The following is a 136,978-nucleotide window of genomic DNA, read 5'->3' as shown; positions in this document are numbered from 1 at the left end:
GGGGTTTAATGTAAACTGACATCGCCCCAAATAAACGAAACAAGGAAACATCTAGGGAAGCTGTTGGCTCTGCAGATCCTGAGTATTTTTAGAGCCAGGAAAGCAGGACAGCGGCCATGCCCGGAGGTGGGTAAAGAAGTGCGGGTGTGTGGAGCCCTGACCACAGTGGCCCCAAAGCCACGAAGGCCACAGAGGAGGGACAGCTCATGGGCTGACCCCAAAACCTCCTCCGTCCTGGTCATGGGGCCTGTGGGCATGCTGCCTCCCATGGTAAAGGGACTTTGGCGATGGGATTAAGCCAAGGACCCTGAGACGGGGATGACCCCAGTTTCCCCAGGAGGCCCAGTGTCATCCCAGGGTCCTCATAGGAGGCAGGCAGGAGGGTGAGAGTCAGAGATGGCAGAGGCTGGCTGTGAGGATGGAGGAAGGGCCATGAGCCAGCGATTTGGTAAAGTAAGGTGACCAGATGTCCCGATTTTTAACAATCTGTCCCAATTTTTGGGAAAATCGGGACTTTTTTTTAAAACGTTGCGGGATGCCGAAACCAGTTTGGCTCAGGGGATAGAGCGTCGGTCTGCGGACTGAAGGGTCCCGGGTTCGATTCCAGTCAAGGGCATGTGCACTGGTTGCGGGCACATCCCAGGTGTGCAGGAGGCAGCTGATCGATGTTTCTATCTCTCTATCCTTCTCCCTTCCTCTCTGTAAAAAATCAATATAATATATATATTTTTTTAATAAAATATATATATTTTTAAATAAAATAAAACATCGTGGGATGCTGGACAAATTGTTAAAAATCGGGACTGTCCCGCCAAAAGCGGGACACCTGGTCACCTTACAGTAAAGGCCAAAAATGAGTCTTCCCTGGAGCCTGCAAAGGATCAGCCCTGCCCACACCTGGTTGGGGATTTCTGACCTCCAGCTCTGTCACAGAATAAGTTTGCATTGTTTTCATTCAAGCCACTATCCATCTGTGGTCATTGGGTACAGTCACCGTGTGAGAGGCACGCAGCTCTGTTAAAAGTGGCCAAGCCCTGGAGAAAGGGCTGACTCTATGGCCTGCCAGAGCTAACAGGCTGCACCCCCCACCCAGGACCCCCTACCCCGTCCCAAGATGAGGGATTCCCACTCCAAGGGCACAGGAGCCGCTCACAGACAACGCCCAGGGGCAGAGCTCAGGCAGTTCATCCCAGAGGACACAGACACCCAATTCATTTGAATTTTAGATACATGAATCTTTCTTTTCTTCTTCTTCTTCTTCTTCTTCTTCTTCTTCTTCTTCTTCTTCTTCTTCTTCTTCTTCTTCTTCTTCTTTTAGTATAAGTTTATCTCAAATATTGCATGGGACAGCCTTCTACTGAACAGAGATGTTATTTATCAGAAATTCAGATGGAACAGAGTGTCCGGTACTTTTGCCAAATCTGGTTATTATGAGGAGTGGAGGGAGGGGAGAGAGTTCTCCAGTAATCCGCCGATTTGCAGGGAGAAATATAAGTTTGAGCTCCCCTCTGTGCTTCCTGCATTCTGCCCCGGCAGGTAGAGGAGGACGAAGCTAATGGATCGCGGTGCACAGTGGAGGGGAGGTTGGACTAGAAGTCATTCTGGTTCATTGATGGATAGGGATTGAGCGTCCGGATCGTTACCACAGCCAGAAGTGGGTTTTATCTGGGGCAGCAGCCCCGAAAGCAGCCAAAAGCCCCAAGTACATTTGTCCCTCCGCACCCCTCCCCGACACGCTGTCTAAGGGGGCCCCACGAACGGCCCGCATGGACCACCGAACTAGCCGGTACTCTGGTGCCACCTTGTGGCCGGGGCTGCACATGACAACCTGCGCACAGCAGTGGAGCCCCGAACAGCAGGGGCATGAGGCATCCTTTGTGTCAACAAGTCTCAGCTGTTCACCTCCGTCCGCTCCCCGACCCACCCTCCATTGCTCCGCAGCAGCAACTGCATTTCTCTACAGAGACGCTTAGTAAATCCCATGACGAGACTTAAAACGCTTAACGCTAATCTCTTCCTCCCTGGTTTTATTGAAATATAATTGACATTCCACACTTTATGAATTTAGGTGTACAGCATAGTGATTTCACTTACAACTTTACTTTCCTTTTTTAAAAAAATTATCACCTGAGGATATTTTTAAATTGATTTTGAAATATATATATATATATATATATATATATATATATATATATAGAGAGAGAGAGAGAGAGAGAGAGAGAGAGAGAGAGAGAGAGAGGAACATCGATCGGTTGCCTCCCATATCCACCCCAACTGGGGCTTGAATCTGCAACCTAGGTATGTGCCCTGACCTGGAATGGAACCTGCCACCTTTTGGTATACGGGACAAAACGCTCCAATCAACTGAGCCACACCAGGCAGGGCAACATTAATTTCTTTTTTTTCTTTTTTTCTTTTTTTTTTTTAGTTTCAAAGCTGGGTGCCAGGTGGCTTCCTGCCCTCTGACAGAGAGACAGTCACACTCACCACAGACAACACCACCACAACATTAACTTCTTATAGCAAGAACCTGGTCGGCACTTCTATGGCCTTGGTTATATTGTGCTATAGGACAGATGAGGGACTTCAGAAACACCTGAAGCCGGAGCTCGTGATTCTGCCCTAATCGGTCTGGGGTGAGATGTGGGCAGTAGGATTTTTTTTTTTAATTGTGGTAAAATTCACATAAGGTAAAATCTACCATTTTAATCTTCTTAAAGTGTAATTCAGTGGCATTACAAAGGTTCACATTATGCAACCATCACTTCTATCTCATTCCAGAACATTCCACGACGCCAAAAAAAAAACCCTGACCCCATTTCCAGTCACATCCATTTCCCTTCTCTAGCCCATGGACAGTTCACATATATGAAATCACACACTGTGTGGCCTTTTGTGTCTGGCTTCTCTCACTGAGGGTCATGTTTTTCAAAGACAGTCCAAGTTGTAGGGAATGTCAGTGCTTCATCATTTGCACGGCTGAAAAAGAATGTTATTATTAGAGCAGGTGGAGCACATTTTGCTTATCGGTTCATCCATTGTTAGAGGTTTAGGTTGTTTCCACTGTGGGCTATTTGAACAGGGCTACTCTGATTGCTGGAGCACACAATTGGTGGTGTTTTTTAAAAATATATATTTTTATTGATTTCAGAGAGGAAGGGAGAGGGAGAGAGAGATAGAAACATCAATGATGAGAGAGAATCATCGATTGGCTGCCTCCTACACGCCCCTCACTGGGGATCGAACCTGCAACCCAGGCATGTGCCCTTGAATGGAATCGAACCCAGGACCCTTCAGTCCACAGGCCGATGCTTCAGTCCACTGAGCCAAACCAGCCGGGCCACAGTTGTTTTAAAACACTTATTGTAAATTCTCTTAGGTATATACTTAGGAGTGGAATTGCTAGGTCATATGGTAATTTACACTTAGCTTTATTGAGGAACCCGCGAACAGAATTTTTTAAAAATACATGTTTTTATTGATTTCAGAGAGAGGAAGGGAGAGGGCGAGAAAGATAGAAACATAGATGAGAAAGAAAGAAACATTGATCAGCCACCTCCTGACCAGGATCCAACCAGCCACCTCTTGGTGCTTGGGACAACGCTCAGCCAACTGAGCCACACCGCCCAGGCTGACAGAATTTTTTCACTGAAGCTTTTGCTGAGCTCACTGTGGGTGCCCCTGCAGCTGTAAGAAATAATAGAGTCCGTTGTACACTTCTCTCAGGCTCCCCCAGCGAGGCTGCATTCTGCAAAAAGAAATCAATATCTCCACCAGGAGGTTGACCTGATTCCCATCATGTTTTATCCAGATTTCTGATTTTCCAGTTTTACTTGCTCTCCTGTGTGTGTGTGTGTGTGTGTGTGTGTGTGTTGTCTACAGTTGTATCAACTGCTTAGGTTCCTGCATCCACCACCACAAGGACCCCTCCAGCTGCCCTGTTACCACCTCAGCCCCTCCTCTCTCTAATCCCCTGGCAACCACTCATCTGTTGTCATTTCAAACACGTTACATAAATGGGATTTTCTTTAAAAAATATATCTTTATTGATTTTTTTTTACAGAGAGGAAGAGAAAGGGATAAAGAGTTAGAAATATCAATGAGAGAGAAACATTGATCAGCTGCCTCCTGCACACCTACTGGGGATCTGTCTGCAACCAAGGTACACGCCCTTGACCAGAATCGAACCTGAGACCTTTCAGTCCGCAGGCCCACGCTCTATCACTGAGCCAAACCGGTTAGGGCTTTAAACAGAATCTTATGTTATGCAACCTTTGGACTTTTTTCTCTTGCCGTACTTCTTGGAGTCATCAGGGTTTTAAAAACTCCTGGGGGGGTGGCTGGGGGGGCCAGGTTGGCATACCTCCACCACCTGCCTTTCTCCCAGCAGGGTATATACTGAGGCAACCCATGTGCCTCAGGTTCCTCATCTGTTCACGGAGAGAGGAAAGCCCTCCGCTCCCAGGCGAGTTCCGAGGCTCAAGCAGAAGCAGATGGGGAAGCAGATGCCCGCAGGCAGGACCTGGCCCCGTGAGGCTTTGTGACATCACACCAGGTTGCTATGGCAGCAGCCGAAAAGCCGCCCAGGATGCTGCCGCCTTGCCTTGCTCCTTGGGGATTAGAGCAGGCATCGGTGTCACGTGCTCCCACGGACCAATGAGGAGGTGGTCCAGAGGCAGGGCGCAGCCGGAGCTTCAGATGGAGGGCGGGGGTAAAGGTAGAATTAAATTAAGGCAAGTTGTTCCTCAGTCTTCAGAGTTAAAAGTGCCTTCTCTCAATCCCTTCCAAAAAAATAAAAAAGGCCCTGGAGTTGGGATTCATTGCCATTTCTTGAGGCTCAGCCTTTGGTAGCCCCCCAAACTGACAGCTCTACTTGGAGGTGCACAGCTCCCCTCTCTGAAGAGGGCGTCGTGGGCACTGTGCCGTCTCCTGCCGGTCCTGTACCTCGAAATAAGAGTTGGCCTGGGAGTGTCAGCATTAATATATCCCAAGGCTGGTTTATAGCCATCGTCGTGGGCGATTCGCACAGATTGTTGCTGTGCCTGCGCCCACGAGCAGATGGGAGCACACACTGTAGGTAGGTCATTCTGCGAGACAGGCAGTTAGACTGCTGCCGATGTCTTGTCGTTTTCTCCCCTGGAACCAATGTCCCGGACAGAAATGGGGCTGGGACATCGGCATGTTTGGGCAAAGCGCTATCAGTACACCACAGCTGGCCCGTGTGCCTCAGCGGGTTGAGCCTTGGCTGTGTACCCAGAGGTTGCCAATTCAATTCCTGGTCAGGGCTCAAGCCCCAGTAAGGGGCAAGCAGGAGGTTTCTCTCACCCCAAAACCAAATGACCTGAAACAACAAGAAACACATTTTATTTTCGTCACTTTTGTGGGTCAGGAATCCAGAAGTAATTCGGCTCCGTGGTCTGGCTCAGGGTCTTCCATGGAGTTGCAGTCGAGGTGTCAGCCAGGGCTGCCTCATCTGACGGCACGACTGGGGCTGGCGGAGTCACTTCCCAGAGGGCTCCCTCTGTGGCTGTTGGCGACAGGCTCCGCCCCCTCCACGTGGGCCCCTCCGCGGAGTTCCTGGGTGTCCTCACCGCACGGCCACCGGCTCCCCACGGAGTAAGAGAGTGGGGTGAGAGCCTCACATCTTGTGTGACCTAGTCAGCCTCGGACGTCACAGACCGTCACTGCTGAGATCCCCGTGGTGCCACAGGCCAGCCCAACTCAGTGTGGGGGGAACTTCACAAGGGAATGAATACCAGGAGACAGGGCCATCCTGGAGGCTGCCCACCATGGCATTTTCACACAAAAGACTTATCCGGTTTGGCTCAGTGGATAGAGCGTCGGTCTGTGGACTGAAAGGTCCCGGGTTCGATTCCGGTCAGGGGCATGTACCTTGGTTGCAGGCACATCCCAAGTGGGGTTGTGCAGGAGGCAGCTGATGGATGTTTCTCTCTCATCGATGTTTCTAACTCTCTATCCCTCTCCCTTCCTCTCTGTAAAAAAAATCAGTAAAATATATTTTTTTAAAAGAAGGAAGGAAAGGACAAATAGTGGTTAATACCACAAAACAATCTTTAAAAAAAGAAAGAAACGCACCACAGCAAATGAAGAGGATGATGGGATGTTGGCATCCATGCCCCCTGCCACACCCCACGCTCGGTCCAGGAGTCCTGGGGGGACATGTGACCACGGCCTGGCAGGAAGTTTCAGCACGGAGAAAGCGTGTGTGTGTGTGTGTGTGTGTGTGTGTGTGTGTGTGGCTGCTGGTCCCCTGGGTTCGCAGGAGAGCACGGCAGCCTGTGCCGGAGGCCATCTTTGCCACCGCGCTACAGGAGCCGAGCCAAGGACATAGAGCAGGAGACGGGGAAGAAATGAGGGACAGGAAGAGCGAGGCAGTCGGAGCCCGCGGGCCAGCCTGGCCCGCCGCCATCCCTTCCTTGGAATATCTCAGTGCCAAAAGCCAATCCTTTATGCAGCTCAAAACAGGAGGGTGGTTTCTGTCCTTTGTAACACGATGCCATCAACTGATGAACAAATAAGTAAAACACACGGGAATATCACTCAGCCGGACAAAGAGCGAAACACCAACACTCAGTACAACACGAATGGGCCTCGAACACGTGACGCCTGAGATGAGACAGAGGCCCGAAGACCAGACGACAGGCTTTGTTAGAGGAGAAGGACCCCGCCGGGCTGTCTTGCAAAGGAAGAGAGCCCACGTGCTGGGGTGAACACGCCTTCTGAGGGGAGGAGAGGGAAGGGGTGGGGCTTAGGGTACTCGGCACGCGCTGATTGGTGGTTTCATATAAGGCATGTGATTAGGGACTTAGGAATCAAGAGCTTAGAGTATTTGGCAGGTGCTGATTGGTGGTTCCATGTACAGTCCATATAAGGCGCCTGGTTAGGTGCTCAGGAATGTCCAGGCCACAGGTGCAGGTTACGCCACACTCCGTCCATCAGTTGGGGGAAGGGAGGATCTATCAATGCCCCTGAGAGAAGCCAGACACAAAGGCCACAGAGTGTGTGGATTCCACGCATGTGAGACGCTCAGAGACAGAAAGTGGATGAGTTGCCGAAACCGGTTTGGCTCAGTGGATAGAGCGTCAGCCTGCGGACTGGGGGGTCCCGGGTTCGATTCCGGTCAAGGGCATGTATGTTGGTTGCGGGCACGTCCCCAGAGGGGTGTGTGTAGGAGGCAGCTGATTGATATTTCTCTCTCATCAATGTTTTTAACTCTCTATCCCTCTCTCTTCCTCTCTGTAAAAAATCAATAAAATATATTAAAGAAAAAAGGAAGTGGATGAGTGGTGGTCAGGGTTGGGGGAGGGAGGGGTGTTCCGAGTGATAGCAGTGTTTGGAATTCGATAGAGGTGGTCCCGCCCCATGGTGAACGCACTCATTGTCGCCAAGTTGTATACATTAGAGCAATGAGCTGCGTGCCACGGGACGGTCGCAGCGATGGTGATATAGAGAAAGGTTGTGCGCCGCCCGGCACTGCCGCTGCCTCCGGCCAGCTCCCTCCCCCCACGCCGGTTCACCCGTCTCCAGGGAACCCTCCGTGGCTGCCCGCTCTGTTAAGCAGAACAATTCCTCTTCCCACGTCTGGCCACACCAAGGCATTTGACCTCCCCTGACCCATCCCACCATTCCCTCCGTTTCCTCCCAGCCCCTAAATGCCAGATCTGCTTCATCCCCTCCTCCATTTAAAGGAATAGGTGAAGCTTTACATACAAACGTAGAAATACATCCAGGTACACGGTCGGGGGGGGGCAGAATGCACTGATGGTGTAATTCTACAGGAACATCATGTATGTCAACGGAGAGAAAAAAGAAAAAGAAAAAACAAACAAACCCAGGACCCTCTCCAGGAAGCACCTCCCCGTCCGACGTTAGCGCAGGTGACGCTGTGCCCGCGCGGTGCCCTACCAGGCATGGGCCACCACCTTTCTGGTCCCCAACGTCCATTTTCTCTCTGCCTCTCCCTGAGGCAAATGCCTATGTTTTAGATTTTTGGTCATTTTATTTTAATTTAAAAATATATTTTTATTGATTTCAGAGAGGAAGTAAGAGGGAGAGAGAGAAACATCAGTGATGAGAGAGAATCATTGATCGGCTGCCTCCTGCATGCCCTGCACTAGGGATCGAGCCTGTAACTAAGGCATGTGCCCTTGGCCGGAATTGAGTGTGGGACCCTTCCGCCTGCCGGCCAGCACTCTATCCACTGAGCCAAACTGGCTGGGGCGACTTTTGGTCATTTTAGAACGCCTCTCGGGTCCTACCTTCCGTGCCGGTGAAATTCTGCCCCCCCCCCCCCCCCCCCGTCTGCCCCCACACACAGGGGGCTCAGGGCACGCGGTCTGAGTGCTGCCTCGCTGCGGCTCCTCACACTCCCCCAAAGAGAGGCAGACAGCAGGCTGCAGGGTCCGGTTTTATTTTCTTTTTAAATATATTTTTATTGATTTCAGAGAGAGGAAGGGAGAGAAACATGCTGAGAGAGAATCATTGTCTGGCTGCCTCCTGCACTGCCCCCTACTGGGGATCGAGTCAGCAACCGAGCATGTGCCCTGACGGGGAATTGAACCCTGACCTCCTGATTCATGGGCCAATGCTCAATCACGGAGCCACATCAGCCAGAGCAAGTTTCTTTAATGAAGAAAAGCACAAAGCTGAACAAAAGTCTGGGTTGCACACTCATACCATGAGGCAAAGAGCCCCACCTCCCATGCACCTGCCAGCTCCCCAGCTGCCCCCAATGGCATCCCCCCCGGAGGAACAGACACAGAAATGGAGCCTGGTCCCCGGCACAGGCTGCAGAGGCCACGCTGCCCGCGGGGTGCTAGAGGCTCTGCAGCAGGCGGAGCGCGCGGCGCAGGAGCTGGCGAGCGGCGGGCGGACAGCCGCGGCTCCCCGGGGTCCCCGGCGAGTACGAGGCAGCGGGCCGGCCCCGCTCCCAGACCGTGAGCAGCAGCTCTCCGGGCCGCCCATTCAGCACCAGCTGAACCTGGTCCTCCCTGCAGCTGACCTGCCGAAGTGAGGAGCGAGGTCAGGGAGGGGGTTCCCCTGGGGCTGCCCCAGGTGTGCCCCCCCAGAGAGAGAAAACGTGGATAGGAGGCTGAGAGCCCCTGACCTGGGTCTCGGTGGTCGCCCCACTCCTAGGACGCAGAGTTGGGAGCCCAGCGTTTTGTGTGACAGAAGAGGAAACCGAGGTTCAGAGAGGACTTCCCTGCTCTCGGTCACCCAGGGAGACCTCCGTTCTTTTTATTTATTTATTTTTAAAAATTTATTGATTTCTTACAGAGAGGAAGAGAGAGGGATAGAGAGTTAGAAACATTGATGAGAGAGAATCATCGACCAGCTGCCTCTTGCACACTCCCTACTGGGGATGTGCCTGCAACCAAGGTACCTGCCCTTGCCTGGAATCGAACCCGGGACCCCTCAGTCCACAGACCGACGCTCCACCACTGAGCCAAACCGGTTTCGGCGAGACCTCCATTCTTAATCCTGTGACCTGGGGAGCTCCAGTCCCTCAGCTACCAGTTTCCCCAAGTGCTCTGCAGAGCCATTAAGACAATTCTCACTCCCTGAGGCCCAGCCCAGCTCAGGGCATTACCCACTCTAGTCTGGACAGCTAGAGTTGTTTTTAGTACTGTAATTGTTTTTACATTTTAAAATAGTAATAATGAGCGCTGAACAAGTAGCTCTGTTGGTTGGATCGTTGTCCTGAGGCACCGAGGTTGCAGGTTCGATCCCTGGTCATACAAGGATCAACCAATGAATGCATGAGTACGGGACCAGCAAATCGCCAGGACTGCTCGGGAAAATCTCAACTTAAAAATGACTTTCCGCTCAGCCAGTGTAGCTCAGTGGTTGAGTGTAGCGTCAGCCTATGAGCCAGAAAGGTCATGGTTCGATTCTGGTCAGGCCACATGCCCAGGTTGTGGGTTCAATCCCCAGTCGGGGGCATGCAGGAGGCAACAGATTGATGATTCTCTCTCATCACTGATGTTTCTCTCTCCCTTTTTCCCTTCCTCTCTGAAATCAATTAAAAAAAAAAATTTAAAAAACATTTCCAGCCAAAACCAGTTTGGCTCAGTGGATAGAGCATCGGCCTGCGGACTGAAGGGTCCCAGGTTCGATTCTGGTTAAGGGCATGTACCTTGGTTGCAGGCACATCCCTGTTGGGGGAGGGGGGTGTGCAGGAGGCAGCTGATTGATGTTTCTCTCTCATCAGTGTTTCTGACTCTCTATCCCTCTCCTTTCCTTTCTGTAAAAAAAAAAAATCAATAAAATGTTTGTTTGTTTTTTAAAAGGAAATGACATATGACAGCTGCTAAATGTAACCACCCGTGAGGATGACCCAAATTACATTTTGCCTTTACTCCATTTTCTTTTCTTTTTTCTTCTTTATTTTTAAAAACACATTTTGCTTTCAATTTTGCAGTTTTTGTGCTTAGGAGTTTGTGCTTTGCTCCCCCTGCCAGGAGCCAGCTGTCTCCTGGGGCCCCGAACAGTGTGCACTGGAGCAGCCAGCGTGGTCCAGGGGACGGGCTGCCCCCACTTGCTGACCCCCCGGGCTCTGAGCTAAGGGCCCACGCTCACCTGCACTGTCCCGTCACTGAAGAGCAGCAGCAGGGCCTGCTGGGATGCAAGAAAGCGCAGCAGGCAGAGGCCCGGGCTGGCAGGCGGGGTGGGCACAGGCAGGCCCTCTTCCTGAGGACAGACCGGCCACAGGGTCTTAGCCTCTCCACTGCCAGTCCCTCTGGCCCCTCCAGCCCACTGGCCCCCCGGCCCTCACCTCTCGAAGCCGCTGCTGCATGTAGCCAGCAAAGAGTCGCAGGACGGCCAGCTTGGCACCCAGCGGGCTGGGCACATCCCTCAGGGCAAACATCTCCAGCTTCCCTCGGTCAGGCCTGTAGCTGACCTGGCTGAGGGGGGGGCACAGGGTGGTGTCAGCTGTCACGGCCTCTGTCTGGGGTCACGTTCCCACACAGCCACACCTTTGGATGGTGGCTTTGAAACCCAGGGCTACACGGACCACCCCTCTCGGTGGGTCCAGCCCGGCCCCAGCGCCCCCTTCTGAACCCCAGACTCTGGAGCCATGGACTCAGCCTGTGCACTGAGATCCTGATGGGCCCCTCACCCACCCTCCTGCCATCTTCCCATCTCGCCCAGCGGCTGTTCCACCCTCCCTGCCTGCCAACTCCGTGGAGGTTACAGCTCCCTCTATCTCGGCTCTGCCACCACCCAGCCCGCGTCGCTGCCATGGCCCAGCTGGCCAGTCCACCACCTCCCTGCTGGTCCCTGAGTCCCTCCTGCCAGAGATCTTGTTCAAAGTGCGAGGCCTGCCCAACCCCAACTCCAACCCCAACAGGGGCCCTCCAGGCTGCTGACTTCGCACCCTCCCTGTCTCCCCCTCACTCACTCCGGAGTCCCTGCCATTCCTGACACCTCCTGGGTGCATCTCGGGGGTATGCTGCTCCCTGTACCTCAATGCTGGTCCCAAAGGCTCCATTTCACCCCCTGTCCCACCCGAACGTCACCTCCTCAGGAAGCCCCTCCACAGCATGCTGTCATGAGCCCCCTCCCCCCAATCGGTCACCTCATTGCCTTCAGAAAAGCGCCACCTGAAATCAACTTATTCATTTGTTTATTACCATCCCTAGCAGGCAGGCAGTCCCTGTGGGTGTACACAGTATGTACTTCCATACTGGAGGAACGGGTGCAGAAAGGCAAGGGGAGCCCTGGCCCCCGAGGGGACAGGATTCCGTGGCTTACCCCCCTGGGGCGCGCAGGGCCATGTGGGTGCCGTCCCGGAACAGGACGCCGCTGCTCCCGTCCGACAGCCGGTAGCCGAAGCCGTACTTGCTGGAGTAATCCACCCACCGGGGGGCCCAGAGGGCGGGCCGCCGCTCTCCCGCGGGGTCCTGCGTGGCTGAGCACAAAGACCAGGTGACGGAGGGACCACAGACAGCCTGAGGTGCTGAGAAACGTCCAAACAAACAAAAAACAACTCCTGCCTCGTGGGGGGCGGACGGGAGGTGGGGAAGCAGTGGCCGCCTCTGGAAAGGAGTCATCCCAGAGTGCCTGCGATGCCCCAATACCGCGAGGCTTTCATTTACTTCTTAAAGGCATTTGTGTTAGAAATAAGAATGGCTCAGTGCCAGGCGGGACCCTGTGTTGGATCCTGGGAGAGGAGAGAGTCCTCAGGAGAAGATAGGACATCCGGTCGCCAAGGACAGACACAATCCCGTGCTGTCTCGGTGGTGTCTCTGAAAAGTTACCTCGAACTCTCTTTTACTGTCCATTTAAACATGGACACTGTGCTCGCTTCGCCAGCACATATACTAAAACATGGACACTACGTGGGCTCCAGCTGGCCAGCGTGGCTCAGTGGTTGAGGGTCAATCTGTGAACCAGGAGGTCACGGTTCAATTCCCAGTCAGAGCACGTGCCCAGGTTGCAGGCTCGATCCCCAGTAGGGGGCGTGCTGGAGGCAGCCAAATGAGGATTCTCATCAGTGATGATTCTCTCTCCTCTTCTTTGAAATATATAGACATAGACATAGACATAGATATATAGATGGATATTTATAAAGTTGGCTCCAGTTGATAAAAGACAAGCTTAAAGTTTGGGGTTCTTTGTTACCCCACCAGGGAAAGCTGACCAGAGAAGTGCAGTGGATCCCATGGAAAAGCAAAGGCTTGGGCTCCCTCTCCAGGCAGGGCAGGGGCCTGCGGGGGGGGGGCAGGTGGGTGTGGAGAAGGCGGGCTCCGGGTGTATGGGACAGGGTTCCATCTCAGGGTGCGGTTGGGACAGGGGTTCGGGGTCGGGGACGGTCTGATGTCTTACATCCTCCCTCCATTCCTCTCGGTCTCCTCTCTGGCTCTCAAGCAGGACTCAGCTACACACGAGAGACTCAGACCCTGAGGCAGCGAGGAAGCCCCCCAGAGCCCTCCACAGCCCCTCACTCACAGTGAACAGCCATCCCAGAGTGCCTAGAAAGAGGTCCCAGAAAGTTCTAGACTTCTCACACAGGATAGCTGCATCATGGCTTCATCAGCCTCCTTCCAGGGTAAGGAAGCTCCCCTAAAGCTCTCCCCCCGCGGAAGCCCAGAAACACCCCCGCCCGGGGGGCCTGGCTGGGGACGGGGTGCTTTTCCTCAGAGATCAGGAGAGGGGGACCCCGGCGGCCGGGGCTGCGCTCCTACCTGGAGGCCCAGGGTCCAGGCAGAGCTGCAGGCTTCTAATGGCCGCCTCCACCTCCTGTCCTGGGCTCCCCTCAGACCCTGGGGAGACGATGTATGTGAGGTCAGGGGGCGGGAGGAGAGAGGGGATGGGCAGGCCTGGGTCCCCACCACGAGGGGCCCCTCAACTAGCCTGGCCCAGACTCTCTCCCCTGGGAAAATCTTACTTCACACCCAGAAGGATTCCAGACATCATTCCCATTTCATAGATGGGAAAGTTGAGGCCAGGAGAGGGGCCATGGCCCTGGCAAGGCACTGTCTTTGTCTCCAGCCTCCAGACCCTCCTCCCTACCCACAGCCCCACCTAGGACAGTCTGCTCACCGGCTGGGCCACTCTGGAGGGTCCCTTGGTTGAGCAGGTGGACGGGGACCTCAGGTCGGGGAGCCCCTCTCTCCAACAGGGAGGCCTGGGAAGGGAGCAGAGGTGAGGGGTGCCCCAGCCCCTGGGGAGAGGCCTGAGGTAAGTAAAGGGCTCCAGCCCCCCTCCCCAATTTAACGGTCCCCTCCTTCTCCCTCCGCTCAGTCCCGCTGTGAGTACCCGCTGTGAGGGTACCCACCTGTGCCCCCCGCCCTGAGCCCTCACCTCATTGCCCCACTCCATGAAGTCGGCATCGGGAGCATCTTCCCCTGGACATGAAGCCTCATTGGGCGTGTAGGGGCCTGAGGGAGGCACAGAATTTGGGGGGCTGCAGAGCCTGGCCCCATGTGGGGGGGGGGGACAGGCACTTGCCACCCACAGCCTCCTCTGCTGTGGGTGAGCTGCAGAGCAGGCTGGAGGCATGGCAGGGGTGTGAGGTGCAGGGCAGCGATCGGGCGGGCGGCAGGCGAGGGGCGGCAGGCACGGTACTCACCGGGTAGCTGGCACTGGCTCAGCAGCAGCTGGCCCACCTTCCGGAAGAGCCTGCCCAGAGGCTGAGGAACGGCAAAGATGGGCGGGCTGTGGCAGGAGTGGGCTGGCAGCCGGTCCGGAGTGAAACCCTTTGGGGTGTGGTGACAGGGGTGGGCACCCCACTCAGACTGTCTGGCTCCCAAGGACCTGGGCCGCCTGGGGTCCTGACCCTCCCTGGACCTCGGCTGAGACGCCCCGGAGAAGGGCCCAGGCATCCAGGTGGCTTCACTGCTGACCTCACACACCTGCGTGAAGAAGCTGTCCTGCAGCAGCTGGTCCAGGCTGGGCCGCTCGGCCGGGTTGGGCGCCAGCAGGCGGGCAATGAGGCTCCGGGCATTGGGCGACACGTGGGCAGGCTCTGGGTAACGGCCTTCCCGGATGTTCTTGTACATCTCTGTCAGGGAAGCCGCCACGAAGGGTGGGTCGCCGGTCAGCACCAGGTACCTGAGCGAGGGAGGGGGCCAGGAGCCTGGGTACCTGCTGGCATCTGTCCTGGGCAGGGTCAGAGCTGGCTCACACCTGCCCGTGTTCACCTGGCCATACCCACCCACCTCTCCCTGCTCTATGCAAGCTTCCCCTCCATCCGCATGCCCATCCGTGCCCTGCATCCCCTCCCACTGGGCCATTCCTGTCTGCTGGGTAGATACTGGCATCTGTAGGCACCAGCTTATTCCTGTACATACCTGAGTGCACCTGTCCAAGTTTCTTTTTAAAAAAATATATTTTATTGATTTTTTTTTTTTTTACAGAGAGGAAGGGAAAAGGATAGAGAGTCAGAAACATCGATGAAAGAGAAACATCGACCAGCTGCCTCCTGCACACACTCTACTGGGATGTGCCTGCAACCAAGGTACATGCCCTTGACCGGAATCGAACCTGGTACCTTTCAGTCCACAGAGCGACGCTCTACCACTGAGCCAAACCGCCTAGGGCTTTTTAAATTTTTTTAAAATTATATTTTATTGATGCTTTACAAAGAGGAAGGGAGAAGGATAGAGACTCAGAAACATCGATGAGAGAGAAACACTGATCAGCTGCCTCCTGCACACACCCCACTGGGGATATGCCTGCAACCAAGGTACATGCCCTTGACCTGGGTCGAACCTGAGACCCCTTAGTCTGCAGGCCGACGCTCTATCCACTGAGCCAAACTGGTTAGGGCAACACATCTTTTTAAAAAATATATTTTTATTGATTTCAGAGAGAGAGGGAGAGAAAAATAGAAACATCAATAATGAGAGAGAATCATTGATCAGCTGCCTTCTGCACACCCCATGCTGGGGATCGAGCCCACAACCTGGGCAGGTGTCCCGACCGGGAATTGAACCTGGTTCACAGATCAATGTTCAACCACTGAGCCATGCCAGCCGGGCTCAGTACATCTCTGAACAGTCACACCTCCCTTGCACATACATCCTCCCACACCCCTATTCATACCTGCATGCTCAAATGATGGCTGGTGTGTGCTCCTCCCCCTACCCCATGCCTGCACATACCTGTTCACATCTGTCATATGTATGCTCATACCTGCTGTCCCCCACTCAGCTTCCTGTGTACTTCCTTATACCTGTCCTTACCTCCTTGCACGTTCCCACCCGCCCGTACCCGGCACCATCCGGATGCTCCTGCCCCACCCCAGGCCCAGGCTCCCAGGACCCCACTTACATGATGCAGCCCAGAGCCCAGATGTCTGACTGGCAGGAGTGCCCGTTTCTGGAGACCACCTCTGGGGCCAGGAAGTTTGGGGTCCCGCAGAGCACTCTGGGAGGGGACAAAGGGGGAGGGGCTCAGGAAGTCTGCCGGACCAGGTTCACCTGTGTGCCCACCCTGAGAGACTGCTCCAGGCTTCCCCCCTCACCTGTGGCATCGGCCCGCCGGCCCCACCCTGGCAGCCAGCCCCAGGTCCCCGATCTTCACCTCCATGTTCTTGTTCAAGAAAAAGTTACCTGCCGGTGGGAAGGAGAGGCGTGGACGTAAGAGGAGGAGTCACGTCCCAGCTCCCCCCGGCCCCTCCGGTTCGCACGGCTCCCCTCCCCGCACTCACTGAGCTTCAGGTCTCGGTGCACAATGCGCTGCTGGTGCAGGTAGCGGAGGCCGCTGGCCAGGCCCCGCAGGTAGTAGCGAACCTCAGGCTCCGTCAGCATCCGCCGCGCCTCCAGCACGTGGGCCAGGGACTGCAGGGCACCAAGGAGACAGAGGTGAGCTCTGTGAGTGCAAGAGGCCTATGAAGGCACCGCTAAGTTCAGGGGTGGGGAGGCATGGGGCGTGGCTAAGGGCGGGAGGCCACGGTGAGCGCGGGCACGCTCAGGTGGGCGCAGGTACCACGGTGAGTACGAGATGAGCCGGTGACCACAGAACACGCGGGCACAAATGAGCACAGGCGAGCCTGGGAGCGGAGTCAGGCCTGGCGTGGGCGCAGGGAGGCAGATGGATACAGGCGGATGGGGTGGACGGCACAGCAGACAGGGAGGCTGGAGGCCCTCGCCGCCCGCCCCGGGCACCTTCCGGCTGCAGTACTCCAGCACCAGGTACACGTGGTCCCGGTCGGCGAAGTGTCCGTGGAAGGCCACCACGTTGCGGTGCCGGAGGCGGCTGTGCAGGGCGATCTCCCGCTCCACCTGCAGGCACAGCCCAGGGGTCCACACCCTGCCCGCAGCGCACCGACAGGCATCCACCCGCACCCCCAGGGCAGGGGCTCTCCGGGAACCCCCGGGGCCACCGGGACCCTGGGCACTGACGGGGGCGCACACCTTCCCCATGGGGCGCAGGCTCCGGGCCCCGGGCCCCCCACGGGGCACCGCCTTGAGAGCAAACACGGCGCTGGTGGACATGTCGGTCAGCTTATAGCAGCGGCTGAAGGCACCCTGCAGGGCGGGATTCACAAGCTCAGGGAAGAGGTGGCCAGGCCACTACACACACACACACACACACACACACACACCCTCACACCCGGACACACACAGACACACACACCCTGAGACACAGACACACACACACACACACCCTGAGACACAGACACACACACACACACACCCTGAGACACACACACACACCCCTGAGACAGACACACACACCCTCACACCCAGACACACACACACACACACACACACCCTGAGACACAGACACACACACACACACACACACACACCCTCACACCCGGACACACACAGACACACACACACATACCCCTGAGACATAGACACACAGCTCACACCCTCACACCCAGACACACACACACACATACACACACACACACACCCTCACACCCGGACACACACACACACATACACACACACACACACACCCTCACACCCGGACACACACAGACACACACACACATACCCCTGAGACATAGACACACAGCTCACACCCTCACACCCAGACACACACACACACACACCCTGAGACACAGACACACACACCCTCACACCCGGACACACACACACACACACCCTGAGACACAGACACACACACCCTCACACCCGGACACACACACACACCCTGAGACACAGACACACAACTCACACCCTCACACCCGGACACAGACACACACACACACACACACACACACACACCCTGAGACACAGACACACACACCCTCACACCCGACACAGACACACACACACACACATCCTGAGACCCAGACACACACACCCTCACACCCGGACACAGTCACATACACACAGACACACACACCATGAGACACAGACACACACACCCTCACACCCGGACACAGACACACACACACACACACACCCTGAGACAAAGACACACAACTCACACCCTCACACCTGGACACACACACACACATACACACACACACACATACACACACACGTACACGCACCCCTGAGACACAGGCACATACACACACACACACACACACACACCCCTGAGACACAGACATACAGCTCACACCCTCACACCCAGACACACAGCTCACACACACACACACACCCCGAGACACAGACACACAGCTCACACCCTCACACCCAGACACACACACACACATACACACACCCCTGAGACACAGACACACACACACACACCCCTGAGACACAGACACACAGCTCACACCCTCACACCCAGACACACAGCTCACACACACACACACACACCCCTGAGACACAGACACACAGCTCACACCCTCACACCTAGACACACACACACACACACACACACACCCCTGAGACACAGACACACACACCCTCACACCCAGACACACACACACACACACACACACCCTGAGACACAGACACACACACCCTCACACCCGGACACACACACACACACACACACACACACCCCTGAGACACAGACACACAGCTCACACCCTCACACCCAGACAGACACACACACACACACCCCTGAGACACAGACACACACACACACACACACACCCCTGAGACACAGATACACACACCCTCACACCCGAACACACACACACACACACCCTGAGACACACACACACACACACACACACACACACACACCCTGAGACACACAACACACCCCTGAGACAGACACACACACCCTCACACCCAGACACACACACACACACACCCCTGAGACAGACACACACACCCTCACACCCGGACACACACACACACACACACCCTGAGACACAGACACACACACACACACACACACACACCCTGAGACACACACACACACATCCTCACACCCGGACACACACACACACACACACACACCCTGAGACACAGACACACACACACACACACACACACCCTGAGACACAGACACACACACACACACACACACACCCTGAGACACACACACACACACACCCCTGAGACACAGACACACACACACACACACACACACACCCTGAGACACAGACACAGACACACACACCCTCACACCCGGACACACACACACACACCTAGCAACAACAGGACAGGGTGGCACACCTCGGTGGCAGCGTACCCACAGCTCAGGGACACCGCACAGCCCGCCCAACTCTGGTTCCCGCCACACAACGCTCGCCCTGCAGACGTTCACCGCAGACCAGGCGCCCAGACCAACGCGGGACCCCAACCCCCGCCACTACCGGCACCCTGCGTGCAGGGACCAAGCCTGGCGCGCCGCCGGCAGACAAGCTGGACACACACACACACACACACACACACACACACACACACACACATCCCACGCTCAGGATGGCGCGTGCACAGCCCGCCCGCCCCGCCCGGCCCCCCGCCCGGCCCACTCGCTGGGAGGCCGGTGGGTCCCACCTTGCCGATCAGCTTCCCGCGCTTGTAGACGCGCCCCGAGCCCGGGTCCCGCAGGAACGCAGACACCGCCTGGCGGCAGCTGCGCCGTCGCCGCGGCCGGGGCTCCATCCCGCGGGGGTCTGCGGGGGGCAGGGGCACGGGGCAGGGGCAGGGTGGGCACTGTGCCGCCTCCCAGCCGGACCACCTGGCAGTGCAGCGGCGCAGCTGCTCGGGGAACCGCGCTGCGGGGTGCAGATGGAGCGCGTCTGCGGAGAGGGCTGGCCGGGGCTGGAGAGGCAGGTGCGCGGGGCGTGGGCAGCGGGGATGCCGCTGGTGGGAGTTCCAGCGACCAGAGCGCTCAGCCTGGCTCTGCCAATCCTGCGCCTCCCGCCAAGCGGCGAGCTGTCCGCGCAGTTTCGCTGGACCGGACGCTGGGTCCAGCGATATGTCTTACTCTCCCGGAGGCTCCCACGGAAAGGCGGGCTCTCCCCAGAGTGCGCTGGGGAAGGAGAGTGCCTGTGACCAGGTCTTTTCTGCGGGTGACTCTGGGGCGTGGTCACCTGGGCGCTGGGGGCGCAGCGGACTCAGAGGCCGAGAAAGAACCCAGAATCCCGGGCGCTGAGGCTGGTGGGGAGGGGGGGAGGCGTGGGGCGGGGGCCCAGAAGGGGAAAGGCTCTTGGTTGGGAGGTGTCATATATAAAGGGCACTTGACAGTGACAAGGGACAGGATTGAGGGACCGATGGGTGGCCGGGAGGTAGTGATTCCTGGCTTGGGCTGCCAAAGAGAGGAATCAGATGGGAGGACAAGTGGGCAGGCCCGGCCCCCACTGAATACTGTGGGGCATCTCTGAGCTGTGGCCCACCTTCAGTTCTAGGCACTTTTCTTGCCTTCTCCCATTTCACTGTTACCCCGATCCTGGGACATGGAACCGGCCGGTCTCCATTTTACAGGTGAGCACACTGAGGCCCGGGGAGGGGGGGTGCTTGCCCAGCCGGGAAGGGACGGTGCTGGGTTTGAGTTTGGGCTGCTGCCTCCGGCTGCCTCCGCATTAATCCCCAAAGGTTACATAACACAATGGGTGGGGAGGGGTTAGCAGGGCTGGAGTCAGACCTCGGAATTTTCCAGAGACCAGGTTTTGGAACCTGGCCCAGCCATGCCACCAGGGACAGGAAGCACCTTCTGAGCTGTCACATGGCCACATGGCACTTCAAATGGGGGCCCCGGGGCATTTGAGGGAGCAGGATTCAGGGACCTTTGTGGGGGCGGCTTCAGCACCAGGGCCAAAGGGATTCAGGACAGCGGAGGGAGGGGGTCAGCTGGCTGTGACGTGGGAACCAAGGCCCCTGCTATTGAGAAGCAGGTACCGCATGACAGGAGATGGGCAGCCGGGGATGGGGGGAGCTTGGGTCTGAGCAGTCATGTCGCTGTCACCCTGGAATCCCTGAGGGCAGGCAGCTGGTTCCTTTTCAATTGCACACCTCCATCCATGTGCTGATTCAGGTGTGCTAAATAGTGTAGGAAGCCTGTGCTCAAGACAGACCCACCCAGCCCTCATGAAAACACTGCCCGCGGATTGTCAGACTTAACCGAGGGGAGGGTTCTGTAGGTGAATGTGAGTAAGTCAGCACCCCTTCCTGCAGTGGCTTGTCCTGGAGGCAGATGCTATTCTTAGCCTCATGTTACAGAGGAAGAAACCGAGGCTTGCATGGAAGGCACATGCAAGCCAGAGGCGCTGGGTTGTGGCCAAACACTGCCAGAAGGTCAGTGGGTCCAAAGTCCCTGCCCCCCCAAACCATCCTAGGAAGGAAGGCAGAGATCACATGATAAAGCAGGCGGCTAAGACCCTGAACCCCCAGAAGCTCCCTGGTGGTGAAAAGAACCTGAATTTCCTGGCCCGGTGCCACACAGCCTGCCTGTCAGCTGGTTCCTCTGCACAGACACCAGTCTCTCCCAAGTCCTGGCTGTTCACCAGGTCTTCCTGCCTGAGCCTCCCCTTCCCAGCCTGCACCCCCCATAAGCGGGCACCTACCTCCTCTAGGATTATAGGGGGGGGAGGGGGAATCTATCTATCTATCTATCTATCTACCTATCTATATATAAAAGCCTAAGCGAATGGTCAACTGTTCAACCCATAGCTATGATGCACACTGACCACCAGGGGGAAGATGCTCCAACCGGTAGGTTACCTTGCTGCTGGGGTCTGGCCAATTGGGACACGCCCTGAAGCCCTCTTACGGTCCCTCCTCCACCCTGATCATGCATCAGTGGGGTCCCTCGGCCTGGCATGTGCCCTCTAACAATCTGGGACCCCTCAAGTTTAGAATAAATGAAACATACTCATTCACAGCAGCATGATTCACAAGAGCTACAAGAAGGGAAAACTCAAATGTCCAGTGGTGGATAAATGGATAAATTGTGATTCCTTCACACACTGGAATATTATTCAAACTTAAAAAGGAAGGAAACTCTGACACCTGCTACAACACAGATGGACTTTGAGGACAGAGTGCTCAGTAAAAGAAATCAGACACAGAAGGACAAATACTGTTGATTCCACTCATATGAGGTTCCCGGAGTCCAATTCACAGAGACAGAAGGTAGATGGTGGATGACAGGTGAGGGGAGAGGGAGGTGAAGAAGTTAATGTTTAATAGCAACAAGCTGTCAGTTTGGGAAGATAAGCAAGTTCTGAAGAGGGGTGGTGGTTATAGTTGCACTTAAAAATGGTTAAAATGAAAAAAATGGTTAAAATGGTAAAGTATTATATTATGTGTATTTTGCCACAATAAAAAGAGGAAAAACATATTAGATTCCCCACCCTACACCCTCAAAAAACACAACCTTAGGAGACTTACTAAAACTCCCATTTTGAGGCACAGTTTGGCTATTGAGCACAGGATCACAGTTTTGCAAAGGGCGCTGCCTGGCCTCCCATGCTGACCCCTGCCCAGGTTCCTAAAGCTGGTGGTCACGAGCTGAGCCTCGGCCTGGCCACCCACACCCTGAATCCCTACACCCCAGGCCACAGCCTCACTCCCCCTCCATTCTGCTTTCTTGCCAACCTGAGACAACTCCCCAGACTCAGCAGATTTCCCCGGAGAACTGCAGGAAGCTTTGCTCAAAATACCTGCTGCAGGTGAGGCGGCAGCTGCTGAGGCAGCAGCCAGACCCAGAGGTCTACTGTGGGACGCTCGAGGGGCTTGGGCCGGGGTCAGCCTGGGCACAGTCCTCTTCTCCCAGAAGGTGCCAAGGTGGCAGAGGGGACTTTGCAGATGGATTAAGTACCCTGTAATGGGGATGACCCTGAGCTGGGGAGGACTCTGGAGGACCAGAGAGGGTGGTGTTTCTGGCCATGGGAGGCCAGAAAGAACTGACAACAACGGGTGCTTGGAGGCTGGGAGAGGCAAGGATAAGGTCTAATCCTGGACCAGTAGCAGCTAAGTTTCCCCCTCACAATGCTGGGCCTGTTTCAGGGCAGCGCCCTGCCGCAGTCATGGGGTTTCTGAGGCTCAGAGGCAGGGTTCCCTCCTGCTGACTCTGCTCACGAGGCCCTGTCCCCAGGGGCTAAGCTCACGAGTGCAGACATGAGGAAGTCCACGGCGGTTCAAAGGCCAGGAGACCAGAGAAGTACCTGGAGCCACGGTGAGTCATGGCTGCCTGGGTGTGCCCACCTTGGCACCTCCTAGGAGAGGAGGACTGTGCCCACGCTGACCCCAGCCCAAGCCCCTCGAGCGTCCCTCAGTAGACCTCTGGGTCTGGCTGCTGCCTCAGCAGCTGCCGCCTCACCTGCAGCAGGTATTTTGAGCAAAGCTTCCTGCAGTTCTCCAGGGAAATCTGCTGAGTCTGGGGAGTTATCTCAGGTTGGCAAGAAAGCAGAACGGAGGGGGAGTGAAGCTGTGGCCTGGGGTGTAGGGATTCAGGGTGTGGGTGGCCAGGCCGGGCTTCAGCTCCTGATCACCAGCTTTAGGAACCCTGGGCAGGGGTCAGCATGGGAGGCCAGGCAGCGCCCTTTGCAAAACTGTGATCCTGTGAGCAGCACCCTTTGGGGAAGGAATATTACACGACTGATGGCAGAGCGTAGATTTTGTAGTGTCTTTGAAACTTTCTGTAAATCTAAAATGATTCAAAAATTAAAATTTTATTTAAAAAAAAAACCCATAAGAATTAGGAGATCATTGTAAGAAATTCAAGCAAAACCTAGAAGGCAGTGGACTCAAAATCAACTCTAACCCTGCCCCAAGATGGTCGCAGCCAGCACTGGGGGCTTTCCTTCAATTTCCTGTCTGAGTTTATATTAACATGCATACTTCTTCTTTTATAAAAATGTCATCGCATTGTGTATGATTTTGCTAATCTTTCCACCTAACGGCATACCTTTCCACCTAAGTGACTCGCCATCTCTGAATCACTGTTCCATGCTTCCCAGCCCCCCAGCCATGTGAGGCCCCTGCCCCTCTCTGGCCTGGAAGCAGACCCCTTGCTTAATGTGCTCCAGCCACACAGGCCTCCCCTGGCCTGGGCCTCACCGGCTCCTTGATCGCCTGACCTCTGCATATGCTGTTTCTCTGCTGAAAACACCCTCTCCCGCACACCCTCTCCCATCCAGTTCCCCTTCATCCTCCAGGTTCTGCCTGGGGCATCCCCACTTCAGGCAAGTTCCCCACACCCCCAGCCCAACAGGAGCTGAGGGCACCCTTCAGGTGTGGGGGTGAAGTTGTCCCAGGACCTCTGAGTCCCACTGAGTGTGACTGACCCCTCTGTCCCTCAGGGTCCTGACCCATAAAGTAGGGGTGAGCCCCCAAGGCAGCGGTGACTCTCAGTGGGTGAAGGGCTCAGGCACTGGGTCAGTGGCGTGAGGAGGAGGACCTGTCTGGAATGAGGGTGAAGGAAAGGATGCTGCTTCTCCTTAATGGGTACCTCTTTTTTTTTTTTTTTTTTTAATATATATTTTATTGATTTTTCACAGAGAGGAAGAGAGAGGGATAGAGAGTTAGAAACGTTGATGAGAGAGAATCATTGACCAGCTGCCTCTTGCACACCCCCTACTGGGGATGTGCCCGCAACCAAGGTACATGCCCTTGACCGGAATCGAACCTGGGACCTTTCAGTCTGCAGGCCGATGCTCTATCCACTGAGCCAAACCGGTGCCGGCAATGGGTACCTCTTAATCAGAAGTCACAGGCACCCAAAGTTGCTAAAGTGAAAAACAAAACAAAACAAAACAAAACAAAAACTGGGTTGATAGCTTCAGGTATGGCTCGATCCATCTCGGAAATCTGGCTCTTTCTGTTTCCTGCCTCTCATGTCCCTAGTTAGGGTGACTCTTGCTGGTTGGCAATCCCAGCTCACATGGGTGACCTTGGCCGTGATGGATCCTGGGTCCTGGGTCCATACTAATGCCCAAGGACATCTGAACTGCTCCAGAGATGTGGGTTCTAGGGCAGAGTTGGCAGGAACCATCCCACCTGGTCAACTCAGGAGGCTGAAGGGTCCTGGGACCACATGGCCAGGCCTCAGGGATCACAGGTGGCACCGGGAGTTGGAGGAAGAAGCGGGAGGAGACCATCAGATGTGGTCATAGACATTTCCTAAGGCCCAAGGCCCTAAGACAATAGGCCGCAGAGGGAGCCCGAGCCCAGCTGATCCACATCTGTCATGGCCCACATGCCTATCCTGGCCCTGCCTCTGGGAGGGGGTCTGGGCTGAAGCTCAGGGTAGGGGGAATCCAGCTGAACTGGGCCAGGGGCCAGGCCTGGGCACAGGCTGGGGGACTGAGATGCCACGTGAGGTGGGCCCAGGACTCCACAACTTCATTCCACCGCCATCTGGTCATTCCATAGCACTGGGGTTCCCAGGCAGGGTGCAGTGCCTGCTGTATGCACTTTCTACAGGACTCAGTGTCTGCTACATACACTTGTTGTAGACAGAGTACAATGCCTGCTGTAGATGTGCCCTGTAGAAAGTATCTTTTATAGCCCAGCCAGCATGGCTCAGCAGTTGAGCATTGATCTATGAACCAGGAGGTCACTGTTCGATTCCCGGTCAGTGCATATGCCCAGGTTGTGGGCTCCATCCCCAGTGTGGGACATGCAGGAGGCAGCCGATCAATGATTCCCTCTCATCATTGTTGTTTCTATCACTCTCTCCCTTTCTCTCTGAAATAAATAAAAACATATTTTTTAAAAAGTGCCTTCGGCCAAAACCGGTTTGGCTCAGTGGATGGTGTCGGCCTGCGGACTGAAGGGTCTCAGGTTCAATTCTGGTTAGGGGTATGTGCCTTGCTTGCACCAGTGGGGCGTGTGCAGGAGGCGGCTGATCGATGATTCTCTCTTGTTGATGTTTCTATCTCTCTATCCCTCTCTCTTTCTCTCTGTAAAAAATCAATAAAATATATTTATTAAAAAAAAAGTGCCTTCGTTGCATGGTGCAGTGATTTCTGCATGCACTCTCTTCAGGATACAGTGACTCTTGTAGGCTCTCCTTGGAAGGTTCAATGTCTACTATATGCCCTCCCTACAAGGCGCAGTACCTACTGTATACATTCCCTGAACAGCAAGGTGTGCCTGATGTATGATACAGTACTTGCTGCATACATTCCCTACAGAGCATAATGCCTGCTGTATTGCTCCATGCAGGACATAGTGCCTGTTGTATGCATTTTTTGCAGGGTGCAATGCCTGCTGTATACACCCTGCATAGCACCATAGCATGATGGCTGAGGCTTGGGTAATGAGGCATCTCTGAGGGGGTTACCATTGTCCACTTTGTGGAGTCCCTTGGCCAAGCTTTCTTTCTTTCTTTCTTTCTTTCTTTCTTTCTTTCTTTCTAATATATCTCTATTGATTTCAGAGAGGGAGAGGGAAAGAGAGATAAAAACATCAATGATGAGAGAGAATCATTGATTGGTCGCCTCCTGCATGTCCCCTACTGGGAATCAAGCCCACAACCCAGGCATTCCCTTGATTGGAATCGAACCTGGGACCCTTCAGCCCTCAGGCTGACGCTCTATCCACTGAGCCAAACCAGCTAGGGGTCTTTCTTTTTTTAAATGTATCTTTATTGTTGATTAATATATTTTTATTGATTTCAGAGAGGAAGGGAGAGACAGAAACACCAACGATGAGAGATAATCAGCTGCCTCCTGCATGCCTCCCATTGAGGGTGGAGCCCAAAACCTGGGCATGTGTCCTGATTAGGAATCGAACCATGATCTCCTGGTACATAGGTTGACACTCAACCACTGAGCCTCACTAGCCAGGCCTGATTTATTTCTGATGACTCTCAGGCCCCAGTGCATAGTGTGATGCATAATCAGTGCTCAGAAGGAAGTGCCTGCTTCTGCTGTCCCCTCCCTGTTCTGCCATCCTCTCTTCAGCCTTGTCCAACCACACTTAACTTCATCAAGGTCACAACTGCCTCCATCAATGCCAATTCGTTGGTCCACATCTTCATTTTGCCCACAAAAGCTGTACCTTTTTTCTCCCAGAAGCCCTGTGTGACCTCTGGGACCCCACACCCACCTGTTCTCCACCCCCTGCCCCTTTCTGTCCCGTGACCTCATCCATGACACTAAACGTCCTCATGTGCTGAGGACACCCACTTGTTCACCTCCTCCCAACAACATGACCCCTGGGTTCCCAGCCTCTTCCCGGTGACTCACAGGCATCTCACTGCAGAGCCATTCAGAAGTGACCACTGGACTCGCTCTCCCCCCTCAGTACATGGCCACCGCCCTCACTAGCCACTCAGGCCAAGCGTCAAACCTTCCCCATGGGATCCAGCAGCAACTCTTGCAGACTCCACTCCCAAACACTGGGAGCCACCCTGCTCTCCCCCCCACGACACCCTGGCTCAGCCCCTGCCCAGAACAACCACTGCTGCCTCTCACCACTTTCCTGCCCACCCCTTTCCCCCATGGCAGCCAGGGGTAGATTTCCCAAAGCTAGATCGCTCTCCCACCTCCCAGAGCTCCTTTCCTGCCTCTGACCTCATCCCTCCCCCACTCAGGCCACTTGCCCCACCCACTCCACCTCCCAACTTGATTCTCGTAGTCCAGACTCCAGGCCTTTGCACTGAATGTGCCCTCTGCCTGGGCTGCCCTTCCTCCCGCCCCTTCCTGTGGCGTTCACCTCCTCAACGAGGGCCTTCCTGACGCCCCCCACATCTGCAGTGGACCTGGGCTGTGTCCTCAGAGCACCTGATCTCAAGGTAAGGTGATACCTACCCAGGGGCTGCCTCCCTCACTAGCCTGACTGGCTGGGTGGTTCACCAGTGTGTTGGCACATAGTAGGTTCTCAATAAACATTGAAGGACTACATGGCATTGGGTGGCTCTGTTTTGAGCTGCTTCAGGCTGGAGTGTGGACATGCAACCCCTCTCTCCCTGTGGTCAGGGCTGGGAGGCCCACGTGGGCTTCCAGGAAGAGAAGACCCTCAAGCTGAGTCCGGCTGGAGCCTGGGGGCAGAGGAGCAGTCCCCCCATGGCCCCCTTGGCGCCCCATTTCCTCGACCTACCCGTCACGTGGGTGACAGTGAGGAGCCGGGGGAGGGGCGGGCGGAGGACGCCTGTGGGCGGGGGCAGGCGGCTCCCTGGAGAGGGTGCGGTGGCGGAGCCCCAGAATAACCCCGATCCGCGCAAAGAGCTGGATTCCAGCTGAAGGGGTCGCGGTGCCCCGCTTGCCCGAATGGGAAAGTTGAGGTCGGAGAGGGTGAGGGCACGGCCAAGCAGAATCGGGAACTCTGGACCCGGGTCTGGCTCGGAAGCCGCGGCTCACAGTGCGGGGGCCCGGCGGGGAGGCGGGAGCGGGGTGGGGTTCGTCCTCCGGTGACAGCAGCGCCCGGAAATGCGCCGCCGGGAGTGGGCTCTCCGCCCCTCGCGGCCAACCCCTGGCGCTGAGCTTCTCCTCGGCGCGCGGGGCCCTGCACTCGGGGTGGCCCGGACGCGCGGCGGGAGCCCCGGGATCGGAGCGCCAGCGGGCGGGCTCCCGAGCGGGCTGACCTTGGAGGACGGGCCGGGGAGCGGGGCAGGAGCCGTCGCGGGGACGCGATCCGCGCGTCGGGGGAGCGGAGGCAGGGGCCGGGCTCGCGGAACCGGGCAGGGCGACCTGGGTGCGCACATTCCCCGGCCCTGAGCGCGGCGCCCGGAATAGCAGCCCCGGGGTCGGGGTGAGGACGGCCAGGAGCCTCGCGGCGCTCCCGCCCTGGGCTTCCCAAGGTCACCGGGACATGGACTCTCAGACACCAGACCGGAGTTCTGGGGAGCCCGGGCCCGCGCGGGGCAGTCCTCCGCCGCAGACCCGCGCGGCAGCGCTCCGCGGCCTCAGGAGGGCGCGCGGGGCCGCCGCCCCTCCGGACCCCGGGCTGGGCGTGCCCCGGGAGGCCGGGTGGAAGTGGCCGCCCTGGGGTCCCCCCGCTCCCCTCCGAGGGCCCCGCCGCTTCCGCTCATCCTGGAGCGGCCGGGAGAGCCGGGACGCACCGCCAGCGCTCTCCGTCGCCGGTAAGCCCCTCTTCCTACACCCCTCTCCTCCCCCCTGCACCCCGCTGTTCCGGTCCGTGCCTCCTGGGTCTCCTGGAGGATGGGGGGGGTGGGGGGGAAGGACGGTGAGGCACCCATCCGCAGGGTGGGAGAAAGCTCATCCCACTTCTTCCTGGGGAAACTGAGGCACAGAGGCGTGGCTTGCCCTGAGATCACACCCTCAGTCAGGAGTTCAACCAAAACTGGGTGTCAGTGTCCTCCTGCTCTTTGGGGAGGGGGCTCCTTACTTTCCATCGCCTGGATCCTCACCTCAGTGCTGAGTCAGGAAGGGGTTCAGAAGACCAACCCCCCTCTCCTATCTTTGCCCTCCCCCCCAACTCCCTGCTTCCTGGGCCAGCCAGGGCCCTGGGTTCAGAAAGGGGCTCAGATGCCACAGGCAGGCATGGCTCTGGGGCCACCTCAGCACCAGACCCTTCGTGCCCCCATGTCATAGCCAGGAGGGCCTGAGATCCAGGGAAACTGAGGCTCACAAGGGGCCATAGGTCCCATGAGGTCCAGCCTTCGCCCACCCAGCGCCCAGGAGCGCGGGGCGGAGGGCTCCCGTCTGTCCTGCGTGTTCTTTGGGCACCGCTGCCCGCTGGGCTCCCTGGCTCTGCTCACCAGGTGGCCACTTCCCTCTTCCTTCCTCTGCCAATGCCATGGTCACACGGAGGCTGTGGATGGCAACGGCTTTCTATTTCTCCTGACAGATGGGGAAATTGAGACCTGGGGAGGCAGAGTTGCCAGCCCAGTCCCCCCACCCCAGCGGACTCCCTATTTTCTGCATCATCCTCATCAGGGGCCCTTTTCCCCTCCCAGACCACCCTGCTCCCTCCCGCACCCTCTGCTCCTGAGGCCGTGAGGGGCTGGCCGGCCCAGGGCCAGGCTATTCCTTTCTGCCCTCCCCACATGGGGACGCCCACTGCCTGGGGTTTGGGATCGGGTGGAGCCCTGAAGGGACCTGGTCCCTGACCCAGCCCCCAGGGCCTGCTCCCTCGGCAAGCTCTCAGCGTCCCGGACTGACCCCAGCTGGTCCCCAGTGCACAGATGGGGAAACAGACCTGGGGAAGTGGAGTGGCTGGCCCCTGGCCGCACGGGAAGGTAGAAGCAATGATGGTAGAGAGAGCGGTGAGGAGCCCTGACCCTGGAGACGCTTGTGCACTTATCCTGGAAGGATTTGTTCTGTCATCAGACACTGATTAAGCACTTACTGTGTGCATCATAAGACAATAGACAACCAATAATAATAATTAACAATAATAATTTGGACTCTTCATCTGCATTCCAGACTCTGTGCCTCCTGTTTTTCTTATCTGATCCGAAGGACCCCTCAAAATTTTCCTGTGAGGGGTGCTGTATTATGAATACGTTTTTCAGATGTAAGAAGGGGCAGCTCAGGGAAGTTAAGTTACTGTCCCAAATCACACAGTCAGGGCAGAGCTGGGGTTCAGCCCCTGGCCTGCTCACACCTTCCCTGCAAAGACTCTCTCTGCTTCCCCAGACCCCACCCCCTCTGGAACCTCCTGCTCCTGCTATGGACCCTCCTGAACTGTGGTTTGGGGGGCAGTGCTCAGGTAAGGGGGGCCATGAGCCCAGGGGGCATTGGGCATGGAGATCCAGGAGCCATGTGGGGGTTGCCAGCCTCCCCTCCATGCTGACCATGCTTCTCTCTCCAAGTAGGGTCCAGGAGAGTGGACACCGTGGGGCTCCTGGAGCCACTGCTCCAGCTCCTGTGGGCAGGGGCTCTCCGTGCGCAGCCGGCGCTGCATCCGGTGAGCAGTGAGCCCGAGGCCGGCTCGGCTGAGCGGGTGCCAGGGGGTTCCTGACCCTTCCCGCCTGCCAGCCAGGCCCAGCCCCTCGCCACACCCTTGACCTGCCCACACATGCTGTGCCTTTTATTCCTACGAATGCACCTGGAATGTGGGTAGGGTTGGGGTGGGGGGTGAGGGGGGAGCAGGCGGGCTCTGGGAGGGAGGTTGCTGGGAAACCTGACCACACTCTGGCCACCCCGCTCCTCATAGGCTCCCCAGTGAAGAGCTGTGCTGGGGGGACTCCCACGAGTACCGCCTCTGCCGGTTGCCAGTAAGTTCTGTCCACCTCCCAGACCCTCGAGCCTGCCCGGAAGCCCTGCTGCTTCCCCACTCATGCCCCCGAATGTGTCTGCCACCCTGCCAGCTTTTCTGGACTCCCCTGGGTCTGTCCCAGCCTCTGAACCACCCATCTCTGTCCCTAGGACTGTCCCCCGGGAGCCGTGCCCTTCCGAGACCTCCAGTGTGCCCTCTACAATGGCCACCCTGTCCTGGGCCCCCAGAAGACTTACCAGTGGGTGCCCTTCTATGGCGGTGAGTAGCCTGCCCTCCTGTTGGTCCAGAGGAAACAACTCAGAGCTGGCAGGGAGAAGGGGCTGCTAAGAAGGAAGGGGGACTTGGAGGGTTGTAAGGAGAAGCAGGCATTAGCACTTGGGCTTTGAAGGATATGTAAGAGTTGGTGAAGGGAAGGGGAAAGAGCACGTGTGAGGTGTAAAGCAGAGGCAGGGGGAGGCCGGGTCTATTCTGCACGGGGCTGAACACCAGACTGAAGATTTACTCAGGGGGAATCCAGAGGCCAGCAGTTCTCAAACTTATCTTGGTAGCAGAAAATGTTGCCAGTGTTTAGCTGAAAATAGTGAGTTATATAACTGCGTGCTGGGGGCAGCATGTCTCCAGGTTTAAGGGAGACAGGCAGCTTCAGATGCCACGTGAGGGCAGACACAGGTAAGAAAAGCCTAGAATGAAGAAAGTTCCATTTGTAAACCTCATCGTGTTTGTGTTTTTTCCCCCTTTGCCCTAAGAATTAGCCCACCAGGGCCAGCTGGGCTCTGTTCCAGGCTGGGTCAGCCAAGCTGAGGGAGATGGGAGGAGCAGGAATCAAAGCTATGAGCTGGAGTGATTGGATTGCTCATTGTGCCCTGCTGCCAAGCAGAAGGGGAAACTGAGTCCTGGGGGGGTAAAGACACATGCTACGTGGGACCCAGTCAGCATTGGACAAACATTTTTTAAAAATATATATATTTTGATTGATTTTTTACAGGAAGGAAGGGAGAGGGATAGAGAGTTAGAAACATCGATGAGAGAGAAACATTGAACAGCTGCCTCCTGCACACCCCCTACTGGGGATGTGCTCGCAACCAATGTACATGCCCCTGACCAGAATCGAATCTGGGACCCTTCAGTCCCCAGGCTGACGCTCTATCCACTGAGCCAAACCAGTTTCGGCTGGACAAACACTTTTTTATTGGGCACCTGCTGGGTGCAGTTCTGCTCAACGCTGAGCCTAGAATCATGTCTGGAAATGGTTATTTGAGTATTTGTGGAATGAATGCATGCATGCATGCATGCAGGCACAGGATATTTGCCTACGAGAGTCAGAAAGCTGGAGGCAAAATGCTTAAGCCCAGTCCTGGCTCTGCTTCAACCTCCATGTGCGGTTTTGGCTGAGTCTCTGGGCCCCATTTGCCTAAGGGGATGGCTCTCTCTGGGAGGCTAGCAGGAAGGGAAGGGGCTGTAACTGGGATAGAAGACCCCTGGTCCACTCTGTCCTTCCACCCCAGCGCCCAACCAGTGCGACCTCAACTGCCTGGCCGTGGGACATGCCTTCTACCACAGCTTTGGCCGCGTCCTGGACGGTACTCCCTGCAGCTGGGGTAGCCAGGGACTCTGCGTGGCTGGCCGCTGCCTGGTAAGGACTGCCAAGACCCGCCCAGCCCACCCCATCCCACCCCACCCCAGGCCGAATTCATTTAGTTTTAGGTCCCGCCCTCTCCTAGCCCCGCCCCTCCCACCGGGCCACGCCTCTCCATAAACTCCACTCCAAGCTTCCCTCCAAAGTCCGCCCTTCGCTCTCAAGACCCGCTAAGCCCCCATTCCTTTTGTTCCATTACCCCTCCCTTTCCCACAGGCCTCCCACCTCTCCTTAGGCCTCACCCAGGTCCCTCCTGGGCCCACCCTTTTATCCCCAGGTCCCATCTCTTTTATTTCAGGATCCCACCCTCGTCTCTAGGCCCCGCCTCCTAGTTCTCAGATTCCGCCCCCCATCCCAGGCCAAGGACCCGGCTGGGGCAGGGGCCTCTCTATGACAAGTGTCTCCCCCATCCCTTTAGAACGCCGGCTGTGACGGTTTGATGGGCTCGGACGCCCGCGAGGACCACTGCGGTCGCTGCGGCGGCACCAACGACTCGTGCCTCTTCGTGCAGCGCGTGTTCCGTGACACCGGTGACCTCTCGCCCCGCCCTCTCCGCTCTCCCAGAGCCGGCCCTTTAAGAAGCCGCAGGCCCTGGAGTGATTCCAGTGCTGATTGGGCAGTCTGCGGCACCGCCCCCTCCCGTTCCTCATTCTGATTGGCCACTGTCAGATCGTCCCGCCCTTCCTAGACAGATGTGGTTCTCACTCTTTCGATGCTTCATTTAAGCGATAATACCTAACCTTAGCTCCAAACGTTGACGGGCCGTTTCGGGGGTACTAGTACCAAGGCTAATCTCCTTAGCCTCAGTATCTCATTTAATCCTCAAAGCATCCCTCAAAAAACCCGCCCCCCGCACCGCAACAACCTCCTCCCTCCCTCCCAGGAGCCTTCGCGGGATACTGGAACGTGACTCTGATCCCTGAGGGCGCCAGGCACATCTACGCCGCCCACCGGAGCCGCAACCACCTGGGTACCTCAGAGGGCCCGAGGGGGGAGGCGCCCTCCTGGCCGCCTCGGCGAAGCCGGGAGACTGCGGCCGGAGGAGGGGCACGCAGGGTCGGGTTCCCGGGAGCCTAGGCTGACCCTTCCCTTGCAGCGCTGATTGGGGGCGACGGGCGCTACGTGCTCAACGGCAACGGGGAGATCAGCCCGTCCGGGACGTACGAGGCGGCGGGCACCCGCGTGGTCTACACCCGCGCTGCAGGGCCAGAGGAGACGCTGCGCGCAGCCGGACCCACGTCCCAGGACTTGGTCCTGCAGGTGCGTGCCGGGCCTCCAGGGGGCGGCTGGGCACGTGGTGGTGGCGGCAGGAATTAAAGGACCTAGGGGAGGCTGGGCACGGGGTAGGGGAGTCAGGATGGAGAGTGAGAGTGGGGAAGCTAGGAAGGAGTCAGAGGGTGAGATTGGATTAGAGTCAGAGGGGCCAGGGTGTGATAGAGAGCCAGAGGAGAAAGGCCAGAGGGTGGAGGCTGGGCCATCAGTTCTGATTCCGGCTCCCTAGTGTGTGGCCTTCTCCCTAGGTCCTCCTGCAGGAGCCCAATCCCGGCGTTGAGTTCGAGTTCTGGCTCCCCAGGGAGCGCTATGGCCCCTTCCAGGAACAGGCCCAGGCCCTGGGCTGGTCCCTGAGGCAGCCGCGGCCTCTGGAGGTGGAGCCCCAGTCCCTTGAGTCCCAGGAAGCCCGGGCTGCTTTCCCCACACGGACCCCAAACCCCACCCCAGGTGAGCAGGGAATAGCCACTGTGGGGGCAAGCAGGGAGGTGGGGCCTGTGCCCTAACTGCACTATCTCACAGATCCCTGCCCACCCTGCCCCGACACCCGTGGTCGTGCCCACCGGCTGCTCCACTATTGCGGCAGTGACTTTGGTGAGAGATCCTTTCCCCCAACCCTCACCTGGCCCCTAATTGACCTAAACTTGGCTACTTTCCTGTTGACATCTGACCCTGCTTTGACTTTACTCTTGAGTCCTTGATCCGACTCCAACTTGACCCCTTCTGGCCCTAATTTGACTTCTTGATTTGGCCCTTTGCTCTAATTTGACCTCTAAATCCTCATTGATCCTGACCTGATCTTGACCCCAGTACCCTCTGCACAGTCCCTAGGGGCCCCCCATGTCCTACCTGACCCCAAGTTTCCTCATATGGCAACGGGGTGCATGACGGGGTGTCCAGATTGGACCATCCAATTGGCCTCAGCACCACCCTGCCCACAGTGTTCCGGGCTCGAGTGCTGGGCCACCTCCGCCAGGCCCAGGAGACCCGCTATGAGGTGCGTGTGCAGCTTGTCTACAAGAACCGCTCGCCACTGCAGTCCCTCGAGTATGTGTGGGCACCTGGCCGCTGCCCCTGCCCACCAATGGCCCTCCATCGAGAGTACCTGCTGGCTGCCCAGCGCCTTGTCAGCCCCGATGGCACTCAGGACCGGCTGCTGCTACCCCATGCTGGCTACGCCCGGCCCTGGAGCCCCGCCGAGGACAGCCGTGTACGCCTGGCTGCCAGGCACTGCCCTGTCTGAGCCCCCAGACAAGACCGCACCACACACAGCAAGAGAGACGTGCCTGACCTGGCTCAAACTCAACCTCTTTCCTCTCTTGCCTGGCTTCCGAGGATCTCAGAACTGTCTCCCACCACAGCTATGCACCTCTCCCTCATACACACTTATTCACCTTTGTGTACAGTCAGTCAGATCCACTTGCACTGTAGGCAGGCGCTGATGAGAACACACTGAATTGCTTCTTTAACTCTGATTTTTTCTCTCACCCTGACTGCCAGGAAACTCATAGCTATCTTTTACTCAAAAACTTTTTCTTGTATTCCCCTTGCCAAACACTCACTTGCTTAGAGACACTCTCACAAGCAAGCAGTGCCCATAGGAAGACATGCCTAAGGAGACATTGTAAAGTATCAGTTTCCCTTCTTGCCTTGGCCACCAGGAAGCTCATCACTGTTTAACTCCCTAAAACTGTGCTCTCTCTTCTTGCTGCCACTTACCCATACACCAAAATGTATTCAGAGACAGTGCCACAAACAGACATACTCACTAGAAAACATGCCTACCTAGGCACAGTAACATACTCATTTCCCCTTTGTGCTGACTCCCAGGAGGCTCAGGGAGCATCTTTTCTCTTTCAGTTTTGTATTGATTTCTGGTGTACAGCTTAGTGGTTAGACAATCATATACTTCCATAGTGCTCCCTTTGATATTTCCAGTACACAGTTACCATCATACATAGTTATCACAATATTATTAACTATATTCCCTATGGTTTACTTTATAACCCCATGACTATTCAAAGACAATTTTAACAGCCTCAGCAATTCTACAAGGGTTTCTTGCAATCCACGCTGCTGTTCACCCCTTTTATATTTCTACTTAATTTTTACAAGCAGTTTTTTAAAACAAGGGCACACTCGGCCACAGAAATGTGAGGATGCACTGGTAGTCGGATCCACACCTGTGCTCTTACAGCGTGTACACGTGATCTCACAAACCACATCCCCTCCACCTGGTCCATTCCCTTCCTCCCCTCAGAATGTCTGACACTTTGTGGGAGGTGAGGACTGAATATATGAGGGGCGGGGGGGTGAGTATAGGGTAAACATGGCTTTTATAGGTCCCATGCCTCCTTGGAAGCCGCACATTCACCTCAGGCCTCCCCAGCAAAGGAAGCAGTCAGAGCCCCTGCCCTCAGGCTATCCTCATCTCCCTGCGTCATCACAGATAGATTCTCTTTGTTTATTCTTCTGGAGCCAGAGCGCAGACACCAGTCATGTGAGAATGAGGGTGTGTGGGAGTGGGGTGGCTCAGCAAACCCTCCCCACTCTGGGGGCGCCGTCTTCTGCCTCCCCATTCTGGGTGGAGTGGCCCACACTGTCATTTTGGGACGATCTGCTCTTCTGTACCATCATGGCTGTGTTTTGCCCGGTAGCATGGATACTGGCAGTGGGCAAGGGGCACACAATGTGCAGGTCTCAGAGCTGGATGGGCCTGAGGCCAGACTGCTCCGCTCTCCTGGCCTTACCTTCCCCATCTGTGAGAACCCTTTCAGCCCTGGCTCTGACCATGGGAATCACACTCTTCTGGATCCCCTCCCTAGCCCCTCAGCTCACTCATGCATTCCTCCAATGGGTATTTATTGAGTGCCTACTGTATGCCAGGGGCTCAGCAGTGCTTACACCATCCCAGGCCTGGCTCTGTCATCTGCAATGAGTGCAGAAGCTGGAGAAACCTCAGAGTTCCAAGTCTCATGGGCAAAGTGGGGTGCGGTTCTGGAGGGAGGTGTGGGGCCTGGGCGCCCACTGGTGGCAGGATGGGGTAAAGGTAGTCAAGGCACTGATTACCTGCAGTTCTGAAGGACCCTATGCTTATGTATCTCCTCCACACCGCTTCTCTCTTCTGCACTTGCCTTCCTCAGGAATGCCTCTCCCCACCCACCAGCCTTACACCAGCTCCCACTTACGGCTCCATTCTTCCCACCATTAGCCTGAGGTTGTCCCCTCGGCCTCCATGCAGTATGGGGATATGTCTGGGAATGAGAGACTCAGGCTTTAGCCCAAGAGCTCCTAATCCCCAATCACCTGGGCTGGCTGACGAGAGGCGCTTGCTCCTCCCGAGCGCCTCCACCAGGCAGGATGGCCTGTGGCCACCGAGCAGTGACTTTCCCAGCCCCTTCACAGCTCCTCCTGCAATGATCTTGTAACACTGCCCCATAAACATCACATGGTTTAGATTTGCTCTGTATTTTTAAAGCAGTCTAACCATTTAAAGAGAGAAGAAAACATTGCAATTCTAAAGATGTTCAAATTCAACAGCATGGTGGTTCAGGATGGCACTACCGTTTGTACTTTGCCGTTTTACCTGGAAATCCTATTAACTCCGGGTGGTTACATGGAATGACAGAAACAAGGTGAATTGTCCTGTTTTTCCCTCGCCACAGCCCCCAGCCCCTTTTCATCCGTTACTGTGTCCCCGCAGGGATAGTCAGAGCCCCTCTGGGTTAGACGCACACGCTGCCCGGAGTGACAGCAAATGGGTACAGGCAGGACCCTCCTCTGGAAGCAGCACAGGTGGCACATCCTTGCTTGTCCAGAACTGGTTATTCTCCAAATTGACTTCCCACAGATGGTGATGTTTATTAAAAGATGAATTAAAACAGGCATGTTTGAAACTTGCATCCATATTAGTAAAATGACAGTAATTGTAATTCTTTCATTAGCCCCACAAAAGATTGTTTTCAACACTATTTCTGAACGCCAGCTCTGGGGTCTGTCATGTTTTTCCTTTCTAATTCTCTGCAGAGGGCATCACCCCATCATCTGCCCTTCTCTCACTGACCCTGTACCCGACGGCTGAGCCGTGGGAGGACACATGTCCACTTACAGAGCCGCAGAAAGCCCTGGGCCGTTGGAGAGCCCACAGGCTTAGCTGTGGCCGGCAGGACCACTTTGGAAAACAGTTCGGCCATGTCTGCTACAGATGAGCAAAAACCACAGGAGCAAGTTAGATATGTCCAAGTCCCAACCCCCAGAATCTGTGAATGGAAAAGGGATCCTGGCAGATATAATCAAGTGTCTCAAGATCATCCTGGATTACCTGGGTGGGCACTAAATCCAATGACAAGTATCCTCATAAGAGACGTGCAAGGTGAGACAGAGAAAAGGGCCATGTGACAATGGAGGCAGAGACTGGGGTGATGAGACCACAAGCCAAGGGAGGCTAGAGTCCTCAGAAGCTGGAACAGGCAGGAAGGACCCTCCCTGGAGTCGCAGGAGGGAGCGTAGCCCTTTAACACTGACTTCTGGCCTCCATAATGTGAGAGACTAAACCTTTGTTGTTTCAAGCCCCCTCTCCCCACCCCCATCCAGTGTGTGGTGATTTGTTATGGTCACCCCAGAAGACTCACAGGCTTACCCTACACTCTCCAATCTCTGAGAAATGAGAGATGCACTCACCAAAGGTCAGTTCTAGAATGTTCCTAGCAGCTTTAGTCATAATAACCCAAAAATGGGAAACTACTCAAATGCCTATCAACAGTGGAATGGGGCAAATAAATTCTGGCCTACCCACAGAATGAAATGCTATCCACCAATGAAAAAGAGCAAAGTACTGATAATTCTTTAAAATTATCAGTAAAAGACCCACAGTAGGGTGAGTCTCAGACACAGCGCTGAGTCAGATAGGAAAGGACAGAGATACCGTTGAGGGTGGGGAGTGACTGGGAGGGGCTGGCCCTGTTGCCTTAGTAGCTCCGAGTCACTAGTTACACTTTTCTGTAAATTTAAAAATAAAACAAACAGTATGCTCAGTGGTTCAGCATCCACCTATGAACCAGGAGGTCACAGGTTCGATTTCCGGTCAGGGCACATGCCCAGGTTACAGGCTCGATCCCCCGTAGCGGGTATGCAGGAGGCAGCCGATCCACGGTTCTCTCTTATCATGGATGTTTCTGTCTCTCTCCCTCTCCCTTCCTCTCTGAAATCAATAAAAATATATTTTAAAAAATAATAAAAAGCATAAAACAAGTCTGAGGGGCTAAAGGTCTGTCTCTACCTGGGGAGACAGGTATGTATGGTCCCTACCTGTACTCCCTGGTGAGCTGACCAGGGCAGGGGCCAGGGACAGCCTCTGAGCACCTGTTTCACCACCTGCTGGCTCAGGGGGAGGGATGCCAGGTGCAGAGCAAGCCCAGGACTGCCCCGCCCCCAGGCCTCAGGCCACACCACATTCTTCAAACAGCTGAGTCACCGATAAGCAGATTCTGAGATCCCGGTCCCCAACAGCTCTATAGGCCTCTTAGCAAACCTTTGATCAGTCCCTTCCTCCCTATTGACAAACCTTATCCAAGGAAAAGCCGAAGTCCTTACCACACCCTCCAGATACCTGCATGGTCCACCCCCTGGCTCACATCCTCTCTCCCCCACATTCACTCAGCTCCACACACAGGCCTCCCTGTCCTTCCTGCACTCTGCCAGGCGCTGCCTTTGTACCTTCATACCTTCGTACTGGCTCTTCTCTCTGCCTGGACCACCCCTGTCCCAGTTCTCACACACTCATGCCCTCACCTTCTTCATGTCTTTACTGGAATGTCATTTTCATACAGGCCTTTCTCTGACCCTGACATTGCAGCCCTGGCCCCCTCAACTTCGGCTGCATTTCCCCACCTCGCTCTCTGACATGTTTATTATTATTATTATTATTATTATTATTAAATCTTTTTTTTATCGATTTAAGGATAAGGGAGAGAGAGAGATAAATATCATCATTGTGAGAAACATGGGTCAGTTGTCTCCCATATATGCCCTGCCTGGGGATTGAACCCAAAATCTGGGTATGTGCCCTGATCAGGAATCGAACCCACAACCCTTAGATACACAGGATGATGCTCCAACCAACCGAGCCACAGGCCTCCCTCTGACGTGTTATACATATACCATGCCAATTGTTGCCTTCCCAAACTCCCAGGAGTGAGAAATTTTTAACTGTGTCCATACTGTAACCCAGGCTCCCAGAGGAGGGATCACAACACGCGCTCACTATCCGTGTAACTCAGCACTTCCTCCTCCTTTGTCAGAGTTCTCAAGGATGAGGACTTGGGCGGTGGTTGCAGAGGGATGCCTCCTTTTTTTGGAAAACTGTCTTGGAGTCACCACCAACTGGGAACTGCAAGGCTGGCTAAGGAGTGAGAGGCATGGCATATCAAAGGATTGCAAGACTTGGCTGATGTGTTTGGGCAAAAACTGAGTGTCTTGGTCAGGGATGGTCCTGCACCAACGCACTGGGGTCTTGGTCTTCGACGCCACGGGTGTACCCACCCCCTGGAGCGTGACAGCTGGCGGTGGCTGCAGCAGGAGGTTGGGGGGTGTGGGAGGTGGTGTGATCTGTGGGAAATGGCTGGCCAGGGGCCCTGAAACTCATGAGGACCTGAAACCGTGTAAGGCTGGACTGGGGTTGAGCAGAGTTGGCCAAGCGTAGGCCTGGGAGTCACTTTCATCCCTGGCTGGAGGGTGGTGGGGCCTGTTCGGTGGGTCTGAGGGGAACTCGACCGTGGCTGCCTTTCTGCTAAGCCTTCCTAGTGCCATTAGTTTAGCAAATGTTCGATGACCTGCTACTGTGTTCCAGGGAACAGACAAAAATCTCAGCCGCCGTGGTGCTCACAGTCTCATGGGGAAGGTGGGCGAGAGGCAAGAGAAGTAAAACACGTCATGTAGACTTTATACAGAGCCACCAGGAAGGCTTGCTGTGAAGAAGACATTTGAGTCAGAACCTGAAAGCAGTGAGGGAGAGTGTGAAGGCACAGACCCCCAGGCGCCTCTCCGTTCTGGGAGGATCTCCAGGGCCCTCCTCAGTTCGTCCCTCACCTGAGTGAGGTCCCCCAAGGTCAGGTTCCACAGCCTGTGACTGTCCCTGCCCTTGCCTCTCTCAGGCCTGCCCTTCCTCATTTTTCAGGTGTCAGCTCACTCACCAGCTCAGGCCTCCTTTTTTGTCACCGCTTCCTTTTCATATTTCCTGGGTACCCTCTTCTCATTTTCTGTCTCCCTTTCCACAACTTAAATGGCTAAGATGTTCGTTTCACTCACTAGTGAATACCCACCATTTAGTGTGGTGCCCTCCTCTGCCACATACTAATTACTACTTTTAAAAAAAAAAAATCAATCTTTATTGTTCATATTATTACAAAGGTTCCTCATTTCTTCCCCCCTCCACCAGGTTCCCACCCCACCCTCCGCCCCCTCCCCACCCCCCATTGTCCTCATCCATTCAGTCTCTTCCTCCCTTTCCCCGAGAACAGTCAGTCCACTCCCCTCCCATAAATGGACACATTGTTTAAACATAGCTGCTGGTTGGAATTGGATTACCTGTTCTGGGTGGGAAGGGCTTGTCATTCCCTTTAAAATTAAGGTGTTAGCTTTAAAACCTCTTTTTGGCAAGAGACCTTAAACTTTCAGAACTTTAAATTTTTCAGATAGTAAATCAGTTACTTAGCATTTTCTCAAATCAATAATACCTCCACATGCCCAAGGATACACTTCACACAAAAGACATTTCCAAATAGATCAACCAACCTCATCCAGGCCCCACACAAGACACTCACAGATCAACACCCCAGCGCTATACTGATTTAACACATCCAGATCTAAGCCTTCCTCATTTGATTTAGCAGACCCTCAAGTTCCCCCAAAAGTTTCCAGCCATGTCTGAAAGGCAGCCTTGGAACGGAGGAAGGCGAGGAGCGAGCTGTTCCGGGCCTGGCTGCTCTAGGCCTGGCCTCTGTTGCTCTGGTCCGTTCCACAACCAGCTGCTCCGGGTCTGGCCACTGCCGCTCCCGACCTGGCTGCTCCGGGCGTGGCTGCTGCTGCTCCGGGCCTGGCCGCACCTGACCCGGCTGCTCTGGGCCCGGCTGCTCCGGGTCTGGCCGCTCCCAGCCTAGCAGCTGCTGCTCCGGGCCCGGCCGCTCCGGACCCGGCCACTCCGGGCCCGGCTGCTTCGGGCCCGGCCGCTCCTGACCTGGCTGCTCCAAGCATAGTTGCTGCTGCTCTGTGCATGGCTGCTCCAACCCGGCTGCTCTGGGCCCAACTGCCCCGGGCCCAGCCGCTCCAAGCCTGGCAGCTCCCGGCCTGGATGCTCCAGGCTTGGCTGTTGATGTTCTGGGTCTGGCTGCTCCCGTACTTTTTTTTTTTTTTTTTTAATTTAAAGAATAATAGAGACTAACTGCTAACAAAAAAGAAAAAAAAAAAGAAAGAAAGAAAGAAACTGAGTGTCTCCAGACATTCCCCAGCACCTTTGAGAAAAAAATTGCCCCCAGTTGAGAACCACTGAATTCCAGCAGTAGAAGCACCTGCAGTGTCAGGGTTTGCGGTCATCCTGCTAACCCTTCTTTTTTTTTTTGCTTCGGAAGCTGTGGCCCCCTAGGATCATGGTGAAGCAGAGCTTGGGTGGCAGGAGCTGAGTGGTGAGATGGGTGGCCTGATGGATTCTGTGGGGGCCCAGGTCCTCCCCAGCTGTGAAAGCAGATCCTCAGGCTCAGGGTGCAGCTCACTGCAGGTGCAGTTCAGGCTTCAGGCACCCCCGCTTCCACTGACACCGCCTCCTGATGCATCTCCACTCCCATCCCACCCCCACCCTGAGCCCCAGCTTCCAGTTCAGAATCTGCCTCCAGGGATCTGAACCTTTACAGGGGGCGCTCTATACGCGTTTTATATACTGTTGGATTGGATCTGTTCTGCTTTCTTTGGGCTTTTTTGCATCTGTATCCAGTCCTGATTTCATGAGCAGGGTCATGCTGGCCTCATAAAGGAAACCCAAGTGCAGGCTGAAGGAGGCCCCATTAGTGTTCACCCAACTCCCTTCTCTCCATTTCCATGAATGCCAGCCTGTCAACTATCAGCCCCAAGGCCTCTTTGCTGTCTGCAGAGGGATGCTGCTGAAATGAATGGCCACTGCTCCCCCAGCACCTGAACAGAGGCTCTCAGGTGTGCACCGGACACAGGTCCCAGGCTTGGCCACACCCACTTCTTTGGCTTCTTCCCCTACCCACTCCCTACTGAAGCTTCCTGAGGTCCCCTTCCAGAAAAAAGACTTGTACTCAAATACTCATCTCTGATTCATCTCAGCTACCTGGCAAGACCATACTTCTGGGTCTCAGTTTCTTCTCTCTAAAGTGGGGCTGCACAGCAACCTCTCCTGATTATAGATGGGAGGATCCCTGCAAAGAACACCTGGTCCCTCCCTCCCCCCATACACCCAGGACAGATGGCAAAAGGAGGCTCTGCCAGATGTACTTTATTGAGGCCTCTCCTAGCAGGATAGGTGTTTCAGGCGCCAGAGGTGCTGTAGGTACCGGAGCCAGGAGTAGTGGTGGGGCCAGGTGCAGGTGATTTCGGTGGTGGACTCTGTGGTGTACTCCAGAGGGGAGAACGTTAGCTCGGGCACTGAGGTACTGGCTGTGGGCTGCTGCTCTTTTCCTGATGCACTGGCTGTGGGCTGCTGCTCTTTTCCTGAGGTACTGGTTGGGGGCTGCTGGTCCTTTCCTGAGGTACTGGCTGTGGGCTGCTTCTCTTTTCTTGACGTACTGGTTGGGGGCTGCTGCTCTTTTCCTGAGGTACTGGCTGTGGGCTGCTTCTCTTTTCCTGAGGTACTGGTTGGGGGCTGCTGGTCTTTTCTTGACGTACTGGTTGGGGGCTGCTGGTCTTTTCTTGACGTACTGGTTGGGGGCTGCTGGTCTTTTCCTGAGGGATTGGTTGAGGACTGCGTTGGGGACTTCTTCTGATATTTGTTGGACTTAGAGGCCTTGGGGGGCGACTCCCCTGATCTATTGGGGCCGTTGTGGGACTGCATGGAGATGATGGTACCACTGGGGTTTAGTTGCGTTAGGGACTTCTTCTGATGTTTGATGGACTTAGAGGCCTTGGTGGCCGACTCCCCTGGCCTATTGGGGCTGCCTTGGGGCTGCCCGGGGGTGGTGGTACCACCGGGGGATGGCACAGTGCTGGGGCTGGGATGCTGCGCAGAGCCTGAACCAGAGCCAGGGGACTGCTGGGCTGGCTGGGAGGGGCCCCAGGAAGTGGTCAATGGTTGAGGGTGCTGCTGGCCAGGGGTGTGGGTGAAGGAATTGGCTCTTGGCCTAGATGCTTTTGAGGAAGGCTGGCCCTGGGATTTGGCAGAGCCTACAGGCCAGGAATGAGAATGGGATGGGGCCAAGGCAGTTGAGCCGCTTCCAGAGGCTGGCTTGCTTTGGGCTAAGGGAACAGCGGAGGTCTGTTGTGAATCAGTTGAATCCGTAGAGGACCTGGTGTCTTTTTGCTGGCCGGCCAGCGTATCTGCACGGGGGCCGGATGGGGACTTCACTGGTCCTTCTGGAGTTGAGACATGCTTACTGGGGCTGCAGAGAGAGGACCATGGGGTAAGGTAGGTCTGATCTAGCTCTCAGATTCTGGGGCTGTGCTCAGCTGCTAGAGAGTGGGATGGAGGCTTCTGGGGTCCAAGGTAGGGTCAATGGCCATCGTTGGCAAGGAAAGTCATCTGCACATATTCACACATATGCAGGTACACATGCAAACAATCACACACTTAAATGAACTCATACAATGCACAAACCAACCCACTGTCATACACACACACACACATGCATGCATGCACTCACACCTGCACATATGCATGCATACTCATATAAAACTTACTTCCTAGGGGTGGGGGTTACCTAAGGTTGGCTCCGGTAGCAGCGGGGGGCCCACCACCATTGCTGTTGGGGTGACGAGAGCCCGGCTTCGGGCCAGGGTCTGAAGGACTGGTTTCCGAAAGCATAGGAGAGAAAGGCAGACAGTGAGAGGGGAAGCCAGAGCGCCTGAGGCCAACGGCCAAGATGCCAGATGGAGACCAGTCAGAGTCAGGAGGAGGGGGGCAGGAGCGAAGGTAAGCAGGGGTGTCTGAAAGATAGACAGACAGACCCAAACTGGGACAAACTAACTCCCCCATGCCCTAAAAGCACACACCGTCCCGAGTTATTCCTGTTGCTGTGTCCAGAGCTCGCCCGCTGAGGTCTCTCATGATGTTGTCCACGGCCTCGTGATGCTTTAGAAACTGCGGACGTATGACTTGACGATACAGCATGTGAGCCCCATTCCACGGTCCGGGAATCATGCAGAACAACAGGAAGGCGCACTGCGGGCAGGGGCGGCAGTTATGCTCAGCCTGGCTCTGTGCCCCAGGAGGAGGGGTCCGACCTCTTCCGTCAGACACTGAGCTATGTGGACCTAGGCCACCGCCAACTGACACCCCTTAGGATTCGTCTGGCCACCCCCATCAGACGTCCTTTTGGATGGGCTTGGGCTGACCCATCAGATACTCCCCTGGCTGGGCCTGTTTCCACAGGGAAGGGGCTGAGTCTCCCCGACACCCCGGGGAGGCAGCAGGGCGGGCTCCTCAAACCCCATCTCTGGTTGCCCGCCTGCTCCCAGGAGATCCCCTCCTGTGTGTGTTCCAGTGGTGCGTACCTTTCCCACGTAGTAGAAAGGGAACCAGGACAGGAGTAGATCGCTGAAGAACTCGGCAAGCCCGAATAGGCTGTACACCACCCAGTAAGTGAGCCACACAGTGTCGTCTTCCTTGCTTGGACTCTCGATAGCTTTTATCCTGGGGAGAGGAGTGACAGGATCAGGGGCTGCCTGGAGCCCCTCATGCTTCCCACCTGAACAGCCCGGGGCACTCACGATGCATATGCGGGGTACACAAAGCCGATGAGGTTGCATAGTAGAGGTGCCCCGTAACCGAACAGAAGATACAGGCTTAGCAGAGTGGTGGCTCCTGCAGAAAAGAGGGCATGGGTGGGGGCCTGGCTCACTCCCCACCCAGTCCGCAGGCTCCCAGCCTCCTCTTGGCCTGGCAGATGCTCCCCACAGAGTTGTCATTCCTCCCACAAGCTTTGGTGACCCCTCCAGGGCGTGCTAGTCTCCACACAGCACCTGGACGACCCCTACCATGTCTCTGAATACTGAGTCTTGTGCCTGTAATTAGTTAACATATCTATCTCCCCTATTGTACTGTGAGCTCCCCAAAGGCAGGCAGGGTCCTCGGCCCTGGTGGATTCAGAGTAGCTGCCCAATAAACACTTGCTGAATAGGAATCATCTGTAATTATAACCACCTCACCCTGGGCCCTATAAGAGAAAAAACTAGAACCGAGGCCATTCTATCATTAAAACGTGATTACTGGTGAGGGGACAAAGGCAGAGGCAATTTAAAATTTCATCTTAGGCTGACAGGTTTGGCTCAATGGATAGAGCGTCGGCCTGCAGACTGAAGGGTCCCAGGTTCAATTCCGGTCAAGGGCATGTGCCTTGGTTGTGGGCACATCCCCAGTAGGGGGTATGCAAGAGGCAGCTGATTGATGATTCTCTCTCATCGATGTTTCTAACTCTATTCCCTCTCTCTTCTTCTCTGTAAAAAATCAATAAAATATATATTTTTTAAAAAGTTTTTCATCTTAAGCCTGATCAGTGTGGCTCAATGGTTGAGCATCGACCCATGCACCAAGGGGTTGCCAGTTGAAGGCCTGGGTTGCAGCCTCGATCCCCGGTGGAGGGCATGCAGGAGGAGCCGATCAATGATTCTGTATCTCCCTATCCTGCTCTCTTTAAAGCCAATAAAAAATGTTTTTAAATGCCATCTTAGTGTGGGGTTTTAGTCTGGGCCAGGTCACCCTCTTTGTAGGGCTGGATCCACCCACTCTGCCAGGAGCAGGCCGCCATGGAACCACAGTTGTCCCCAGACACTGCCTCGTGTCCTAACAGGGGCAGTACAGCCCCATTTAAGACCCCCCTTGTCTTAGGCAGCAAAGGGCAGTACGGAGCCTCTTCGATCTTGGAGAGCCCTCTGCTCTTCCACTCACTTGCCATGTGACACTGAGAAAGTCTCTCTCTTCTTGAAGACTCAGTTTCACCATCTGTCATTGGGGCATAGTGACCCTGCCTCCTAGGGTTGTTGATTAGCTAAATACACTCATCAGAGAGGACTTATGCTCTCCATACATTACTGAGGGACTTCTGGTCACAAAAACACTCCCAGCAAAGAGGCTCAGAAGAGAACAGTGTGGGAATATGGGAAGCCACTCTGAAAACCATTATTGTAACTCTCATATCTAAGTGCTACTTGTGTGCTTCTCTGTTCTGTCTCACGCAATGACAAGGCCTAAACAAAAGCTGCCAGGGAAAGGGGCTTGCCCAGGGTCCCTGAGGAGATTTACAGCTTCCCACGGCCTTCACAGAGGCCGCCTTCTGGACCAAAGGGCGGTCACCCACACACTTCCCTCCACCTGCCTTGGTTTTATCCCAGGCCTGGTGTCAGAAGTGGAGCAAGTCCTCCCCAGCTGGCTCCTCCGGCTTTCCTCCTGTTACCTGGCAGAGGGCATTTGGCCATCTGGGGCATGTGGAGCCCAAGGGTTCCCACATCTGGGCCAGGGGCTGGGGGAATGTCACCTCTTCCTCAGAAACGGCTGGTCAGAGAGCAGTGGCTTTCCCAGGGCACCCAACCCTCAATCCCTATTCCTGCAGCCTCAGCAATAGGAGGATGATCTTGTATATGGGTTGGGGGGGAGCATGGCCTGAGATCAACAACAGATGGGGCCCAGGGGGTGAGGAGCGGTGAATACTCCACACAGGGCAGGTGGCAGGGGCATCCTCCCACATAGCCCTTGCCTCTTTGGGCCTTAGTTTCCTTCCTTTAACTATCAGCCTCCCTAGTGGCCCTTCCCAGTGGGCCTCTCCCCAGTTCTCTATGACCTAAATTCCCCAGCCACTGGCACCGAGATGTGGAAAGCCAAGCTTGCTCGAATGGGCAGGTCCCTGGCTAAGCAGACATAGTTGGGCAATGGGAACCTGGGGGACAAATTTCAGACCCTCAGGGCTCCCTGGCCTGGTGGGAAATGGGAGGTAAGTGGACTCCAGCTTCTGCACATAGAAGGTTCTCAGAACACCTGGCACTGTCTGCACACAGAGCATGCTCCTGCCCCCACCAGCATCCTTGTGACTTATTCCAGGAGGTCTTCCTAGAAGTGGCAAAGTGGGCGTGCGCCTGAATACCACAAAAGAGGGAAGGAAGGCATTTAACCATTTACTAACTAGACAGTTTCTGAGAGTGGAAGGGGTCACCCGAGGTTAATGAGGAGGAAAGAAAGTGGAAGGACTTGCTGAAACCGGTTTGGCTCAGTGGATAGAGCGTCGGTCTGTGGACTGAAGGGACCCAGGTTCGATTCCGGTCAAGGGCATGTACCTTGGTTGCGGGCACATCCCCGGTAGGGGTTGTGCCAAAGGCAGCTGGTCGATGTCTCTCTCTCATCGACGTTTCTAGCTCTCTATCTCTCTCCCTTCCTCTCTGTAAAAAAATCAATAAAATATATTTTTTTTAAAAGAAAGTGGAAGGACTAGAATGGTAGTTATAGTCAAGGGTGGCTGGAGCCCCTTATTCCTGGTTTTCTATCCAATCTTTTCTCTAACCCCACCATAACTGTCAAACAACCCAACTCCACCTCAACTATTCATGCACAGTAGACCAGGTGAGAGGAGAGGGCATGCCAAGAGGGGAAACGAATGGGAGAGTAGGTGGGAATGACCCTCCCTCTTGGCAGGAAGTATCCCCTCTAAAAAGACAAGATCTCTACGTTTGCTTTCAGGCTGGGGGTCATCTGGGCAGGAGGTGAAAACTCAGGGCACTGGCGCCTATCTGCCCCCTCCTCCCCTCTCCTACCCTTGGGGCCTGCAGGGCAACTGGAAGAACCGGACTTTGACCTGGCGGGCACCCAGAGCTCCAAGGGATGGGGCAAAGGACGGCCTCCAGACATGCGGACCAGAGTAGGGTTGCTGCAGGGGCCCAGATAAGGGGTGACCTTCGCCCAAGATGGCACGGCGAGGGCAGGGGAGGGACTGCGGGTTCACCCAGGACCTCTCCCCAGCCAGGATCTGAGCCCCTCCCATAAGGCCCGAACCCTGCCGCTGGGGCAGGCTCCGGATGTGGGGCAGACTAAGGCCCAGGTGCCCCAGTGCCTCAGTATGCAGGTCGGTGAAATGGGGCGACAGCTCCGAGCGCCCTCGGACGGCTCACCTGCTGCCAAGTACCGCTTGTCGACACCGGTCTTGGCTTCGACTGCCCTTAGTACCTCGGTGGCCAAGTTCCGCTGTTCCAGAAGACGCTCGAAGCGCTGGCGCAGGCCGTCCATGGCTACGGCGGGACCGGGTTTGGCAGCCCGAGCTCGATCTCGGCGCTGCGCACCGGTCCCGCCAGGCACGCGCCGCCTTCTCCTGAAGAGAGTCGCACCGTTCTGCTCGCAGGCTGGTCTTTGCCTCCAGTTTGGTCCCCGCCCCCTGCCCGACGCACCGGCCAATGGGAGGGCAGGGCGGGCAAAGGAGTTGGGGCCTGCCCCGTCTCCCCCGCCTCATTGCCCTCTGGCGGCGGTGGCCGCCGCAGGCGCCACCCACTGGAAGGAAGGGGGCGGGGCTCAGAGGCCTAGGTCTCCGATTGGTCGAGGGGGAGCGGGACGTAGCTGATTGGGGGGCGGGTCTCGGCCGGGGATTATTGGCTGAGCGGTGGTGTAAGTGAGTGGAGCTGGGGGGGTGGGGGGGAAACAGGGTTGGTGGGAGGGGCCTGAGAGAGACCAGAGTTGATTGGAGAAACGGTAAGGAATTTATTAGCAAGAACAGAGGAGGGGCGGGGCACATTATAAAGACGGCGGGAAGGAATCTGAGGGGCGGTTTTGGGGCGGAGCTATATTGAAAAAGTGAAGCTCACTGTAAATCTGGTTGGACGGGAGAGGAGGCAGGGCTGATTCTAGGGAGGGGTGTGTAGGAAGGGGTGCGGCTAAGTAACAGGGCGGGGTCAGCCGTAACAATAGTGAACTCCTCTGGGTCAGAAGAATTGGGTCACTGTACAAATAGGGAGACTGGGGTTCCAAAGGGTTTGGGTCTGTGTGTGTCCGCCCTCCCATTTCTGTGGGTGCTTTGTGCCTTCAAAGGGGTGACGCAAAGACCCCTGGGAGTTGAAGCCTTTCAAGCGTTGCTATGGTGCCGGGGGCGGAGCGGGCGCTGGGGCCAGCGCGGCGGTTTGGCCGGGGGGGCGGGGCTTTTGGAGGCTCGCCCCCGCCCCGCCCCGCCCCCGCCACCATGCGGCCCACCCGGACTGCTTTCTGGCTGCGCCTGGCCTTGCCCCTGGGCTTGGCCCTCGTTTGCCCCGCATCTGTGGGGTTGGTCTCGGCCCGGGCCCCCATCTATGTCAGCAGCTGGGCCGTGCTGGTGTCTGAGGGTTACCGGGAGGCTGAGCGCCTGGCACGCAGATTTGGTTTCGTCAACCTGGGGCTGGTGGGTGGGACCCGGATGGACTGGAGGGGGCGGGACTGGGCAACCCAAGTGACTAGGCCCTGACAGATGACAGATGGGAAGGTGTCTCTTGGGTCCCCTAGATATGAAGAACTCCCAACCAGCCCCTACTTCAGTTTCGAGGATCCTCAGAGGGCACATGGAGCTCACACCAGGGCACCTGGTTGGGGAGGATGCAAACAAGGGGCATCCTGCAGGGCATCAGGGAAGCCGGATCCTAGCTATGAGGCTGCTCCCCCACATTCCCAGATCTTCCCTGATGGGCAGTACTTCCACCTGCGGCACAGGGGTGTGGTCCAGCAGTCCCTGACCCCACACTGGGGCCATCGCCTGCGCCTGAAGAAAGACCCCAAGGTGAGCCTGGCCTTGAGGCTGCCCCCTCAGGGTCTTAGACACCCCCTGTTATTCTTGTGATTGTTATGAATGGCTGTGATCCTTGGCAACTCACCTGCTCCCTCTGAGTCTTGGTTTCCTTTCACCTGGCCCTCCAGTCTATACAGTGAGGACCCAAATAGGGAAGATCTGTGGAGTGCAACAGATCATGCATGTGCGTGATGCACATTCCAGGGCCTGGCACACTATCAGTATTTCTTATCAACCACCCCCCTTACCTCCTCTATTTTGACCTGAATGATTAAGATTCCCAGGTATCCCATAAAGAGGGTGTGCACTGGCCCATTGTGTGATGAAAGAAGCAGTTCCAAAGAGGAAAATGCTGCCTGAAGTCACCCAAAGAGACTGGCTGAATTGGGACCAGAACCCCGTCTCTAGATGCTCAGAGAGATGACGAGGGAAAGATATTAGATGGAGCCACAAATGGGTATGAACTGGGCTGGGGAGCTGATCCATAAGGAGACAAGATGCCAACTGTTCAAAACTTGCCGGGAGCATTGGCAGCAAAGAGAACTGGCCAGTTGGAGATGTGGTTTGCAAGAGAGAAGCCAGGGCTTGCCGATGGATCAGGTGCATGGGACAGTTCCCAAGACTGGAGCAGAGCAAATGGGGAGATGATGGCCCTCATTGCTGAAATGGGAGCAGAGGGACATGAGTTGGTTTTGGGGGAAAGGGATGGGGAGATCAACAAGGAAAGAGGAAGAGCAAAGATCTGAGAATGAGCAGCCCAGTCAGGCAGAACAACGTGTGCAAAGGCCCTGAGTGAGGCAGCCACTGTGACAGCAGCAGAGGGAGGCTTGTGAGGGCCAGAAAGGCAGGGCCTTGTGGGCCCAGAGTGAGTGGTGGGAAGCCCTGGGAGGGTTTCAACAAAGAGTAAGGCTGCTGTGTGTTGAAAATGAGTTATAGAAGAAGAGTGGAAGGGTCTGTTAGAGCCGTGGTTGGCAAACTGCAGCTCGAGAGCCACATGCGGCTCTTTGGCCCCTTGAGTGTGGCTCTTCCACAAAATACCACAGTCTGGGCGAATCTATTTTGAAGAAGTGGTGTTAGAAGAAGTTTAAGTTTAAAAAAGTTGGCTCTCAAAAGAAATGTCAATCGTTGGGCTGTTGATATTTGGCTCTGATGACTAATGAGTTTGCCTACCACTGTGTTAGAGGAACAGGAGGTGGTAGAGAGCAGTGGCCACAGCAGGGGGGAGATGGGCAGATCTTGGACAGAGGGATCTAGAACAGGGATGGGGGACAGAGTTGGGACCCCAGGACTCCATGCCACCTCAGGCAGTAACCAATTATCTGTGGGCCCTGGGGATGGGTGTCTTGGCACCCTCTGAGGGCAAAACTCCAGGCACATAGGGACCTAGAAGAGCAGCCCGAGAAAACACAGGGTCCCAGGTCTGTCCCACACCACAAGCAGAAGACAACCCAGACACACATTCCACTCAAAACACAGCCTCACAAACAGTTGTCCCTTGTTGAACCCTGGGAAGAGGCCTATGCAGACCCTGGACACAGGCGTGGGCCCTTTGACCAAGAGTTGGCAGAAAGGACTCAGAGGAGCAGGTCTTCGTTTGTGGAACATGGCCCTCTGAAGTGCAGGATAGCCCAGCTGGTGTGGCTTAGGGGTTGAGCATCAAACTATGAACCAGAAGGTCACAGTTCAATTCCCGGTCATCGTTACCCAGTGGGGGGCCATGCAGGAGGCAGCTGATCAATGATTCTCATCATTGGTGTTTCTATCTTTCTCTACCTCTCCCTTCCTCTCTGAAGTCAATAAAAATATATTTTAAAAATAGTAAAGTGTGGGATAGCTGAAAGGAGGGTGGGCTAGGCTTGTTGATCCAGCCCCCTCCCTTGCTGCATGTCCCCCTCAGGTGCAGTGGTTTGAGCAGCAGACTCTGCAGTGGCGTGTGAAGCGCTCCTTAGTGGCACCCACAGACCCCTGGTTCTCCAAGCAGTGGTACATGGTGAGCGGCTGGGCCAGGTGGTCGGGCCAGGCCAGGCCAGAGCCCTGCTAATTCTAACTCACTGGCATAGAACAACAAGATGCAGCCGGATCTAAACATCCTACAAGTCTGGAACCAGGGGCTGTCAGGCCAGGGCATCGTGGTCTCTGTCCTAGACGATGGCATTGAGAAGGACCACCCAGACCTCTGGGCCAACTACGTGAGCCTGAGTTGAACTGGGGCAGGGCTGCCCTCGTCCCCCGGTCCCATGGCCTGCTCCAACCCCTCCCATCCCACTTTACCCCTAGGATCCCTTGGCCAGCTATGACTTCAACGACTATGACCCAGACCCCCAACCACGATACACTATCAGTGATGAGAACCGGTGAGCCTGGCATGCTACAGGGGCCTGGGGGTGGCCCTTGTGTGAGGGCCAGGTGAGCTGTGACGGGCACTCCTCTCTGCCCTGACACCAGGCACGGGACCCGCTGTGCTGGGGAAGTGGCAGCCATAGCTAACAACAGGTTCTGTGGTACAGGCGTCGCCTACAATGCCCGAATTGGAGGTATTCCGATGCGCCAAGGAGAGGGGCTGGATGAGGTGGCACTGGGTTGCTGGTAACACCAGGGAGATTTGGCAGATCAACCAGGGGAGGAAACTTCTTGGTGCCTTTGCCTTTGTTGCTTAGACTCAGGGTGTGGAGAGCTGAGCCTGCACAGATGCCTCCACTCCCCAGGAGCGGAGAGAGGGGCTGGCTAGGGTGTTTGGAGCTGGCCTGGAGGGGTGAGGGTGCCGGCAGGGCTGTCTGCAGAGATCCGACAGCTGCCTGTGCAGGCGTGCGCATGCTGGATGGCACCATTACTGATGTCATTGAGGCCCAGTCACTGAGCCTGCAGCCGCAGCACATCCACATCTACAGTGCCAGCTGGGGCCCCGAGGACGATGGCCGAACGGTGGATGGTCCAGGCATCCTCACCCGAGAAGCTTTCAGGCGTGGCGTCACCAAGGTGAGCAGGATCTAGGGTTTGGGAGGGCCTGTGCCTGCATGAAAGGCTGACATCCCTATCCCCTGTCCTGTCCCCATCTGCAGGGCCGAGGTGGGCTAGGCACGCTCTTCATCTGGGCGTCTGGCAACGGTGGCCTGCACTATGACAACTGCAACTGCGATGGCTACACCAACAGCATCCACACTCTCTCTGTGGGCAGTACCACCCAGCAGGGTCACGTGCCTTGGTACAGTGAAGCCTGCGCCTCCACCCTCACCACCACCTACAGCAGTGGCGTTGTCACCGACCCACAAATTGTGAGTGGACCCCTTCACCATGCTCACTCTGCCTGGCCCAGCCTGGTCCCCCCACCTTCCCTCTTGTCTCCCTCCCCACCTTCCCTCCAGTCCCCATGTCTTCCCTCCTATCCTCCCAATTTCCCTCCATCCTCCTACCCCCAGCCCTGACTTCCCTCCATTCCCTCACCTCTCCTGTTCCCCAACCTTCCTTCCTGTGTCCTCACTTCCCTCCCGTGTCCCCATCTTCCCTCCTTTCTCCCCATTCTTTCCTGTCCCCTCATCTCCCCTTCTGTTCCCCTATCTTCCTTCCTCTCAGGGATTGCGCCTGCAGAGCTGGAACATAGACATGGGTCCCAGGCCCCATCCCACTGTTGCCCTTCACACACCCTGGCCCGTGTTTCTGGGGTGTGGACCTGGGCAGTGCTCAGGCCCCTTGTCTGGTGTGATGCTCTGCAGTGCCTTCTTGAGTCCCTGGTTCCATGTGAACAAGGGCTGGGTTTTCATGTGCACCAGGCCCCCCAATCCCCATCTCTGCCCCCAGGTCACCACGGACCTGCACCACCAGTGCACCGACAAGCATACAGGCACCTCGGCCTCTGCCCCACTGGCTGCAGGCATAATCGCTCTGGCTCTGGAGGCCAAGTAGGTGACAGTGGGGACCCTATTACCACCCTGGCCCCCCAGTTGTGGCCTCAGCTTATTCCCTCATCTCCCCCAGCCCGTTCTTGACATGGAGGGACATGCAGCACTTGGTGGTTCGTGCATCCAGGCAGGCACACCTCCAGGCTGAGGACTGGAGGACCAATGGTGTGGGGCGCCAAGGTACTGCATGGCCAGGTGGGGGTGGCGACCCCATGCCCACAGAGTGAGTGACGGCCCCCTCCACACAGTGAGCCACCACTATGGCTATGGGTTGCTGGATGCTGGGCTGCTGGTAGACTTGGCTCGCACGTGGCTGCCCACACAGCCCCAGAAGAAATGTGCCATTCGAGTCCTCCACAACCCCACGTGAGCGCTCTCCTCGGTCCCAGTCACTGTGCGTTACCTGCCAACTCCCCCTTCCTCCCCCAGCACCTGTCACATCTCCAGCCCTCTCCCACGCCTGTCATTAACACCCAGGCAGACACTTGGGAGGCAGGCCCTGAGGCCTCAGTAAGTCCGAGAGGTGGGTCCCATGATCTGATCCCAGACCCTGCCTGCTGGCCGCCCACCCCCCAGCAGGCCAGCAGGAGGAGCCCTGATGCCCATGCCACCCATAGCCCCATCCTGGCGCGGATGCACGTGAAAAAGAAAGTGTCAGCCTGTGCTGGCCGTGCCAACCACATCCGCTCACTGGAGCATGTGCAGGTGAAGCTGTCACTGTCCTACAGCCGCCGGGGGGACCTGGAGATCGCGCTCACCAGCCCCCTGGGCACCCGCTCCACACTTGTGGCCATCAGGTGAGGGTCGGGGGACCTGCCCTATGGGTCCACACAGGGAGGGGCGAATGTACTTCGGAGTCAGGCGTGGCCTGCGCAGGGGTGATCAGTTCGTGAAGGCCACTTGTGCAGGCAGACACTTGCTGTGGCTCAGTGGCCCCTTCATGACTGTAGTCATCAGCCGTTTACCCCACCCCCACCTGTCTGCCCCAGACCCTTCGACATCAGCGGCCAAGGCTATAACAACTGGATCTTTATGTCCACCCACTTCTGGGATGAGGACCCGCGGGGCGTGTGGACCCTGGGCCTGGAGAACAAGGGCTACTATTTCAACACGGGTGAGAGGCAGGCACAGGCTGGAAACTCTAAGGCCTGCCTGAATTACCCCCCTGCAGGGGGGCTCCCAGTGATCTTGCATAGTAGAAATAGACATCAGTTATCATCCCACAATGGCTGCTGGGGGCCGGGGCACCGTCTGAGTCTGTAGCTCCAGGGTGGGGTGGGGAGGACTGGGCAATGGGGTCCAAAATGGCAGGATTAGGCCACCAATAGTTTCTTCCCCTTATCCCCGTGCTCACCGTGACCCCTGTCCAGGGACACTGTACCGCTACACACTGCTGCTCTATGGGACAGCTGAGGACATGACAGTGCGGCCTCCAGGCCCCCAGGTGACCAGCAGCGCGTGTGTGCAGCGGGACACAGAGGGGCTGTGCCAGGGTGAGTGCCCAGTGAGGCATGGCCCACTTGCTGGCAGTGTGCGTGTGCGGCCCAGGATGGGTAGGTGGACCAGGGCCGTACGCCTCAGCCTCACTTCCATGTCCATATGCCCCATGCAGAATGCCACAATCCTGCCTACATCCCGGGCCACCTCTGCCCCTCCCACGGCCAGTTGCAGTACTTCAGTCACACCCAGAAGGCAATGACTGCTGGGTCTGGGTGCCCAGTCACAGTCACACCCACCCCACATGTGTGCTTCAGCTGCCACTTCTGCTACACCTGCTGTGGCAGTCCCTTGCTCAACTGCATCACCTGCTGGCCACCATACATACTGGATGAGCATGGGGGCTCCTGCTCAGGGCCTGTCCCCCACAAAGGTCACCCCAGCCCACTGGAGCAACTCACCACTGCCACAGAGGCCACAGCCCAACTGATCGTGGCCCTTGAGAACCCCTTCCTCTGTAGTATCCTCTCCATAGGCTGCCTGCTCCCCTGTGTAGCCCTCCACCCAGTGCCGGAAGCCACTCCCATCACCAACTGCTGGCTGGACCCCAGAGACATCCCACCTTGGCTTAGGCCTCTGGTGGGGATACTGCCCTGCTCCCTGTGTATGTTTGGGATGGAGGTGGGGTGGGATGGAGCAGAAGCCAGGCCACAATGATGACCAATATCCCTTCTCTGCCCCAGAATCTGGGGGGAGGGGGAGGGGGAGCTAGTGACATTATTCAGAGTCTCAGGGACCATGTCTGACCTCAAAGTTTGCAATAAAGGCTTAAAAGGAGGCGCCAAGTCTCTGGTCTCCTTTGGGGCACAGCCTGGAATATTACTCAACCCTGAATATGAGTGAAGCACTGACACTCTCTACAACATGGATGGACTTTGGAACCATGATGCTCAACAGTAAGAGAAGCTAGACACCCAAAGCCACATTGTCTGTGATTCCTTTTATGTGAAACTAGAGGCCCAGTGCATGACATTCGTGCACTGGGGGAGGGGAGGGAGTCCCTCCACCTGGCCTGTGCCCTCAGTGGATGTCATAAAGGCAGGAGAGGCTCCTGTCACTGCCACTCCGCTCATGGCCTTCTGGCTGAGCGGTGCCCCCCTGTGGGAGCATCTGTCCCCGGGTGGCTATACATGTCATTTGGCCATTAGGTCGACTTGCATATTAGTCTTTTATTATATAGGATATCCAGAACAGGCAAATCCAGAGACAGGAAATAGATTAGTGGGGGGTTGAGGGGAGTGGCTGCTAATAGGCTTCTTTTGGGGATGATACAAATGTTTTAGAATTAGACTTGTCATGGTTGCATGAACACACACACACACACACACACACACACATATTCACAAACCACAGAATTGTATACTTTAAACAAGTGGACTTTATTGCTATGTAATTTACATTCAATAAAGCTGTTAAAGCCGAAACTGGTTTAGCTCAGTGGCAGAGCGTCAGCCTGCGGACTGAAAGGTCCCAGGTTCGATTCCGGTCAGGGGCATGTACGTTGGTTGAAGGCACATCCCCGGTAGGGGGTGTGCAAGAGGCAGCTGGTCGATGTTCTCTCATCGACGTTTCTAGCTCTCTATCTCTCTCCCTTCCTCTCTGTAAAAAATCAATAAAATATATTTTTTTAAAAATAAAGCTGTTAAAAAAAATACACACAAAAATCGCCCTATGCTCTGAGCCTGTCTATTCTAGTCAGTCCAGCACCACCCAGAGGGTGAGGAAGGGGTTTTAGAGATCAGAGAGGGGACCTGGACCCAGATCCAGCCGGCGAGTTGCTGGCGTATGTCCTGTGTCCCTGGCCACCTCGCTGGTAATTGGCACAGCTAGCATTCACTGAACGCCTCTGTGCGCAGGGTTTCCTTGTGTGGATAGGAGCTTTGTTCCCAGGACAGCCACGCGGGTTGGGGTTTGTGTCCCCCTTTTGCAGAAAACGGCCTCACGCTTTGTTATGCAAGGAGGGAAGCCGGGATTGGACCTACATCCACCCCTTGAGTTTCCAGTCCGGAGAGGCTGAGGTCGCGTGTTTTCTGATTTTGGTCCAGCTACAGCTCCTTTTAGATCACACCGGGTCGCTCGCGGGCGCGGCCTCTTTAAGAGGGGGCGTGACCTCATGACGAGCGGGCAGGGGGGAGGGCCGGAAGTTCGCTTCAGGACTTGGAGGGCGGGGCCACACTCCGACCGGAAGCAGAGCGGTCCGCTCTGAGCCGCTGGCAGCTCCGGTTGCGTGCCTAGGTGAGCAGAGGCAGGTACTGTTTCAGCAGGGAAACTGAGGCAGAGGTGGAGTTGGACACTGAAGGGGCGAGGCAGGACGAGTGCGTGAGGATTCGCTGGACGGTTGGAACCGCCTAGGCACAGGCCGCGAGGTGGGCGCCCCGGTGACGCTCGGTTCTCTCCCTGCAGGGATGGGCTCGAAGGCCAAGAAGCGCGTGGTGCTGCCCACTCGCCCTGCGCCCCCCACGACGGAGCAGATCCTGGAGGATGTGCGGGGGGCGCCCGCCGAGGACCCAGTCTTCACCGCGCTGGCCCCCGAAGGTAGGGGGAGCCCAGGACCCGCAGGCCTGCGGGGGAGAGACCGCCCCAAGACCCCAGCAACGAGATGCGCAGTGGGTGGGTGTAGGAGGTCCGTTGAAACCGTGGAATTTATTTTCATTTTAAGAAAATATATTTCTATTGATTTCAGAGAGGAAGGGAGAGGGAGAGAGAGAAATATCAGTGGTGAGAGAGAACCACCTATCGGCTGCCTGTTGCACACCCCCAACTGGGGATCAAACCAGCAACCTGGGCATGTGCCTTTGACAGAATCCAGCCCAGGACTCTTCAGTCAGGCCGATGCATGCTCTACCCACTAAGCCAACCCGGCTAGGGCGAAACCCGTGAAATTTAGAGCCGAGACTGTGGCATGATCCTTACCCTCTCTGAGCCCTCTTCTCATTGTAAAGTGGGGCGTGTCTTCAGAAGGGCGCCTCAGACCTGGGTCCCCAGCCAAATCTTGCCCACCGCCTGTTCTGGTAAAGCCAGGAAGCTAGGACTGGTGTTTACGCTTTTTAATTTTGAGGGGGAAGGGGGAAAGAGACTATCTTGTGATAAGTGTTAAGGGTATGAAGTTCAGATTTGTGTCAGTAAGGTTGTGTTGGTGCACAGCCATGCCTGTTTGTGGATCTCTGAACCAGGCTTCTTTCAGGACATAATGGCAGAGTTGAGTAGTCAGGACAGACTGGCTCTGCAAAGCCAAAGCTATGTATTTGTGGAAACGTTGCTCAGTCCCTTGTGGAAAAGATGATAACAGGTCAGTGACTAACGGCTTTGGCCTACAGTTGTTTTTTGTGTACTGGTCCATAAAGTTTGCCTATTCATTCAACAAACCTTCATTAAGAACCTATGGCCCTGGCCAGTGTATCTAAGTGGTTAGAGCTTCGGCCCGTGCACCAAAGGGTCTTGGGTTCAATTCCCAGTTAAGGGCACATACCTTGGTTGCAAGTTCATTCCTCAGCCCCAGTCAGGGCGCTTGCAGGAGGAAACCAATTGATGTCTCTCTTTCTCACATCAATGTTTCTCTCTCTCTCTTCTATCTCCCCCTCATCTCCTTTCCACTCTCTCTAAAAAAGTCAAAATAAAAAATATCCTCGGACCAGCCGGGTGTGGCTCAGCAGTTGAGCATTGACCCAGGAACCAAGAGGTCACCAGTTCCAGTCCTGGTCAGGGCACATGCCTGGGTTGCGGCCTCAATCCCCAGACTGGGGCATGCAAGAGGGAGCCAATCATTGATTGTCTCTCATCATTGAAGTTTCTGTCTCTTTTTTCCTCTCCCTTCCTCTCTGAAATCAATAACTATATATATATATATATATATATATATACACATTTTTTTTTAAAGGAGCTAAATTTCTTTTTAAAAAATATCATCGAGTGAGGATTAACAAAAAAACAAAAATAAGAACTTATGTGCCAGGTTCTGTTCTAAGCTTTGGGGTGAACAAAAGAGGACAGTGCCTTCCCTCAGGCCATTAGGACCAAGACAGTAAACATGTGTCTTGTGGGCAATATGAAGTAAGAAACGCTATAGGAAACATTTTTAAAAATTTAATAATAGCCAAAGCCGGTTTGGCTCAGTGGATAGAGCGTCGGTCTGCGGACTGAAAGGTCCCAAGTTCGATTCCGGTCAAGGGCATGTACATTGGTTGCGGGCACATCCCCGATAGGGGGTGTACAAGAGGCAGCTGGTCGATGTTTCTCTCTCGTCGACGTTTCTAGCTCTCTATCTCTCTCCCTTCTTCTCTGTAAAAAAATCAATAAAATATATTTTTTTTAAAAAAGAATTATTGGCATAAAAGGAAACATCTGTAATATTTTCAACAGTAAAGGTAAATTAAAAAAAGAAAAAGAATAATGGACAGGTCCGAAGGTGGGGAAACCAAGGCACAAGCAGTGCTGGGGCTGCTTAAGGGAGAGGTGCTTCCCTTGCAGGACCATGGGTTTTTTTTGTGTGTGTGTTTTTTTTAAAATATATTCTATTGATTTTTTTAGAGAGAGGAAGGGAGAAGGAGAGAGAGCTTGAAACATCGATGAGAGAGAAATATCAGTCAACTGCCTCCTGCACACCCTCCACTGGGGATAAGCCCACAACCAAGTCATATGCCCTTGACAGTCCACAGGCCGACGCTCTATCCACTGAGCCAAACTGCCTAGGGAGAACCATATATATATATATATATATATATTTTTTTTTTTATCTAGGACCACACTTAATCTTTATCTGTGCTGTCTGGCGTTTCCCACCTTATTACTAAAGCAGATGGAGAAAAAGTGATTAATAAACACCAGAGTTTGCAGGGTCTGTGCTAGACATTTGGCCTGCAGCGGTGTGACAGCAGACAGCTGCCAAGCATGGCAGGTGGCATTGTTCCCATTCAAACGGGCCCAGGCAGAGCAGAGAGGACCTGGATATGTCTCTGGGTGACCCTGAAACTCTGCTTTTTCTGCCCTGCTCCCTCAACCCCACTCCACCCCACCTCCTTCGGCTGGGCACACTGTTAGGAAGTGGAATCACCTGTTCATACCCTCACCTGTCCATACCCTCCTGTCTTTGCAGCCTGTTGACTGTGTCAGATTTTTCAAGATTATAGGGCCATGGGATAGTTTTTCGGGAGCAGAAGGTTGCATCTGAGGCTTTAAGAACAGGAATGAGGACTAGCCTGCTCGGCAGTTCCATTGTGGGGTCAGGGCCTTTTACAGGAGTGGTACCCACCCCCAGGCAGGGCCTCTTCCGTGACCAGAAGGGGTGGTAAATTTGCCAGAGGGGTGGTAAATGGAGGCTTCTCTCAGCCCCTCTCTGAGCATGGCCTGTGTGTCCCCAGACTCCTCCTGGAAGGCTGAGAACCCTGAGGCCCAACGGGAGCAGCTCTACCAGCAGAGCCGGGCCTACGTGGCCGCCAACCAGCGGCTGAGACAAGCCGGTGATGAGCTAAGGCAAAGGTGTGAGGACCTTTGGCAAGCTGGCCAGGAGCTGGAGCAGGACATCGTCCAGGTGAAGCAGGTGGCACTGTCCGGGGCCTCGACCACCTTCTCAGGCTGACCTGACCCTGGGGCTCGCCTGAGCATGCAGTCCCTGGAGTGTGCACCCCATGGCCTCCTGTCACATCTCAGTCATGGGCTCCTGGGTCCCAGAAGCAGATTCTGGGCTCTCTGATTCATGGCTAAGCCTGCCTCGGTATCCGGAGACCCCAGGGGACAGAGCCTGCCTGGTGTGCGGTCGCAGCAGGAACAGTGGTGAGGGGCACACCTGCCTCAGCAGGGCACAGGCCCGTTACCGAGGGTCAGGACAGGCTTTGTGGATGCCGCTCAGCCCCAGGCTGCTTCTCTTCTGGAGCCTGATTGCCTTCAGCCTCGACTTGGTTTGGAGCCTCAGAACCCATCCTCCCTTCTCTTTTGGTAACGCTGCTTCACTGGTCACCCATTAAACGGAGCCTGTCTCTATGTGAACTGTGGGGCCCCCAGAGGGTCCAGAAAACAATGAGGTGGCTGTGGCCATGTAGAGAGATTGCCCAGTAGGGCCCAGCTCTGAGATGGGGCCACCAATGGCATTGAGCACCTCAGTCTAAGGCATGGGTAGCACTTGTGCGACCGGTTCATGGTCAGGGTGCAGGACTAACCTGTTGGATGTGGGATCTATCAGATGGGGTGCTGGCCTGGGCTCCCAAAATAGGACAAGCTGGTCCGTTACTTGCTCGAGCCCTCATCCAACCACCTCCATCCTGGCAGTGGGCAATGTGAAGAGAAAGGAGGTGTTCCAGGCCGTCATGGGTGTCCCCAACAGGCCCCGCAGAGGAAAGCCCCACTGCCACCAGCCTTCCGGACAGTGCCTCTGTGAGCCACTCTTCTCCAGGTTTCCCCATGAGCTTAGGGAAGCACTTGGGTACACAAGGCAAGTTCTTGACACGGGTGACCCAGCATCTCTTCTGGAAGAAGGGGGGGAGGGGGCGGGGATGTGCCTGCTTAAACCTGAAAGATCCCTGAAACCCTTGGGGGCACAGGCATTCTGAACATGCTGGCATGGCTCCAGTTAGGGCAGTGGACACTGAGGCTACACTGCCCGTCACCCCCTGGCCTACCTGCTAATGTCTCAACGTGTCCTGCTGCCCTGGGCTGGGAGGTCACCCCTGGCCTTCAGGTTGGGTCACCTGAGTGAGTCTAGGGGCTCCAGAGGCCACCCTCCCCCCATGCCAGGATCACAGTGAGACACTCCAGCTACCTTCTCCTTTGCATCCGCCTGTCCTTAGTGCTCTTCTTGCACAAATCCCACAGCCTGATCTGCCTCTAGCACATGGACCCAGAGCGGGCAGTCTGGATGGAAAACCCACAAAGTACTCCAGCCCCACTCACCCAGTCCTCACCCACTTGAAAATAACTGTGTAGAGCAAGATTCAACAGCTCCATTTATTAAAGGTGCACATAAGATGCCTGGTTCTGTGCCTTCCTTCCACCAGACGACGGCTTTAGGTTGACTGGGGTGGGAGAGGGGAACCCGGGCTATATATGTATTTACACATCTTGTAACACTGCAGGGGCCCAGGGCATAGACTGGAGGGGCACAGAGATAGATGGACCAAAACAGCTAGGCTCTAGCTGGGGCGCTATGGCCACTGGCCAGGTGACAGACTGGGGCAGAGGGAGTGAGGTAATGCTGTACCTGCAGGCATGTTATCCCCAATTCAGGATCCCGCTGGTGGTGGCTGCTCAAGGTCTTGGATTGAGTGTGCTCTGGAGGCAAACAGGGTCCCCTCAGCATTGTCAGGTGGCCGAGCAGCCCTGAGGGGATCAAGGCTTCATGGGAGATATCCTTCGGGTCCTAAGACTTGAGTCCTCCAGCTCAGGCCTAGAATCAGTTGTCCAGGGACCACCACTCTGCTCAGGGCCCAGGACTCCCACTGTCCTGCCTTGCGCAGTTGTGAGGTGTAGCTATGCTCTATCACAGGAACAGAGAAGGCAAATGTGGCGCTGGACATAGATGGGGTATGACTCCTGGTGTGCTTGCCGAGGTGAAAGCTGGCCCCCTCTGAAGACAAGGGGCAGGTGGAGGGGGCAGCCAAGGAGGGCTGGGCCTCTCACCAAGTCACAACAGCCACTCTGGCTCTAGAGGTAGCTCTGGAGTTCTCCTGGCCCAAGTGGGAAGACAGACAGAATGTTGAGAGCACCACCAGGGTCTCACAGTGCGTGGGTGCTCCCACCCCCGGTACCCATCGCTTCAGAGTCCCTATGGCTGGGCAAGCTGTGTCTGTCTCTGCACAACTTCTCCCACCAGGCCATTCTGGGGGGTAGCTGGCCCATGGTAAGTGTGAGAGCCTGCTTAAAAAGGAGTTGAGGCCACCCAGTCCTGCCAGTTCAGGTTAAGGATGGAGACGAGGAATCCTGGTTTCTGAGATGCATCTGAAATATCCCTCCTGTACTCTCCCCCTCCCCCTCCCTGCTCCAGTGTGTCCTAGAGTTAGTTATGGGCTCATGCAATGCACTGCCCAGTTCTCATTGCCATGGTCCTCTGTGTGCCAGCTCATCCTAGAAATTTGGTCATAAAAGGTGTACTTGGTGCATCCAGCCATTCCAGCATCCTGCCTGTGGCCTTCTGAGGCAGAGCCCTGGCAATTGTCCTGGTGGACAGGGTGTTATGCAACATGACACAGACGTGTTAGCAGAAGTAACATGATGTCTATGTGTCTCTGAGAGTTGAATCAGGGTGGCCCCCAAGAGCCCCACTGGGGGAACTGAGGATGGTCCAGTAGACACTTCTGCTCTTGTCTCAGCTCTTTCCATGGACAGGGGATGGGGGGGACAGTGGTGCCCATGGGCAGGGACAGGAGCTCCTTCTGCACTTCCACCCAACCTCCCAGAGAAGGGACCTAAAACCTAGTCATCATGTTGCCTGACTCCTCAAACAGCATCTGCTCCCCAGCCCCTCGGGGGCAGCTCCCACCCGCACTGTGGCAGGTCTGTGAGCCCGAGAGCAGCTGCTTCTCAGAGCCAGGCTTCCCCAGGAATGAGGTCATTGGCTGTATCTGCAGGAAACCGAGAGGGACCTGAGCAGTTTCCCCACATACTGCACACTGGCAGGAGCCACAGAGGCCCCCCAGGCTCCTTGTGCTCCTCCATCTCTGCCTCTCTGACACCAGCACTTGAGCACCCCAGCAGCCATAGCCTCTACACATCCAGCTAGTCTGGCCGCAGGACTGGGGCTCTAGGCCCTGTAGCTCCTAGGCCAGGTGTCAGCCCCACCCCCGTCCCTGCAGTTGTGCCGCCCTATAGGTCCTGGGCTTTGTGTGTCACCAAGGTGAACCGTATTTGGCTGACTCTCCTCCTCCTTCCCACTGCACCTCACCCGCCAGCTGTTCCTGACTCCCTCCACCTACCTCTCTAGTCCCCCTTTTCCTCCTTTGGCCAAAACCAGCACCCACCCCAGCCAGGAGTGGGGATATAGGGTGTCCCCGCATCACCCAGCTATCTTCCCTTGCCCTTCTCTCCTTGCTCCTTCCAGGCTGTTCTGACAGTGTTCTATCCATTAGCCTCTGGCTTGGCACCTAAAATGGAGGGGCCTGTCTCATTGTCAGGCTCAGCTATGCCCCTCTCTCAGTTCAGCAGTTATTGAAAATTACCCAGCTGCCCCTGTAATAATGAGTGTTGTCCTCCGATGGATGCCTCGGGCCTGTGCTAGATGGCACCACCCTGAAGCCTCATCCCCACCTCAGGCGGATGCTGTAATCTCCCTGGGTTCCCCAGAGATGAGTGTCCTGCTGAGGCTTAAGCGCAGTTGGGCTGGGGGTCAGGAGGGTGTCTCTGCATGTGGGCAAGGCTGGGACTTGAGGTCCAGCACGCAGCCCAACTCCTCTAGCCCCCACAGCACAAAAGCAAGCATGAGATGTGAGGCCGACGGGCTGGGGTGGGGCTCTGAGGGCAGGGACTCAGGTGAGTAGGCAGTTCCCCGGACCACCCTCAGGACAGCCAGAGAGGATGTTCCAGAAAACCAGTCCAGGCAACTATTCTAGGAGGTCAGCGGGCACGGGGGCTTTCTCCACAGCTGAGTCAGTGGTGGTGGCTGCTACCATGGGGCTGGGCACATAGTTGAAGGGGGGAACTCGGGCCGAGCGGCTGGGGGAGCCATGCCGGCTGGCAGCAAAGCCCCCCCCAGCCACTCCTAGGCTCTCATGGGTGAAGGGGGCCGAGGTGGGTGCCTTGGCAGGACCAGGCTTATCCATGTCGCTGCCGAGAAGGGATGTAGGTCCGCTGGCCAGGGCCTGGGGCGGCCCCCTGCTCTCCAAGCTTGGGGAGGTGCTGGAGTTGGTCTTGGTGGCAGCAAAATCCTCTGTCTGGACCACAGCATCGCTGGTCTTGCGCTGCAGGGGACTGCCTGGGCACTCCTCCGACGAGGTGCCCATGAGCGGCAGGGCGGTGGAGGGCAGTGTGCTCCGCAGGATGTGTGGCACGTCCTCATCCCGGATGCGGCGCCAAGTGGTGCACGGCGAGGCCACCCTGGGGAGGGGCCGGGCCTCTCCGTCGCTGCTGCGGCGTGCGGGGTCCGAGGCGGGACTAGGGGCAGCGCCCTCCGGCTTTGGGGCCGTGCTGATGTGGGGCAGAGAGGCATAGCGCTTGACGGCCTCAGGCTGGGTGGCCTGCTTGCGGATGGGCAGACGTGACGGGCTCTCTGAGCTGGTGCGCCTCGGTGGCCGCTTACCAGGGCCTGGCCGCGCTGTGGGGGGTTGCTGGGGGGTTGGGGCCTGCAGGGAGGGTGCCCGCAGTTCCTTGCAGCGGGAGGAACAGAGAAAGACGGTGGGCAGCGCAGGCCCGCTACGGCGGGGTGAGCCACCCTGGGAGGCGGAGGGGGCGGCTTTGGCTGTGGACAGCTCCAGACGACGTCGGTGCAGCAGGCCTGGTGACTCCTTGATGAAGGTCAGCTGCCGCTGGAAACCTGAGCGGTTGGAGGACTCGCTGCCACTGGACTGGGCCGAGGCCATGCGCACCAGGCCCAGGCGGCCCCCTCGGGCACTCGGGCACCCCTTGGACACCACCCGACCCCTGGAGCCTGGCTCTGGGGCTGCCCTGGCCGGGGATGGTGGCACCCGCTTGGTGGGCTTCTGCATGAAGGGGATCCGCACAGGTGACTTCTGTGTCTTGTGCTGCTTGGCCAGCAGGGCCCGCGTGGGTGTCTTGGACACCAGTGAGGCCCCGGGGCTGGGCAGGGGCCCCGAAACATGGGCAGCCGGGAGCGGCCTCCTGGGCAGGGGCTGGGAGCCAGGGGAAGTCTGGGAGGAGCTGGGTGAGGGGGTCTTCGTGAGGCGGGCCGGTGGCGTGGCACTCCTCTGGAGGGGGCTCAGGGCTGCAAGCTCTGAGATCTTGCCAGGCCTGTGCAGGCTTCGAGACCGCTGCTGCCCAGGGCCCAGGGCTTTGGTGGGAGCTGCTGGCTGGGTGGGGCTCAGGGGGCCCATCTTCCTCAGTGTGGTGTGGGGGCCAGGGGTGCCTTTGGGCTGAGATCGGGTGGCTGAGCTGGGCATGTAGATCACTGTTCTTCCTCGAAGCATAGCTGGCATCCCGGGTGCGGTCTTCTGAGCGCCGCGCAGCTTCTCCGGGCCAATGGGCAAGCAGGAGCTGCTGCTGCGCCGGGCCAGGGCCACATCCCGTTTCTCTGGCCGGGTGGCACTGCTCGCTTGTCCCTTTGCTCGTGTTGGCCGCCCTTTCCTGTGTAGAGAGGGCTGTAGGGTGGAGCCCACGGACAGCCCTGACGTGAAGGACAAGAGAGAGTCAGACTCGGACGAGGCCTCCTGAGTGGCGGCTGCTGCGGCCTGGTGCAGCCAGGTGACGATGGAGTTGGCGCCCTCCTGGATGGCGCGCCACTCGACGCTGTCCAGATCCGAGGCATGGTCGGACCCTGCTGCCTCCTCGCCACGCTCCCGCGGCCCCTCTGATCGCTTGTCCAGCCGGGCATCTCGGGGCTTGCGACGCCTTGGGTCTGACACCTGTGGGCGGCGCCTGGGCATGGCTGAGCCAATGCAGCGCCTCAGCATCTCCGCTTTGGCCTGAGAACTGGGACGGCCATCATTCCCACCGCCAGGGCCCCGGTCCTTGGTGACCACTGGCTCATGGGCGCGGGGCCTGCCGGCCTCAGGCTCAGGCTCAGGCTCGCTGAGGGAGCTGGTGGAGGAGCTCAGGGAGTAACACGGAGGTGTCTCGTCAGCAATGAGGCTAGGCTGGGCCCGGGTGGGCATTGTGGCCTTGGGGACAGCCTGAGCCTTCTTCTTGCCAGCCAGGCGCTCCCTCTTCGCTGTCTGGGGCGTAGCAGATGCCCACCGGGAGGGTGTCACCCCCGCCGCTGTGGACAGCTCCTCGTCTGAGCCGTTGCTGTAGAAGCAGTACACAGCCTCCTCGGTAGACGTTGTGAGGCATAGGGACTGCAGTGCCCCCTCCCCATGAGCTCGGCCCAATTGGGGGCTTTTCTTGTCTGCACAAGCTCTCGGGGGCTTTCGGAGGGGCAGCTCCAGCCCTGCCCTGTTCCTGACCAGCCCTCGGACTGGCTCCGTTCTGCGGCCTGCACCCCCAGCCCTGTGCCGGCGCCCAGTGGCCTGCCTGGCAGGAGCCTCTAGGCCTGCTGGCTTCTGCCTGTCCCCGCACCCACCAGCTGGGTCCCTGGGAGATGCCTGCAGTGTGTCATCACTGAGTGAGGCCACACCGAAAGTGACCTGCGTGCCCTCGGTCAAGTCAGTGCATGAGCTGTCCTCCCGGGCCGGGGTGGGCACCAGCATGTAGACGGGCATGGGAAGTGCGCAGCGGCTGGGCACCAGTGCCGAGGCCACCTTGCGGAGCCGGGTGGGCACGGCTGCACCCAGGCAGTCCCGCAGCAGCTCCAGCTCCTGGTTGGTGGCAGGCGGTCCTTCGAGGCGACCACTGGCCTCATCTCGACAGCAGTGCCCAGCAAAGTGCTGGCCAGGCCCACCACCCCCGCCAAGTTCAGGGCAGGCTGGAGGCAGCAGCCGCAGCTCGACATCCTTCTGCACGTAGTGCTCATGCAGGGCCAGTGCGCTCAGGCTGGAGGCACAGGAGAAGTTCTCATCTGGCTTCTCCACGGTGAAGCGCACACTGCCGGCGTCCAGCTCGGAGGGCAGCCAGCAGCCCTCGCGGCAGTCGGCGATGTCCAAGAAGCGCTTCACGTAGCTTTCCCACTGCAGGCTGAAATGGGTGGTTTCATGCTCGCCGGGAGGCGGGGGCGCCAGGGGTGGCGTCTTGCTGCGGCTCGGTGGCATGGTCTGCCCGGGGCTGTCGGGCAGCTCGCTGGGGCTGACTGTGCCACTGCCCAGCCCACTGCAGGGGTCACTGGGGATGGAGCTGGCAATGGATGGGCTCTCAAAGCTGCCCAGGGAGCTCACCGAGCTGCAGCGGCTGAGCACCAGCGGTGTCTCCTGCACACAGTTCTCGGAGGAGCTGGATGGTGTGGTGTCCTCCACGCCCAGGCTCCGGCCCCGAGGGGGCACCGGGATGGCCATGGGCAGGGAGGCAGCCCCTGGCCCATGCCAGGCCCCGTCCAGCTCCGCCTCGCTGGGGCCAGCCTCCTCCAGCCCCTCCAGGGACGAGTCACTGTCTTCCAGGTCCCCTGCCTCGCTGGGTCCCGGGTGGCCAGCCGAGGACAGTGAGGACAGGGAGCTACAATGGGACAGGCAGAGTGGTGTCGCCTCCGCCACCAGCTTCTCGGGAACCTTGTTCAGGCCCTCTGCAGACAGCCAGGCATGTTTCCGGGCGCCAGGGACCGGGAGCCCCACACCAGCCCTGGCAGTGTCCTTGAGCAGTGGCACATGCTGATAGGTAGGTGACAGCTTGATGGTGCGCACACAGGCGTCGGTGGCTGCAGCTTCCCGGGCTGCCGGCTTAGCCTGGCCACCCAGCAGGTTGAGATCAAGTTGGTTGGGCCGTGCCTGGCCACAGGGGAGCCCTTCTCGGCGCTTGGCCAATGAGGTCAGCGGGCAGGGCCTTATGGGGTCCCGGGGACAGTGCCCATCACTCGTGCTACCACTGTTAAGGCTGTCGTTGGAGAGGCTGGCATGGGCTACCTTGAGCCGCAACAAGGGGTGACCTCGGCCACTGGCCTCCCGCTGCCTACCCTTAGGCCCCCGGCAGGGAGAGCAGGACTGGGCTCGGCCCTCCCGCAGTGCCTCCTGCCCCGGGTCCCCAGAGCTGAGGCTGAAGCTGTCATCAGATGATGTGTGCAGGGCCGAGATGTCCTCCACCAGCCGGTCGATCCGAGCCACTGCCAGTGCCAGCTTGGCCTTGGCCCTGGCTGCCAAGGCTGCCTCCCCACCGGCCTCCTTCTCCACCTCTGGGCCGCTGCGATGGGCAGGTGGGGCCCGGGCCAGTGCCTGGCCTTGCGGGAAGCTGCTGCCCAGAAAGAGGGACAGCACAGTAGGACTGGCAGGCTCGGCGGCGGCGGCCACGGCGGCCAGGGAGGGCACATCGTCGTCGTCGAAGCAGCCCGAGTCTGAGGCGTAATCCCGGGCCAGCCCATCCAGGTGCCGCAGGGGCGGCAGCGGCTTCTTGGAGGCGGCCTCGGCCTCGGCCTCGGGCAGGTCCTGCTTCTCCAGGTGGTCCAGTGTCTGGGCCAGGTGCCGCGCGTCCAGCTCGGCCTCCAGGGCCCGCTGCTTGCGCACGTACAGGCTGGGCACACAGGCACTGGGGGAGATGGCCGTGGCTGCCGCCTGGTACTTGGCAGGCCGGTGAGCCAGCAGGTTGCGCAGGGCGGCGGCACTGCCCATGGCGATCATTTTGTGTTTGGAGTGCACCAGGTTGCGCAGCATGGCCACGGCGCCCAGGTCCCACAGCAGCTCCTGGTCCCGTGGGCTGCGGGCGGACAGGTTCCAGAGGGTGCCGCAGGCGTTGCTCACGATGGTCAGGCTGTGCGATGTCAGGTGCTGCAGCAGGGTCTGCAGGCAGTTGTGGTCCCGCAACACCTGCCTGCAGCACAGAGCGGCATGTCAGGCGGGGCCAACCCTCGTCTTACCAGATTTAGCAAATAAAAATAGAAGGCATCCGGCTGAGTTAGAGACTCTCAGAGAAGAGAATAGATAGGTAGTATAAGTCTATCCCAAGTATCGAATGGGATATATTTGTATTAATGTTTTTTTACTTAAGAGAAATAATATATTTATTAAATAATTGTAATAATTATTTAAAATAAGTTAAAAATACTTATCTTTTAAAATAAAATTTAGTATATCTTATTTTAGCATCATATCTCATGTCATATTTGGGATAAACATACTATACATTCTATTTGTTTTTTAAAATGCTAAGTATTTGTAAATTATTAAGTTAATAACTATTTTATTAACAAATAAAATATTTAGCAAAGTATAGCTCATGTAATATTTGGAGATACTTATATTACAAAATCAGTCCCTGGGACAAGTCGGAACATCCGTTTGCCGAGGACAAACCAATGCTGCAGCCTCAGTGACAATTCACTACAGACTGGGATCTGCCACCCCCGCCCCAGACCACACCTGGGGCCCACCTTCCCCAGCACCCTCTGTGGTGCCCTCTGGCCTCCAGGATGGGGGCGGGGTGCGCCCACCTGTAGTCCTCTCGGGTGGCGATGAGGCTGGACACGTTGCGCAGGATGCCCCCGCCGCTCTCGATGATGGCCAGCGAGTTGCTCTGGCACTTGTAGGTCAGCGTGCTCACCAGGAAGCCCAGGGCGCCGTCCACTTGGCAGATGGCTGCCTTGTTCTCCGTGCTGTGTGCCGAGAGGTTCCACAGGGCACTGAGCACGCTCTTCAGGGTGGACTCCTGGGCACAGGGGTGGGACAGGTGAGGGTCAATGGAGGGACGCCCCAGGCACTGGCCCCACCCACTGGGCCCTCCCCATCAAGGCGCAGCCAAAAGGCTGGAAGGAAAGGCACCCAAATACATTTTCAAATAAAAGCCAGAAGTAATAAAACGGGTCCTTACAGGATCTCTGGGTTGAAGGGATGGAAACCCCAGGCCTGCCTGAGGACCAGCTGGTAAGCTAAGTGGTAAGTTGTTTGGTGGGACACCCCTCAAGACAGAGAAATCGCCACCTGTTGCCAGTGTCTCCCTGTCCTGTGGCTGGTATTAAGCAGCCATGGCGGTGCCCTCTCCCCTGGGTCTCAGGTGCATTCCTACCCCCCTACTCCGTCGTGCCCCTTCAGTGCCTACCTTGGAGGCTCGGAGGACGCACTGCATCAGGGCGGTCATGCTGCCGACCTCCCTCAGGACCTTCTTGCTGTTGATGTCGGCCCGCCAGGACAGGTTGCGCAAGATGCTGGACACCACCTAGGTCAGGGCACAGGGCGGGCAAGATGGGCCCAGGGCCCCCTGCCCTCAGCCCCGCATGTGGTAGGGCTACAGAGACTGAAGGGGGTGCCCATCACACCCACAGGAGAGGGGCCTCTGTCGGCAGGGGCCTTGGACGGTGGGACCCTCGGCAAGGCTCTCCCCACGCCCCACCCGCTCCATCCAGGTACCTGGTGAAGATCCTCGCTCTCAGAAGCCAGCTGGGCCACGATGGCCTCCATGCTGCCACGCCGGGCACACAGTGTGGCCTGTGGGGTGCCACAGGAAATTCATGCCATGGCCAGTGGGGCAGGAGCCATGAGGGATACCACCCCCACCTTCAGGCTTTCTCCCTGAGCACCTACTATGTGCTAGAGCTAAAGACTCAGCATCCCCTCTTACCATTAAGGCCAAGGGATAGCAATCTCCCTGTTGCTTTGATGAGGAAATTGAGGCTGAGACAGGTGCAGACACACAGCCTCCTCCAGCCCAGAGGCCCCACTCTCTGCAGTAGAGCAACCAAGAAGACGGTGGCCTAGCCAACGGAATCCAGCCACATTCCTCCTTTCATGGCCCTCTCTGGGCCTCAGTCTACCCACCTATAAACTGAGGACAACTTTCCCCACCTCTCAGGGCTGTTTTGAGGCTCAGACAAGGGTGGGGGGAGCATTGACGCCACCTGCCCACCCCAGGCACCTTGTTGGCGACGTCCCCAAAGGTGAGGTTGGTGAGGGTCATGCCAGCGTATCTGCGTAGGGCAAGGTTGAGTGGGTCCTGGGTCATCTTGTGCATCTCATAATCCACCTGCAGTAGATCTGCCACAGCCTGCAGCCCACCTATGGGAACATGGGAGGGTGCACAGGGAGGTGCGGGGAGGCACCCCAAACGAACCCCAACCTTCCTCCCAACCTCTGCCCGTTCCATTCCCCTGCTTAGGTGCCCTCCCTCCATCCAGGTCTGCTCTCCTCAAGCCCACCTTTGAAGCCAAACTCCAAGGATACCTCCTCAGGCAGCCTGCCGCCAGGCTGACGTGATTCCCTGGATCTCCACACCCACCTCCTTTCACACTTCCATTCATACTTCTTCAGCTTCTAGGCCTTTGCATGTGCTGTTCCCTCTCCCTGGAATGCTTTTCCCTGCTATTTGCTCAGGTTCCCAGCTCCCTTCTGCTCTCAGGTCATGAAGGCCCTCAACATCCCAAGACCATTAGACCTCCAGCCTCTGATGATTGCCACACACACAGTTCTTTGGTCACTATGAAAACTAGACTGTCACTTTACAAAGAGAAAGCAAACATGGAGGGAAATGGTCAGGGTGAGTAGAAGAGAAAGAACTTTTGCCCAGCCAGCATGGCTCAGTGGTTGAACATTGACCTATGAACAGGAGGTCATGGTTCAATTCCCAGTCAGGGCGCATGCCTGGGTTGCAGCTCATTCCCCAGTAGGGAACACTCGGGGGACAGCCAATCAATGATTCTCTGTCATCATTGATGTTTCTATCTCTCCCTCTCTGAAATTAATAACAATATAGTTTTTAAATATTAAATATATATTTAAAAAAAAGAAAAGAATTAACTTGCAATTCAAATGCAAGGTGGTCTTCCTGCTTCACTGAGCAAAGACAACAGAGGCAATCTGTGCACTTAGGGGCTGGGGCTGTTGGACACCTCTGTGGTTTCCAGATCTGGGGTTTTATTTCCAACTGGGAAGGGAATGACTTGAAAGGTATACACTCTCATCAGCATCTGCTTTCTTGTCACGGTTGCAAATGCCCATTTCTGTGCAGCCAGACCACAAGAGATCTGATAAACCTTTGAGTATGTGATTTTCTGCTGAATGAGAGGTATCTAATTTTGTGGTCACTGGAGTAAAATTAAGCACATTGATGAGATTTTTGTCCATGTTTCGATTACTTTAAATGATATAATGCTCTTAAAACTTCACAAGGTCTCCCCCACCCCAACAACTCTGATTCTGTGTATTAAGTTGGACCTCCCACCTTTGCTCTTGGCTTCTGGCCACTTCCCTATCCTCTGAGCCCAGGACCATTAAGGCTGAAAGCCTGCCCTGGGCTGAATGAGGCCCAGAAGCCTCAGGCCAAATGGAGGGGACACGGAGGAGGTGAGGGGTGCACTCACCCAGCTCATTCATGGCACGGCGATATTCCTCATCGAAGGACAGCTTCATCACCGCACAGGTGGCCTGGCAGATCTGTGGCTCGATGGGGACTGGGGCTGTGGGCCAAGGGACCAGATCAGAGCTGTTCCAGTCCAGGAAATTACCCCTGTTGAGTCCTACCCATCCCTGCCTTCACCCCCACAGAGACCCAAGCTCTGCAAACCACTGCATGCTTGGCACCCGAGGGGTCACTCCCAGAGCACTGGCCTCCTTTTCTAACTCTTCTTAAAATGAGTAATAAGGTGCCTGCCTCACCCAGAGCTGAGACAGGAGATGAAGGTGTGCTGGGTGCTCAGGACCTTTGGGTGGTGCTTTTGTCATAGATTAGCTTTGTGATCAGCTGCCCAAACTAGGAATCTCAAAGTCAGCACCCATATTTCTGGAATCTCAAAGTCAGCACCCATATTTCTGGAATCTCAAAGTCAGCACCCATATTTCTGGTTACATGCATTCAATGACTGTTTCTTGAGCTACCCTGCAACCAGGGCGCAGGTTGCGGGTGGCTCTTTTTGCCAGCCAATCATGATAAAGTCGCCACGGGCTTCAGCCCACACGTGACACAGAGGAAGCGCACAGAGAAGGCCAGGGGCTGCTCACGAAATCACCCTGCCACCCCGACGGCCCCAGCTCCGTGCTCCTCGCACAAAGGTGGCCAGGGAGGCTGCACACTCACCGCTGCCCGCCCCGCCTCCCGTGGTGATGCTGTCCTGCGCCTGCAGCCAGTCCCAGCAGGTCTCACAGTAGGCTCGGATCTGCTCCAGCACGTGCAGGACACGCATTTCCTTGCGCGCCAGGCCCTGGTCGGGCTGGGAGAAGACAATGTTGTGCAGAGCTGCGTTGGCACGCATGCGTGCGTCCTTGGCTCCGGGCACCCCGGGGGTCCCGTTGCGACCCCCAGCCCCGGCCTCTGTGCCGTGCAAGATCTGCAGCAGCAGCGGCAGGCAGCCGGAGCGGCGCATGGCCACGCAGCTCTCAGGAGAACTGGACATGGCGAGCAGCGTGCGTGCTGTGTCCTCCTGGTCCCGTGTCGCCAGCATTGACAGCAGCCAGAAGACCACCTCCACCTGTGGCAGGGGAGGGGGAGGCGATGGATTCCACCTGGCCCCAGTCAGTGTGTCCTCCTCCCCACCAGGGGCGACCCCCATGCTCTGGGTGATCCATCCTACACATGGTAGGAGTCCTGGACCCCAGCCCAGGGAATCACCTCCTCACCCCCACCACCCTCACCTTGCATCCCCCATGGGCCACCACACACCCGTGGGGAGATGGATGAGAGGCCTCAGCCATTGTGGAGATGCCCCCAGTGGAGGACCAAATGCCCACTCCACTGCCCTCACTGGGTACTTCTAGGGGCAGCCCTACGTCTAAGTCTAGAGTGCTCTCCCAAAGAACATAGGGCAGGTATCCCTGCCCACCTACCCGGGCCCCAAACCACATGCTGACCCTACCAACCTCACCACACCCGCACCCAGCTGGCTTTCCACTCCCCACACTGCCCCTCAGTTCACCCCAACTGGCCTCCCCCTTACCTTGCTGTTGCCTGGCTGAGGGGCACCATCCTCAGGGTGCACAGGGACCTTGGTGTCAGGGTCCTCGTCCACTGGCACCGACTTTACTGCCAGCAGGGCCTGTGAGGAGAGCACCAGCCTGGGAGTTATGGGAGCACCACAGAAAGCACCCTCACTGCTGACACTGGCCACACTCCATGATGATTGCTGGAGGCTCTCCATCTATACCTACACTCTGGGCAGGGTCCTCAGGTACCCTCCTTCCCTGGGGCCATCACCTCCCCTGAGGGCCCTGACTCTGCTCCTCCCAGTACCTGGGGCTCAGTCTGCTGCACCCGATCTTGCGCAGACAGCAGCTCCTTGTCGATTTGCTCCAGGCGAGAAGCACGGATCTGGTGGGAGAAAGGTGCACGCAGCTTGCTGTAACCGACCAGGTCCCTGCTCTGACCCAGCCTGCTCCCTGATATAGCTCTGCCCGCTGTCCTAATCCACCCACCTCTGATTTGGCCCAGCTCACTCTTCTAATCCCACCCCCCAGATCTGACTCTACCTACTGGTACTTTAAGGTATGGCCATTCCCTCTGTCCCAACTCCACCCGTGGCCCTAACTCCACCTACTCCTTGATAGGGCCCACCCATTCTCAACCCTAGCCTGTTGTCTGACTCCACTCACATCTTGCCCCCACTCATGGTCCACACTCCCTAGGCCAGGCTCTGACTCCGCTACTCCATGATTTGGTCCTACTCACTGTTGAGACCCTTCCTCATTCTTCCAGCCCCGCCCCCTACTTAGGCCCTATGCTAGACCTGCCTACTCCCTTATTGGGTCTCACCCCTATTTAGATCCCACCCATCCTTCTAGACCTGCCCACTCCCTGATATGTCCTCACCCACTGATCAAGTCACCCACTGTCAGCCCTGGCCTCTGTTCTCCACCGCTGAGCCTGGCTCTGCCCTTATCCCCATCTGGCTGCACCCCCAGGCATCTCTAGCCTTTGGCTCCACCGCCTGAGCCAGACCCCGCCCACAGCAGTCACTGCCCTCTATCCCAAAGGCACATTACTCCGCCCATCCATCCAGACTTTTCCCACAAAGACCTCTCCGCTCATCCACTACGAATAGCCCCGCCGCGGCCCCGCCCGCCGCCGCACCTGCGCCCGCTGCACCATCTCGTCGGAGGTGCCAAAGCGCTCTTCCATCAGCGTCCGGATGTGCTGGGACTCAAACTCCAGCTGCTGCCGGATCAGGTCCATCTGCATGGAGAACTGCTGGGAGGAGTGGGCAGGCCGAGGTGAGCGTCTGACCGGCCCAGGGCCTGGGACCTGCCCGCCACACCCCAGGCCAGGGGCGGGGCGACCCACAGCACCCTCCCCTCCTCCCTTCTCCTCCCCGCTGCTCACCGTCTCCACGTGCGGGAGCTCCTCCAGGCGCTTGGACAGGCCCTGCAGCTGGGAGTAGTACCAGAGCTTCTCCTTTTCCTCCTTCTCAATCTCATTCAACAGGAAACACCTGAGTGGGCCCGGCCGCAGAGGGGGAGCCATTATTAGCCCTTTGCACTCCGAACCATTCTGGACATTGGCTACCAGCTACTCGACGCTACTTTGCGGCGGACACGTGCGTTGAATTAACTCAATTCCCCGTAATCACTAATAAACTGCAATGTCCCCCCTGAGAGGGGACATCCGAGTGATATGCTAGAATTCCGATGTCCTCTGAGAGGGGACAGCGGAGTGCAAAGGGTTAGGTGTGGTTTATTTTGATTTTATAATCGCTTGTTGAGTGCTTAGTGTATGGTAAGCACGTCAAACTCAAAGGCTAACACCGGCCAAATAAACAAGATTTAAGTTTATGTGGGGCGGGGGGAAAAAGAGCTTCAATTTTTTTTTTTTTTTATGCCTTAAAAAATTTTTGTTCAACTTTTATTGATTGCAGAGAGGAAGAGAGGTAGAAACATCAATGATGAGAGAGAATCATTGATTGGCTGCCTCCAGCATGCCCCCTACTGGGGAATCGAGCCCACAACTTAGGCATGTGCCCTTGACCAGATAGAACCCAGGACCTTTCAGTCTGCAGGCGGACGCTCTATCCACTGAGCAATACCGGCTAGGGCCAAAAGCTTCAATTTTCATAGAAACATAGGTTTATTTAGATAGAGACATGTTGAATACAAAGGCTGAAATAAATAAGTAATAGTTAACATAAATAATAGAACATTTTAATAACAATTAATATTTTCTCTTGAACATTAACCTACCAGACACTGAATAACTGCACAAATTAATAAGCATAATGCAAATAAACCTATTTTTCTTGTTCTCCAAAAGCGAAATATTTCCTGTTGCACACACCAAACAAGTCAGTACAAGACTAATGATGTGGCAATTAGCCGCTAAAATATTTGCTGCTACCCTGTTTCCCCGAAAATAAGACAGTGTCTTATATTAATTTTTTCTCCCAAAGTTGCACTAGGTCTTATTTTCAGGGGATGTCTTATCTTTCCATGCGCTAGGTCTTATTTTTGGAGGATGTCTTATTTTGGGGGAAACACGGTAGTATTAGTGGAGAGAAATGGTGCACCTGTGCATAAGGCACATAAGAGAAATGAATGCAACACGATTATAGTAATCAGTCATTAGCAAATGTTGTAGTTCATTATTAATAACTAAAGGCCTGGTGCACAAATTTGTGTATGGATGGGGTCCCTCGGCCTGGCCAGTGATCAGGGACGATCAGGGCCATCTCCCCCAGTGAGATGGGACAATTGGGGCCGGCCAGCCTCCTAATTGGGACCCATTGTGGGGGCAGGCTGGGCTGCCAGGGGGAGAGACTGCTGAAGGTTGGCTGTGGGAGCACACTGACCACCAGGAGGCAGCTACTGCATTGAGCATCTGCCCTCTAGTGGTCAGTGGATGTCATAGCAACTGATTGGTCGTTCAGTTGCTTGGAGATATATATATATATATATATATATATATATATATATATATATATATATATATATATATATATATATATATATGCAAAGTGTCCCCTCAGGTGTTCGACCAGGAGACCAGAAGTTTAATCACTTGCTGTGATGTGCACTGACCAGCAGGAGGTGGTACAGAACAAAGGAAGGCACCAGCTGGCAGCCAGCAGCCAGAAAAGGGAGGCCCAGGCGGACAGCCAGAGGCCCTAATTGGCCTGATCACTGGCCAGGCGTAGGGACCCTACCTGTGCAAGAATTTTGTGCACCAGCCGAAACCGGTTTGGCTCAGTGGATAGAGCATTGGCCTGCAGACTGAAAGGTCCTGGGTTCGATTCCAGTCAAGGGCATGTACCTTGATTGCGAGCACATCCCCAGTAGGGGGTGTGCAAGAGGCAGCTGATCAATGATTCTCTCTCATCGATGTTTCTAACTATCTATCCCTCTCTCTTCCTCTCTGTGAGAAAACAATAAAATATATATTTTTTTAAAAAAGAATTTTTTGCACCAGGTCTCGAGTCTGTCTATCTATCTATCTATCTATCTATCTATCTATCTATCTATCTATTTAAAAACCTGAGTGACCATTTTGACCAGTTACTATGATGTGTATTGACCACCAGGGGGCAGATGCTCAACACAGGAGCTGCCCTCTGGTGGTCAGTGCACTCCCACAGGGGGAGCACCGCTCAGCCAGAGGCTGGGCTCACGGCTGGTGAGCGCAGCTGTGTGGCAGGAGCCTCTCCTGACCACAGCAGCGCTACTGAGCAGCAGCCCAGGCACAATAGGCCAGGATGAGCTCAGGTGGCTTGGGCTCCTCCCTGGCCACCTGCCGCTTGGCGTACTGCTATGTCCGTCCTCAGAGGAAGTCCGAGTGCCAGTTTAGGCCCGATTCCCAGGCGGCCAATCAAGCCTAAACTGGCATTCAGACATACCCCAAGGGGTCCTGGATTGCGAGAGGGCACAAGGCAGGCTGAGGGAACCCTCTGCCCAAGCCACAAATCTGTGCACTGGGCCTCTACTTACATATAATAGGAGATTATAAAAATTAAGTTACGAAATTTTTATTAAAACAGTTCTTACATATCATTATATTGCCTGGGCCACAAAAAAAATATTCTTTTTGGGCCACGAGTTTGACATGCTTGGTGTATGGCCAAGTTTAACAGGCAGCATGGCAAAGCCTTGCCCTTGGTGCTCCCCTGAACTAGGAATGGGTGGGTGGAGCACAGAAAGTTAATTAAAAAGAGAAGGTAGTCCCGAAACCGGTTTGGCTCAGTGGATAGAGCGTCGGCCAGTGGACTGAAAGGTCTCAGGTTCGATCCCAGTCGGGGACATGTACATTGGTTGCGGGCACATCGCCAGTAAGGGGTGTGCAAGAGGCAGCTGATCGATGATTCTCTCTCATCGATGTTTCTAACTCTCTATCTTCTCTCTTCCTCTCTGTAAAAAATCAATAAAATATATATTTTTTTAAAAAAGAGAGAGAAAAGGTAGCCGAATCCTGTTTGGCTCAGTGGATAGAGCATCAGCCTGTGGACTGAAGAAGGATCCTCAGTTCAGTTCCAGTTAAGGGCACATGCCTGAGTTGCAGGCTTGATCCCCAGTAGGTTGCATGCAGGAAGCAGCCTATCAATGATTCTCTCTTATCATTGATGTTTCTCTCTCCCTCTCCCTTCCTCTCTGAAGTCAATTATATATATGTGTAATTTTTTTTTAAGAGAAAGAGAAGGTAGTTTCTTTGTAAATTCTTATTCTCAGAGAAAGACTCCGATGGGGGCGATAACACCTTGCCCAAACTCTATAATTTCCGTCCAGGCTACACAGAGGAAGCTTCAAGCTCAGATTGCTCCAGTTGCAATTGCAACAGATTTGGCTCTGCCCTTAACCCCATCTGGCTGCACCCATGCTCTGGGTGATTCACCCTAAACATTTGATTACTTTAAATGATATTATAATGCCCCCAAACCGAAAACTTCACAAGGTCTCTTTCTCCCCAACAACTCTGATTCTGTGTATTAAGTTGGACTTCTCACATTTGCATCCTGTGGGGAGACACTGCTATTCCTACCCATTTTACAGAGCGGAAGTCTGAGGCTGAGAGGGGCTAGGGGACTTGCTCGACATCACACAGGGGCAGAGCATGGACCTCCAGGTCTCTCTGGCCCCAAACAGCCCAGCCAAGCTGAGCTGCGTGCCTGGACCTGCCTCTCTCTGCTGCCCCCTCCCCTCCAGGTTTCTTGGGCCGCAGCCCTTTCCTCACAAAGACTGCTTTGAGCCCCTCTGGCTCCAGGCCTAACTCTGAGCCCTGGCACTGGACACAGCCCTGTCCCTGGTGATGACTGGGTGTTGGGGACCCCTGGGGACGTCTCCTAGGAGCCCTTCCCTCTGTCAGGAAAGTCCCCTCCCCTTTGTCCTCCAGCTGAGGTCACTGTGACGGGAAAGTAGCTGGAGGAGCCCCAGAAAGCTGGTGCCTGAAGTGGAGGCTCGGAAGGTGGGTAGGACTGGCTTGGTGGGTGGTGCACATGCTGACGGGCCAATCAAAGGGCAGAGACTACAGGGGTGGAGTCTGGCTGGGGAGCGGGGCCAGTGGTCAGTTTCTCACCGTTCTCTGTCCAGTTCCTCCAGCAGCCGGATGGTGGCCCGGCTCAATTCCCCAAAGCTGTCCTTGGAAGTCCCGGAGCCATGTACTGGGCTTCCCTCAGGGGTCCGGGCAGCAGGCTCAGGGCCCAGGGCTGGGGGCTGGAACTTGAGGTTGTACAGGCTGGTGATGTCCATCTGCAGGGCTGGATCGGAATGGAGGGAGAGGGCGGGGTCAGCACCCCTCCTGGCCCTCCTCCTCCCAGCTCACCCACCAAGGCTGGCCTCTCACCTTTCAGTTGATCCAGCACCTCCGTCTGCCCTGAGGACACCAGCACTCGGGCCTCCTGCTCCAGCTTACCCTGTAAGTGCTTCAGTACCTCCTGGAGGTGAGGGGCAGGAAAGAGTGCTGGTTGTCATGGCCACTGCCCTGAGCTGCCCCAGCTCCACCCCCCTGTGAGATGCCCTTGGCCCTGCCTGCCCATTTCTGGGGTCCAGTGCCCTCGTGTTTGTCCCTGTGACCCAGGCCCATGTCCTCTGCCCAGCCCCCCCCCCCCCCCCACCTTCATGCCAGATGTCTCGGTCTCCAGCTTGGACAGGTGGCTTGAGTTGTCTCGAAGCTCCTGCCTCAGGTGACTGTTCTCGGCCTTCAAGGCTTCCACTTGCCGAACCAGCTGTTCGTAGGGTGCCACGGAGCTCGTCATCTTTAGCTCCTGCAGCACCTGTAGTCACAGGTAACATGAGTCTCTGAGGAGGGGGTAGCCCCGGACCTAAGCCCTAGCCCTCCCACCCAACCCTGGAGCTGGGTCCCAGGTAGGAGGAGCTGCAGGCAGGATAGTGCTGGCCCGGGGAATCCTAGGGACAGATGGTGTGGCAGATGGAGTGACAGACAAAGGCAGGAACAACAGGAGAGAGAGACAAAGCCATCAGACAGGTATTCAGAGAAACAGACAACCCAAACACCCAACTGACCAACAGACAGATACAGAAAGACTTCCATTCTCACAGCTGGGTTCCTGGACACATGTGCTTATAAAACAGCCAGCCAACAGACGGATAGCCAAGACTGACAGCCTAACCCAGCAGATGGATTAGCCAGCTCGGTGCCACCAGGCTTACAGCCAGAGAGAGAGACAGACAGACAGATGGACAGCCAAGACACTTTCCCTGCAGCAATGTAGCTGCCCAGAGGCTGGGTGGACAGACTACCCACTGGTTTAATTGACAGACAACAAAAATGCCACGAAGGGTCTAAGAAACCAATGGACAGGCTGACAGTGGAGCTCCAGGTGACACGAGCCTACTACGGTCACCCTGGAATTTGGGAACCCAAATGCTCTGCCGCCCCCACAACTCCTCCATCGGCAGCTGGATCTGGGTAGCTACCTGTGTGGCCCAGGGGCCCTGCAGTCAGCCCTCTGCCAGCTCCTGTGGCCCCCCAGCACCCCGGCCTCATCCCCGGGCTCCACCGCTGCCACCTGCTTTGTGTGTCTGGCTGTCCTTTCTCGCTCAGGCCCAGCCTTCTCCCCCTGTCCAGCAGGCCAGCATCTCCTCCCTCAGCCTGGCACTCCTGCCAGAGCCTTCCTGCCCCACCACCTTCTCTCTTTGTTCCCTTAACATCAGCGCTCCCCCTCCTCTCTCTGCCTTTGTCTGAGGCTCACCAATAGCAGCCCATCCCCTCTGCCACCTCCTCCCCGGGAGCCCCCTCCCCCTGCCCCCCTGTGTGCCCTCCCCAAATCAGCCAGCCCTCTTCTGCCCATAGCGGATACCCTTTGCTCCCTCCCGGACCCGACCACACTCTCATTCACTTGCTCATTCATTTTCCGCTCTCTCTTGCTACCCCTAGAAGGTCCCTGCTCACCTGAAGTCACCAAGGACACAGATGGGCTTGGAGTAGGGGAACCCAAATGCTCTGCCCCAGGTGGGGGGATAGGTCAGGCATTTCAAATTGGCTCCGAGAACCTACTGCATGCCGGCTCTGTCATTTGGCTTCCTTATCATAGTCCCCGTCTAGAAGGGCAGACAAGGCACAGCTGGAACCTAGACACTGGGCATGCTCAGATAGGAAATGTGGAGGCACATGGACCCTATGCCCTCTGCTGAACTCAGTTCCCCCACCTGAGGAATGGAAGGAACTCAGTCTGCCCGGCCCATGCAGTGGGCTGATGTGAGGGTTAGGAGGAGGAACTGTAGTCACTCAGGAACTGTAGTCATAGGTCAGACTGGGAGATAGTGTGTCAGGTGAGGGAGGCCAGATGCTTGGGGGCCACAGCCTTTGCCTATCACCCTAATATCGATCCTGCCCAAGGCTCAGTCAGGGGTCCCAGCTGAGAATGAGGCCTGGGATTGTGGTAAGGTCCCCGGGACCTGGCTAGACCCCTGTTTCCTGACTGAAGCCATCGTCAGGGGAAGCACTAGGTTAAGCACAAACCCCAGCATATCCCTGCCATTTCCTAAACCCAAACTTCCTTCCCAAGCATCCCCCCAACACACATACACACACACACACACACACACACACACACACACGTCACCCTTGCAGAGCCAGCAGAGCCAGCTTGGATACCTTCACTCCCCCTGCCACTCCTGCACCCTCATTAGATGGAGCTTGGCAACATGGCAACAAGCCCTCCCCCCCCCCCCCCCCCCGCCGCGTTCTCCCACATTCAGTCCTGGGTTCTCACCTCCATCCACTCTCTTTTTTTAAAAAGTATTTTACAGAGAGGGATAGAGAATTAGAAACCTTGATGAGAGAAAAACATCGATCAGCTGCCTCCTGCACACCTCCTGCTGGGGATGTGCCCGCAACCAAGGTACATGCCTTTGACCGGAATCAAACCGGAGACCTTTCAGCCTGCAGGCAAGCCGACGCTCTATCCACTGAGCCAAACCGGTTAGGGCTCCATCCACTCTCTTACCAGCCCCTCAAGCTTTGCCCAGCTGGGCCCTCATTCTCCCCACATCTCTCCCATCAGAGAAGCCTCGCTGGCCTCCCATAGTCCATTTCTCATTCACAGACAGACAGAAACTTTGGAAGTACTGGTCAGACTCCATGTCTCCCTCTTCAATAGCTGCCATGGCTCCCCAGTACCCTCATCATAAGACCCGTCTCCTCCGTATACACGCCACTCTCTCCCCCCAGGTCTTTGCACAAGCAGCTCTCCTGCCCGGATCAGCTTTCCTGACTTGCCATCTTCGCAGCACAGCTTCCTCCAGGAAGCCCTCCTGCCTGCCCTTCACCCACCAGGAGCCTCCTGGGGGCCTCCCTGAGGTATGTTTATCACCAAAGGAAAAGCACTGATAGCTGGCGGTTCCTCTAATTAAGGAACGAGTGGCCAAATATCAGCGGGAGGTATATAGCACAGGTGTAGCCCAAAGGGGCCCTCCTCCTTCCTTCAATCCAAGCTCCCACTTCCTGAGGACTAGACACCAAGAGAGCTGCAGCGCCGCCCCGCCCCACCCCAAGGCACACCAGCAGGCCTGCCCACAGACTGGGAGGTCCAGGTATCCAAGCTGGTGAGTGGATGTGTGCGTGGGACCGACTGCAGCGACACAGGTGCCCACCTCTTTGGGACTCAGTTTCCCCTCCGGCTCCACCCTGGAGACGCAGAGGCTCCAAAGCCAGAGCGGACCTGCGCAGCAGAGAGAAGTGGGGGGGAGGGGAGAGCTTGAAGACATCCCGCAGAGACGGCGACCGCGCCCCCTACCCTCAACCCAGAAAGCGCGCCGCTTACTTATCTTACTCCAGCTGGGCTGGGCTGGCGGACCCCCCAGGGGCCCGGGTCCCTCTCCCTCGGCGCAATCCCGAGACCCCGCTTGAGACCCTGGCGCTCCTGGGCCAGGGCGGCCGCGGGGGCGCCGGCTCCGGGGTTCCGGGGATCTTGGCGGCGTGAGCAAGGGGCTCTGGGGAGGACAAAGGCCGGTGCGGGCCTGGCAGGCGGCGCCGCCACTCAGGGCGCTGGGCGAGACCACCGCGAGCGGGGGAGGATGCGGGATGCGGGATGCATGCGAGGCGGCCAATGGAGGCGCGGGAAGACGGGCTGGTGCCATGGCAACAGCCAATGGCGGCCCGGGGCGGGGACCGGCGGCCGCCGCGGGGCTTCTGGCCTCCTCGCGCGTTCAGGGGCTGCGTGTGCGGGCGTGGTGGTGCGGGAGATGGAGCCTCCAGGGAAAGGGGGCGCCTGGAGAACCAGGACCCCGTGTCCCCCACAGCATTCCGGGGTGAAAGGTCTCCTAGGATGTCCCGCCGCAGGATCAGCATAATTTGAGAGTAAAGCATCCAGGCTTGAGGGTTACATCAGAATCTTGCTGGGGGCGGGGGGGGGGGGGGGGGAAGCTCCCGGGGCAGGGGCAGGGGCAGGGGCCGAAGCAGGGCCGGTCAGCCCCCTCCCCCTCGGATTCGGCCCAGCCTTGTGTGGATGGGTCAGGGTGAGACAGCCTTAGGATCCAGGCTGAATGAAACCCTGGCACTGGTGGGGAAGGGGGAACATGGGGATGGGGATGGGCAGGCATCCTGGGGAGCGCCCGGGACCCTGCATTTCTCCCCATTTTTTCTTTTCTCCCTGGCAGAGCGACAGCTCCTCCATGGGCATCTGCCTTGACTCCGTGTCTTCTTCCCCCACATCTCTCAGTTTCTCTCCATCTATCCCCTCTCTTTCCCCCTATGTCTCTGTACCTCACCACACCACTAATTCACCCTCACAGAAGGAAAACCAGAAGAGAGAGGAGTCTGAGGTCTCAGGAATACATGTCCCCAGTCCCTAGCTGTCTCAGATCCTTGATGGGTCCACGTAGACCACTAGCGGATTTAACACCCACAGCCAGAACCTGCAGCTGCAGCCGTCATTCCTACGGCTGACATGTGCACACCCTAAAGTAGGGGTGTCGAACTCAATCAGAGAAGGGGCCAAAGTCTAAAATCCAGCCTAAATCGCGGGCTGAATGGTTTACTGAACAGTCATAAACTGACAATGTCATAAACTGACAGCGGAGTGCAGTGATGACAGCGCGGTGCGGGCCACATTGCAAGGCCTGGCGGGCTGGATTTGGCCCTCGGGCCTTGTGTTTGACACATGTGCCCTAAAGGATGGAATGCGGATTTGGAGCCTACCTCTGTCTTTTTCTGGCTTCAGGGGCCAGGGAAAATTGTTCACTTTGAGACCCTCAGTCTCCCATCTGTGGTTGGTGCTAGGGACCATAGGAGGAGCACAGGAACATGCAGTTTCCTGCTGGGTCGGCTGTAGGAGGTCATATGTGTCCATCCTGAGCCAGCAATGCTGGAGGCCCCTGTGGACTCAAGTCTGGCTGTCCCAGCGCCTCCAGAGCCAGACACAGTTGTCCCCAGACTGTGGGGTTGGGAAGTTGGTGCAGAGGGTGGAAGGGCTCTTTCTGGAGGCTGGGAAGGCTGAACTGAGGGGGCAACACCAGTTCTGGGCCTCTTCAAGATGCAAAAGAATTGGCCCCAAGGAGGGAAAGGCATTGCAAGCTGAGGGAACAGCATGCGCAATACCTGAAGTTGTGAGAAATTAGAGCTCATTCAAGGGATATGCTCTTCTGATGGGGCCAAGGAGTACAGCAGGCAGGTGGTAGGGCTGGACTGGAGAGAGATGAGGTGTTTAAAGCCAGGGTGCAGCTCAATGGTTGGGCATCAACTCATGCACCAAGAGGTCACCAATTCAATTCCTGGTCAGGGCACATGCCCAGGTTGTGGGCTCTATCCCAGTAGGGGATGTGCAGGAGGCAGCTGATGTTTCTCTCTCATCTGAATTTCTATTTCTCTCTCCCTCTCCCTTCCTCTCCCTCTTAAAAAGTCAATTAAAACATATTTTAAAGCAGGGCAAACTAGGCAAAGCTGAAACGGGAGAGGGGAGGGAACAGAGCCCAGGGTTCTGGCTTCAGCTCTGCCTTGATATCCTTTTGTAACCTTGGGCATGCCTCTCTCTGGCTTCAGTTTCTCATTTTGTTCACTGGAAGGTGGGTTGGAGAATCCCTATCCCCACATCTCAGTGAACTAAGTCTCACCTTCCTCACCCAGTTCTATGATGTCACTGCTCCCCAGACTCCCACAGCCAGAACCTTAGAGCTGGTAGGGGCTTGGAGGGTCCAATGGCCAGTCTTGCCCTCATACATATGGAGAAACTGAAGCTCAGGGCAGGGAATACATTGATTGAGTTCATGCAAGAGTCCCATCAGGACCTGAAACTCCCTCCCTTCCTCACCTATCTGGATATGGTGGGAGCCTGGATGGCTGAGAGGATATGGGGGCCGAGACCCCAAGGCAGGATGCCCTGGTCCACAAGCCTCTTGGACATTATGTCCTTGACATCCCCCAAATCCTTGACCCTGTAAATCTTTGAGCCACAGCCACACTCAGGTATCACTGGAAATTCTATAACCACGAGAACTTCAGGAATCCCCACAGCCCCTCCCCAAGATCCCAGGCCCAATCTCAAGGGGCTGAGAGATCCTCATTGCACAGTGCCCAGGCCTAGCAAGGAAGGGCCCTTCCCAGAAACCTACTCATTACTGCTGGGATCTCAAGAAGAAATTTAAATCATGGGGCTCATTTCGTTTCTTCCCATCCCCAGAGGCTAATCCCTGCCCGAGCCCCCCCCCCCTCCCAATCCCAACACATTGTAAGGTCACTCATGGAGTGTCTTTGGGCTTTCTGAGTCTGACCTCAGGAGTTTCTGCCCCTTTGATCTCCTTGCTTCCCCAATGAGCCCCTTCGATGTGCCAGGGACTGGGGGCAGAACCAGCGGCATACCCCACTAGGAGCTGGGTAGGGGGCTAGAGGGAAGCAGGAAGGCTCTCTAGGTCATCATGAGACCTTGGACAAGTCTGGGGTGACCAGGCAGGCAGGGCCCTGACAAGTGAGGAGGGGATGCTCATGGCCGAGGGGGGGGGGGGGAGTGGGGGTAGGGGGGACCAGACAGTCTAAGCCCCGCCCCCCCAAATCTGACTCTGATTGGGTGGCCTGACCAGGGTCCTGAGCCTCATTTTCATGGGTGAGGAGGGGGCTGGTGCGTGGGCCCATCAGCACCGCGGACAGCTCCTTCCAGCCTCTAGGACAGGTGGTATGCTCTGAGGGCGCTTCCGCCCCGCAATTAGGTTTCTGGCGCAGCTCCGGATGTGACCTTGGGCTCCCCGCTGCACCCCTAGACTCAGCTTCATCTTAAATAGGGATATTATAGCTCCAAGATTCAGAACGACTGTGCAGACCGGCAAACAGCTAGGGCCCAGTGAGATGGATGTTATTAGGAAGAACGTCACCATCCGCAAACGTCGTGGTAGGCCCTGTGCTTGGTGTTCAGAAGAGGAAACTGAGGCCTGGAGAGGTGCAGGGCGTGGCCCGGACCCCAACCGAAGCCTGTTCAGGATGGAGCCTCGGCACAGCGCGCTCCTGCTGTAGTCCCACTGCCCCAGCCGGTCTCGGAGTCCCCACATTGGGTCGGGGTCTGGGGGGTCTCCCTTCGAGGCTGAGTGCTGGGCCCAGTGAGCCTGCGCTTGCGCAAACCAGGAGGAGGGGGTCAATGCAGTGTAGCGGAGGGTCTCCCAGCGTTGCCAACAGCCTGAGGCGGTTTCCCTAGCAACGGTCCCCCGTGCCACTGCACGAGACCCCAGACTCATCCAGCCAGGGGGCGCGAGCCTCTGCCGCCGTCGGGACCACTGTCCCCGCGGTCCGCACCCCTTAGCTGCGCCCAGGGCCGGACCCGTATCCCCGCCGCCGGGCCCCCGCGCCCTACCTGATCCCCGAAGAAGGCCGAGTGCAGCAAGCTCAGGAGCCCCAGGAGCCCCATGGAGCAGTGGCCGCCTCGGACCAGCCCGCGCCCCGCCCTCAGCAGGAGGAGTGGGGAAGGCGGGTGTGGAGGTGGGGGTGGGGTGGGGATGGGGGGATGGCGGCCGGGACGCCCTGCGCCTGCGTGAAGGGAAAGGGGAGGGTCACTCAGCAGACCAGAGCCAAAGCTCCTCCTAGAAAGGGTCGAATGAATGGGGTCTTGGGGACCTGCAGGGGCAGGAAAAGGAGTCTCGCCGTGATGTCCCGGGAGGGGCGGCTCAAGGATCCCGAGGGAGATGGAGGGCGTGTGAGCAGAGAAGAGGGTCAGGATCCGGGAACCCTAGAAAGGTGAAGAAGGGCTCCGTGGGCAAGGAAAAGCGGAGAGGGCTCCCATAGGAGCTGGGAAGGGGTACGGTATGGGGAAGTGGGAACTCAGGGAGGAGGGGTCCCGCCTAGAATGGAGGAATGGAGAGAGGCGTGGCCCTGCGGCGGTAGTCAGCTGCCCGCTTGGACAGTGGCCTGCAGGAGCCCAGGCCCCTCCTCTAGTTTGCCCAAGCTAGGACTGTGCGCTCAGTTCATTACTCATTCAGCAAATATTGGCTGTGTGCCTGCTTTTGCCAAGCTCTGAGCTGGGTGCTGGGCATGGAAGGGCCTGAAGAGGCTGCAATACCCATAAACATTCCAAAAATTATTTAACAAACATGTATTAAGCACCCGTGCAATGAACAAAACAGTCAAAACCCCTGAGTGTGGGCCCTAGCCGGTCTGGCTCAGTGGATAGAGTGTGGGCCTGTGAACTGAAGGATCCTGGGTTTGATTCAAATCAAGGGCGATTACCTTCGTTGCAAGTTCCTCCCAGGCTGGGGCCCTGGTGGGAGTTCATGCAGGAGGCAACCAATCAATGAGTTTCTCTCACATCGATGTTTCTCTCTGTCTTCCCCTCTCTCTTCTACTCTCCCTAAATATCAATGGAAAAATATCCTTGGGCCTCTCTCGGGTCCTCGTTTACAAGATGACCAAGAAAAGGAGGAATAACGGTCGTGCCAAAAAAGGCCGAGGCCGAGGCATTTGTTGCACCAACTGCGCCCGGTACGTGCCCAAGGACAAGGCCATTAAGAAGTTTGTCAGCCAAAACCGGTTTGGCTCAGTGGTAGAGCGTCGGTCTGCGGACTGAAGGGTCCCGGGTTCGATTCCGGTCAAGGGCATGTACCTTGGTTGCGGGCACATCCCCAGTAGGGGGTGTGCAGGAGGCAGCTGGTCGATGTTTCTCTCTCATCGACATTTCTAGCTCTCTATCCCTCTCTCCTCCTCTCTGTAAAAAATCAATAAAATATATTAAAAAAAAAAAAAAAGAAGAAGAAGTTTGTCATTCAAAACATAGTGGAGGCCGCGGCCATCGGGGACATCTCTGAAGCCAGTGTCTTCGACGTCTGTGTGCTTCCCAAGCTGTATGTGAAGCTGCATTACTGTGTGAGCTGTGCCATTCACAGCACGGGAGTCAGGAACCCTTCTCGTGAAGCCCGGAAGGACTGAACACCCCCACCCCGATTTAGACCTGCGGGTGCTGCCCCACGACCTCCACCAAAGCCCATGTAAGGAGCTAAGTCTTTAAAGAGTGAAGAGAAGTTCTCTGGGGGCAAATAAATGGAAGTTGTATTTCAAATATATATATATATATATATATATATATATATATATCCTTGGGTGAGGATTAAAAACAAACAAAAGCATGGGGAAGGGCCAACAGTCAACATGAAGACAAGGTTTGCACTAGCCGTGAGCTCTGAGGAGGAGACAGCAGGGAGGGCGTGGGGCCACTGGGAAGGGCACTTTGAATAGAGACTGGAGTGGTGACTCAAGTGGGGAAGAGCATCCAGATGGAAAGAACACCCAGCGCCAAAAGAAGGGCCAGGTCATGCAAGGTCTCGTGGATTTTTATCCTGAGGGACATAAGAGCCATGGTGGGCGGTTGGCAGAGCAGGGACGTGTGGACTAGGTGCTCTCTGGCACTTTACCCTGGCTACTGGGAGGACAGTCTATAGCAGTGTTTCCCAACCTTCTCTCATGATGAGAATCACCTGGTGGAGTTGTTAAAACACAGATTCCTGAATCCCAACTAAGAAGTGCTAAACTAGGATTTTTGGGAACATATAGGTAAAATTGTATACTTAACTTAGTGCTCTGTATATAACATCTGTCTTAGAGCACTAGTTAAGTATACAATTTTACCTATATGTTCCCAAAAATTCTAGTTTAGCACTTCTTAGTTGGGATTCAGGAATCTGTGTTTTAACAACTCCACCAGGTGATTCTCATCATGAGAGAAGGTTGGGAAACACTGGTCTATAGGACAGAGAACCAAACCTGACTCAGGCCTTCACGGCAGCCCTCTAGTGACTGCAGAAAGAACAGACCCTTGAAGGTATGAATAGACCAGGGCAGAGGGGACGACGCGCGTCCAGGAGGGATGGTGGGGGTCCCAGAGGAGGTGTTATTATGAACTGTGCTAAGTCCTGGGAAGACAAAAAACAAGCGTCAGGAAGAGAATGGGGTCCAGCCGGTGTTGCTTAGTGGTTGAGCATCGACACATGAACCAAGAGGTTATTGGTTGGATTCAGGTTAGAGCACATGCCAACATTACAGGCTGAATCCCCAGTAGGGTGTCATGCAGGAGACAGCTGATGGATGTTTCTCTCTCATTGATGTTTCCATCTCTTCACCTCTTTCTCTTCCTCTCTCTCTGAAACCAATAAAAACATATAACTAAAAAGGAGTGCTACTTTGGCAGGGATAGTGAGGACAGGCTTCTGTGAGCAGGTTCCATGCATCTGTGAAAGGACATCTGGGCAAGGCATGAGGCACAGCCCATGCAAAGGCTGGGAAGTGGAACAAGTTGGGAGAGTCTGGAGAGCTGCAGAGAGGTGGGCAGGCAGGGCTTCATGGGCCACAATGGACTCTGGGCTTTATTCCGGGGCCTGGGGAAGTCAAGGGAGAATGACTTCTGCATTTTTTTCAAATTGACGTCTGTCTTGGTGGGAGATGGTGGAGGCCTGGCCAAGGTGATAGCAGCGGGGGCCTTGGGAAGTGGCTGGATCCAGGACATGTTCTGAAGGCAGCTAACATCAGAAAGGAAGGGAACTTCCTGAGATGGTAGAGATGGGATGGGGCAGGTTTGGGGCAAGTGGGCTGCAGCCCAGGGTAGTGAGACCAGAGGGGCAGATTGGAAAGAAACTGGACACAAAGGTGGGAATTTGGCCAGAAGGTTTGAAGGCAGAGCCTGGGCCATAGGAAAGGAGAGAGTTCCTGTGGTGAGACCAGGTTATAAGGCTCCTCCCAACCCCCTAGACTCCATAGTAATGCTCCTGGACTAGAGTGCCATTTGGCAGCTGGGGCATGCATCTCAGTCTGAATAGACACCCTATTCACTTCACTTATAATGGTGTCAAGGGAGGCTTCAAACTGATCCCGGTCTTTGGCATGGAACAAGGACTTCAAGAGCATGACAGAGCAAAAACCAGTTTGGCTCAGTGGATAGAGCATCGGTCTGCGGACTGAAGGGTCCCAAGTTTGATTCCGGTCAAGGGCATGTACCTTGGTTGCGGGTATATACCCAGTAGGGGTTGTGCAGGAGGCAGCTGATCAATGTTTCTCTCATTGATGTTTCTAACTCTCTATCCCTCTCTCTTCCTCTCTGAAAAGTAAATAAAATATATTAACAACAACAAAAAAAGAGCATGACAGAAAGAATTAGCAGCCCTGATCGGTTTGGCTCAGTGGATAGAGCGTAAACCTGAGGACTGAAAGGTCCCAGGTTCCATTCTGATCAAGGGTATATACCTTGGTTGTGAGCACTTCCCCAGTAGGAGGTGTGCCGGAACCAGCTGATTGATGTTTCTCTCTCATTGATATTTCTTCTTTTTAAAAAAATATATTTTATTGATTTTTTACAGAGAGGAAGGGAGAGAGAGAGTTAGAAACATTGATGTGAGAGAGTCATCCATCAGCTGCCTCCTGCATACCCACGATGTGCCCGCAACCAAGGTACATGCTCTTGACCGGTATTGAACCCGGGACCCCTCAGTCCGCAGACCGACGCTCTATCCACTGAGCCAAACCGGCCTCGGCTCTCATCGATATTTCTAACTCTCTATCCCTCTCCCTTTCTGTAAAAAATCAATAAAATATATTTTAAAAAAAGAATTAGCAAAGCACAGTGAGTTTACTAAAGTGATAGTACGCACTCAAGAAATGAAAGTGGGTGACCTTGGAGAATGATACACACCGATAGAGTCTGGGGGAAAGGTTTTTGTTTTTGTTTGTTTGTTTTTAATATATTTTATTGATTTTTTTATTCAGAGAGGAAGGGAGAGGGATAGAGAGTTAGAAACATCAATGAGAGAAAACATCGATCAGCTGCCTCCTGCACACTCCCTACTGGGATGAGCCCGAAACCAAGGTACATGACCTTGACTGGAATCGAATCCAAGGCCTTCTAGTCTACAGGCTGACATTCTATCCACTGAACCAAACCAGTCAGGTTGGATTTTTGTTTTTTAATTTTAAAAATTTTTATTGATTTCAGAGAGGAAGGGAGAGGGAAAGAAAGATAGAAACATCAATGAGAGAAAATCACGTATTGGCTGCCTCCTACACACCCCCTACTGGGGATGGAGCCTGAAACCCAGGCATGTGCCCTGACCAGGGAATCGGACTCAGGACTCCTCAGTCTACAGGCTGAGCTCTATCCACTGAGCCAAACCAACTAGAGCTGGGTGAAAGGTTTTTATTCAACCAGGTCAAGGGGTATAGGGTGGTCCTTTGCTTTTGACACTGGTGGGGTGACTATATACACTGCTTGTCCCATGTTCCTCCTTTCCAGACAGCGATATTTTTTGGTCCTCTCAATTACAGAAAATTATAGAAAGGGGAAGTGGGGAACAGGTGTTCCGTGAAGGTCATATCTGTGATGTTCCAGACAAGATAGAGAAGGGGGAGGGGTAGAGCTTGAGGCCTTGGCTCCTTATTTTAACTTTACTGCCTCTAGTTTCTAGTCTGAAGCCTATGCAGTCTCAGGCTGCCCTCCACAAGAGAATTTTAAAGCATTCTATATGCTTAATGGGCTGCTAGCCTATGACTGGGGTCGGGGGAGGGGAGAGGGTGGACAAGATAACAGGGGATGATCTTGTGTGGACAATTGAGGGCAGAAACAATACTAGTCATGTGGTAGAGGTTCATTATCTGTATACTAGAGGCTCAGTGCATGAAAATCATGCACTCAAGGATGTCCCTTAGCCCTGCCTGCGCCCTCTATCAGTCTGGGAGCCCTTGGGGGATGTCAGGTCCTGCCACCACCGCTGGGCTAGCAGGACAGGCTAGGTCAGCACACTGTCCACAGGGGGAGGGAGGGCAGACGCTCAATGCACAGGCATGGAAACATGGAACAGACTAATGAATCTCAAGGGGTAGGGGGGAGAAGGGAGTGTGGGAAGAGATTAACCAAAGGTCTTATATGCATACTAGATGCCCCGTGCATGGATTCATGCACCAGTGGGTCCCTCAGCCTGGCCTGCAGGGATAGGGTGGACACCAGCTCTCCTACATCCCCTGAGGGGTCTTAGATTGGGACAGGGCAAAGGCCAGGCTAAGGATCAGTGGATTGGGCCTCTAGTGCTTTCATAATCATGAATTTTTAGCCAACTGTTGGATTTAATTGCAGTTCTTCCCCTAAGTGACTTTGGGCAGGTGATTGGGCTTTTCTGACCCTTGGATCTTTGTCTGTGAGATGGGGACAGCAAGGTGTAGGTGCAGTCAAGGCGCAAGGAATGGGATATGAAGCTGATGGTGGCCCAGTGGGGGGCGGGCGTGGCCTGTACCCACAGCTCACCCAAAGCGCTTCCAGCGCTTCCCAAAGGGGACTGAACAAGGAAGCCACAGACGCGCCTGCGCCTCGTGGTGTCTATTCCAAAGCGCAGCAGCGCAAGCACGCACGTACGCGCAAGCACGTGGCTCGGCCCGCGCGCGTTCCCCACATGGGGTGAGGCCGACAACTAAGAGCAGGACTTCACTTCCCAGCATGCCCCGCGGCGACATTGGCAGCCACCAAGAAGAAAGCTCGACGCGGCCTTTGAGCTGCGTCAGCCTTGCTGCACGCTGGAACGCCTGCACGCACACAGCACGCACGCGGGCGCACCCCTGGCCCCGCCCCCTGACGCCCTATGCGGGAGCGCGCCCGGCCGTGTGCAGGGCGGCGGCGCGGGCGCGGGGGCGCGCGGTGACTGTTGGGTTGTCGCTGAGGGGAGGAGGCAGCGCGGCCGCCGCCGTTGCGCAGATCCGGGCCGCTGCTGTGGGGAGGGCGCCGGGGCCAGTGACCTTCCGGAGGCGGGAGCGAGCCAGGGGGCCCGGGACGCCGAGCGCCGCCGCCGCCGCCGCCATGAACAACTCGGGCGCCGACGAGATAGGGTGAGGACTCGCCAGGCGCTCAGCAGCGTCGGCCGGCCCCCTCCCAGACGCCGCCTGGCCCGTCAAGGTCACGCCGTGGGGCCGCAGTCCGGGATCCTGCCGCTTCCTAGCCCGGGGAGGGGGACCCCGAGTGGGAACTTGGGGGTTCTGAGGGTCCCCGCTCTTTCTTGGCCCGGGAGGACCCCGAACAGGAGCCTAGAGGGGCGGGAGGGGGGGTGCCCCGCCGCCGCCGCCGCGCCGGTTTCCCGCTGGGGGACTTCCGAATGGGAACCTAGGCGGCACCGGCGGGGCCTGCTGCCGCCGTGCCCGAGTTTACCCTGGGGTACCCCGAGCGTGAACCGGGAGGCTCTGAGGCTCCCCGTCTACCGCCATGCCTGGATTTCCCGCTGGGAGACTCCAAACCAGAATCTGTAGGTTCCTGGGTGCCCAGACGCCCCTGTGCCGGTGTTTCTCCCGGAGTACCGGAACAAGAACCTGCAGGGTTTCGTGGCGCCCCCAGTCCGCGCACAAACTTGGTGGGTCAGCGCACGTGGCGGGCCCGACCGGGGGCTCCAGTTCTGCAGCCGCCCAACTTCTCCCATCAGAGACTTGGGCGGCATCGCACCCTTTCCGCTCATATCTCCCGCAAATGCTAAGAACAAGGAAGGGTCATAAACAGAGGACCCTCGGACCAAGGTCACGGGGATCCGTCAGCGCAACCATCGCGTCTGTAACTTATTTTTATGTAGATGGAACCCCTTTTCGCTCAGCCCCCCACCGAAACTCTCCTTGGGTGTATTTAAAATTTAAAAAAAAAAAAAAAAAAGGAAAACTCGGACGGGTGGGCAGAAAGCCTTTATTCTGAGGTCTTCCTTTTGGCGCTGCTATCAGAGCAGGTTTATTACAGCTAAGTTCCCCTTAATTATAACCTTGCCTAATGCTGCACAAGATGAGATCCGAGAAGCTATCCCAACGGAGCTAGAAAATGCGGTTCTGCCCTAGTGGAGGGAATTGCTCCAGTTTTCTATGCAGATACCAGCTCCCACTGCACCAGCATAATTTTACAATTAGATTCTTCTCTGAAGATGGCAAAACAGTGTGTGCTGCTTTCCCCTGGCCATGTGTATATTTCTTAGTGCCCAGAGCTTTGAATAGATGTGGTGTTTACAAAGTAATTGATTTGGTGAGTCAGTCATTGTTTGCTGGTGGGAGGCTGGCATCACCAGGCCCTCATCTCACTCCAGCCACTGGGAACACCTTGGATGTAAAATGCATTTTGTGGGCTCCCCACTCCCCAAAACCTCATGCCGTTTACTGGGACCCGGAAGAAAGCACTTAGCTCGCAGCTGTGTGTGTGTGTGTGTGTGTGTGTGTGTGTGTGTGTGTGTGTTTGAACTCTGCCAGGCACTAGAAGACTGTGTTCTGTAAATGAAAAGTTGCAGCACTTGTAACAGGAAACTAGGCGGTGGGGAGAGAGTTAACAGGCTTACCATATCCACATCCACATGCACATGTCTTTCCAGAGTACAGGGGACTTCAAGCCTGGGCTGCCTTTCTTTCTCACCTGGAGAGCAGAGATGGTTAGGAAAGGGAGGGGTCTGGAGATCATGAGGGCTGTCCCTCAAGTGTGCCCGTGAGGAGACAGGGAAGCCAGGCATTTTACCCCTGCAACTTGTCCCAACCCTTCGGTCCCAGCCTGGGTCTGGACTTTTCAGACCTTCAGGCAGCTTGTGAACCAGGATTCAGACTAGGGCCTGCTTGGCCATGTTTGCCTCCCACTCTGGTGAATCTACCCACCAGCCTGAGTTTTAAAGCTGTAAATCACAGGTGTCCCAGAAACGTTTATTGTTTTGCAAGTAAAAATCTGTTGCCAAAAAGTACTAACAAGTTTCTATTTTACATAGGAACCCTGTTTTCGTGGGATGGGGCATCCCAGGTCCATTTTGACCTCCTTGCTATGTAACTGTACTAACCAGGCTCCTTGGCAATGGCTCCTCTTGCAATTTCCTGTGATGGGACCATGGTTGCCACTTTAAAGTGGTTACCATGTGGGAGGTTGTGCTCAGATCCAAGTGAGGGCAGACATTATCAGGATATGGCAGGTCTGAATGATATCTGGTAACAACCACCCTCACCTCCGACCTCCTTTGCTTTGGTGTCTGGTCACCATTCCAGCAGCTCCCTAGGGAGTACTTGACAGGTGGGAGGGGCCACTCCTTTTCCTTACCGGACCCACGTGTGTGAGTGCACTGCAGGCCTCAGGAAATGTGTGGATGCCTGGGGCCTTTCCTTCCTGGTCTGCACTGAATTTGTCTCTGACGAGCTGCTCTAGTTCTTGACTACCTGAGCTGGCTACCTCAGAAGTCAGCATGAAATCTGATGGGAGAATGGAAGTTGGTTGAGACCACTGCCTTTACTTAATGTTTTTAGAGTCCTGATTGTCACAGTCAGCTAGAGCAGAGCAAGGGCTAGGTCTTGAGGATAGAAGTTTGACAGGAATAGTGGGTGTCACCTGTGGTCACCACTGGCCCTGTGTAGCTGATGTACGGATGGCCTTCTGAGGAATTCCTTGCAGTGACAGGCATTTATATTCCTGGGGATCCTGCTGAGCAGACAGGGCTGAGGTCCTCCTTCCCCTGCCACAACCTTGGAAAGTCAACTTAAAGAAAGGTCCTTTGATTCAGATTCTCCCTGGGGTCTGTGGGTATACATCTGAGTGTGCCTGCCAGGTGCTGGGGGAGTGCTCTCTCCCTTTACAGATAGAGGCATCCAGAGGCACTTCATTCCATCCAGCCAAACTGTGTCAGGAACTGGAGAAAAGTGAGGAAGATTTTATCTGGCACACCTGGTCCTATTTGCATAACTGGGGACTGGTGAGGCGGGGACACCTACATGTCATTGAGGGCAGAGTTGCAAGGAAAGGAAGGACGCTGCATTGGGATCACTTCAAGGAAAGACTGGGGATGTGGGGTGAGCCCACGGTTGCTCACCCAGAGAGGCTGCAAATGGGTGACCTCAGTGGTCTGCAGCCTGGCACTGGCTGAGTGATGGCATGTGGAGTGGTCCCAAGGTGGAGTACTTGATCCTGCCTGGTGTTTCTGGAATGTTTTGTTGGGGAGACTTTGGAAGTAGGATACCCCTGAGTTGAGGCCTGGGAAGATGGGGACCAGGAGCAGTGGATTATACTTGTAAATGCCTGTTTGTGCCCATGTGGGAGAGTCATTGTTTGGTTTGCTTCAGAGAGGTCATGATTTGGGGAGGACATTGGTCCTGTATGGAATAGGGCAGTGGAGGGGCTCCTCTTACTGTTCAGCACAGTGAGTCTTGAGGTTTTCTCGGGTCACACAGCCCCCATAGTCATCTGGGAGGGGGTGCTCTTCCCTGCTGGCAGGAAAGAAGCCTGAGTGTAGAGGGCAAGGGCTGGCATAGGGTGGGCTTTGGAGTAAGGCCCATGGGCCAGGGCTGCCTGCCTCCTACAGGAAAACTAGGACAGACTTAAGGAGTCCTAATGTGTCCCCACTAGAGACCAGAAAGGTGCAAACATAGGCTCTGGGTTGGATGCTTTCTAAGAAGAAGTGGTCAATTGCCCAACAACTGACTGGTCCAGGCCCTCTGCCTCTGCCGCTGCCCCTGCCCCATGCTGCCTGTGGGTGGCTTTCTTACTAAGCGGGATGGAACTTTCCGAAGCCTGCCAATATGCTTCCAGGGCAGAGCCCACAGTGGTCAGTCCCAGCCAGGAGGAGCCACTGAAGACTGACTTCCTGGTGCGAAAACTACAAGGCTGCCCTGAAGTCCACAGAGCAAGAGCAGGGTAGTCATCCAAAAACATTCAGGATCCTCAGTCACTTGTGCAGAGCCCCTTCCAGGAGGAAGTCACCAGCCCCCTCTTGAGGTGTAGGCCCTCAGAGTGAATGTGCTGATCATAGACAACCTCTCTCAGGTCACCCAGCTGCTGGTGGTGTCTGCTCCCCTCTTGGGAACTAGACTTTTTTTCTGGGAAGGCCTGATAGAGCCAGGAAGTTTGCATGTGGGTTTGGGGAGTCCAGGACCTATGGGGCCCTGACACCCAGTTTCAGCTGAGTAATGATACCCTTCAGAGCAGGGAAGGGCTGCAGAAGGGGAGCTGGCATGGTTGGCTAATCCCTTAATCTCAGAGTCCCATGTGTACAGGCCCATCTACTCCTGAGAGTCACATGGTGCCAAGTGAGTTTGTCTGGGCTGCCCCCGGACAGCCGGTGGGTTGAACAGGGTTCCCACTGGTGCCAGGACTGCATGTCAGTGTTGATGAGGGATGGTCATGCTTCCTGGGCAGGGGGAACTATGTCTGGGCTCATCCTGTGGGGACCTTACTCTCTAGGGTGCTGGGTCGCCTGCTTCTCACTTGCCCTGTAAGGTGGGCACCCAGAGCCCTTTTTATTTTATTGATTATAAAAACTGAGGCTCAGAGGTTGGTGCTTTGTGCTGGGGCTCTAGAAAGGTCCCTGTCACCACAGTCAGCTGGCCTCCCAGGACCTTCTGGAGCCTTCGGTGTGCAGACCACAAGAGTGTGCCCTCAGAGCAGGAGGAAAGGAAGTGGAAACACTAAAAATGCTCAGCACAGCGCTGCCCCACATGGAGGCTTGCCGTGTTCTTTCCTCTGCATAAGCTGATGGTCATCTAAGAGGCACCTCTTCCTGAGTTTCTCAGATAGCCTACGTGATGTGACGGGATGGTTGAGTAAATCCTGGCATTTATTCAATAATGAGATTTTCCTAATTTATAATCTCATAACTTGAGATTTACAGAATGGTTACAGATTAGTAACGAAAGTTCCCAATATTCTTTATACGGCTAGATTCTTCATGGGCTAACATTCTGCCCCATTGTGAAGTATTCAAAAGGCAGTGGTACGGTGATGCCCCTTTGTGTAGACCTGTCCATGTGTTTCATTTTCAAGAACAGAGATATTCTCTTAAGTGCACACAGCACAGTGATAAAATTGGAAAGCACAGTATTGATGTTATGTTATTATCCATCCACAGAGCAGATGCAAGTTCTGTCAGTTGTGTGGGTGATGGCATTTCTAGTTTTTCCCCCTTAATGCCTAATTTTGAAATTTAAGTGAAGGCTGGAACCTGGAGTGGTCTGGCAGGTTCCTCCTCTACTGGTGGGCAGTGGAGGTTGGGGTTCTTGGATGTGCAACAGTTTATTATTTTACTGTTTTGGTGGATGCAATGCTAAATAGAAGCTGGCGTGCTCTAAGTGAACTGGGTTGTTTTTGTTTGTTTTTTGTTTTTAATTTTTGCGATCTCTTTCCTGTATGAAGCTACTTTTTCACAGCAAACCTTTGGCTGTTTTGTTTCAAAGGACTGGGCAAACAGGCAGTTAGCAGTGCTAGCCAGCCTCTGGCCCTTGTCATTTGAGGCCTTGTGCCCCTACTGGGTTCCAGGCCTCAAGGGGTTGGGCATGCTGAGTGAAGCTGGGCCTGAGTCACAGCTTGCTTTGGGCAGTGTCTGGACAGCCCTTGGGGAGTGGGGCACAGATGGAGGCACTCACCCTGCACCCCCAATTGTTGGAAGGCAGGTGGCCTGCGACATGGTTTTAAGTTAATGAGGTCTAAATATGAGCCTTGCTGCTGCTTGGTCAGCATGTTCCCTGAAACCTGTTTTTACCAAGCTCCCTTTCTAAGGTGCTGGAAGCACATCTATGGCCAGATGCATCCTGAATCCCCTTCTAGCCCTCCCCAACTAGGGACCGGTGGTGGCCTATTTGTTGGCATTTTGAGGATGGTAGTGGGTACCTGTCTGGTTATGGGAAATTGATTCTCACACACTAAATATTAATTGTCCTTCCTTAGAGGAAAGGCAGATTGGAAGAAGCCCCTGACAGGCCTGCTGTCACAGGCATTTTGCCAGTGACTGGCACACTGAGGCTTGGATCACCAGATGGAGCAGAGGTGACAGGTGTGCCTGTTACCTTGAGGGTTCTGTTAGGAGGAGGGCAAAGCTCCCTGTCAGATGATTCTCTTGGTTGCTCAGGAGGCAGTAGTGTTATCAGCCTTGCAGGGTCCTCGTGTCTCAGGTGGGAACTGGGCCTGGGCCCCCTGCCACTGTCTGAAGACCCGCCAGTTAGTGTTTAGGTCCAGCTCCGAGGATGAAAGTGGTAGCGTCTCCTTTTCCTGGTGAAACAAGAATGATGGAGAGCTGCCACCACTGCTGCTGGACCCCTCTCTCCCTGCCTCCTCTGTCAAAGCTGTGTCCAGGGCTTTGGGAGGCTAGAATGATACAGAGGGATGTTGAGGGTGAGGAAGGTGAGCATAGTCCCTTGTGAAAGCTGGAACAGCTGCAGCACCTTGGTTCACTCCAGGTCCAGCCAGTTGGAGGGCTGTGTGAGAGGTGGGAAAGGCAGGCACCGCCACAGCCCTCCCTTTTTGATCCTATGGGTGGGGAGCCCTCCCTGAGGGTAGTAGGGGGGCTCTGGTTTCTGAACCTGCTGAGAGCTGTGCAGACACAAGGCAGGTAGGCTACAGGGACAGTGTGGGGTTCCTCCTGAAAGTTCTAGTATGAATGTTTGGAAATACAACCCAGGCTATCCTGGAGTGGGGAAATGTGGGCTAGGACTCCAGTGCTGGGTCTGGAGCTCTGGGAATCTTTCTAATGATTTATGGGTCCTGGCTCATGATCACATGGTGGGTATCTGAGGCTTTGCCCTACTCCTGCTGTCATTCTGGTTTGTCCTCTGTGATCTTAGATCTTAATTGCAAATAAATAATATTTCAAAAGTGTTAGAGGAGGGACTTGCTGTGGTTGTTGTCCATGTGCATGTACAATTCTGGACATATTGTCTTTACTACATTATAACACTCACCCTGCCGTGTTGGCAAGTCTTAGAATCATTTTTCATATCTGTAATCAGTGAGGCCAGGTGATGACCATGGCCATGACCGTGACAATGTCAGCATGTTTGTGTGAACTCCTTCTGTGGTGTGGATTACTGTCTTGGGATGGATCAGATGGGCAGCATCTTTAAGGCAAGAGCCATTTGACCCTAAATGTTTTCTTGTTGAATTGCAGGAAGCTCTTCGTGGGCGGTCTTGACTGGAGCACCACCCAAGGTAGGTGCCATGGCTGAATGCCAGGCGTTGCAGGCAGGCTGACCTTGGTCTTCAAGTTGTGTTGTGAATTCGTCTCTTGCTACTACCTCAGGTTTCTTTAATTCTTCATTGATTTATTGTTTTGATTTCTGGGATAAAAGGGCGTTTGATTGGACATTAGCAGGGGGCAGGGGAATGCAATATTGGCTTTGAAAAGGTTAATTTCGTCCTGATGTTTCACAGCAGAATTGAGGGAGAAATTAGACTGCAGCTTCCTAGCTCAAGGCCGAGGTAGGTTCTGGAGGTAGGAGGACTATTAGCATGCAGAGTTCAGTGGGTAAGGCTTTGCCCATGGTCACTGAGTTCAGATGTAGCAGGAAGAAGCTGGTTGTCAAGTGGCCTTCATTCTGAATGCCTTTGTCAAAACCATGCTCAGTTGCAGTATTTCTAGTTTATAAGAAGACATGATGTACTCCACATGTCTTCTTCCACATGTGTTTCCTATCCTTTATCCTCCTTCTCTGCCCCCAAACTAGTTGATGAGTCAGTTTAAAAGTGGCTAGCTGTGCCTAATCCAGTTTGGCTCAGTGGATAGAGCATCGACCTGCGGACTGAAGGGTCCCAGGTTCGATTCCGGTCGAGGGCATGTACTGTGGTTGCGGGTGCCTCCCCAATGGGGGGTGTGCAGGGGGCAGCTGGTCGATGTTTCTGGCTCTCTGTCCCTCTCCCTTTCTCTCTTTAAAAAAAAAAAAATCAATAAAATATATTAAAAAATAAAAATAAAATAAAAGTGGCTAGTTGTTGCCCTGACCGGTTTGGCTTAGTGGATGGAGCCTTGGCCTGTGGACTAAAAGGGTCCCAGGTTTGATTCCAGTCAAGGGCATGTACCTTGGTTGCAGGCACATCCCCAGTAGGGGGTGTGCAAGAGGCAGCTGATGGATGTTTCTCTCCCATCAATGTTTCTGACTCTCTGTCCCTCTCCCTTCCTCTATAAAAAAAATAAATAAATAAAAGTGGCTAGTTGGTTCAGCTGGTGTGGCTCAGTGGTTGAGCATTGACTTATGAACCGTGATGTTACAGTGTGATTCCTGATCAGGGCACATATCCTGGTTGCAGATTCAACCTGTGGGGGTGTGCAGGAGTTAGCTGATCAGTGATTCTCTGGCATCATTGATGTTTCTCTCCCCTCTCCCTCTCCGAAATAAAAACATATATATATGTACTTTAAAAGTGGCTAGTTGTAGGGGATGGGCTAGAAGGGGTCAATGGGGAGAAAAGGAAATGTGTAATAGTTTGAACAATAAAGATTTAAAAAATAATAAAATAAAAAGTCAAGTAAAATGAGATTTGAAAAATGGCTAGTTACTTTCCAGGCTAGTCTGATGAATAAAAACAGAGCAGCACTTGCACGTGTGTGGGTATGTATGTTTGCATGCCAGCCGTGATGCTGTGCATAACGCTCTGGTGTGTGTCTCTGTTTCTGTCCTGATCTCTGAGCAGAGACTCTTCGCAGCTACTTCTCCCAGTATGGAGAAGTTGTGGACTGTGTGATCATGAAAGATAAGACAACCAACCAGTCTCGAGGCTTCGGGTTTGTCAAGTTTAAGGACCCAAACTGTGTGGGCACAGTGCTGGCCAGCAGACCACACACACTGGATGGTCGAAATGTAAGTCCTGCTGCAGCTGAGGTCCTTGCCCCTTTCTCTGTCATTTATCCTTCAGCTCACTGGGTTCCTTCAGCTTTTGTAGATGTTTATGTTAAAGGCTCTTTTCTATGGGGTTGATCTAAAAGGACTAAGGCTCACCCTAGCCGGTTTGGCTCAGCGGATAGAGCACCAGACTTCGGACTGAAGGGTCTAAGGTTCAATTCCAGTCAAGGGCAAATGCCTGGGTTGCGGGCTCGATTCCCAATTTGGGGCTTGCAGGAGGCAGCTGATCAATGATTCTTTTTCATCATTGATGTTTCTATCTCTTGCTCCCTCTCGCTAATTAATAAAAATATATTTTAAAAAAATAAAAGGATTAAGGCTCTCTATTCAGACTGGAGGTTGAAGTAGGGTATGGATATGGACATGGTGTAAATTGATTGGTTGCAAGTGCTACTGTGCTGTGCTATTGGCTGCTGTTGTTGACACCTTCTTTTCTAGAGAAAAGAACCTCATATTTACAACTGGCTCATTTGAAACTTCCTACAGATCGACCCAAAGCCATGTACACCTCGGGGAATGCAGCCAGAGAGGACGCGGCCAAAAGAAGGCTGGGTAAGGGGCTGGGTGGGCAACCTTGCATGTTCAACAGCCAGTTTAAAGGACATATGTGCCTTTGTTGTTTGTTTCTTTGTTTTCAATTACAATTTACATTCAGTATTATTCTATATTAATTTCAGATGTACAGCATTGTAGTTAGGCAATGTGTCTTTGATCTGGAATTTTTGCTGATTAAGATTAGGAGTGACTGAAGGTCATCTTTGACATTTGACCAGCTGAAAATTTCTCAGATTTATTCAACACTTTAAATTTTTTTTATCTTGTAGCCTAGAAGAGAATTTTTATTAGTCTACTTAGAAAAAAAAAATGACAGCTCGCACCTGTTTATCATCGGAGCAATCTGCTTTTATCTGCCCCAAGTACTCTCAGCCTGCCAAAAGGGCCGAGCGGTACTTTTCCCCCACTCCCTCACCTCTGTACTTGGTGGCCTGGTCATCCTTAACTCTGAGGCTTCCACCTCCCAGCTCTGCAGCTGCTCCCCTCCAGACACAAACCTGGTGACTAGTCGCTTGAATGGCCAGTGTGGTGACTCCTGGAGATTCTCTGAGCTGTGTGTGGCCCCTGGTTCTGGGTCAGCTGGAACAGACCTGTCCTTTGTCACTCACCGCCCACATCTTCCCTTCCACCACCCCGAAGTTCTCAGAGAAGGAATGCTTCCTTCCTCGTAGAAAGCTCTACTGAATAGAACAGGCAGGAGGCTGTTGAGAAGCTGCACACAGGCTCCACACACAAGTGTCTGATCTAAGTAGAGGCATGCAATCTGCATTTCTAGCAGGATCCTAGCTGCTGCTGGTAGGGGCCTCAGACCCTTGAAACCATTTTTATTTTTCCAAATTTCTATTAGGAAAGTTTACAAATTATGGGAAACTAGATTAATCCGTTTTTATTATTTTCCAGTTATCTATATTAATATTCATCTCTGTCTGCATAAACCACTCCTAAATTCTGGAGCATGCATCTCTTAAAAGTCCAGCCTCCCACAGAATCCCCATCCCGTCAACTAAGATGCCTAAGATGTCACCCATGTCCACACTGCCTTGCTCATATTTCTATGACGGTCTTACAGATGACCTTCACAGCTTTTCAGACTGAACTCCAATCAGGGTTCAGATTACCTTTGGTTATTAACGGCCCTTTAGTCTCTTGGCAGCTTTCTTAAGACAGAATAGGCACAGGCCATAATCTACATACCTGTGGAACCCTCATTCATCCCCAAAATTGCTAATCAAGAGCAGTTGGGCGAATTAACCCATAAGCTCCTTGAATGGAAAGAAAGGGTATTAGGAGTGGGGGGGGTTGGGAGGGGCAGCAATTCAGGGCAGGAACTGAGGTTTTGGTCAACAGATTGAATATCACCATCTGAAAGCCAGCCATTTACCATCCATGAGAGCAGTCACATCTTTTCCAGGCAGATGTAAACTGGCCAGGCTGGAATCCAGGAGGCTTTCCAGTTGGTTGTAAAGACAGTAGGGAGTGTTGGGGAGAAGCCAGCCTTCTGTCCCTCAATCACCATCTGAAAACCAGTATTAATTATGGAGGCCCCAGGTATCTTCCTTACTGTCCTGAAATCCTTGTTCACAGTGTAGACCTTTAAATTCTGTAACTGTTGTAGTTCAGAATATTTGAACACAGTAGTACAGTCAACTTTAAAATGCATTTGAAATAGCACTACCACAGTGCTGGCCTGGGTTTTCTTGGGCCTCTGAGAAAATGCTGTTCTTGGTTCCCTTTGAACTTCCTGGAACTTTCAGAGTGGCTCTCAAACCCATGCAGGCACTTACAACTCTGGGGGTCGTGCTAGGGCTCCCTGCATGGTCTAACCAACTTTTCTTTCTTGACACAGCAGAAAGGACCCAGGAACGATAACAGTAAATCAAATAAGATATTTGTTGGTGGAATTCCTCACAATTGTGGTGAGACAGAGCTCAGGGAATACTTCAAGAAATTCGGAGTGGTGAGTTGTTCCTGCACCAGCAGCATCCAGGCAGCAGCTGCTCACCTTGGCCTAGTTGGAGTGGGCATGGTGACTCTGTCCTCTTGCCCTGCATGCCCCCAGAACAGAGCAACCAGAGCCCATCCTTTCCCTTCATGGCCATTTACCATCCAGGAGAGTAGTCACGCCTTTTCCAGGCAGATATAAACTGGCCAGGCCGGCATCCAGGAGGCTTTCCGGTTGGTTGTAAGGCACTAGGGAGTGTTGGGGAGAAGCCAGTCTTCTGTCCCTCAATGGCAGGAAGGTGTGTTCCAGATCACCTGGGACCTCCAGCTAGCTCCTCCTGCCCAGGATCCGAAACATGGTGCACATCCCTGATAGCTGCAGCCAAGGGCGGGCCGGCCTGGGGAGTTCCAGAGTGGAGACCATTCCCAGGTTCTTGTACCAGCAGCATGAGCCTCACTATAGGGACCGTGGCCCAACCCCATTGCTTCCTCTGGCAGTTCTCACTGAGCTCGAGGCTGCCAGGCTTCACAGGATATGCTTGGCTCCGTGTCCTGCTCATTGTTTTCCTCTGTGGTTACAGACCTTCCCTCAGGGATGATCCTGTTTTCTAGAAGAGGTTAAAATCCTTTAGCATCTCATGGGGGTTAGAGTTAATCGGGGTCATACAGGGAACTCAGTTCTAATGGGGCCAGCAGAGGAAAAAACTGGGCTAGGGTGCAATTGTGCATGGGGCCATTGCACAGGCCCCTGTTGCTCAAATGCCCTGTCAGTAGTGTGGCCCCACCTGCTGCTGTATTGTATTTGTCAGGTATTGAGTGTGAGGGCTGAGTGGTCAGGGATTAGGAGTGCCAGAGCACATGATGAGAGGGACATACTTATTGAGTGGAGTAGAGGTTGGGGGAGGGCAATGAGGGCTGGATCAGCAGGACAACCAGGCCACTGACCAAGGGAAGTCCTGGAGCATCAGTGTTCTGGGTCCTTCCATCCCAGCATTTTGAATGGGGAGGATGCCCTATGAGTCTCCTGGCTGTCGACTCCCCTATGGAGTGGTGGCCTGGGCCTCTGGCCTCATGAGTCTTGGACCATCATTCTCTGGAAGGCAGCCTTTTGCCTCAGGACTCCCAAGACTGGAGACTTCCCAGCAGGCACTTGGCTTGGGTCTTCTGTCCTAGCCAGAGGTGCTCATAGGCACTGTGGCATCCAGCTCCTCAAACAGCCGTTTTCTCTTGCAGGTCACAGAAGTGGTCATGATCTACGACGCAGAAAAGCAGAGGCCTCGAGGTAAAAGAGATGGAGTTTGTCCTTGACCTTCCCCCTCAGATGGCAAACTATCTCACAATTAGGTGGTGGTTGTAGCAAGCATTGTCTCAGTAAAGGGTGGTTTGGAGACAAACGATTAAAACGTAGGCTCTTCCTGTGCAGCCCCCAGCTTGTCTGTGCTCCCCAAGGTCAGACATTACTGTCTTTTTTTTTTTTTCTTTTTTTTTTTTGGCTCATTCTTTTAAAGTTTTTACAACTTGACATGAATTTGAACATAGTTTCTGTTCTTTAATGTGCATTGAAAGACTTGTGTCCTTTTCCATTGTGACCTTCCTTAGTTAAGACTGTCTCCTGCCTCAGCTCATGCCAGTGTAGTTTGTCGCTGCCTTCAGCTCATGCCAGTGTAGTCAGAAGTCTCATTTCATGTTGTCAGGCCAGATCTGCTACAGCTCAGCTTGAATGTGGAGTTTTCCTTATTCGCCTCATGCTTTTTTCCTGTTTTTCTTATTTTTCTCCTCGGTCAGTGGGGCTGGCGGGAGGAAGGGCACATCCCCTCCAGGGCAGCCCACCCTGGCACGTCTGGCCGGGGCCAGCCAGCACCTGACATCCATGCCCTTTGGGTTTGGTGGTTTTATTTTTTGTTTGTTTTTTGTGTGGCTGCTGCTCTTTGTCCCTGCCCATCTGTTTTGTTTCATCAGCTGCTTTGGGCCCTGGCCAGGAGCTGATCTGCCGGTCCAGGCCCTCCAGCCCTGCCCTGCGGAGACCCCTAGAGCGCTGGCTGCCGTCGCAGCATGCGCCCGCCATGCTGGAGAATAGTTTGCCATTTGAACTTCCATCCTCTTACTCCATGATTAAGTAATGTCTCCTCCCTTTGTGTTGATTAAGCTGTTAAGTCATAGTCTTAATTTTAACATAGACGTACATGCTTAGTGACATGTTAAGTGTTCCATAGTAAATATAGTAATATTAAGTAAGTTGTTTTCCTTTCTGTGAATTTTTGTGATTAACGATCTCTCTTTAGATTTCTCTTCTCCAGGTGCTAAATTATATCACACAGGTACAGGCCATCCTGCAGTCAGAGGAGGGAGCGGGCTTTGCTCCAGTGGGGTGTAAACGAAGTTTCAGTGTGTTTCTGTGCCGCTTCCTCAGTGGTGATGTCGCCTCTTGACACAGACGCGTCCCTAGACGTCCCGCCCCAGGCTCCTTACCCACGAGTCACCGCCTCTTGTGCCCCAATGGACCTCGCGAGCCCCGTGGTTTCAGATACTCCTGCACTCTGAGAAACGTTACCTCGTACTATGCGTTTATCACCCGTGCTGTGTTTCACCTTTGCCTCGGATCTTGTGAAGCCTCAGGACATGGGGATCCCGAGGCTGCTCTTAGATTCCCCAGATCTCTCACCCCCTCCCAGGCCACCTGCGGTCCTCACCCTGGGCCCAGGGTTGGGGGTGCAAGCAGGACAGGCTGGTGGGGAGAGAACTTTGGGCTTGGTCCTGCGTTCCCCGGTGGTGCGCACCATCCTCAGCCACCTGGCTTCGTAGGTCTCTGCGAGTCCCCGGGAGCTTCCGCCAGCGCTAGGCAAGCAGAGGGGAGGAGCACCACCCAGAGAAGCACTTGGTCTGCAGGTGTCCCAGAAATAGCTCTTTTCTACCTTACTCACCAGAAGCTTTCACAGTGGCTCTGAATCATCCCCCCACCCTCTCCTGTTGGTTTAAGGCAGTGTCCCTGTCTCGGGGGTTCTGCGTGCATCTGCCAGATGGCAACCCTGACCTCTAGCCCACTCATTCTGCTTCTATCTTTGCTCCTCATCCCTTTCTCCAGCTCCCCACCCTCCCACCAGCTTTGTCTCCTCTCCAGTTTTGCTGTCGTAGTTCCGTTTCTTCTCTCACACACCACATGTAGATTCTGTGTGCATGCATATGCAGAGAGAATAAGACCAAAGGCTCCTGCATCCGAGCTGCCCCTCCCTGCTAGGCTGTCACCTGACTTTCTGAACTGCCTTCTCTGTTTCCATCCTCCCACCGCCATTTTACCTGTGGTCTTCCTGGTGGTCTCCAGCACAGGCCTGCCCCTACTTCCACGCCTCTGCCACAGAACTCTGTCCCTGTGCCCCTTCCCCATGCCCATCTTCAGACCCTTCTTGGCTTTGGCACTTCCCCTCACCCATATTTTGTTCTTTGGGATCTCCTGGCAGCTGTCTGCCATGTGTCCTTTTGTGCTCAAAGCTGATGGGCCCCGGGAGCAAGGGCAACAGACTGAGGACCAGACACGCCACGTTACCCGGGTGGTCGCGCTCACCCAGACCAACCAAACTTCGTTTATACTGCCACTTTCTTGCATTTGGAAAATGCTAAATTATTTTCTGTTTAAAATTTTCTTTGATGACATGGTGCCTCTTGCTCTTGCTGCTGACAGCAGAGTTGACCTGCTGGAACCCGCTGTGGCCTGTATCTTTGTGTATTTTATTACATAGATGTGTGCAGATAGATACCTGTATACATACGTATGTGATCTCGACAGGACTCCTTGGGCTTACCCAACGGTGTTGGATAAGCCTAGCGAGGCACTAACTGTGGTATAGACCGTATTGTTAACGCCTAGGACAATATATGGCTGCTGTCAGCACTAGCTGCAAAGCACATTGCAAGCCGAGGGGGAGAACCCTGGGTTTCAGCGAAGCAACAGTGCATCCACAGGACACCTGCGACTGAGGCGGAGTGCTCAGCTGCTCCCTGCCTTGTACTTATCTTCCACGGAATGTTCTAGCACCAACACGGCATTCCTGCCATGTTTCACGGCCCTCGCTATTGGGCTGTTCAGGCTACTGCTCCCTAAGAGGCGCCCTGGCTGTTCCAAAGTGTCCAGTTGGAACCCCAGCTTGAGCTGGGCCCAGGCGTCCGGCCGCTCTCCCTGTCTCACTCACTCGCTGCATAGGCCTGCAGCCCCTCCCCACTTGCTTCGCTGAAGCCCTGGGTTGATCCTTCGGCCCGTCCCTAATACTGTTCATCATCCTGTTTTGTGTCACAACACCCTGCTACCTTGATTCACTCTTCGTCGTTGGCTAGGTTTTGGATTTATTACTTTCGAGGACGAACAATCAGTGGACCAGGCTGTCAACATGCATTTTCACGACATCATGGGCAAAAAAGTGTGTAGTTGTAGTTTTATTTTACCTTAAGACCAAACCAAGTCTCAGGCAACTGAGGGATGTCACTGGAAACAAAATTTCCTTTGTAGAAAAGGTCCAGGTGAGAGGTGCTGGGACCCTCTCCGGTGGGGTGGGACCTGGACCTCTGGAGCCTTGTCGGGCGGTGGGCAGTGGCCTCCAGTGACATTGTGGGTTGCCTCAGGCTTGGTTCCAGTGACCACTCCTTCAGATGTCTGAACTGTATTCCAATTGTTCCATCCAACTCGCGATGGGCAGCCAACCTTTGAGAACAGGTTTCGTGTAAAACTGAGAGAAATGTAAACATCCTGAAGGATTGGTTGTTTTAATTGGGTCACTTACTGTGAAACTCCGGTACCAACCACATGCTCTCGATAGTACTTAACTCCATGCAGTCAAGTGACCTCTGGTTGTTTCATCTTCATACTGTGTTGCCGCCATGGAGGTACTGTCAGAAAGTGGCCCTTAGCTACTCACTTGTCTGGGCCCTTCCAGCTTTTGGAATACTTAACAGTAAAGTGAGTAACTGGCAGAAATTCTGTCGTGTGGGATTCCTTGTAGTTAGCAAAGTCTGGGGCCCACGTTTTGGTAGGATCCCTGTTTGGGTCCTTGTAAAGCCTGCTCAGCACACCCCGGCGGCAGTCCTATTGGTCCCGTTGGTGTGTGTTCCCAGTTTCTCCTCATTTGGTTCAGCATGCCCAGCCCTTCTGATTGAGATACTGGAGGAAGCATGGCACTGGGGTCTGCCCAGATGGCCTGCTCCCTGATGTTCAACAGGGCAGCCGTTCATACCTGCAAGGTACCCAGGTTTCCCTGCAGGCTTAATCCCATTTGAACCCAACTAAGTGGGAGACACATACCTCACTCCAAAACTCACTGAAGCTTTTAGTTTAAACCATCATGAGGACTTCAAGAATACACACCAGTTAAAAACACATTCAATAGTTGGAAGTCCTGTGACATTTAAAACGTGGAAGAAGTGAGGTGCTGCCCAGGATCAGAAAGGTCTGCTCAGTGCACGGTCTGACCCTGCGCCAGGCTGCCAGCCACCTGCTTGTGGGGTGCAGGGCATTGAGTCTGGACCGCTCAGAGCTGACACTAAGAGGGTTTCTTGTGCCGGCTGAGTCTGGCTTCTGTCGCAGCACCTTCACTAATTCCCACCAGTTCTTCCGTGGGGATTTCCGACTAACGGGCTCCCGTCCCACTTTAATTAAAACCAGAGTAGAGTGATTTTTGAGTTCCCGTAGGAGGAGAGTACAGGACCTTTTTTTTATTACAGGGGCTGCTTTTCTTTGTAAGCAGGAGCCCAATTTCCTTAAGGAGAGTGTGAAGACCCTTCAGTTTCAGCTCTTTGACGCTCCCTTGGTTCTGCTGCCCAGTTACCTTAGCTCAGGGAACTTGGTTCCCATTAGAGGAGTGGCCTTGAGGCATCAGGAGGGGGAGAGGGGTCTTTTGTGCCTCTGTTTTAAGGGAGCACTGACAGAATTCTGATACATAATGGTTATTTAGCTCACTAGACTAAGACCCCAGGTATGACTCCATGTGGATCTCTTGTCCCACTTATTAAAATTTATCCAAAAAGAAAAAATCCAGGATTCTCAAGTCCTGAGACAACTCTGGAAGTGGGGCATCTTTTTGCCATCGGGCAATGAGCAGCATAAGTGGGGTAACACCACTTCCTGCTCTGCCGACCTCTCCCCTGGCTGTAGCTCCTGACATGTCCAAAGAGGAAGAGTCCTGGGCTGCTGACCCAACACAGTATGAAGATTGCTTACTGATCCAAATGTCCATTTTATTGCATGTTTGTTTACTTTTTGTTAGATGTAATGTAAGGCTCTTTATCATATCCATTCCCTCTGACATTATTTTGAGTTAATTGAGATTTCTTAAGCGTTAGCCTGGGGAAGGTAAGTCTTTATCTTCCTTTAGACATTTTAAATTAAAAACCTAAGTAAACCAACTGTGTTTCTCAGGTATGAGCTGAAGGTGCGGGCGGGGTGGGTGGGCTCCCAAGAGATCCCCCCACCACCATGATGCGGCCAGGGGAGGGCTCCTGCCACTCAGTGGTTCCAGGGCTGTGATTATTGGAATGGCCCTGGTCTCTGTCCCGGGTTTATGAGATGTTGAAAGAGGATACTGCTCTTTCACCTTGGCTGAGAGACCCTTGTCGTGCATAAAATGCTCAAGGGTCCCTGCTCTGCAGCACATAGGGCTTAGCATGTCACAGTCACATCCATTGTACCTGAGAAACATTTTTTAAATGTAATAATTAAAACAGAAAAAAAACTTTTTAAAGAGAAAGCTACTGGCCTAATTAAGTTATATAGTTAAGTATTTAGTTTTAAGTTATAATAAGATGCTAAGTGTAGTCATAAGTTACCTGAGGGTGTGTCTGACGGGAAGGGGCCTGGGATCTGTGCGTCCCCCTGAACCAGACCTCGGTTTGTCTAGGTGGAGGTTAAACGGGCTGAACCTCGCGACAGTAAAAGTCAAGTGCCTGGACAGCCAGGGGCCAGCCAGTGGGGCAGCCGCGTCATGCCCAGTGCCGCCAATGGCTGGGCAGGCCAGCCCCCACCTACGTGGCAGCAAGGATATGGCCCACAAGGTAAGATTCTTTCCAGAACAAGCTACTGCACCCACTTTCCCAGAGTTAGCACAGAGGTGGGCCATGAGGAAGCTCATGCAGATGGAGGTGGGACTCCCTACTCAGCTGGGCCCTGGGTCCCTGGGTTCCGCCTTGCCACCAAGTCCCTCTCAAGAGTGGTGTGGTCCTCAGTGGTGTGTTTGGGTCCTGGCCAAGTCCATGTCTGGGTTTGGGCCAGCAGGGCTGCAGTGAGCATCCTTGCCCTTGCGGTCTGGGGTGGTTTACTTAGGTTTTTCCACAGACAGGGCAGGATAACCTGGTGGGTTTCGAGACTGATGGTGAGCAGGTGAGGTTTTCGCCTGGCTAGAAGGAGAGTCCTGCTTCTAGGGTTCTTTAGGTCTTTTCTGTTCCCCAGGTTTTGGGCTGACATCAGCTGGGCTGTTGGGTCCTCTGTGTGTGATCCAGAGAGCGGTTAGGACAGCTTGGCAGGATGGTTGGGGAGGGGAGCCCCGGGATGGGATCTGCGATCCTCCTTCCTTGTTGGAAACCCAAATAAGTGGCAGTGTCCCGAGAGGAGCAGATGGAGGCCAAGTTGGCCTGTCTATACCCAGGGCACCCAACACCCCTGGTTTTGCAGAGCTGTCTACACATTTCAAGGCTTTATCCCTGCTCTCTCATTTTTAAAATCTGCATTTATTGCAAAATGAAACAGCTCCAGTAAACTACTAATTCCGGACACTCATCCACCAGCAGGTGAAGGACCCATGCTCGGCCGGTAGTTAGGCCTGAGATGCCACACATGCACCTGAGTCTCTGATCTGTGGGTGTTTCCTCCATCCCTTCTGACGGTTCTGTTTAAGAGCCAGGCCATTGATCTAATGGCTTTTCTCTGAATCCTCCCTGTGGAGGAGGACATGGTCAGCAGTACCTGGTGCTCTTGGGATCACGGCGTGCTGAGAAGGGGCTGCAGGAGTACGAGGGCAGGGCAGTGCTTGGCATCCATTGGTGCCATTGGTCTAACAGCACCAATCCGTGTCTTTGTTTTCTGGTTTAGGAATGTGGGTGCCAGCAGGACAGGCAATTGGTAAGTCTTTGTTCGGGAAACGGGAAGAATACGAAATCCCAAGTGCAGTGGGCCCCCGGCAGGCCTGGGTCTGGGCAGGAGGGGGTTGTGTGTCGCATGTTCTCCCTCACCCTGTGTCCTGTGTTCCAGGTGGCTACGGACCGCCCCCTGCGGGAAGAGGAGCTCCCCCACCACCCCCGCCATTCACCTCTTACATTGTGTCCACCCCTCCTGGAGGGTTCCCTCCTCCACAGGGCTTCCCACAGGGCTACGGAGCCCCCCCACAATTCAGTAAGTCCTGGGGCCTTGGGAGGTCTTTTCAGCACGCCTCTTATAGACTACCTAGCTCTCGCACTGGGGCTGCAGTAGAAAGCCTGTCCTGGTTCCTCTGTCTGGAGGCAAAGGATGGGCTGGCCTTGTGGACTCCACATTCGTTGGCTTTGGCTCCTGTGGGCCGGCCGCATGAGTTGTCACAGCACAGAGACCTTGTTCTTCCTCATGGTCATGCCTTGAATGAGTCTCTAGACCTAAACTCTGTGATTCATAATTGAGGGGCTTCAGGTCTTGATTCACTTTCCTCTGTGCTTTACTTTGTGGTTGAAGATCTGGGAAGGTTAGGGTTCTCCTCTGACCTCAGTACCCTCAGAACAAAAGGGCGCAGCCTAGACTGGCTGGTGTAGTTTGTTGATTGTCATCCTGTGCACCCAAAGGTAGCTGGTTCGATTCCCAGTTGGAGCACATACCTGGGTTACCCGATTGATCCCCTGTTGGGTTACATACAGAAGAAAACTGATTGATGTTTCTCACATCAATTCTCTCTCCCCCTCTCTAGGAGCTGGGTTCCATAGTAAAGAGGAACCCCTCACAAAACTCAGATGGCCACCTATCATTTCACCAACATAAAGGGTCCTACAGTCTTTTTACTAATAAGTCCTTGGGATCCAGATGTGTCATTTTTGGGGCAGTGTTGGACCAGCCACATTTGTAAAAGGCGAAAGATTTATGCGATCTGAAGAGAAACCAGAGCATGGACCAGCCACATTTGTAGGCTCAGTGACCACCAGTGGCTGAGGACTGAGCAATTCAGTTCTGTGGCCTGGAGCAGGGCCTCAGATGGCTTTGCCTTTGGCTCTTTAGAGAAAAGGTGTGTCTGCTCTAACAAGACCAGGGGTGGATAGAAACATTATCTGCATCCTGAGGATGAAATATGGATTGGGTGTGACTTTTGTCTTCTCAAAGCACATGGATTGGATTGTGTTGGACGGTTGACTTCTGTCCTTCTCATGAGCATTCCTGAGCAGTGAATTACAGCCAGCACCCACCACAGGCACCTAGTTCCTGGGCCTGCTTCAGCTCCCCTGGCCCGGCTGCCCCCAGTTCTCATGCCGGTCTCTTACCTTCGTTCCCAGGGCCTGGCGCGCATGCCTTTCAGAGGGAATCCTCTGAAGGCTCCTGGTGTCTGGGCCGTGGGCCAGCATGGTGTCTGTTTTCCTGTCCCGTTTGTCTGCAGGTTTTGGCTATGGGCCTCCACCTCCACCGCCAGATCAGTTTGCGCCACCAGGGGTCCCCCCTCCACCTGCCACTCCTGGGGCAGCACCTCTGGCCTTCCCGCCGCCTCCCTCTCAGGCTGCCCCGGATATGAGCAAGCCCCCAACGGCACAGCCAGACTTCCCCTACAGTCAGTATGGTGAGTGGCCATGCTTCCCCCTGACTTCCTCCCTCACAGGTGGATTTCCCACCAGTGTTTCTGGGTTGGGTGGTCTGAGGTATGGGAGTTGTTGGAGAGTTCACGTGACCTAGGAACAAGCAAGCGTCAAGCGGGACTTTGGTTGCTTGGGTTTTTGCCAGGGCACTAATCGTAGAAAAGCATGGATTGCACAGCAGGTGATCCCAGGCCTAAGGGTTTGGAAAAGAGGCTATGGCTGGGCCCCTAGGAGGATGGTGCGAGGGCTGCAATTGCTGTTGGGCCGAGGACTCCCCTGCAGGCTTGTCCCTTCAGTGCCTCGGTTATCCGAGTGCAGAGTGCAGGCAAGAGTGTCGGCTGGGTGGTCTTGCTCTGGTCTGGGGCAGGTACCGGCTTTGGCGTTGGCTTTGTGCTTCACTCGAGGGGCTGGTCATGGAGGAGGTGCTTCTGAATCAGGTCTGCAAGGTGACAGCTGAGTGGGGGAACTCCTGTGAGGACAGGGTGTAGCTTGGGTCTCTCCCCACACTGGGGTCAGTCCCCTGCCTGCCGTGAGGGGCCAGGGCCTTCAGGTCTCCTATGAGAGTTTCACCCCCTGGTTTTCCATGTCGTGGTGTGAACTGTGTGTCACCCAAGACCACAATATCTGCAGGTCGATCCACTCTTACCCTCAAATGCAGTCCCGCCAGCTGACCAGATGCCCCCCAGAACCCCTGCATCGTACACTCTTGTTCCCTTCGGGGCCTTGCAGGGCTGTGGTCACTGAGCACGTGGGTTCTCGACCCTGCCTGGAACAGGACGTGTTGGCAGCAGACATGTGAGCGGCCCTGGGTGGGGGTGTACATGATCTCGAGTGTGTCCCCTCCCTACCACCCTGGGGTAGTCACCCTGGTCTCGTCTCTCGCCAGGCCTGGGTACCTATTCTCAAGACCCGGCGGGCTTCGGGCCCATACTTTGTTTACACTCTTATGGTCAGGCTGAGCAGTGATATGGCCTAGGTAGGTGGCGCCTCCTCATGCACGGTCCTCACCTGCCTGCACCCGGGCACCGGACGTTGCCTCCTCTGCTGTCCCGGGCGGGGTGGAACCACACTGCCCTCTGGGACACCACCCAGGAGCTCTGCCTCCGAGCGTGCCCCCAATTGGGAGTCCGGGGGCCCTGGGATGGCCTTCGTCCGAAGTGTGTGGTCCGGGTGGGCAGGGAGCGAGGCAGTGCTGCCCTCGTTCCAGAGGCCAGTAGTGCAGGGTCAGGGTCCTTTTTAGAGAGGGACCTGCCCCACCCAGGTGGGCTCTGCAGGCGCAGCCAGCTGGAGTCATGGAAGCCTAATGGTCCGCATGTAGTCCCTGCCCACTCCCATGTTATGGAAGCCTCCAGGTTGGATCAACTCCTGAGGGAGGACCGTCTGGGGTCTGAGGTGCATCCTGGAGGGAGGCTAGGGCAGATTAGCTGTTTCCTTAGATCCTGAAAGTCATGCCTGAGCTCACCCTGCATTGTACTCGAGAACAGACTTTCTAGGAACCCAGGGTCTGCCAACCTGAGCCAGGTGATGTGTGTCTCCAAGCCCAAGGGTCTCTCCTGACCCTCAGCTCTGCCACCAGGGCTCCCGCCCTAAGACTGTGGGACAGGTGGGGGTCGGCCAGGATCAGACAGGACAGACCATGGGTCCTCAAGGTCTCAGACTCTTTTGTTTCCGTGTGGAGACAGGGTCCTGCTGGGTTTTAGGGTGGGCTTTTCTGGAGACACGTGCTCCTGGGGGCCCAGTGCTGTCAGGGGGAACCAGCTTACCCGGCCACTCATTGCACTCTTTCCCCGCAGGTTATGGACAGGACTTGGCCGGCTTTGGGCAGGGTTTCTCAGACCCCAGCCAGCAGCCCCCCTCCTATGGGGGCCCCTCAGTGCCAGGCTCCGGGGGCCCCCCTGCTGGTGGAAGTGGCTTCGGACGAGGTCAGAACCACAATGTTCAAGGATTCCACCCCTACCGACGCTAGCTAGCTGGTGCCACGCAGGCGGCTAGATGGCTGAGACCCAGGATTCGAAACTTGTGAACTCGTGACAATCACAAACTTGGCAGAAAAATCGCGATTCAACCTTGGGGGGAGGGGCAGACGTGAGGCTTTTGGAGGCGGCTGTGGGTGACTGAACTGAAGTTTTTAAATATATTTCTTTCTCTAACCCATCAGCACAATAAAAAAAAAGTCACTGGTTCAACAACAGGGTTTTAAAAAGTCTTCAGCTTTAATTCAAAACTTCAGGTTTCTTTTTCTTCCTTTTTTTTTTTTTTTTTTTTTTTTGAAATTATTTTCCTGAGCCTTTTGTTTTACCGTATATTGTAAACTTTTATGTTAAAGAAAAAAATATACATTTACAAATTGTGAGATTTTTAAGATAAATTTTCTACAATGTATACTGGCTTATTTTTTAATTTAAAACAGGGTTTCTGTCGGCACTGGTGGAAGTGAGGGGCATTTTTGGGCCCCGTACTCCTGGCTTTGAGGGTTGGGACTCGTTGGTCCAGAAACTCTGGAGCTTAAAAAAGCAATCTACTGAGTGTGTTTCGTTTTGTTTATTCCTTGCTTTTGTCGATTGATCTGGCGGTGTCTGCAAGTGCACCATGGGGGCTCACCCGCCTGGCTTGGCTGGCAACCACCCCGCGTCCAACTGCATCGGGACCAGGAGGTCTTGTCAGCCTACTTCCCGCGCATGTGGCTTCAGGGCATCCCCACTGACCAGTTGACCCTGGTTTGAATAAAGAGAAGTGCGTTTGGATTAGAACCCATGTTGTGTCATTTGTTCCCTCCCTGCTGGGGAAGAGCCCGCCCACAGGAGGACCTGCATCTGTCCTGGCTCCTCTGTGGTCTTGCAGACTTGAGGCCTGCTTCAGGGGGGGCTGGCCCCAGCCTTGGTGGGTCTAGGAGTCTCTGTGTTCCGGCAGAGGTGGGTTTCAGGATAGTTAGACAGGGGCCCGGTGAGAGCTGCAGTGCCAGTGTGAGGTTCTAGAATTCATAGCCACTCGCTGGGTGCCAAGGAAAAGACATACAGACAGTTCTGGCTGAGGATTGGCCAGGCCTCCCTGGTCCCTCTGGGAGTGATACCTGGACTGTGTCTTTGGAAAGGCCACTCAACCTTTGCACAAATGGGGCTGTTGACATGGGTGATGTGGGCATTGGGGCATTCAGCCAAGGCCTTGGGACAAAGCATGCTGGCTTGGACACTTATTATGGCCCAAGAGGCAGGGCTGGGACCGGGAGTAGGACAGCTTGCTCACAGCCCTTGGGCCAAGTCCACATGGATCCTAGAGATGAGTGGGAGATGGGGTAGGAGACTAAGGGATCTGAGAGCCCAGGGGCGAGGAAGTTGGAACGGGATCTGACATCCTACAAGGGCTACTGCCCCCTCCTATTGGACACCTATAGGCCTGGCTTGCAAAGTCCTTCCAGCCTCCAATATTTTGGACATTTTCTTGACTGTCCCTCACCCAGTTACACAGGACTTTGACAGTCATTGAAGCCCCTATTTGCAACCCTGAGAAGAGAGGTGAGTCAGAGCTTGCAGGCTGGACTCCCTTGGCTGAGGCTGGTCTGGCCTCTTGGAGAGGTGGCACAGTGGGGACAGGTTCCTGGTCCCAGGAGTCTGACCCCTGGGAAACAGCTGTCACCAATTGTTCTGGGTGTGGCTGTCCTGTGGCCACGGACCAATCACCACAAACTGGCTTAAAACAACACATGTTTATTTTCTCACAGTTCTAGAGATTAGGAGTCTGACATGGTCTCAAAGTATGTCATTGGGGGCCATTATTTTGTCATTCTAAAGATCACAATCAAGATTTTAAAATACAGCCGAAACCGGTTTGGCTCAATGGATAGAGCATCGGCTTGGGGACTGAAAGGTCCCGGGTTCGATTCCGGTCAAGGGCATGTACCTTGGTTGCAGGCATATCCCCAGTAGGGCGTGTGCAAGAGGCAGCTGATTGATGACTCTCTCTCATCGATGTTTCTAACTATCTCTCTCCCTTCCTCTCTGTACAAAATCAATAAAATATATTTAAAAAAAAAAAAAAGAAAAAGATTTTAAAATGCCAAAAAAAAGCAGATTTGTCCAAATGGTTTGATGCCTCCAATGTGCCAGGCTTGAGATAAACGAATTAACAACAGCCATCACCTCCCCGGCACATTCGAGTGGCTCAGCCCAGGAACCTTCACTGTGATCTCCAAAACCCCTCGGTGGCAGCCTCCCGTGTTCCCTCTGGAGCTGCTGCCACCAAGGTTTACAGAAGCAGGAAGGAGCAGGATCACTCCATGGTCATCTCAGCTAATAAACTTTTGCTCCTTTTATTACTGAAATTAATTGGCAACATTCGATTTTTAATTTTAGGTCTCTGGCTAAGGGCCTTTGCAAACAGGGATTTCCAGCCAGTGAGGGCTCTCAGGAGCCCGTGTCACACCCTTCACACCCTGTGGCCCAAATGATATATTCCCTGGGGGACAGGGAGGGACATACCCTCCTTTGGGTAGAGTTTAATTGGCTCTTCTCCCAGGATCGTGGAAATGGCTGAGGAGATTCTCAGCTTCCCTGAAGACTTTCCTTTCCGCCAGGCAGCCCAGCTCCCGCAGAGCCACTGGTGCCAGCCAAGCCCTACCCAACAAGCAAGAGGAGGCCAGGAGGGGGCGGGAGGCTCTGATCTCACCCAGGTCATCCCAAACCCCAGGACCTGGCCACACCTGCTCCCTCTTCCGGGAAGGCACCCTCTTGGCGGGCTGGGAGCCAGTTCACATTCATGTTACTGATATGCTTGGCTGTCCTCAGCCATTTCACTGTTTTCTAAGTTCTGTGTCTTTTTTGCCTTTTATGCCTCCCTTAGTGTGTGTTTTTGTTTTGTTTTGCTTTGGGTTTGTTTGGGGGTTTTTTTGCAGTCAAAATACTAGAAGTCTTTTTTAAAATGACTTTTCATTATATTTATTTTTGGTGATTTTCTTAGAGGGTCTTCTAAGAAGCTTACTATATACATATGTTATTTTTGTGGAGTTTTTTTTTTTGTGTGTGTGTGTGTGTGAGCACAAACTCTGAGCTTTATTTCACTGCAAGTGATGTTACCTATGTACACATTTTTTTCTTTCAAGTTAACTGCTGAAATTGCCCTTAAAGAGACCACATTGTAAAATGTATTTACTTACTAATTTATTAAATTTTCCTGTCAATTGACACATTCTGTATGGAGCCTTTCAAGGAAGTTTTGAGAGTTTATTTACAATCACCAAAAGCAGGTGGTTCTGTAAAACTTATAGGTAATTGTAGGCTCCTTAAATTCACAACATATATATATATTTCAACATTTAAACAGAAGCCCAGCAATGTTAAAATATGTACACAGATAATTTAATAAAAAATAAATAATAAATAAATAAATAATAAATAATAAATAAACAGAAGCCCATTTTCTTCCAAAGTAATCTTCTCCCACTTTCTCATAAAAAGAAAAGAAAAACAACATTCATAGTTTTAAAAACCAATATTATACTGAACCCAAATCAAGGTTTCTTTACAAATGATGTATTTTTCCAAAAAGTTTAAAAGACATCACAGAATAATCTGATGTTAAAGTAAATACTCTTACCACAGCAGAGTAATTTAGAAATATTGTGCAGTATGTTAACACACCCTATTTATGTAGTACATGGTTGTATATGTGTGTTTGGTTCTTTTCCTACACTCGTTTCTGTTTATTATGGCAAAGGTGAAAACGCCCCCTCCTCCACAACAGCAACCAGTAAATTTATCCCAAAAAATAACTCGGAACAAAACAGGACTGTTTCAGAAAAAAAATACAAAAGGAAAAGAAAAATCTTTACACGAGTTTTAAATCCTATTTCAAAACAGAAGAACAACTCCATCATTGGCCTCAGGGCCCAGCCGGGGTCCGGGCCAGCTCCGAGCGCGGACTTGCTGTGCTCTAACCCGTGTCCATCCTCGCGCGGTCAGCGTCCAGCTGGGCCTCCAGCTCCTCCGCAGAGACCTGCTGCTCCAACTCCTCCTCGGGCGCCTCTCCGGTGCCGCCGCCGCCCAAACCTCCGGATCCCCGGTTTCTAGGCGGGAATCCCGCCTGTTCACACCGCTGCGTGTGTCTGACCGGAGGAGCTGCATGTCCACGGGGCAGCCTCCCAGGGGCGCCGCTGGCTGGTTCCTAGCTTTCAGGTCTGCCTTCTGCTCAGCTCGCGTGGGCTGCTCCCAGGCTGCAGCCAGACGGGCTTAGTGCACGGCAGCCTCCAGAGCCCCGAATTCCGCAGAGTTCCTGGCATCAGCGTCGGGCACCGGAAATGCAGGTTAGACACCAGCCGTTTCCCACCCGTCTCCACGCGGCGCCACCGCCAAAGCCGCTGTCGAAAAGGTCCTGTTGCCACTTGTCAGGAAGTTGTTTCCGGCGGTTGCAAGGCCCCGGCCGGTTCCGATGGGCCCGCGGACCCGGCTCCCTCACCAGCGGCCCGCACTCTGCACCGCGGCCTCCCCGGAAGCCAGCCCGGCCTCGGCCCAGCCCCCGCAGCCCCCGCAGCCCCCGCTCAGATTAATGATGTTCAGAGACATGTCCATTTTCTCCGCCATGGCGGGCGCGGTGTTCGCCGTGTTTTTGTTTTTGTTTTTTAATGTATTTTTGTTGATTTCAGAGAGGAAGGGTCCGGCGGCAGAGATAGAAACATCAATGAGAATCATTGATTGGCTGCCTCCTGCAGGCCCCACACGGGATGGAGCCTGCCCAGGAATCAGACCTTAACCTGGTTCATAGGTCAATGCTCAGCCACTGAGCCACACTGGCTGGACTAGTTGTTTTTGTTGTTTTTTTTACTGTAGCAAAATGCACATCAAATTTGCCATTTTTCACCATTTTTCAGTGCACAGCTCAGTGGCATTAAGTACCTTCACGTTGTTTTGCATCCATTCCCACCATCTCTAGGACTTTCTCATTTTCCAAAACTGGAACTCTGTCCACCGAAAACACTGTCTTCCTGCCCTGGCCGGTGTGGCTCAGTTAGTTGGACATTGTCCTGTGCACCAAAGGGTCACAGGTTTGATTACCCGACAGGGCACTGTGGGTACAAGATCTGATCAGAGGCCACTGACAAATGTTTCCCACATCAGTGCTTTTTTCTGCCTCTCCCTCTCTAAAACCAATGAAAAACATATCCTTGGATGAGGATTAAAAAAACAAAACAAAAACACACTAATTCTTCCCCACCCTCCCCAGCCCTGACTCCCACCATTGTGCTTCGTTTTTTCTTTTCTATTTTTTTTTCTTTTTTTTTTTTTGTTAAATCTTAACCCACGGATATTTTTCCTTTGATTTTAGAGAGAGTGGAAAGGAGGGGGAGTGAGACACATCTATTGGTTGCCTCCTGCACACACCCGGACCAGAGCCCAGGGACCTGCAACCAACGTTCTTGAAGAATCAAACCTGGGACCCTTCAGTCTGCAGGCCGACACACTATCTATCCACTGAGCAAAGCTGGCCAGGGTTGCTTTCTTTTTTTTCCCTTCAGTTTGTTTGTTTTTTTTTCAAGAAAAATAATTTTAAATATAATGTTACATGCAATAAATATTAATATCTCAAGAAAACTAGTTACATGTTGCCGAAACCGGTTTGGCTCAATGGATAGAGCGTCGGCTTGGGGACTGAAAGGTCCCGGGTTCCATTCCGGTCAGGGGCATGTATCTTGGTTGCGGGCATATCCCCAGTAGAGGGTGTGCAAGAGGCAGCTGATAGATGACTCTCTCTCACCGATGTTTCTAACTCTCTATCTCTCTCCCTTCCTCTCTGTACAAAATCAATAAAATATATTAAAAAAAAAAAAAAGAAAACTAGTTACATGCAATAAACACCAATTATTCAAGAAAAACGAACTTACATATAATTTTACATGCAATAAACATTAATATTTTAAGAATAAAAGGATTTTGAGTATAATAATATTACCAAAACTGTACTGACATAGTATATCACAAAAGTGGTAGGAAATATTAAAAATCTGCAAGTAACAGGATTACCTCTATTAATTGGAGTATTTAATCCATTTACATTTAGGGTTATTACTGAGAGATACTTATTTATAGCCATTTTAATTCTGTATGGCTAGGTTTCTCTCTGTTTCTTCTCAGCATTTCTTGTAATGCTGGCGTGGTGGTGAACTCCTTTAGCCTTTTTTTTTTTTTTTTTTTTTTTGTCTGGGAAGCTCTTTATTTGACCATCTATTTTGAAGATAGCCTTGCTAGATATAGCAATCTTGGTCTCAGATTCTTGCTTTCCATTACCTTGAGTTCTTCATGTCATTCCCTTCTGGCCTGTAGAGTTTCTGATGAGAAATCAGATGTCAGCCTTATGGGAGCTCCTTTATAGGTACAGTGGTGCCTCGCATAAAGAACGCCTCGCACAGCGAACGCTGCACACAACGAACTTCATTTCATGATTCATACAACGAACTTCGTTTCACACAACGAAGTCGCCTGAGCTTCCACGATCGCTGCCGATGTATTGCATCCTTCCGCGCAGGCACTGCAGGCAGTCGTTAGTCACTGCGCTTAACTTAAGCACGTATCGCGGCAATCGTTCTTCATTACGAATTAAATCAAGCACGTATCACGGCAGTCGTCCTTTTAAGTTAAACTCAATACACTGTATCCGGATTCAGCTGAAGCAAACAGGATCAACGATCTTTACTCCGATACTCTTGTCGGTTATTTCCGGCAGATGTTGGAGAAAAGAGAAAAACAAACGACTTTGGACAGGTTTTTCATGAAACCATCGGCCAAAAAGCAGAAAATGGATGAAGATGTGCAAGATTCGGTAGACTCTACTTAGTCTGTCTTAAAATTAAAAAAATGTGTGTTTTTTTTAAAAAAAATTATGTTTTTAGATGTATCTAAATAAAAATAATAACAAAAAATTATCTTTTTTTATGTCATCTTAGCATATTTTATGCTACAGAACGAATTATTTTTTTTAACATGTATTGTTATGGGAAAACGCGTTTCACATAACGAACTTTTCGCATAACAAACTTGCTCCTGGAACTAATTAAGTTCGTTGTGTGAGGCACCACTGTAACAGTTTTCTCTTGCTTCCTTTAAGATTGTTTGTCTTTAATTTTTGACATTTTATTTTATTAAATATGTTTTTTTTTATTGAGTTTTTACAGAGAGGAAGGGAGAGAGATAGAGAGAAACATCGATCAGCTGCCTCCTGCACAACCCCTACCAGGGATGTGCCCGCAACCAAGGTACATGCCCTTGACCTGAATCGAACCTGGGACCTTTTTTTTGTGTGTGTGCGGCAGGAAAGCCACTGCCTCAGCCTCCAGGGATCAGCTGCCTCCTGCACAACCCCTACCGGGGATGTGCCCACAACCAAGGTACATGCCCTTGACCTGAATCGAACCTGGGACCTTTTTTTTGTGTGTGTGGGGCAGGAAAGCCACTGCCTCAGCCTCCAGGGCGCCCTACCATCAGGCCCGCAGGGTGGGGCTTGGGCAGCGCTGAACCAGCTGAGGCTCATTTATTGCCAACAGAACCTGGGACCTTTCAATCTGCAGACTGTCGCTCTATCCACTGAGCCAAACCAGTTTCGGCTGTTTTATGTCATACTTTATCTCAGACTGTTCTTTTTTCATAGTTACTATATCTTTTTTCATATTATTAAGTATTTTTAACATCATTACTCTGAACTTTGTTTCAGATAAACTTCTATCTCTGCCTCATTTATCTCTTCTGGAGAATTCACTAGTTCTTTCATTTGGTGGCTGTTTCCTTATTTTGGTTGTCTGTTTGGGTTGGTGACTATGTTTTAGGTAGATCTTCTATACCAGCAGTCACCGACCTTTCTTACCTCACAGACAACCTATAGTCCATGGACCACTGGTTGGCGACCACTGCTCCTTTACCTCTCAATCTCTAGTGCAGGGCAGTGTTAAAGGCTGTTTGGCTAATTGGATCAAGCAAAGACTCAAAGCCTCCAGATACCGCCTCTGTCCACAGACTAATAGGATTCCATCTTTTTCTTTTTTTTTTTTTAATATATTTTATTGATTTTTATATAGAGAGAAAGGGAGAGAGATAGAGAGTTAGAAACATCGATGAGAGAGAGTCATCGATCAGCTGCCTCTTGCACACCCCCTACTGGGGATATGCCCGCAACCAAGGTACATGCCCTTGACTGGAATCGAACCCGGGACCCTTCAGTCCCCAAGCCGACTCTCTATCCATTGAGCCAAACCGGTCCCGGCTTTTTTTTTTTTTTTTTTTTTTTAAATAAATATATTTTATTGATTTTTCACAGAGAGGAAGGTAGAGGGATAGAGAGTCAGAATTATCGATCAGCTGCCTCCTGCACACGTCCTACTGGGGATGTGCCCACAAGCAAGGTACTTGACCAGAATTGAACCTGGGACCTTTCAGTCCACAGGCCAATGCTCTATCCACTGAGCCAAACCTGTTAGGGCAAGATTCCATCTGAGTTGCCTGCCACCAGCCAGGCAATGGTATTTTCAACAGGATTGGGCAGTTGCTTCTGCCTCCAGGTTAATTGTTACTTTTAATCTCTTAAGTGGCCTTGGTGCTAAATGTTTTCCAATGGGGTGTATCCATTATATTCATCCCCAGGCCAGGCAGTGGCCTATGAGGGAAAGATGTCCTCCGCTGTGTGAGGGGATGACTCAGCCCAGGAAACTTGTGTCTGCCTTCTGAGCTCTCTCCCTTGAGTCCCCAATCCTGGGTTCGGCTCTCACAGCTCCAGTCCACTTCACTGTCCCTCTGCCAGAGCACAGGGAATTTTTTTTTTTTTTAAGATATTTTATTGATTTTTTACAGAGAGGAAGGAGAGGGATAGAGAGCTAGAAACATCGATGAGAGAGAAACATCGACCAGCTGCCTCCTACACCCCCCCCCCACACACACACTGGGGATGTGCCCACAGCCAATGTACATGCCCTTGACCGGAATCAAACCTGGGACCCTCGGCTCCACAGGGAATTTTTATGTGTTGGCCCTTTAAGAGGGTGCCCAAACTTTCAGCTGCCACTCTTTGGTAGATATTAGTACCCCACTGCTTTCCACAGCTAGATGTTATGTGGGTACCCTCCTGAGTTTGGTGCTCTCTGCTGGGGGGCCCAGCTTCCAGGTTACATCCCAGGGTTCTCAGTGGCATCCCCCACAGTTGAGATATCTCTCTGGGACTTCAGTTCCCGTTGGTGGGTGCCTGGCCAGCACGCCTCCACCCCTCCTACCAGTCTCTATGTGGTCTCCACCTTCGGTCCTTAGGTATCAGGGTTCTCTCCTGTGAGTTTTCCGTTGATTATTCAGGAAGCGTTTCCGTTGTAATTCCAGTTTGTTCCTAGGAGCATGTCCATGCAGCATCCGCCTACTCTGCCACCATTTTTTTCAGGGTTGCTTTCTTTTTCTATAAATCTGACTCCTCTAAGGACCTCCTATGAGTGGAATCACACACATTTGTCCTTTTGTGTCTGGCTTATCTCACTGAGCATGTTCATCCACATTGTAGCAGCTGTAAATTTCCTTCATTTTTAAGGCTGAATATAAAAAATATAAATAAATAAACAAACAAACAAATAAAGGCTGAATGGTGTTCCAATGTGGAGACGCACCACATTTTGCTTATTCACTCATCTGTCCATGGACATTTGGATTGTTTTCACCTCTTGAGTCATGCTGTTTTAAACATGAGTGTGCAGCCGAAACCGGTTTGGCTCACTAGATAGAGTGTCAGCCTGAGGACTGAACCTGGGTCCCAGGTTCGATTCCGGTCAAGGGCATGTACCTTGGTTGCGGGCACATCCTCAGTGGGGTGTGTGCAGGAGGCAGCTGATCGATGTTTCTCTCTCATCGATGTTTCTAGCTCTCTATCTTTCTCCCTTCCTCTCTGTAAAAAAATCAATAAAATACATTTTAAAAATAAATAAACAAACATGATTGTCAAATCTGGTTAAACCATTGCTTTCAGTTCTTTGGAGTATACACCCTGAAGTGAGATTGCTGGGTCCTATGGTACCATATACACCTTAATATACAAGAATCACCTTCAGATGGACACTAACTTCCTGGTTGTGGGTTTGATCCCAATTCAGGGCATACACAGGAATCAACCAATGAATCCATAAGTGAGTGGAACAACAAATCAGTGTTTCTCCCTTTTTCTCTCTCTAATCAATGAAAAATAACAGTATTCCTATTTAGTCCATTGTTCCTTTTTTTGCTATTACCGTTATTAATTTATGTTACAAACCTAGCAGCTGTTATATACCAGTAGTTGTTAACTATATAATTTTGTCAATTAAGGCTGACTGGTTCTTATCAGGGATGCCTTTTTCTGACCATGTTAGACGCCGTAGTCCCACCCCTCCTGGGTTTTCCTCCTGGCTCTACTATCTGTATTAACATGTTCCTCACGGGGACTACCTCCCATTCTGCAACAACAGCTCAGTTATCAGAGAAATTGGGGTGTCCTCTTCCCTCTGGATGCTGGAGTTGGGGTCCTTATGATATCTCAAGAAAAAGAATTTTCTGAGACTTTCACAGGAGGAATGATTTTTTAAATATATTTTTTTATTGATTGAAGATAGGAAGAGAGGAGAGAGTTAGAAACATCAATGAATGAGAGAGAAACATCGATCTGCTGCCTCCTGCAGGCCCCCCACTGGAAATAGAGCCCGCAACCCGGGCATGTGCCCTTGGCCGGAATCAAACACAGGACCCTCCAATCCGCAGGCCAGTGCTTTATCCACTGAGCCAAACCGGCCAGGGCAGGATGAGTGGTTTTTATTTGTTTGTTTTTTTTCTTTTTTCCTCACTTTTTTAATGTACTTTTTGTTGTTAAGTTTTTTAAAAATATATTTTTTATTGATTTTTTTTACAGAGAGGAAGGGAGAGGGATAGAGTCAGAAACATCGATGAGAGAGAAAACATCAATCAGCTGCCTCGTGCACACCCCCCACTGGGGATGTGCCCACAACCAAGACACATGCCCTTGACCGGAATCGAACCTGGGACCCTTCAGTCCACAGGCCGACGCTCTATCCACTGAGTCAAACCAGTCAGGGTGAGTGAAAAAACACTTAATACAGGCTATGAATTTCAACTAATAAAGGTTATTCCCCAACAAAGAAAAGGAAGAACACTAATGGTAAAGATAGCCACCCGTGTATTATAAAGAAACAGGCATGTTTTGTTGGGCTCTAACGGTCATCCTCTCTATGCAGTAATGTTCAGGTGTCCTATACTTTATCCCTTGGCATACTTTTTTTCTTTGTCTTTTTCTCATGTATTGGGCTTAATGTCACAGGAAAGTCATGGTGTCCTGCCACCTGTGAAGAATAGGCCCAAGTTGCCATTGGGTGTGTTATTCACAGAGGAGCCATTCTTCCGGCGCTCTGATCTCTTCACACCCACCCTCATTTTTTTACGAAGGTATTATATGTATACATACCTTACCAATCCCACCCCCACTCCCATACATGCCCTCCGTCCCCAAGTGAATTTCATTTGTGTGGAATTACAACCATGGGTTTCCAAAGTCCATTCCAGTCATTGAAGAGGTGTAGCTGGAGTTCCAGTGGAACTAGAAGCAAAGCCAGTGTCCAGAATTGTCGCTCCATGGGCTAGCTGCAGTTCATGAATCGCTGTTGGGGTCCGCATGTTGGTGAATGCAGGAGAGCATGTCAGGAGCAATAAGAGTCCCAAGAGCAGCTGTAGCCGGTTTGGTTCAGTGGATAGAGCCTCGGCCTGTGGACTGAAAGGTCCCAGGGTCAATTCCGGTCAAGGGCATGTACCTTGATTGCAGGTACATCTCCAAAAGGAGGTATGCAGGAGGCAGCTGATCAATGTTTCTAACTCTCTATCCCTCTCCCTTCTTCTCTGCAAAAAAAATCAATAAAATATATATTTTTAAAAAACAGTCTCAAGAGCATAGGAGGAACCAAGAGCACAGAGCACAAGAGTGAACTCCTTTGTTTAGGAAATTAAGTATCCCAAATTTCATGCCCTTGCATTGGCCACACTCATTCTGACCAATGACCTGTTCCCAGGTGTCCCTGACAGGTACCTTCCCAACATCACCCCAACTTTACCGGGCATACATCTATTCTCCTCCCCGTCCGGTCCCTTCCCAGAGATCTGCAGGGAATAGACCAGCAGCTCCTGTGAAGTTTCCTGTGAAGCTGCCCAAATGACATGCCTAATAATATTTGGCCTTCCTTTCACTACTTCCCTGTTATTAACAACTAGCTATTACAACAGGATCAGCTCCTTTACGGAACACTGGACTAAAACCAGACAGCACCAGCTGCAAACAGTAGTGCTCCATAAATCCTTGTTAGTTGGGTTCCATTAATGGAGATTATAGAGCACAAATATGAGGCTTGAAAGGAGCAGTGACTTCAGGAATTGCCCAAACTCTAGGTGGCTGAAGGTGGTGTCCAAGTCCTTTTTGTTTTTTAAATATATTTTATTGATTTTTTTTACAGAGAGGAAGGGAGAGGGATAGAGAGCTAGAAACATTGATGAGAGAGAAACATCGATCAGCTGCCTCCTGCACATCCCCTAATGGGTATGTGCCTGCAACCAAACCGGTTTCGGCTGTGTGTCCGAGTCCTTAACAAAAGCTTTTGCTGCAGAAACCGGTTTGGCTCAGTGGATAGAGCCTCGGCCTGCGGACTGAAAGGTTCCAAGTTGTATTCTGATCAAGGGCATGTACATTAGTTGCGGGCACATCCCCGGTACCAGCTGATTAATGTTTCTAGCTCTCTATTCCTCTCCCTTCCTCTCTGTAAAAAAATCAATAAAATATATTTTTTTTTAAGAAAAAGAAAGAAAGAAAAAGCTTTTGCTGCCCTAGCTGGTTTGCTTTGTGGATAGAGCCATCAGCCTGCGGACTGAAGGGTTCCGAGTTCCATTCCTGACAAGGAGATATGCCCAGGTTTTGGGCTTAATCCCCAGTAGGGGGTGTGTAGGAGGCAACCGCTCAGTGATTTTCATCATTGATATTTCTCTCTCTCTCTCTTCTTTCCTCTCTGAAATCCATTTAAAAATATATATATTTTTTACAAAGCATCCTCTTAAAAAAAAAAAAAAAAAAAAAAAAAGCTTTTGCCCTCGTAGCCTGCGCTGTACCCTCCGGACAGCAGAGGGTGCACATCCTCCTCCAGGAGCGGAAGTGCTTGCGCACGCAGCGTCAAGGGGCGGGGCCGTGGGCGAACCGGAGATAATTGCGCAGGCGCCGAGCGGGTTGGCCTTTCCGGGGAACAGACAAGATGGTAAGTGTTGCGACTTTCTTCGTTTATGCGGGCTTATCCGGCGCCATCCTGGCTCTGGCTGCTCCTTGGAGGCCGGGGCCAGGCCGTGCCTCTAAGACACGTTCCCCAGTCCTCCGGAGCCGCTGGATGTGGGTGCGCGGTCCTTGTAGATGTCATGACCAGCCGCGGAGGGAAAGGCCTGTACATGCCCTCCTGTCTCAGCCAAATCCCCTAGCCTCCCGCGCCCTCGGACCCGCCCGAGGTGGTGTGTCCCCACGGGCTTTTCTGCCGGGCCTGCCTTGCGTTTTTCGGCACGACCTTTGCGTCTGGTGACCCGCTGTAGCCGTCGGGGTGGGAGATGGGTCTCGGGCTCCCGCTCACCCTTGTCCCGTGTCCCGGGCCCACGCAGGCGGAAGTGGAGCAGAAGAAGAAGCGGACCTTCCGCAAGTTCACCTACCGCGGCGTGGATCTGGATCAACTGCTTGACATGTCATAGTAAGTAAGGGTCGGCCGTACCGGGGGGGGGAGGGATGGCGGCGGGAGGGGGTCTCAGGGGCTAGGAGCTGCAGCCTGACTTGCTGACTCGGCCTTAGATCCAATGTAGTTGGGCTGCGGTTCAGAGGTTTGACATTAATAGAATGTTAACGTGTCCTTTGACAACTTTTCATTCACTTGAAAACGCAAATGTCTGTAGCTCACAAGCCTTGTAAGGTCAGGCATCGGGCCAGGTTTGGCTTGTGGGTGGGAGTTTGCAACCCCAGGTCTAAGATTTGGTCAAAGCTGGAAGCTTCTAGGTGGTCTGACTTATGCTTCTTAAAACTCTTGTCCCCAGGGTCAGGGTGGGTTTGGGTCTGAGTCTCCAAACAGGAGGGAAGGAGGGAGGAACCCTGATTCTCCTGAAGGTGTTTCTGGGTCTAGGCGTGGTGGATCCAGTTTCCTGGGGACACAGAGGAGGCTGAGCATTTCTCAGGCTCGGCTCCTCTCCTGGGTTCTTCTTTTTTTTTTTTTTTTTTTTAACTATTTTTATATATTTTATTGATTTTTATACAGAGAGGAAGAGAGAGGGATAGTTAGAAACATCGACGAGAGAGAATCATCTCGCAACCACGGTACTACATGCCCTTGATCGGAATCGAACCCCAAACCGACGCTCTATCCACTGAGCCAAACTGGTCTCGGCTCTCCTGGGTTCTTGAGGCCTCTAGCAACACAGCCTTTAGTCCACAAAGTTCCAGCTGCACCACCTCACCTGAGCAGCCTGTCCTTCCTCATTTCTAGACAGTGCTGTGCAGGTTGCTGATTTTGCAGGATTCCTCTTGTATATAAGGAATGACTGGCTGTGAACATTGCTTTGGGGCACGATAGGGAACATAGTGTTAGTGGTGAAGGGTGGGGTATCCGCCAGGACTTAGGCCGCATATTCTGTCCTGCCTGTCCCCCAGTGAGCAGTTGATGCAGCTGTACAGTGCCCGGCAGCGGCGGCGGCTAAACCGGGGCCTGCGGAGGAAGCAGCATTCGCTTCTGAAGCGCCTGCGCAAGGCCAAAAAGGAGGCCCCGCCCATGGAGAAGCCAGAGGTGGTGAAGACACACCTGCGGGACATGATCATCCTGCCGGAGATGGTGGGCAGCATGGTGGGCGTCTACAATGGCAAGACCTTCAATCAGGTGGAAATCAAGGTGTGTGGTGGGGCTGTGTTGCCCGGGTGGGTGTGGGCCTGCCCTCCCCTGGTCACTTACCAGGTCCATTCTTTGCCTTCCACAGCCTGAGATGATCGGCCACTACCTGGGTGAGTTCTCCATCACCTACAAGCCCGTGAAGCACGGCAGGCCTGGCATTGGAGCCACCCACTCCTCCCGCTTCATCCCTCTCAAGTAGTTAATAAAAAGCGGACTTACCTCATCAGAATGCAACCCATTCTTCCAAGTGTCTGCGGCTCTCGGCAGTTTGCCAATCGTCCGGCAGAGGGTATTGGGCCTGGGCACAGTACTTGGAGGCTCAGGTCCAGTAAGACTTCTAGTGTTTGCCAGAATGTTGGATAGTGAGGGTCCCTGCTGTAAACACAGTGACAGCCACACAGATATTGGGGGGTGGGGGGGGTCGGGAGCTTCTATGACATGTCTGGGAATGTTCAGGGTCCTGTGCTATCTTCCCTGTGCCCCTCCCCTTGATTCTCCCAACCCAGACCTGCAGTTTTAGCTACCTGGCATCTCTAAGTACCCACAGAGGTGGCCATTGCTGGACTGAATGTAGTATCTCCCCTCAGGTTCCCATTCCCTTCATGGGCCTCTCCATGTTCTCCAGTCAAGGGGAGGGTTCCTACTTTCTTTTTTTCTTTGTTTAAAATATATTTTATGATTTTTATACAGAGTGGAAGGGAGAGGGATAGAGAGCCGGAAACATCAATCCCCTGCCTCCTGCACACACACACACACACACACACCCCCACTGGGGATGTGCCAGCAACCTGTGCCCCGACCCTGGGACCCTTGAGTCCGCAGGCCAATGCTCTATCCACTGAGCCAAACCAATCAAGGCCTACTTTTAAAAAAATAATAAAAATTAATGATTTCAGAAAGGAAGGGTAAGAGAAAAATATCAATGATGAGAGAGCCATTAATTGGCTGCCTCCTGTACACCCCACAAACTGGGCACGTGCCCTTGGCTGGAATTAAACCTGAAACCCTTAAGTCTGTAGGCTCCATCCACTGAACCAAACCAGCCAGGGTGCTTCCATATATATAATTTACTGATTTCAGAGAGGGAGGGAGAGAGAACCATTGATTGGCTGCCCTTTGCACAAATCTATAAATAAAAAAGGTCTGCCACTTCACAACTGTAGCTATGACCACAAAACAGCAAGGCCCACGCCGCGCCCCCCCCCCCCCCCCCCACGCACACAAAGCATTTGCTCCTCTAGCTCAGACCCTACCCCTGACAAGTGGACCCCCTCAGGAGCCCGAGGCTCCCTCGGAATTCAGCTGTGGTTGCATTCTAGGATGTGCTCCAGGTCTGTGTGAACACCTGTGGCCACCAAGGGGCAGGTGGTGGGGCCATGGCCAAGGCTCCCCGGATGCTTGTGTGTCAAACAGGTAAAAAGGTTTCAGATCCACACGGTCACCCAGGATGGGAGCAGCTGGCCTGGAGAGTGACCAGGATAGTTGGCTCCCTCCGTCTTCGGTGAAGGGGCCTCTGGGGACATCTGTGATCAGTGCTGGGAAAGCTAAAGGGCTTCGCAGGGGTTAGTGGGTTTGGGAGCTGGCTGGACATGAGTATCTGCAAATCCCTCCATTTATAATCAGAAGGCTCCCACTCATAACCTGGGGCCCACACCTGTAACCCAGGATCCTTAGCAAAACCTGCAGGTTGGTGAGGATGGGGAATTCAGGACAAGGTTTTCTTGGGGCTATCACAAGAATTTATACTCCCGTCTTGCCCTATGATTATTCCCGTTTGTCATAGTTTGCCGAGGTCAGGCTGCTGCTTTTAACACACAGCGTTTTTCAAAATACATTTTTATTGATTTCAGAGAAGGGAGAAGAATGACACATAAACATCAATGAGAGAATCATTGACCAACTGCCTCCTGCATGCCCCCTATTGAGTACAGAGCCAGTAATCCAGGCATCTGACCAGGAATTGAACTGTGAGCTGTTTGGTTTATAGGTCAGTGTTCAACCACTGAGCCACACTGCCCAAAGCATTATTTCCCACTCTTTAATCTTTTTTGTGGAAATTCATGAAATAATAGTACATCTCATTACCAATGGCCTAATATTTGATGACAGTATTGTTAATCCCCCTTTAAGGGAAATAGAAGTGGGAAGTGAGAGGCCAAAAAGCCTCAACTGAGGATTTCTGCTGGGAAAAGGGCTGAGGCCACAAGAGGGTCCCAGGAGAGGCTGAGAGTAGCTCTACTGAGGTCTTAGGCCCTGGAGGGAGGGAGGAAGAGGAACATCGATGTGAGAGAAAGACACAATTAGTTGCCTCCTGCATGCCACTGGGTATTAAACCTGCCCTCTGGTTATGTGCCCTGACCATTAATTCAACCCACCACTTTTTGGTGTACAGGACAATGCTCCAACCAACCGAACCACACTAGCTAGGGCAGCTATAGTTAATTTTAATGACATTTCCTCTAAAATCTAGTGTACATTCACAGCATATCTCCATTTGGACAGTCACATTACAAGAGCTTACTAGTCAGTTGTGGCCACTGGCTGCTGTACTGGACTTTACAGCTCTCATTCATGAGGGCACAGCAGTGACCAAGACACCCAGATTCAGCACCAGCCCCAGTGATCCCAGTCTAGTGCCAGAGACAAGGAAAATGGGTAAAGAAATATAAAAGTGAGACAATTTGTTTTTAAATATATATTTATTGATTTTTAAAAATTTTTATTAAATATTTTTTTTACAGAGAGAAAGAAAGAGGGATAGAGAGTTAGAAACATCGATGAGAGGAAGGGAGAGGGATAGAGAGCTAGAAACATTGACCAGCTGCCTCCTGCACACCCCCTATCGGGGATGTGCCCGCAACTAATGTACATGCCCTTGACCGGAATTGAACCTGGGACCTTTCAGTCCGCAGACCGACGCTCTATCCACTGAGCCAAACCAGTTTTGGCTGAAGTCTTTATTTCCATAGAAGTATTTTGTTTCCCTAGTTGGTGAGGCAGTATTTTGTGGACGTCTTTGTTGAAAGCTTTTTCACTACAGATTTCTTTAATAGATATAAGACTATGCAGATGATGTATTTCTTCCTGAGTGAGCTTTCATTTTAGGGTCTTTCAAGGTGTTGGTGCATTTCAAGTTGGACGTTAAATTTATGGGCATAAAAAAAAAAATGTATGGGCATAGAATTGTCCCTAGCACTTAATCTGTTTAATATTGGTAGGGTCGGTGGTGACTAATATGCTTTCTTTCATGATATTGGTCTTTCTTTTGGGCTAATTTAGCTAATCTAGTTTTGTAAAATTTTTTACATCTTTTCAAAGAATAATTTTTTTAAACAATATATGTTTTATTGATTCTTTGCAGAGAGGAAAGGAGAGGGATAAAAAGTTAGAAACTTCGATGAGAGAGAAACATTGGCCAGCTGCCTCCTGCACACCCCCTACTGGGGATGTGACCACAAGCAAGGTACATGCCCTTGACTGGAATCGAACCTGGGATCTTTCAGTCCGCAGAC

At 54.0% G+C, this 136,978-nt stretch overlaps 8 protein-coding genes across 23 annotated transcripts; 5 read left to right on the top strand and 3 right to left on the bottom strand.

Moving 5' to 3' along the window:
• Positions 1–8,411: 8,411 nt before the first annotated feature.
• On the bottom strand, positions 8,412–19,523 carry PLK5 (polo like kinase 5 (inactive)). The gene is made up of 15 exons (XM_084883928.1): positions 19,389–19,523; positions 16,884–16,997; positions 16,635–16,751; positions 16,178–16,307; positions 15,992–16,079; positions 15,799–15,894; positions 14,379–14,577; positions 14,096–14,222; positions 13,828–13,904; positions 13,567–13,651; positions 13,209–13,286; positions 11,776–11,932; positions 10,796–10,925; positions 10,600–10,710; positions 8,412–9,022 (listed from the first exon to the last, which is right to left on the bottom strand). Exons 1-15 carry the CDS (start codon positions 19,494–19,496, stop codon positions 8,837–8,839), a joined length of 1,803 nt encoding a protein of 600 aa, XP_084740054.1. The 5' UTR covers positions 19,497–19,523; the 3' UTR covers positions 8,412–8,836.
• An 8,443-nt stretch (positions 19,524–27,966) lies between these two features.
• On the top strand, positions 27,967–37,770 carry ADAMTSL5 (ADAMTS like 5). The gene is made up of 10 exons (XM_084883589.1): positions 27,967–28,863; positions 30,562–30,653; positions 31,115–31,223; positions 32,471–32,598; positions 33,020–33,131; positions 33,485–33,571; positions 33,698–33,861; positions 34,122–34,320; positions 34,393–34,464; positions 34,812–37,770. Exons 1-10 carry the CDS (start codon positions 28,593–28,595, stop codon positions 35,111–35,113), a joined length of 1,536 nt encoding a protein of 511 aa, XP_084739715.1. The 5' UTR covers positions 27,967–28,592; the 3' UTR covers positions 35,114–37,770.
• Positions 37,771–43,362: 5,592 nt separating this feature from the next.
• Positions 43,363–49,560, bottom strand: REEP6 (receptor accessory protein 6). Of its 3 annotated transcripts, none has more exons than XM_084884171.1 (6): positions 49,189–49,560; positions 45,805–45,898; positions 45,589–45,727; positions 45,088–45,256; positions 44,796–44,882; positions 43,363–44,477 (listed from the first exon to the last, which is right to left on the bottom strand). In XM_084884171.1, exons 1-6 carry the CDS (start codon positions 49,301–49,303, stop codon positions 44,440–44,442), a joined length of 642 nt encoding a protein of 213 aa, XP_084740297.1. In that variant the 5' UTR covers positions 49,304–49,560; the 3' UTR covers positions 43,363–44,439. The 3 variants fall into 3 exon arrangements, with proteins under 3 accessions (XP_084740297.1, XP_084740298.1, XP_084740299.1); XM_084884172.1 differs by having other exon boundaries at positions 44,776–44,882; positions 49,189–49,426; XM_084884173.1 differs by lacking the exon at positions 44,796–44,882 and having other exon boundaries at positions 49,189–49,430.
• Positions 49,561–50,227: 667 nt separating this feature from the next.
• Positions 50,228–57,055, top strand: PCSK4 (proprotein convertase subtilisin/kexin type 4; the record flags this gene model as incomplete). Its single annotated transcript, XM_084885340.1, is given in 17 exon segments — positions 50,228–50,486; positions 50,706–50,810; positions 52,717–52,809; positions 52,880–53,008; positions 53,097–53,173; positions 53,265–53,353; positions 53,623–53,795; positions 53,879–54,091; positions 54,615–54,715; positions 54,792–54,895; positions 54,964–55,081; positions 55,295–55,328; positions 55,331–55,512; positions 55,705–55,829; positions 56,086–56,208; positions 56,328–56,791; positions 57,023–57,055. Coding segments are annotated over 17 exon segments (2,406 nt in total). The 5' UTR covers positions 50,228–50,243.
• Positions 57,056–58,357: 1,302 nt separating this feature from the next.
• Positions 58,358–63,169, top strand: LOC311622415 (UPF0449 protein C19orf25 homolog). 3 transcript variants are annotated; one of them, XM_084883571.1, is made up of 3 exons: positions 58,358–58,447; positions 58,616–58,747; positions 61,570–63,169. In XM_084883571.1, exons 2-3 carry the CDS (start codon positions 58,618–58,620, stop codon positions 61,785–61,787), a joined length of 348 nt encoding a protein of 115 aa, XP_084739697.1. In that variant the 5' UTR covers positions 58,358–58,447; positions 58,616–58,617; the 3' UTR covers positions 61,788–63,169. The 3 variants fall into 3 exon arrangements, with proteins under 3 accessions (XP_084739697.1, XP_084739698.1, XP_084739699.1); XM_084883572.1 differs by having other exon boundaries at positions 58,377–58,461; XM_084883573.1 differs by having other exon boundaries at positions 58,401–58,527.
• Positions 63,131–90,349, bottom strand: APC2 (APC regulator of WNT signaling pathway 2). Of its 6 annotated transcripts, none has more exons than XM_084883469.1 (16): positions 89,007–89,049; positions 84,826–84,893; positions 81,825–81,983; positions 81,554–81,644; positions 81,287–81,467; positions 77,117–77,225; positions 76,868–76,984; positions 76,031–76,108; positions 75,738–75,836; positions 74,882–75,272; positions 74,169–74,264; positions 72,728–72,867; positions 72,223–72,300; positions 71,915–72,031; positions 71,310–71,524; positions 63,131–70,690 (listed from the first exon to the last, which is right to left on the bottom strand). In XM_084883469.1, the coding sequence occupies exons 3-16, from the start codon at positions 81,963–81,965 to the stop codon at positions 65,737–65,739; spliced, it is 6,807 nt and encodes a 2,268-aa protein (XP_084739595.1). In that variant the 5' UTR covers positions 81,966–81,983; positions 84,826–84,893; positions 89,007–89,049; the 3' UTR covers positions 63,131–65,736. The 6 variants fall into 6 exon arrangements, with proteins under 6 accessions (XP_084739595.1, XP_084739591.1, XP_084739592.1 ...); XM_084883465.1 differs by lacking the exon at positions 89,007–89,049 and adding an exon at positions 84,996–85,543; XM_084883466.1 differs by lacking the exon at positions 89,007–89,049 and adding an exon at positions 84,996–85,543 and having other exon boundaries at positions 76,868–76,981.
• Positions 90,350–95,260: 4,911 nt separating this feature from the next.
• Positions 95,261–119,280, top strand: DAZAP1 (DAZ associated protein 1). 5 transcript variants are annotated; one of them, XM_084883547.1, is made up of 13 exons: positions 95,261–95,497; positions 102,529–102,569; positions 104,049–104,215; positions 104,744–104,809; positions 106,659–106,769; positions 107,987–108,035; positions 111,080–111,162; positions 113,632–113,785; positions 114,819–114,848; positions 114,978–115,118; positions 116,338–116,514; positions 117,417–117,506; positions 118,324–119,280. In XM_084883547.1, exons 1-12 carry the CDS (start codon positions 95,469–95,471, stop codon positions 117,494–117,496), a joined length of 1,128 nt encoding a protein of 375 aa, XP_084739673.1. In that variant the 5' UTR covers positions 95,261–95,468; the 3' UTR covers positions 117,497–117,506; positions 118,324–119,280. The 5 variants fall into 5 exon arrangements, with proteins under 5 accessions (XP_084739673.1, XP_084739672.1, XP_084739671.1 ...); XM_084883546.1 differs by lacking the exon at positions 117,417–117,506 and having other exon boundaries at positions 95,262–95,497; positions 106,662–106,769; XM_084883545.1 differs by lacking the exon at positions 117,417–117,506 and having other exon boundaries at positions 95,262–95,497.
• A 12,216-nt stretch (positions 119,281–131,496) lies between these two features.
• RPS15 (ribosomal protein S15) lies at positions 131,497–133,700 on the top strand. Of its 3 annotated transcripts, none has more exons than XM_084883460.1 (4): positions 131,497–131,810; positions 132,199–132,284; positions 133,232–133,466; positions 133,552–133,700. In XM_084883460.1, exons 1-4 carry the CDS (start codon positions 131,808–131,810, stop codon positions 133,663–133,665), a joined length of 438 nt encoding a protein of 145 aa, XP_084739586.1. In that variant the 5' UTR covers positions 131,497–131,807; the 3' UTR covers positions 133,666–133,700. The 3 variants fall into 3 exon arrangements, with proteins under 3 accessions (XP_084739586.1, XP_084739585.1, XP_084739584.1); XM_084883459.1 differs by lacking the exon at positions 131,497–131,810 and adding an exon at positions 131,811–131,942; XM_084883458.1 differs by lacking the exon at positions 131,497–131,810 and adding an exon at positions 131,817–131,942 and having other exon boundaries at positions 132,199–132,288.
• Positions 133,701–136,978: the final 3,278 nt, after the last annotated feature.

The sequence above is a fragment of the Pipistrellus hanaki genome, assembly GCF_964339955.1.
Source record: "Pipistrellus hanaki genome assembly, chromosome: 5".
Lineage (NCBI taxonomy): Eukaryota > Metazoa > Chordata > Mammalia > Chiroptera > Vespertilionidae > Pipistrellus > Pipistrellus hanaki.
Note: the sequence above shows the minus strand (reverse complement) of the source record. Positions and strands in the feature narration are given on the sequence as shown.

Bases quoted from the DNA above. Each gene is read 5' to 3' on its own strand.
- REEP6 (XM_084884171.1), bottom strand. From the start codon at position 49,303: ATGGACGGCCTGCGCCAGCGCTTCGAGCGTCTTCTGGAACAGCGGAAC. The intron at 45,899-49,188 runs GTGAGCCGTCCG...TCTTTTCTGCAG, and splicing joins CAAGCGGTACTTGGCAGCAG to GAGCCACCACTCTGCTAAGC. The intron at 45,257-45,588 runs GTACGCACCACT...CCCTGCCCGCAG, and splicing joins CTTTCTACTACGTGGGAAAG to TGCGCCTTCCTGTTGTTCTG.
- APC2 (XM_084883465.1), bottom strand. From the start codon at position 85,311: ATGGCACCAGCCCGTCTTCCCGCGCCTCCATTGGCCGCCTCGCATGCA. The intron at 81,984-84,825 runs GTGGGCACCTGT...CTGTGACTACAG, and splicing joins GGAAACTGAGTCCCAAAGAG to GTGCTGCAGGAGCTAAAGAT. The intron at 76,109-76,867 runs GTGCGGCGGCGG...TTCTCCCACCAG, and splicing joins AGATGGTGCAGCGGGCGCAG to ATCCGTGCTTCTCGCCTGGA.
- ADAMTSL5 (XM_084883589.1), top strand. From the start codon at position 28,593: ATGGACTCTCAGACACCAGACCGGAGTTCTGGGGAGCCCGGGCCCGCG. The intron at 33,132-33,484 runs GTGACCTCTCGC...CCTCCCTCCCAG, and splicing joins GCGCGTGTTCCGTGACACCG to GAGCCTTCGCGGGATACTGG. The intron at 33,862-34,121 runs GTGCGTGCCGGG...CCTTCTCCCTAG, and splicing joins CCCAGGACTTGGTCCTGCAG to GTCCTCCTGCAGGAGCCCAA.
- DAZAP1 (XM_084883545.1), top strand. From the start codon at position 95,469: ATGAACAACTCGGGCGCCGACGAGATAGG. The intron at 102,570-104,048 runs GTAGGTGCCATG...ATCTCTGAGCAG, and splicing joins TGACTGGAGCACCACCCAAG to AGACTCTTCGCAGCTACTTC. The intron at 116,515-118,323 runs GTGAGTGGCCAT...CTTTCCCCGCAG, and splicing joins CTTCCCCTACAGTCAGTATG to GTTATGGACAGGACTTGGCC.
- PLK5 (XM_084883928.1), bottom strand. From the start codon at position 19,496: ATGGAGCCCCGGCCGCGGCGACGGCGCAGCTGCCGCCAGGCGGTGTCT. The intron at 16,998-19,388 runs GTGGGACCCACC...CCCGCCCTGCAG, and splicing joins GCGGGAAGCTGATCGGCAAG to GGTGCCTTCAGCCGCTGCTA. The intron at 10,926-11,775 runs GTAAGCCACGGA...CCCCCCCCTCAG, and splicing joins GCCCTGCGCGCCCCAGGGGG to CCAGGTCAGCTACAGGCCTG.
- LOC311622415 (XM_084883571.1), top strand. From the start codon at position 58,618: ATGGGCTCGAAGGCCAAGAAGCGCGTGGTGCTGCCCACTCGCCCTGCG. The intron at 58,748-61,569 runs GTAGGGGGAGCC...GTGTGTCCCCAG, and splicing joins CACCGCGCTGGCCCCCGAAG to ACTCCTCCTGGAAGGCTGAG.
- RPS15 (XM_084883458.1), top strand. From the start codon at position 131,836: ATGCGGGCTTATCCGGCGCCATCCTGGCTCTGGCTGCTCCTTGGAGGC. The intron at 131,943-132,198 runs GTGCGCGGTCCT...GGGCCCACGCAG, and splicing joins TCCGGAGCCGCTGGATGTGG to GCGGAAGTGGAGCAGAAGAA. The intron at 133,467-133,551 runs GTGTGTGGTGGG...TGCCTTCCACAG, and splicing joins TCAATCAGGTGGAAATCAAG to CCTGAGATGATCGGCCACTA.